Source organism: Acomys russatus, chromosome 18 (genome assembly GCF_903995435.1).
Source record: "Acomys russatus chromosome 18, mAcoRus1.1, whole genome shotgun sequence".
Lineage (NCBI taxonomy): Eukaryota > Metazoa > Chordata > Mammalia > Rodentia > Muridae > Acomys > Acomys russatus.
Window position 1 is genome coordinate 26,509,935 of NC_067154.1, and position 144,179 is coordinate 26,654,113.

General features: G+C 35.4%; 1 protein-coding gene across 3 annotated transcripts; it reads left to right on the plus strand.

The window, feature by feature from the left end:
- The first annotated feature begins 19,097 nt into the window (after nucleotides 1-19,097).
- On the plus strand, nucleotides 19,098-113,597 carry Pcdh17 (protocadherin 17). 3 transcript variants are annotated; one of them, XM_051160886.1, is made up of 6 exons: nucleotides 19,098-19,433; nucleotides 20,457-23,979; nucleotides 54,515-54,573; nucleotides 54,707-54,879; nucleotides 97,863-97,946; nucleotides 112,203-113,597. In XM_051160886.1, the coding sequence occupies exons 2-6, from the start codon at nucleotides 21,415-21,417 to the stop codon at nucleotides 112,883-112,885; spliced, it is 3,564 nt and encodes a 1,187-aa protein (XP_051016843.1). In that variant the 5' UTR covers nucleotides 19,098-19,433; nucleotides 20,457-21,414; the 3' UTR covers nucleotides 112,886-113,597. The 3 variants fall into 3 exon arrangements, with proteins under 3 accessions (XP_051016843.1, XP_051016846.1, XP_051016845.1); XM_051160889.1 differs by lacking the exon at nucleotides 19,098-19,433 and having other exon boundaries at nucleotides 20,437-23,769; XM_051160888.1 differs by lacking the exons at nucleotides 19,098-19,433; nucleotides 97,863-97,946 and having other exon boundaries at nucleotides 20,437-23,979.
- The last annotated feature ends 30,582 nt before the right edge of the window (nucleotides 113,598-144,179 follow it).

A 144,179-nucleotide genomic window follows, 5' to 3' on the forward strand; every position in this document is an offset into this window, starting at 1 on the left:
TGTTTTGAAAAAGCATAATAATAATAATAATAATAATAATAATAATAATAATAATAATAATAATAACAATAATAACCATTAAACATATATATTTTAAACTTACAGTTTCATCAGAGAGTGATAGGGCATGCCGTCAATACCAGGAGAGGCAGTAGGATCTCTGGGTTTGAAGTGAGCCTGATCTACAGAGTGAATTTCAGGACAGTCAGGGCTATATAGAGGGACCCTGTTTTGAAAAACAAACAAACTAGATAGATAAACATTTTCTTTAAAGCTCATATTCCTGTGTGGAAAGGTTCTACTGCATATGGAAGTCACTATTGAATTCCACTGTACTTATTCAATGTCATTATCAGAGTCTAATATTTAAGTGTAGAAATGTTAAGCTTATCCACAAATAATGTGTTGGGTTTTTGTTGTTGTTGTTGTTGTTGTTGTTGTTGTTGTTGTTGTTGTTGGTTTGGTTGTTGTTGTTTTGGTTTTGGTTTCAAAATAAAGATATATTCCTAAATGTAAAAACAGAAAATTGTTGGAATATTCCCAGATGTTTATACAGTCATGTGATTTCTGCATTTCAGTGGCAAGGATCTAAAGGAGATATGGTGCAGCAACATGACAATCAAATACTAATGCTACTGACAGGCGTCAATAAGTTTTGTCATTTGAGTGTAGCCTGTCTTACAATTATTTTGATCTATAACCAACAGATCTCAGCCTTATTTCAGTCATTGTTCTAGCCCAACCTGTGTTCATCTGATTAGCCTGACATAAGCTGTGTCTAACAGAAATAACAAAGCACAGGCTTCAGAAAAGCTAAAGGAGACTGACAGCATTTATTCAGTGTTTCCTCTGTGGGGCACTGCATCTATACCATTTCCGTTAATGTGCCAAAGACATCATTCAATGGGTGATTTAAGTGAAAAACTTATGCAGCATATTTATAACAGAAAATGTTTGTATAATAGAATATGTTAATAGTGCTACTACACTGACTAAAACCATGTGAAGTGCAGCTAAAACTTTTAAACACAAAATACTTTTGCTTAATACAATTTAATATTCCATAATTGGTTTTAATATTAATACAATTTACTATTCCCTAAATTGGAGAGATGGCTTAGAGGTTAAGAGCACCATCTGTTCTTCCAAAGGTCCTAAGTTCAATTCCCAGCAACCACATGGTGGCTAACAACCATCTATAATGAGATCTGGTGTCCTCTTCTGGTCTGTAGGTGTACATGCAAACAAAACACTATATAAATAATAAATAAATCTTTAAAAAAATACTGAGATAAAACTAATGAATATAAAGATAATTATTTCTTCAGCCTTTCTTTTAAAATAGACAAAGTATTTGATTAATTGTCACAGCCCATCTTAAACAGTAGCAGACATCAAGTCTTTTGTATGTCTTATGTGCAGTGTAGAAAGCACTGTACTAAAATTGGCAGACCTCACTCTTCAGTAACAAATGGAATTAACTTCATGAGGATAATTGAAACAATAAAGCAGGTTAAAAGACATATAATGAAATAATTCCGTTTTTGTTTAATCATAGGTATGCTTTTGAGTTTTGCTTATTTCATCCAGCTATCCCCTTGTATTTCTAAAAATTTTTTTGTCACTCTGACCCACCACCACCAACAAAAATCTTTTAGGAGGAGGGGTTTACTGGTGATTCACCATTTGAATTAATTGTTGCAATACATCAAGGCAAGGAAAACATAGTGACTGAAGCTGAACCAGAATTTGCCAATAAGAAGGTATAACACTTGCTACATCCCAGCTGCGAATTGGTTGTAATGCACTGTCCCCACCTTTCTATAACTTTAAGACCCATCTCTCAGAGATTCACTTTCAATGAGGCCTTCCATAACCTCTAAACAGTGCCACTGACTGGGTAGAAGACTTTCAAACATATGAGATTATGGATGGCAGACACTTCATACTAAACCATACCTGCCCTGTGTAGCTGTACTGGATAGGTTTTTTTGTTTTTGTTTGTTTTTTGGTTTTTTGAGACAGAGTTTCTCTGTGTAGCCTTGGCTGTCCTATATTCACTTTGTAGACCAGGCTGGCTTCGAATTCACAGAGATCCTCCTGCCTCTGCCTCCCAAGTGCTGTGATTAAGGCACACGCCACCATGCCTGGCTTGTACTGGATAGTTCTGTGTCAGCTCAACACAAGCTAGAGTCATGAGAGAAGAAGGAGCTTCCATTGAGGAAATGCCTCCATTAATATCCAGCTGTAAGACATTTTCTCAATTAGTGATCAATGAGGAAGGCCCAGGCCATAGAGGATGGTACCATCCCTCAGCTCTGATCCTCCAGGGTTCCATAGGAAAGAAAAATGAGCAAGCCATGAGAAGCAAGCCAGTAAGCAGCTCCTCTCCATGGCCCTTGTATCAACTCCTGCTCCATGTTCCTGCCCCACTTGAGCTCTTTAAATATAAAGGGCATTTTATACATTTCTCCGTAAAATGCATAGCAAGTTTAAAATTTTTAACTTAAATATTTAAAATTAAAACATTATTAGTAATATATATATATATATACACACACACACATATATATATATATATATATATATATATATATATGTAGCATATATGGTAAAGGAGCCAGTTACATAGGTGACAATGCATCTGTTGTCATATTTTACATCTTGCATTGTTCATCCAAAAGAACAGTGTTCTGGTTTAAAATGAAATAATGGGTTTCACAATATTGGGGAGATAGAATTCTACAGAAACACTGGCATAATCTAATATCTTTTGTTGGATAAAAAGTAATGACTAGCTTCAGGTATGTTGCATACACCTTTAATCTTAGCATTTAGGAGTCCAAGGCAGGCAAATCTCTTTGACTTCAGGGAAATTTGGCCTATAAATGGAGTTCCATCAAGGACCATATATTGAGACACTGTCAAAAACAAAAAGAAAAGAATCCAGCCATGAAATAAGTTTTGAAAATATATTAATAATTTATATTAAAATATTCAAATTATGAGACTAGTATAAATTATTAACATTTATTATGAATCCTAAAAATATCATTAATCCAACTATTGAATTATTTGATTTATAGACATAACATCATCCAAAACTTAACTTCAAGATTTTTATTAAATGTGACTTCTTCTAGAAAATTCTCTCTAGATAATTAAAAAATATAGTACTCTTAGCACTTTGCAATAATAGAATGACTGTTAACTAATTTAAGTGTCAATTTTGTAGTCAGATAACTGTCAATGATAGCTGTATATGTATCAATTAACTATCAAATTTATGTAAAAAAAACTACCTTTAAAATCATCAGGGAAACCTTCAGCAAAAGTAACAAGTAAAAATGCCCTGCCCATAATGAAAAGGCATGTTGATTCCTCCTGCCAAAATTATGCAATTGGCAGCAGAATATTGCTGCTAATTTGTATATATTTTCTTCAAGAAGTGAAAATTCTAACCTTATATTTGACAGATGTTTGTGTAAACTGTCATGTGATATTTTGATAGTATTCCTGTGCTCTTTAAAGCTTTGTTTCTGTTGTCAGACATTAAGAAGAAAACAAAGTTTAAAAAAGGAGAAAAGCATTATTTATTTACAAATATATATATAAATATATATGTCAGAAGCAAGACATTTTAAAAATATAAAACAATGGATAGATCAATAAAAATATCAACTCAGAAAAAAACATTTTTTAAGCATTTAAATCTCTCAGTGGGATAGTCAGGAGATTAGCCATCACAAGATAAATTGGAGAGAAAGCTCAGTAGTAGTATACTCACCTGTTCTTTCCTAGAGCCTGGGTTCAGTCCTCAATGCTGAAAATAAAATGAACAAATAATATCTTCATTTATAAATTATTGTATCTTTTCTCAGGAAATCTTTATAATTTTTTTTAAAAATTAATTTATACATTTATTCACTTTACATCCCAATCATAGTCCTTCCCTCCTCTCCTCCTGGTGTTGTAAAATGATGAATTATTCTTTCTACATCAATCAATACAGTAAAGTATTAAGGCAGTAGTTTTCTTTAACCAGCTAAGTTCTCCCAAGACTGACACAGAGAGACAAAGATTTATTTTTAAGTTGTAAGCACTATGCTGGGCAGAATCTGAGCTACTCTAATCCTAGTACCTTTAAAACCCATATAAATCACTTGCCAATTGGTGATTCCCTGAGTAGCTTCTGCTCCATCAGTCTGTTCCTACAGCCACATGCTCACTGCTACCTTGCCTTATTGCAACTCCTTTCTCTCTGGCTTCCTCTCCTCCTGCTGCTTTGCTGTTTCCCCCCTCTCTTTCACTTTCTCAAACCCAACCTGGGAACCAAAACTCCTCCTATGTCTTGATAGGAGACCAAGTCACAGGCTTCGGCATCTTTATTTAGCTAATCAGGCATAATTGGGTAACATTCTTTATCATCTTAGGAGATAGTTCAACATTCAAGGATAATTGTGGAATATTCTACATCATCCCAAAGTTACAGGAGATAGCTGGGCCTTTAGTCCCAACACTCAGGAGGCAGAGGCAGAGGCAGGCAGAACTCTGTGAGTTCAAGGCCAGCATGGTCTACAAAGTGAGTCCACAGCCAGGACTGTTACACACATCAACCTTGCCTTGAAAAACTAAATGAAGCAAGCAAGCAAGCAAAGAAACAAGGTTACAAGAGGTAGTTCAACATTCATAACAATGTCAATGGCAGGGCTGTAACCAGACCTCAAGGCATTGAAATTAGCATTTGAAAACATTTGAACCTTCCACCAGCACCCTGATTCCATGTTCCTTCTTCTTCCACCTACACCTATCTCCCCTCAGGAAAGAGGAGCTCCCTACTCACCAACCCACACCAGCATGTCAGTCAAGTCCCATCTGGACTCAGGGCATTCTCTTCCCCTGTGGCTGGGAAGGCAACCATGCCAAGGGAAAGTGATTAAAAAAAAAAATGCAGGCAACAAAGTCGACAGCATCCACTCCCCTTGATAGGAAGACTACTTGAAGACTGAGCAGCCCATTGGCTACTTCTGTTTAAGAGACCTAGTTTCAGTCAGTACATGGTCCCTGGTTCGTGCTTTGGTCTTCAAAAGATCCCCTGGGCCCTCGGTAGTTGGCTCTGTTGATCTTCTTGTGGAGTTCCTGTCCCCTCTGATTCCTTCTATCTTCCTCCCACTCTTTCACAAGACTCATTGCTCTCTGCCCAATGTCTGGTTGTGAGTCTCAGCATCTGTTTAGATCATTACTGGGTGGAGGCTTTTATAGGACAACTACAGGCATAGCAGTTAATAGTGTCAGGGGTTGGTTCACTAACATGGGGTGGGTCTCAGTTTGGACTTGTCACTGTTTGGACATTCTCTCACTTTCTGTTCTGTTTTTATTTCTGCACTTCTTGTAGGCAGGGTACATTTTGAGTGGAAGCTTTTGTTGGTGGGTTGGTGTACCCCTCCTTCCATTAGGAGTCTTGTCTAATTAAAGGATGCAGGGGTGATGGAGACTTTATAGTTCTTTTTGTTTGTTTGTTTTTAATTTAATTTTAAGTTTATTAATTTATTCAGATTACAACTCAATTGTTATCCCATCACTTATATTCTCCCATTCCTCCCTCTCTCCTCCTTCTCACCCTATTTCCCTCCCCTAGGTCTATGACCGAGGGAGACCTTTTTCCCCACTATGTGGTCATTACCTATCAAGTCTAATCTATGTAGCCTGCTTATTCTTTCTTTGAGTGTCATCAGGCCTCCCCAACAAGGGAAGGTGTTCAAATACGAAGCACCAGAGTTCATGTCATAGTTAGTCTCCACTCTCCACATAACTGTGGAGAGTGTCCTGTCCATTGGGTAGATCAGAGTAGGGGGTTCGATGTTTACTATTGTTTCATCCTTTGTTAGTGCAATAGGTTGAGTAGACCCTCCTGGGTCCACCATCACAATGTTCTTCTTGTAGGTTTCTAGGACCCTCTGGGTCCTTCTATTTCCCCATCTCCTATATTTCTCTTAACTAGAGTCTGCTCACAGTACCCATATTTGTAATGATTTAAGTACAAATAACTAATAACAATTGATTATAATTTGTGAAAATGTCACTAATATTTGACCTTCACAAATGTGGATGGGAAAACAGTATTTTATTAGCATTTGTGAGAATTAAAAACAGTTTTTATAAAGTTTAGACAACGTGCTTCTAAAACTAAACAAAAGTCTATGGAATCTTTATTATTACTCTGAACAGCTCACCTTTATGCTTTCTCAAGACCATTAGAAAAATATAGGCAGGCATTGTTTGGGGTTGTCCAAAAGAGTCTCCAAACATTATAGGCTATTGCTACTGCTCTTGGTTGCAGCTAGATGTGAAAAAGTAAGTAGCTATTTCTGAAGACACAGTGTACTTTAGACATAGGGCCCATAGGCTCCTCAGATGGCACTGGCATGAACAGCGCCTTCTGGTGGAGTACTTTTCATAGTGCCGGAAGCTTCCACAGAGTGAAGCAACCAACAGTTCTGCCAAGCTATGATTCTAATGAACTACAACAATGGCTAGCATGGCACTCTAACCCTAAGAGTACAATAGTGGCACACACACCTTGGCAGTAACCAACAACTAAGTGTATTTAATACTTGCCCAAGAGGAAGGAAAGCATGTCTGGTGCTGGAAACCTAGTCAACCACTCGGGCCTAGTGAAGTTATGGAATTTAGAACCTATAACCTTTACTTTAATAACCTAACAAGCAAAACTGCTAACTATATTCATAATATTTGTCATTTAACCCAGAGGTAAGGGTAGCCTTCCCTCCTCATCAGGGAACCATCTTTTTTGCAACAGAGACCATTACAGAAAATTACAACTAATCAAATCCCAGAGTTGTGAAACGTATTTCCATGGGATATATATACACTACTCCTACACCTAAGGCTCAGAAAACATAATGGAAGAAGGATAGAATGAGAGTAGAAGACCACAGGGTTTACCTTGAGATTTTGTCACCCAGAAATGTCAGTTTTTCCCGTACTTTTCAATAATATGACTCTGTAAGCATGAGCTGAGTGAGGGCCTACAACAATAAGCATGCTAAGGAGACCTCAACACTGCACAAAGAACTGTAGTCATCTATGGAATGCTGACAGCTGGAGAAACAGTCTTCACCAGGAAGAGCACACCAGTTGATTATCTAATACCAAGTAGTCATCCCTGAAAGCATGTAATTAATATTATATAGACTTAGCAGTATGTAATTATATATGTAGGAATATAAATGTGTATACACACATGTACATCTATGTAACAATTAATGAAAAATAGATCATGAATTTGTAAGAGAGTAAGGAGAGGAACATGGCAGGCTTTGGAGGGATAGAAGTAAAGGAGAGATGATGTAATTATATCGTAATCTCAAAAGAGGAAAAAAATTTTAAAAGAATATCAGTAACTCCCGGTACTTTATTATATAGCATAATTTTATTTATGGATGTGTTGTTGAATCAATATATTTATCAATTCTTCCACAGTTGTGCATTATATGGTCTCACAAATTTGTTCAAATTTTATGTTGAAGGTATGCTAAACCCAACTGAATACCAGACTGTGGGCCTGGTACACAGTGAGGGAGGCTTTCACACAGGTCAATAGTACAAGTGACCACATCTGCAGACATACCCTATGACACAAAAGGAAGATCTTAGCAAATTGATTGAGCCTCAGGTTGGGTCCAGAACAGCATGGTGGCTGCCTTTCCCAACACTGTGTTTAAAGAAGTGTTATTCATATGCTGATACCAGGCATGCCATTATTCCTCTCGCTGTGATAGTTTATTTACATCTAATTGTTGGAAACAAGTAAAAGTAGGAACAAGCAATCAATTTCTTGTGGGACTATATAATTTCAGAGATCCTAGAGATTTAATGAAATAAAGAATTGCCAGAGGTAAGAAGAAAAAGTCAAACAACAACAAAAGAGATTGTTGATACAAAACATAGCAGCTTAAGAGAAATTAAGGTTCTGCTGAAGAAAATTACATATAAGGTTCTTTTCCATGCTTTAATGAGAATGAATATGTTCAATAATTCAAAATTTATGAAAGAAGAATGGGAGAACAGCAAAGTGTTGTTATTTTTCAATGTACAGCATATGCACACATATTTTAAAACATTCTAATATATTTGTTATATATTATGTAAATTTAATTTGTAACTGTATTAAATTTATTGCTATGTAAGTAAAATACTGTCATGTATGTATTATATAATTTTCTTATGCAATTATTTTGCAACTAGACAGTATAGTCCCTATCCCAAATAATGTCCAAGTCTTAACTTTTTCTTATGTTACATTGTTTGAGAAAAATATGAGTTTTTCAAATGTAACAAAGATTAAATCCCTGAGATATTCCATTATTAAAATGGATTGAAATTCATAATGGGAGCCCTTAACAGCTGGGGTCAATAAAATTTGGAACAGAAGTAGATTTCAGTCTTGAGAAAGAACAAATTTTGCTGATTTAACAATTCAGGACATCATAGATGCACAGCAGATAGCCGAGAGACTCTCCTCACTCTTATTCTCACCAAGAAGTAAACTTAAGCAAGACCACTGTCTTGTAACACCCAGGCTTTAAGGTTTACATCATAACTGCTAAGTCAAAGAACAAATTGTCTTTTTAAATTTATTATCTTTCTCTTTAGGGCTACTCATGGAGGTTTTTCTTTTTCCATTACAGATAATTCTTTTTCTCTTGATTTATAAAAGCTAAAAAATTCTGTATTAAATATTTAGTTTTATTAGAATGAATAATTTAGTAGAGGAGTATATTTTGTAGAAGATAAAGGTGTGAATGTACGTTACTAAAAGGAACTGTTCAAAAATTATCATAGAAAGGTGTACAAAACAGATAAACAAGGCAGAACTGTGGCAATTGCCCATCATTCTGATGACTGAATAGGAAGAAGCACAAGCACACAGGTAGTGTAGAAAGGAATTTTATACAGTGAAATAATGAAGAAGCTGTGTATTATCAAAAGAAACACACACACACACACACACACACACACACACACACAAATTTACTCCAAGTGTCAGAGTTTCTTGGCTATTACAGAACTTTAACTTCTTCCATGGTTTAGCCATGAGAGTGTACCCTCAAATCAAGCAACAAGTAATTGAGGTTCCAAGCAATCTTGCTATGCACGTCAAATATCAGCACTGCCTACAAAGCTCATGTGTCCTGGAGATGATTGCTCAACTGGAACAGGGCAAGTGCCATCCTTGCATGCCATCCTGACCCTTGGCCAGAGAGTAGGAACTACCCAGAGGAGCAAGGCAGAGCACCACCTAGAAAGAGGATAAATCCTCCCTTCAGCATTCTTGGTATTCCACCATGAAGAGAGCATATCTTATCTGATACCCAATGATTTACTGTGTTTGACAAGCCTGGACTTACTTTATCTTTCCAAAAACCTTTGTTTTCATAGTTATACAATTTCCTAAGCTACTATTTTTCTTCCATTAGAATTTCTGTTACTTAGTGCTATGCTTTGGTGAGGTAAAGCCTACAGTTGTCAGTGTATTTGTTTTCCTTCCCAACTGCTTGTTTCTTCATCATTGCAGAAAGCACAAAGTATATAATACTTCTGATTACTCTTATACTCTTATATGTTTTTTGTTTTGTTTTGTTTTTGGTCTATCATTCTCCATCCTTTTCCTAATGCATCCCTTTCTCAGATTTCATAACTTTTGGTTTCGGTTTGTGAATTAATTAGTATAATCAGGGGCTATCTGTGTCACCATGGGGTAGGGATTAACCATTTGAGGCTCATGGAATCACTGACTGAAGGCATTGATTCCACATGCCCCAGTATAGAATTATGTCAAGCTAACAATACAACTGAATTGTGTTCCCTTCTAGGCCCTATTTCCTCTCCCACCATAACCGATTTATAGTGTGAGACATAAATTCTCTCTGTGAAACCTACCTCAAACCTAATCAGTGTGTGTTTGGTTACCCTATAATTTTTGTTAGGAGGATTAGCCACAGCTAAGGAGGAGCTTTTACTTTATACTGGAACAAAGGGAAGAGTTCACTCAGGGGGAAATAAAAACCCCTCCTTGCACAAATTTCTGTGAAAAAACATGGGCCAAAACAAGCTTGAAAGAGAGGGGATTTATTTAACACAGGAAGCCAACACAGGAGCGCAGGTCAGGAAACTGGAAACAAGAACTGATGCAGAGGCCATTGAAGAGCACTGCTTATGGGATTTCTCCCCATGGCCTGCTCAGCTTGCTTTTTTATGCATTGCAGATTTATAGCCCCAGGGTTGGTGTCCCTCACAGTATGCTGGGCCTTACTTCTTCAGTAATTAATAAAGGAATTCTACTCCCACAGACATGCCAAGGGGCCAATGGTGTGGTAATTTCTCAGAAAAGGCTCACTCTCCTCAGATGTTTCTCATCTGTGTCAAGGTGACAAAAAACTAACCACTACAGGTGTCACTTTTAGAATAATTCTAGAGGTAGAGAGTAAGTGGAAGATGCAACTAGACACAATGAAGTTTTATAACTTTTCATCATCACAGGGCAAGATCACAGACTCCAGATTTGGTCAGATTTAAACAAAAATGAGGACACAGGCCTCTGGCAGGAATATGTGCCAATAAAATACCACCATCTTCCTTAAACAGCAGTCCCTTCCTTTAAAAAAAAAAAACTTGATATTAATATCCACTTTCTCCAATCTCTTGCTCCTATACCCAGGTGACTGCTTCTAGGGATTTAAGACTTGATAACTATGCCTCTACTAATAATCTTTGTATCTATAAGCTTAAATCACTATCAGCTCTTCAAGTATGTCATTGATGTTTTTAAGAGCAGTAATGGCTAGTTTGTTTTGTAGTAAGATGTGATATGAGAAAAAAAGAGGGAATAGCTGTATTGTCACCTATTCAGTTTGAAATGAGGGGAAGGATTTAGATGTCAGTCGATGTTGCATAATCTTTTCTTTTTAAAAGATTTATTTATTTACTATGTATACAAAGCTCTATCTGCATGTACACCTATAGACCAGAAAAGGGCAGCAGATCACATAGATGGTTTTGAGCCACAATGTGGTTTCTGGGAATTGAACTCAGGACCTCTGGAAGAGCAGTCTGTGCTCTTAACCTCTTAGCCATCTCTCCAGCCCCCACATAATCTTTTCTTTACATATAGATGGGTTTAAAGTTGAGAGTTTAGGTTGCCTTTTCTAAAATTAAAATAAGTGAATTACATTTTATGTGTATTGATGTTTTATCTATGTGTATATTTGTATACCATGTGTATACATGCATTCCCAAAGGGTGTCAGAAAAGGACGTTGGATCCGCTGGAACTGGAGTTACAGATAGTTCTGAGCCACCGTACCGGTTCTGAGATATGAAACCGAGAATTTTAGAAGAGATGCCAGTGTTCTTAATAAACCTGAACCATCTCTCTAGCCCCTTTCCTGAATTTTCCTTCTTATCATAATTCAATTGGAATGAATTACTATTCAAAAACTCAAAGTGCTTCATAATATACTAATCTGGAGTTCATGTGTTATAATGACTTTCATCCATTGATTTTTTTTAAGCTGGGGAGAGTGTTTATTTCATTTTTTTTAATTAATTTATTCTTGTTACATCTCAATGGTTATCCCATCCCTTGTATCCTCCCATTCTTCCCTCTCTCCCATTTTCCCATTATTCCCCTCCCCTATGACTGTTCCTGAGGGGGATTACCTCCCCCATATATGCTCTGTGACCATTGATTTTTTTTAATGATCAACTGGTAAACAAATTAATTAATGAGAAGATTATGATAACGTTTTAACTTTGATTCTATACGTAAAAAACACACAAAATGAACACATGAATTTTCATTCACTCAGTAGTTTCTTGGACAAACTCATGACTTAAGAATCTAGTTACGAGGTTTTTGTTTGTTTGTTTATTTATTTATTTATTTATTTTGAGACAGGGCTTCTCTGTGTAGCCCTGTCTGTCCTGGAACTCTCTTTGTAGACCATGTTGACCTTGAACTCACAGACATTTGCCTGCCTCTGCCCCCCAAGTGCCAGAATTAAAGGCATGTGCCACCACACTAGGATACTTCCAAGTTTTAAAATAGTGCTGCTTTACATCTGTTCAAAGGTTTAAACATAAAATAAACTTCTAAATTTTCATGATTAATTATACTATTCTCTGGCTGCTGTTATCTGTTCACAATAGCTAGCAAAGCCTTTCAACACTAACTAACCTGAATCTTATGGTCCTTCTTTCTCCACTGTTGGCAAGAACGATCTTTATCTCCCATCAGACATGCTGCATCAGCCACTACCTCTGAGTAATAAGTGAAAAGCCTATGTGCTAGGCAAGGCCTTTCTTCATTCCTTTCTAACGTATTACATTTCCTCTGGCTGAGGAAGTTTCTGGTACTAAGCATAAGAAAATACAAACTGAATTTCTAATTCTATGATATATGTTTCATCTACTGACACATTGTATAGATTTACCTCTTAAGACTTTTATATTAGGAGAGCAAATATGTCATTTGTTTGTTTGTTTGTTTATTCATTTACCTAACTACCTATCTACCTATCTATGTGTTTGTTTGAGACTGGGCCTCACTGGCTAGCCTACACTGGCCTAAAAGTCCTGGTAATCTTCCTCCCTCAGCCATTTAAATGATAGAATTATAGGTAAGAGCTAACATGCCTGGTTTAAAGATAGTTTTAGATAATTTCTCAAATCTGGAGCAACATTTATATTTAATGTGTATGCACATCAGGTGTATGTGATTCTTATAGTGTTTGTGAAAATATTTGTATAATCTAAACTATAGATCACCAGCAAATTAAGATCTCCACCAAAGATTAAGAAATGGTTCTATGGTAGTCTGTGACTTTCTAAATAGGCCTTTGTCACAAAAGTGGTTAATTACCTCTGTTCTTCTGGATATGCTTTCAAAAGATTGTTAATTTGTATCTGTACAAATGTCCAGGTTCTGCAATAAATGTTACATTCTTTCATTTTTGGCCTTCTGTGGTTGCTGTATCTTCAGTAAAGTGGAAATAGATCACCCAGACCCATCTAATTAAAGCCAACATATTTCTAAATATAATCTGCATTGTTTTGAGAAGAATTGCCAATATAGCTTTCTTGAATTGTCAGTACAGTTTTATTTAATACATTTACACTCAAACGTAAAAATCCTTTTGATTAGTACTTTATTTACAGTTGTCACATATCAAGCTTTAAGCACAATTTTGGATGACAAATAAAGATATCTCATGCATTTTTATATCAATATTTGACATAAACCTTTCATCACTTAATTAACATTTTAGGTCATTCCATTTCTATCAGTATGGATAATTTGTAGATGTATAATGGCCTTCTCCCTGAACAGTATCAGCTTTTCTCATTCTTAAAGATAGGACAGTCTTGAAAAGTCTGAGTTCAGAAGCTCCAAAAAAATCAATTCAACCTCAGTGATTTTTAATGGTATTTCATTTCATTGATTTCTTTTATTTAACATGATATCAAAAATATCATTCAGAAAAACACAGAGTATTTTTCTAACAATGGACTTGTTTTTGAACAAGAAGAAGTGCTTTATGTATAGCAAAAGTATGCTATTTCCAGGGTAACAGAAAATAGCTATTTGGCATCACTTGGTTTTAAAAATGAAAAGAAATAATATGCATAGCTCATTGAAAGAAGAATTTACATAAGGAGGCCATAATTACCCAAGTAGGACCTTGTCGCAGAAACTCCAGAAGGTTAACGATTATAATGATAATTAAAATGCACAGGCTTTGTAGAACACTTATTTGTTTTCCTGGGAGCTCAGCTCCTTCTAGTATATTCTCATTGATATTAGTATGATAGCTATATAACAACTAGGTTAAATATCTTAGAATAATGGCTAGAAATGCCGGAACTGTTAGAACCATTGCTGATCATAAGCATTTGGTGTCAGCCTCACCTGAAAGGCAGGACCTCCTGTGACACAGTGTTTTGAAACATCTTTTCAGGTCACCACTGTAAAACTGACTCTGAGGAAAGACTGCCACCTACTGAACTGAACTTCCCGGGTCCCCTCCAAGGGCTGATTTCCCAGCCTCAGTCAGCATTGCCCTAAAAAGTTTAACTCTAAAAAATAAAGAGATTGCTGCACAGAGCGTGAAATCATAATACTATCCTTTTTTCCCCAGTGTCAACCAATTTAATGATAAAGCAGTCACATCTATAAATTAACCATTTCACTCATAAGACTCATAAGACTTTAAACCGTCATATACAAACATTAAACAAATCTAATTTCCCTATGCAGTAAATTTTCAAAATTCCCGAATGTCTGTCAAAGTGACCACAAGGGGGAGCTAGTATGTAACTTCTTAGGGGGCAAGAGAGATGAGATTATGCAATTAATGTAACTTGTTCTTTTTGGCTGGCAAGAAGAAAAGGACATGAATATGGCATTAGGAGTTTGTTGAAGTGAGGAAAATGTTACCTTATGTTAGGGATAAATGTTAATGTACACAATTTAGCTAAATACCCTTTAAATACGTATTAATCTATTTGATATGGAGTAACATTTTGGAGTTGCCCCTCATCAAATGCATTAATATATTAATATACACTTTAAAGTGGGCTGAGATTACCAATTACACATACAAACATACACACATCCGTTCACATGCACAATCATACACACACATCCATTTCATGCTGAATAGCATTTTATGATAAGTTTTAAATAAAGAGATTTTACTTTTAAATTTTAGTCTTTACAATTCAAAATATTTGCCATAAGATGGGCTAACGTCCTTCAGCTGATCACTGATTATTAATTAAAATTTATTGAAAATATATAGATGTTGGTATTACATTTATTTCATTCAATGTGTGATTTGTGGATTAATCCTTACAGTTACAACTTGCATGTCCTTGTCAAGCTAACCTTGTAGCTATATCATTAACATACTATACCACAGACAGGACATATATCTAAATATGCTACCATATCATAACATACAGGAGTAGAAATATTATTTAGAAATTTTAAACAGAATTTTTATTAATGGAAGCATTTCATAATTTTAATAAAAAGCAGACAAATTTTACATTTAATTTGCATTACTCTTTTTATATAGTCTTTTTACTTATTTTGAATTCATTGCATATGACAGAATACTTTCATACTTAAACTAGAAAACATTTCCCATAAAGTATAAAGTTTACAGTTAATTTACATTGCTCAACCTAATTTATATTCATCCTCAGGTAGAAACACTTTAGCCTTCATTATTGGTTAAAAGACAGTTAAGAGTCAATAAACAGTCAACAATAATATAAGATGGGAGCCACCTACGTCTTTAAAGGACAAGTGACACTAGGTATAAACAGAATACTCCATTCTTTTGAAAATTTAAAAATGACATGGGTTTGGTTTCTAATACCTAAACCTCCTGCTATTAAATTCAGTTTGAAATCTTTCCTACAGAAATTTAATGTATGAAACCAGATAGTAAAATGACACAAATAGAATTATAAAAAATGATTTTTTAAAATTCATGTATATCGTGGCTGCAAAGAAAACAATAGCTTTATTTTTTCTTGTGATCTATATGCTATTAAATTGAAGATTATGGCAAAGCAGGATAAATTACAGAAGACTGCTCTAACAGTGGTCCTGGCTTCAGGAACAACCTCTGAGACAGTATCTATAACATACAATTACACATTGTCTCATCAAAAATTGAATAAATCATATAAAATTCTATGAAGTCCTATTTCAAGATTTTCCCCTTAATACTGTGAGGTCAATTATGAGACTAACTTAGCAGTATTTGCTCATCATTCTATTTGAAGCAATTCCAACATATCGCTCCATTTACCTTTATTCTCAACTTGCCCACCCTATTTTTATTAATTAATCGAATATTAAGTCTTTTACAACACATGTCCTCAGTGAGTGGCCCCACAGGGATTCTAAATGAGCAGACAAGATCAGAGTATGTGCATTTGAAGAGAGAAGGGTAAACTGTCGACTTAGACTTGAATACGGTTTCACACTACAAATAATGATCATCAACCAGATGTTCTTGAAAAAAAATATGACATTGTTTTAGTACATACACACCGCAACAGTCTTCTGAACTCCTTAATGTGGTGGCATATGAAGGTAGCCTCCCATTGTATCAAACCAGTTTCATATTTTTTGGAACTGTGTAACATATCTTTTTATTCTAAAAAAAATGCTCAATATTTTAAAGATAGGTAATATGAAACTTTTAAATAAACATTTTTGAACACAAAATATACTTTGGGGAAAGAAAAAGATAGATTTTGAAAACAGATAAGGTTTGTTTGTTAAAAGCGATTATCACAATGGATTGAAAACAAGCCAAACCATTGGAGCTGAGTTATTGGTCAGTTCTATTTATGGTTTAAATAAATACAGATAGTAAATATAAAATTAGTTACTTAGGATACATGTCAGTACTCAACAGCCATGTTCAATACTACAGGCGCATGACACATAAGAAAAATACTTGTATTTCTTTTGCTCTTGCCAGATGCCCTAAGGCATTCACCTTACTCACATAATTCTTTCAATAAACACTGGGGGGCAATGTGGCATAATTACTCTGGGGGGGCTGTGTCTCAGCAAATGTGTGCTTCTAAGGATATATTTTTCATATTATCAACTCCTTTCTTAGGTATTATCTTTCTGATCTCCTGTCAATTGCATAGCACTATGTTGAATTAAGTCCAATCAATACACCATAACCTCCCTTTGAATTTTTTGTTTGTTTTGCTTTCGTTTTATAGTGAAAGTCAAAGACATCTCATTACTATCCAGTTAAAAATCACTTTTAAACGGTCATTTTAAAAAGACAATTCACAGTGTTCCTGAAGATATATCTAAGACTTAGTTACAGCCCTTGGTTAGCTTTGCAAGACCTTGGTCTTTATCCCTAGAACTAAGGCAGGGTGAGGGGAGAGAGAAGTAAGAAGTAAAGATTGACAGATGAATGTGTGAATGGTCACTACTCTTTTACGCAGTTTCTGTTTATAAAGATTTCAAGCGTCAGCTTCTAAAGTACATGTGTTGGACCAACACTACTAACCCCAGAGACCTACTGCTCTGTTTGCACACAGCTATGTGGTTGAAGAACACTTGACAAAGCAGCTTAGATTTTGGCAAGGCTGAGTCCCTTGTTTCACAAAAACATAGATGCCAAACGACATATTTAGAAAAGAGAAGGGAGGAACATTCTTGAATTTGAAAATCTGACTAAAGACCTTCTCTATGAATTTTTGAGCTGTTGGTCTCCCAAGGGAGTGATAAATTTGGAAAGAGACCAGACTGCAAAATCAGACTATAGGTTATCTCCTTGAAGCCCTGGGAAATTAATAGCTCCTTTACCTGAGTCTTTAAGCAATTATCCCAAAACAACATTCAGAATTTTCTTGTAATTGGTCTGGATTTGATTTTCTCTGAAATTCCGAATGATTCATGCTACAGGTTTGTACTTTAGTCATTCACAATTTATAAATGGCAACTTAACTCCAGTATTCATGAATTACAGTCAATACTCTATCAATCAAAAACGCTCACCTCTCTTTCAGAGCATCAGTTTCCTTTTTCCTCTTAACTCTTTTCCAGAAGTGTTAGATCAAAAGCATACCTTATTGTGACTCTGAAGTTGGATAAGATAAGGAATTTAGAGAAGGTGTGTGGTGCATCTTTGTGTGTGTGTGTGGGGGGGGAGATTTCTAAAACAGGCATCTTTTGAATCTACATAGCCTGTAATAGATGAAAAGGTAGAACTCTAAATACTGTTCAATAAGATTTCAGTTTCATGAAGCTGCAAAACATGTCTTTAGAGAGGCTTTTTCCTCCTTTGAGACGCTTCTCTCTCCACCAGAGTCTGTTTTTCTTCTGAAACACTTTCACAATCAAGCGGCTTTCCTTGCATTGGTGCTTGGGGACAGGGGAGAGTTCTCTGAGCATGAGGAAAGTTACATATTGATTGCTGTTGCTTGCCGGCTTGTTTGCTCCAGAGCTAAATAGCACAACCAGCTAGCCAACACTGGACTTGACCTGCACTCACTGAAAAACGTGAAAAAAACGCGTACACACACACACACACACACACACACACACACACACACACACGGTATGGGCACGCAGGAATGCTTGCGCGAGCGCACACACCCTCCACAGCCTCTTCAGATGAGGGCAGGAGGAGTTAGAAAATCTGCAACTCCCTTGGTGTGTGTGTGTGTGTGTGTGTGTGTGTGTGTGTGTGTGTTTGTGTGTGTGTGTGTGTGTGGTGTGTGTGTGTGTGTGTGTGTGTGGTGTGGTGTGTGTGTGTGTGTGTGTGTGTGTGTGTGTGTGCGTGCGCGCGCGCACGCATGGAAGCTAAGGCCCTGTGTTGGTGTGTGGACAGAAAGGCATCAAGAATACCGCAGCTACCTCTTTCTGCAAAGTATGCAGTGATTCCCACGCCTGGCTGTGTTTCCGATCCTCAAATAAAATGGAATCACTGTCAAACTTTATTCCTTTCTAGAAGAAGACGGCCAAGTAGCTAAAGAAGACCCCTTGTAGCTAAGGACTCTGGCTACTAGTGGCTCAGCCCTAGGAGCCACCGCGGGGATTTAGTGCCAGCTCTGCAAGCAGAGAAGCACTGGCTTCGTACTCAGCTAGTCAATGACTCTAAAGCGCTGAGCCTGCTGGCCCCGCCCCCGCCTGCCATTTCTCCGCCTCCCATTGGGCGTGGGCCGAGAAGGCAGGGCCTGGCTCCCCACGCGGATTGGCTGGCAGAGAATCAGTATCAATGTTTAAGCGGCGGCGTGAGGTGAATAGAGTCAGTCAGCAAGAGACGCTGGGGAGAGAATCCGGACTGTGAGCCCGGCGGCTGCCGCAGCGGAGGAGGGCGGCCCGGAGACACTACTCCAACTGTTGAATTGAATTTTCACCTTCCATTTCCTCCGCGCCTTGGCTGGCGGAGATGGATTTATTCGGTTTGAATCCTGCACGTCTTTCTCAGGCTTTGGGGTGATCCTGACAGGCACCGCACCAGGCTGAAAGAGATCATTCGTGGCAGAAAAAAAAAAAAAAGGACGAATTAAAAACAAAACAAAACAAAACAAAAAGCCCTCCACAACAGACTGCACAATTAGCTATGCACATCGATGCTGGACTTTGTGAATAGAGACTATTGGGAGGAAATCTTGAACTATGAACCGGGGCTAAGCTGTGAATCATTTCTGGAAACGTGCCCCCCTTCCCCCAAGACTGAGAGATTTGGGGGCATCTCACGCCTAACCAAGTGGAAAGGTTTTTAAAAATAAGTAAATATTCGTAAGCAAAGCAGACGCCTTGTTGTGCAGTGCCTCGGACTCCAGCCGAAAGAGGTAGAGTAAAAGTGCTGCTAGATTCAGCTTTGCCTTCCTCCCCCACTCCCTTTTTCTCGTTTTCTGCGCTCCCTGGCCCCAACATGAATCCAGCTTTTTTTTGTTTGTTTGTTTTGGGGTTTTCTTCTTCTTCTTCTTCTGTCTATTGAGTGAGTCAGAAAAAGCGTTAGGAAGAAGCTGCAACTAATGCCTGTGAAGGGAGGACCGTGAGGGGAGAGTGAATACGATTTGTTCCGCTGCTTCTGACTCATCCCGCAAATCAGAACACCTGCATTTCTGGATGTGTCATTCCCATATACTGAGGCGCCTGGAGAAGGAGAAATAATGTGTAGATCAGCCCGTGCCTAACCTCCCCTTGGAGGTGGAGATAGTTTCCCCGGGTGGGCGGCCAGGCAGAACCGTGGTGGCAGCAGCTCCTCACCCTCTTCCCTCCCCAAGTCGACTAGAGACCGTGAGAGCCAGACTGCAGGACTTATCATGCCAAGCCTTGATGCATTCCATCCACCCTACTCCTCCAGTTAAAATAATAATAATAATAATAAAGGGGAAACGTGCACTCTATTCTTTTCAAATATTCACCGCTCTTGTTCCTCGCCAGGGTTTTTCCTTTCTAGATGAAAAGGATTGGGAGGCTGAGCCACTGGAAGGAGATGCTGAATAGAAAGAATAGAGAGCCACTTGACAGCCCAGCCCTGTGAATGCAGAGACTGTTTCCCTTCTAGTGAGAGACAGGGCGAGTGTGTGTGCGCGCTAGGACTGGGAGGGTAGCTCCCCCCCACTCCTTTCTATTCTGCCCACCCCTCCCCCACCAAATCTGCACGTCTAACCATGAGTTGCCTGTTGATTTCCTTTCGCCTGGCAAGAGAAGGAAACTGGAATTAAACTGCGCGGGGAGAAGTCCTTGCTTGCAGGAAGAGGATGGGATGGTAGTGGCGGCGGCTCCCGGCTTGGCGTAGAGACACCAGAGTGTTCTATGAACAGAGGCGGAGATATATCTCTATTTTTTCTTTCTCCTCCCAATAGGCTCTCAACGCAAATGCTGATCAGGCTGTGGCTTTCTTGATTTTGGGGGAGAGCCTGCTCTGAGGCAGAGAGGGAGGAGCTTGGTAGGGGAAAGAAACTACAAATCGGGACACTATTTTTTTTTCCGCTGCATTTCTCCCCTCCCTTTGGCTGCTCGGAAAGGAAAGAGAGAAAGAAAAAAAAAAGAAAGAAAAGAAAAAAGACTTGGCTAGGGCTTGCAGTCCGCTGCCGCCGCTGCCTAAACCAGCAATGCAAGATTAGATCTTTAAATGCAGCAGTACACTGCCTGAAAGCCGGCCATCCTGCACAAGGACCAGACATTTCTCCGTACGCCAGGAAAGCGGAGCCTCAAACATACATATGTATCCGTGACTCTTTCTTCGTCCCTACTCATTCCCATCAATTTCATCACCGAATACGAGTAACTAAGGATTCCACTTTCTCGTCTGCCTGGAGACACACCTCCCAAAGCCCTCCCCCCACGCGATTTGAAGAGTATTCTGTAGGCTGCCGGAGGGAGTGGATTTTACTGCGCCTAGCGGGAGCAAGGAAAAACCCACCAATTCTTCAGTTCATTATCATCTCTACGAGACTCCATTTCCGCCTTATCGCAAGCCTCGTCACCCAAGTTTGAGGCTACAGCAGTCCAGACCGGAGAGACAAAGCCTTGGGCTTGCCCTCAGCCGCAGGGAGTCACCGCCTTGCTCCGAGCTGCTGCAGCTTCCTAGCGCGGCTGCTTCTCTCCAGCGCGAATGCTGTAGATCAACAGGTTCGGGCAACTTGAGCGGAATAAGGAGAGACTGCCGGGTGCCGCAGCCCGGGTGCGGAGGGAAGGAAGGACTCACAGACTTGTGGCTCGCTCTGAGCTCTTACGCTCCGCCCCGGTTCCAGACTGGCGCGAACCCACCAGCAAGCACCTCCAGTCCGGCTGCTCCCGCTCCCACCCTACCGGTCTGGGATGTACCTTTCCATCTGTTGCTGCTTTCTTCTGTGGGCCCCTGCCCTGACACTCAAAAACCTCAACTACTCAGTGCCAGAGGAGCAAGGGGCCGGCACGGTGATAGGCAACATCGGCAAAGATGCCCGACTGCAGCCCGGGCTTCCGCCGCCTGAGCGCGGTAGCGGCAGCGGGAGGAGCAAGTCCGGCAGCTACCGGGTGCTGGAGAACTCTGCACCGCACTTGCTGGACGTGGACGCCGACAGCGGGCTGCTCTACACCAAACAGCGCATCGACCGTGAGTCCCTGTGCCGCCACAATGCCAAGTGCCAGCTATCCCTAGAGGTGTTCGCTAACGACAAGGAGATCTGCATGATCAAGGTAGAGATCCAGGACATCAACGACAATGCTCCCTCTTTCCCCTCGGATCAGATTGAAATGGACATCTCAGAGAACGCAGCACCTGGCACCCGCTTCCCCCTTACGAGCGCACACGACCCAGACGCTGGCGAGAATGGGCTCCGCACCTATCTGCTTACCCGCGATGATCACGGCCTCTTTGCACTGGACGTCAAGTCCCGCGGCGACGGCACCAAGTTCCCAGAGCTCGTCATCCAAAAGGCGTTGGACCGCGAGCTGCAGAATCACCACACTCTGGTGCTGACGGCCCTGGATGGCGGTGAACCTCCACGCTCCGCCACTGTGCAGATCAATGTGAAGGTGATCGATTCCAATGACAACAGCCCAGTCTTCGAGGCTCCGTCATACTTGGTTGAACTGCCCGAGAACGCACCACTGGGCACCGTGGTCATTGATTTGAATGCCACAGACGCGGATGAAGGTCCCAATGGAGAAGTGCTTTACTCCTTCAGCAGCTATGTGCCCGACCGCGTGCGGGAGCTCTTCTCCATTGATCCCAAAACTGGCCTGATCCGCGTTAAGGGAAACCTGGACTATGAGGAGAATGGCATGTTGGAGATCGACGTGCAGGCCAGAGACTTAGGACCTAACCCAATTCCAGCCCACTGCAAGGTCACGGTCAAGCTTATCGACCGCAACGACAATGCACCGTCCATTGGTTTCGTCTCCGTGCGCCAGGGGGCGCTGAGCGAGGCCGCCCCACCTGGCACAGTCATCGCCCTGGTTCGGGTCACTGACCGAGACTCAGGCAAGAATGGGCAGCTGCAGTGTCGGGTCCTAGGTGGAGGAGGCACTGGAGGTGGAGGTGGCCTCGGGGCACCTGGTTCGGTCCCTTTCAAGCTTGAAGAGAACTATGACAACTTCTACACCGTGGTAACTGACCGTCCACTGGACCGCGAGACACAGGACGAGTACAATGTAACAATAGTGGCCCGGGACGGGGGCTCCCCACCACTCAACTCCACCAAGTCGTTCGCTGTCAAGATTCTGGATGAGAATGACAACCCTCCTCGGTTCACTAAAGGGCTGTATGTGCTCCAAGTACATGAGAACAACATTCCAGGAGAATACCTCGGTTCAGTGCTAGCCCAGGATCCCGACCTGGGCCAAAATGGGACAGTGTCTTACTCCATTCTTCCCTCGCACATCGGCGACGTGTCCATATACACTTATGTGTCTGTGAACCCCACTAACGGGGCTATCTATGCCCTGCGCTCCTTTAACTATGAACAAACGAAGGCTTTTGAATTCAAGGTGCTGGCGAAGGACTCAGGGGCTCCAGCGCACTTGGAGAGCAATGCCACAGTGAGGGTGACAGTGTTAGACGTGAATGACAACGCTCCAGTGATAGTGCTTCCCACTCTACAGAACGACACAGCTGAGCTGCAGGTGCCTCGCAACGCTGGTCTGGGCTATCTGGTAAGCACGGTGCGCGCCCTGGACAGTGACTTTGGAGAGAGCGGGCGCCTCACTTATGAAATTGTGGATGGCAACGATGACCACCTGTTTGAGATCGATCCGTCTAGTGGCGAGATCCGCACGCTGCACCCCTTCTGGGAGGACGTGACCCCCGTGGTGGAGCTTGTAGTAAAGGTGACTGACCATGGCAAGCCCACCCTGTCCGCGGTGGCCAAACTTATCATTCGCTCAGTGAGTGGCTCTCTGCCTGAGGGGGTCCCGCGAGTGAATGGTGAGCAACACCACTGGGACATGTCGCTGCCTCTCATAGTGACTCTGAGCACGATTTCTATCATCCTCCTAGCGGCCATGATCACCATCGCTGTCAAGTGTAAACGGGAAAACAAGGAGATCCGCACTTACAACTGCCGCATAGCCGAGTACAGCCACCCACAGCTAGGCGGGGGGAAGGGCAAGAAGAAGAAAATCAACAAAAACGATATCATGCTGGTGCAGAGCGAGGTGGAGGAGAGGAACGCCATGAACGTCATGAACGTGGTGAGCAGTCCCTCCCTGGCCACCTCCCCTATGTACTTCGACTACCAAACCCGCCTGCCCCTCAGCTCGCCCCGGTCAGAGGTGATGTATCTTAAGCCAGCCTCCAACAACCTGACTGTCCCGCAGGGGCACGCAGGCTGCCACACCAGCTTCACCGGACAAGGGACTAATTCGAGCGAGACCCCTGCCACTCGGATGTCCATAATTCAGGTAGGAGACTTTTAGAATAAAGGGCCCTTCACTCGAAAGCTCTTGGTGGTGCTGTCCTGACACCTTTGAATAAAGGAAAGCGAAATGGCCAGCAGCAATGTGTGAGGGGTGGGGAATACTTAACTGAAAATGGCTCACACCTGTGACCCTGTGTGCACACCATTTCCTATACAGATTCCCTCCCGTGTAAATAGTTAAACTACATGCCATACCTCTACTTCACGTTTAAAGTTTATTTTTACACATTTCAAAGTGACAGCAACAGTCAATATTTTAACTTTATTCTATTTGCAGGACTACATTTCTTTCCATAACAGGATTACCATAGTAGAAAAACAAAAGTTAATTTTCTTTAATGAGTTTTATTCGATTAAAACATTTTATGTTAATAAGAAGTTCATATGCCAAATTGAAGTTAACTTCTTGAGTACAGAAAAATCACCATGTCAGTACTCTAGGCTGTGAATCAATTTGCACAAAGTTTCACTTTCTGAGGAATTAGTTTTATACTCTGAAGGTGTTTTAGGGACATGATCTCCATTTATTCCTCTTCTGAACATTCATCTGAAGCTTTGAAAGTGTGAATCACATTGTAAAGTACTTTATACTAGTTAGGCATAGTGATCAGAAAAGATCTTTGAAAAGAATTTCTTTAGTCTTAGGGTTTTCCTGTGAGTTTCATGTAGTCATTAAGAAATGAAGAATCTACCCCCGAAGACCACTTTTATGCTATAGATGACAGGGGATTAAATTGCAGTGAATCTCACATTATTTTTTTTGAACAGTGTTTATTTTCAGGGTCTCTACAAATATCAGGGTCTCTACACACATGATAAATATAAATGAAAACAAATCCATTGCCAAAAGCATAGACTTTGATTCATTAAAAAGATGACTGTGCTGTGCTGGTTCAGTCAACTTCTAGTTTTATTTATTCACCACTGAGCTGTGCTACATAAAAAATTAATTACTGGTTATCATAATATTTATAACATGTGTTGTTACAAATTTCTCTGAACAAGCAGTGTCCAATGTTTGCAGCTCAGCATAAACATAAGTGACACTTGAGGGGGAAGTTTAGTTTGAAGTAAATGAGTAGTTACTTGTCCACATCACTGTGCGTTGAAAAGCTTGTCTCAGTAAAGTCACAGTTTTTCAAATGTTTCTTAACCCTGCTAATATAAACCACCCATGTCCTAATGTCAAAAGAAAATATTTCCTGTGACAGGAGAGTGTCTATATGAACAAGACTCAACAAGTTTCATGGTATTGACTTATAAAGTATCAAATTCCACTTTGCACAGCATTCACTCGGTAAGAGCAATCTTGTAATCATAGATTTAAAGTTTATATTAAACATGAAAGAAATTCTCAACTATAAAAACTTGGCTTCTAAAAATGTCTTCCTGTAATTGCATGAAGTTGATATTCATGACCACTAACGTCTCTAGAGAGGGGATTATGATAAGATGTTGATAGATGTGCTGCAGTCATCTTGCAAATGTTTTGTAAGCCTGTGCTACATTTATGCCACCGACAGAGTTGTCACAAAAGGCTAATTAATCGTTAAGCATCTACCTTAAGTGTTGTGAGTTGATTGCCCATCTAGCCGCAGCATTAAAAGGAAACCATAAAATCAAGTCGACACAGTGAAATCCTCAGCAAGTGTGTCTTCTTATTTAGACTAGTGATGATCACTCCTGATTAGAAATATCCAGAATTCTGGAGAGATGTGGTGTTTATCCTGTATTAAGCATGTTGCCTCGAAGCTGTTCATTTGTGATCTACAATAGTGGTGGTTCCTCTCACCCATCCTAAAACTCAAGTCAGGAAAATCACATACCATCCAACTCTTCCCAATTTAAGCCCAAAGCAAAAGACTGCCTTGGTATGCTTTTACTTCCAAAATGTTAATCCATTTCACCAAAGTACAAAATGGGCTTTAGTTTCAGTTTGTAATTCCCTTCCCCCCAAAGTGTCTCATTTTCCTATGTTTACTGCTGTCTTTAAAAAAAAAAAAATTCAACTTAAACAGCTACCATTTTTCCCTCATCTTCCTTTTGCAATACTTTAAAAGTTCAGTTATAGAATTCTGATAAATTAACCTCATTGGAAATGTACCACATTTATCTTGGTTATTTTATGATTAAACTGTAATAAATTAGCTAGTTTCTATGCCCTTCTTTCCCTTTCCTTTTCCCTCAGCAATTGTGCTGCAGCACACATGCTCAAGTGGAATGGTGAAAGTCGGCAGGAATTCCATAATCTTGTAGCAAGCTCATTTGTTAACATGTGCATAATTCAGCCTGTAAAGTAAATATGCTATTAACTTCATGTGTTTTTTCTTATGGTATACTATTATTCCACAAAATCAAGTTGGATCCACAGCTAGTAGCACTGATTCAGCTTTATTTTCCAGGATCCTGCATGGGGATTTGAAAGTGCATGGTATACCATTCTAAAATGTGTTAAACTTTCATAACTATGCTGCAATACCATTGCACAATAAGGTGATATAAAATATAGGAACCTGGGACTATAATCCTCACATTACAGCTAAAGTTAAAACTGGTTTCAGTGTGCAAGTGCTTGGGCTGCACACTGTTTCAATACAGGTACATATCTATTAACATAGATTTGTGGAAAAAGATTTTATTTTTATTAAATTCTGCCGATTTATCTAAGCAAAATCAGGCTATAAAGTGTTTAGGTAATAGATATTTGACTAGAATATCTGTAATAGCATAGGAATTATTCTACTACATTAAATTACAGTGTAATGTTTTATTTATTATAAGGTATAGGAGTTATACTGAAAATAGGAACAGATTTTGAAGTAGACAAGGTAGACTATCACATAAACTTATAAGAGCATTTCATATTGGAGACATTTCTGTATGTAATGTTTTGTGTGGTGAACTTGTAGGTTCGCACTTGTGATATCATCAGTAGGGAGGCAACGGCAAGAAATAAGTCAGAAGTTCAAAGTCACTCTTGGTTACACAGAGAGGCCAACCTGATATACATGTGCCCCTGCCTCAGTAAAACAAAGCAAAACAACAAAGAAAGTAAAGTTTCAGGCAACTCCACAACAGGTGTTTTCAGTGAAATCCTCATTGAGGAGAAGGGAGAAGCCTGGGAATACTGATGATAGGATTTTTTGGCTTTTGTTTTGTTTTAATGTCTGTGTTGCCCCACAGTACCTACTGCAGTCAGTTTCAGTGTAGTGTCATCAATGAAAGGGTAATAACCCAGGAAAATTATTTCCTAAAATAAAGTTTAAAAAGTACACTTTTACACATCAACTTTACAAAGTCACTCCTATTTACTTCAGAGTCCTCATGAAGAGCCATAAAATTTTTTCAAAATATGTACATGAGGCTCATAGACATAGCATATGCCAAACACAATATATTGAATATAAATGAACTACATAAGGATATGAAAGGCGCCTAGAGCAAACCCAAATATATAAAAGTGAGGTTGGATTGTAAAGAAGTAAGCTGCCATAGATAAGGAACTAACTGTATTTTAGTAAAGATGAAAGCTAAAGTGTCTCTTATAATGAAATTTTCCACTGAGTGTCTTCATTCCCATTTCTCTAACACAGAAGGTTCTTGTCTGTAGAAACCTGGTCAAAGGAGTTCCGAAGACCACACAAAATCTTCCCCAGTTTATACTTTTTTAAATTAATGCTTTCAGCAACAGGAGCACAGAATAAGCATGCTTGGTGTCAATTCAAATTTGGAGAATCTTTGCTACAATTTTTATGCTAAGGTGCTACCTGACTACTCTCAGGATTCATCACCCTCCACAAAGTACATCATCCTTTCTAATGAGGATTATGTTGGATTGATCAGGAAAGGAATGACATTGTCAGACTGCATGTTTCTTGGGGTATTTTTGCTCTTTCCCCTTTTGTTTCCACTCAAAGATTATTGAAAACATAGAAGGATTAACTTCTACTTTAGTTATCAAATTAAAAAAAAAAATACATGAAGCAATCTAAAATTCAGCCTAGCACATTAGTTGTTTGGAATTTCTTCGGCAGGGCATTTAATTTTATTTAAAGTTCCAAACTTATTTTTTTGTTCCTATTAAAAAGCTAATATTATTCTTAGCTGTATTTGTTATGTGGACATTTCTCCTTCAATATAAACCTGTGTTCATGTCTATTGAACAACAAAGTAAAACTTACTATAAAACTGAGAGCCACAGAATTTTATTTTTAATATAGGTGACATACAAGCTCTTCATAGATTATGAACTTTATTACCCACTAGCCTCAAATTTTCAACAAAATTTACAAAATAACAGCCAGGTCATTCTTGATCATCCTCACATTGAGATGAAAACTTTTTAGGGTTTTTAAAATTGTAGAAGTAATACAATGTTTTTATTTTATTTCACTTATGTGGACGCATTATTTCAGTATATTGTAGTACATAGACACTTATATCAAGGATTTTGAAATTATATTCTCAGAATCTTTTCCTATGAAAAAAATCTATGTTATCAGAGAAAAATATACCCTAAAATTCTTATTTCTACTTTTAAAATTTAGTTACAAAATAGTTCATATTCTTTAAAAAAGAAAATAACTTAATAATATTGTTCACTCACAGAAAGTTCTGTCTATAGAATTAGTTTGCAATAGATGATGTGTATCATATCCATGTCTTTACAGTGCCTAGAAATGATTTTATATGTGAATTTAAAATAGTTTCTCCTAAAGTAACACCCAGCAATCATCTCAGGTAAAGAATTAAGGAATATACATATTTTAATGGAGAAAACATTCAAAATTTGGGGTGACATTTAGTGCTGTTTTTAACTGCAGTATTTTTACTGTATCATGAAACAGCACTATTGTCATGCATGAGATCTGAAATTTCTCATCGTTAGTGCTGCTTATGTAATATAGTGCAACAGAAATGCATATGGGAACATAAAGGTTAGAAGCTTAAAAATATCTGAAGATTTATTAAAACTAATACTTTACTTGTTTTTAGTAAAGTTGGCCTGCCTATGTTTATTAAAACATAAAGAAATAAACGTTTTGGGAATAGTAGTTGTGTATATACATATGTTTACATTTAGCTATGCATATGAATATATTCAGTACCAAATATGTATGTAAATACGCAAGCACAAATACATCATTTTAGAAATTTTAATTCAAAGCGATTCACTTTTTAGATAACAACCCATACTTATATTTTCCTTTGAAATCTGTTAAACATGGTAATTTTGAGCTCATATGGACATTAAAAAATGTAAAAACAAATGTCAGGTAAATGTCTGATACTTTGGGGACTGGTGGGATGGCTCGAAACATTAAAAACATATGGTGTAAGGTTGATGATGAAAGACCAAGAGGAAGAAGTCCCTACAGCTGGGCTCGGGCCAGTGAGGAAATGAAACTTAACTCCCTGATGCAGAGAAGTTTTGCAATACACTCAATAGTGGGTACATTCTTACAAATGCACCCACTAATTACAACATTAGTCATTGTTCCAGAATGTATTCCCCTAGGTAATACGTCTGTTTAATAAATCCCGCAGGGCATTACCTTAAAGTCATATTTTAGTAAGGCATTCGTGAAGTGATTTCTTTGGATTAAATTCCTTCAACCAATGATGTATAATTGTTAGTGAGTAGCATACTGTTCATTTTTTACGTATCATCTTGAAGATAGCGTGACTTCTGCCACCCACTTACAAGACATTTTCGAAGTTCATCAGACCTACACTAATCTATTGTCAACCTATTTTAGTAAAGGAGACTTTGACATGAATTCCCCTCAATGGCAGCATACAGTATTTTACAGCAAGTCATAGCTTTCACCGCTAGCTTTGACAGTGATGTATTGCTATCCTTTGGTCTCTAGAAATAAATCATCTATAATAAAGAAGTCCTTAATGGCATCAACATTCTTGCTGTGACTAAGCAGAAATATGCTCCTGCTTCACTGCTACTGCAGAGGAATCAGTTCAGCATTTTTAAGGTGTAGCATAAAAGAACAACTCGCAGCAAGATATAAATGCAAGTTGCAGTTTTTATGAGAGGCACGTTCCACTTCCATGCACTGTATTCTGTGATAGACTATGAAATTGGTTTTCAGGCAGCGTTTGAGAGAATCTGTTGATATACATGTGACACAGTATTGTTTGTTCTGGTCATAGTGACATTCTGATTACTGGGGTTTGTCCGCCTTGCTCTGGATCTATTCCAGGCAGTTTTATTGTAGTGAAATGGTTCTTATGGTTCACTGAACATCTAGCATAACTATGCTGAATATGATTGGCACGTTTGCATATATTTATTTAAAAATAAGGCAGTTAAACAGCGTAATTATGAGAAAATGAATCATGACAATAAAAGACTATTTAAGTTTACAAGCTTTGTGATCAAAGAATAAATACAGGTTGGAGAAAATAAAACTTTATATGTAACTAATCTACATAAATATACTTTGGTTTGATTAGAGGAATGGAATATATTAAAATACTTAAATAATTTTAGAAATGCATTTTACTCAGGCATTTAAAAATATTTTAGATCCATGCTATCTTATTTTCTTTATATTTAAATTACATGAAATAATTTCTTCAACCATATTACTGTTATATAAAATTGGTATGGTAAAGGTAATATCATTTTAAAGATCCTACTTGGTTCTAAAAAATACTCTGCCTAAACAGCATTTAATACTTTTTAAACTTGTAATGTCTTTATTGATTTTTAATTACTGGAACCCATTAAAGGTACAATTTAAGTGACAATTTCTTGTTTACTTCCTTTATCAGCTAAAAGCAGTCTTTGTTGGGTGTAAAAGTCAAAGCTTTTAAAATGAATTTCAAGATTCAGAAGGATACAATGACAATTGTTAGGTAGAAATTTACTGATGTTTGCGAACATTAGTTTTATGCTTATAAATCATGTGAATTCATGTGTAGATGTTATCTTTACATTCTGAAATGTCCCAGTGCTATTTCAGTAGCACTTTAAGGCAACTGAACTTGAGTAACTCACATCCTCTACATAAATGTGATGCTTTATACATCTTTCATCTTTATATTCATGTAAAAGTTTGAAACATTGTTCATATATAAGTTATAAGATATGCACTTATATTTTTTTTACTAAGCTATTAATAATCCTATGAAGGCATGCAATTTTAATATCCTCCAGTGAAAATCAACCCAAAGTTAAAGTTTGATTTTATCCTAAATTTTGATTTTTGTATACTTGTACAAAATGGAAATGTAAAGCTATTTACTATTTAGAAGGAGTCAGGCATCATAAAGCTTTCTTACACTTATAACCCAAATCTAGACAAGGTCTTAGGAAATTCCTTAAATTACTTTTCCATTGTTAATTCTTCAACTATTTTTAGATTTTGACACTATAGGTTTTCACACCTATGATATAACTATGTTTTCAAATCATAGTTCTCAATATAAAATACCTTTGCTAGAGCTCTTTACTTTTCAATCAGCTTATTCTTTTACACTGCACTAAGATTATTATATGACTGAATATTTTATGCTATTTTATTTCTTCCAGTAGTAGAAAAAGAGGTTATAGAATTGAGCTGCTTTTAATACAGAAAATAAATAGTTTAACCACATGTACAAGTTGGTACTATGGGCTTCTTACCTGTGCTTTTATTTCAGTAGGTGACACAACATTAAAATAAGAAATTAGAAGTTTTGAGAAAGCTGTTTCCTATAAGATTACCAAAAACTTAACAAGAAAAATATTTTCACTTTTCTGTTTTGGAAGTGAATATAATTGGCTTTTTTATTGAAAAATAGAGTTATTTTCTAGCTCATGCCAACATTCCTTTATGATACATATTTCCTAGCTATTAATCACACAAATCTTCTCGCAATTTTTAAAATGGGTTTGTTTGATTTCTATAGTTAGATTGTTACAAGTAGAATAAGATGTCATCTGAATGTTACTCATCTTTCTTCAGACACACAGGCCTTGATTTCTAGCCTAGTTTGCAGATTTTTCATGTACTTAGGAAAGTTTGTCCAAGATAAACTCATTGCACCAAGAACAAACATAAGAGGAATCATAAGTCACCCTGAATTACATAGAAAATCATGTCCACATACTTTTAAGCAAAATATTTGGCAGTTTGCTTTATTTTATTATTATTATTTGAATCTTTACATGGCCTTAAGTTGTAGAAACAGCCAAACCTATTGTCTCATATGGTAATCTGTCCTTATTACTTCAAAAATCTGTGATTTATAGCTCAAGTTCAAATATAATATTCATATATACACATGATATATATATATATATATATATATATATATATATATATATGAATTTTAGTAGGCATAGAACATGACAAAGTGTGATATTCCTCTGTAATATCAGAAAACAGTTAAACTATTCTATGGAATTAGGTTATTTTTAGAGTAATATGTATGATTGTTGAGGGCAGATGTATATGAAAATAGCAAACAGTTCAATATCAATTCATAGACTGATGTAATCCTCTCTAACCTTGCACTTTTAATAATGGCACATCATAGTCAGTAATTATTAGCTGTGCTTAGGTCCTGACCTTTGGAAGAAAACTGCTATTTATCCTTAGACGATAATAAATTTGGAAAGAAGACGATAATCCTTTTCAACAAACTATCAGTGCAATTTTGTAGTTATTACCAGAGGCCTGTTCTGAGATGTCCTCCTGATATAAGATGTGCCTCATAACAAATACCCGACTAGTGAAAAACAAAGAAAAGATGAGGAATACATTTAATACTTTTTTTTTTCTGATTTTTAGCAATAGACTTTCCATATTTTTTAAATAATCAAGACAATTACACAGTAATTTGGGTTAAAATACATGCCCAGTTCCCCATCTTAAAACCCAATTTGTTACCACCTGTGGCTATTTCTATTAAAAAAAAAAGAGAGAGAGAGAGAGAGAGAAACATAATTACTATGAGTCTCAGCAGTCTTAGAGTAAATTTTTGCAATTACAATACCTCCCTTGGGCAGATGTGTGAAAATCGTAGATTAATTCCTACCAGGATTTTTCTCTTCCTTTTGCATTTTTAGGTTTGGTGTCTCCTTCTTATTAGAATGGGTGTTTGCTCTAGGTAAAGGTTATGCCAGTGTTTCTGTAGTAAATCTCTAGAAATAAAGATTCACAAATCAGCCATTAAATTTTTGCCCTAGGCAAAAAACTATCATGTAACAACTCACCAAAGGAGTGGATACTATTTTCCATTACTGTCCTCCATGGCCTGAGTTAAGCTTGAAGTAAAACAGTAAGAATATTTGTCTGTCCTGAGAGACAGAATGACAACGTACCTAAGTGATTAGAATCTGTGGAAGTAATTTTATTCTATGTTTGGTTCCAAAGCTACCTGAAGCCTAAGAATTTAAAAGATATTAAAACTTGAGAATTAACAAATCCTCCTTTTCTATCCATCCCTTTTCTGTGGTCGTGGTAGTGCCATGTAAATGCTGCTCTTGATTAGCAACTAATTGATGTACACATAGCTAGTGAATTCTTTCCAATTTCAATGGTGTTAAATGCACGGACCAGTGTTTCAACTATATAATATTAAGATTCAATAAATTTTTCTTATCTAGGTAGAAGAATACCACATTTTATTTTTTATTACTGTATTTGAAAAAGCCCAAAGCAGTGTGTGTTATATTATATACACAAATACATATACATTCTATGTAATGAAATAAGAACATTTTTACTTAAGAAGTTTTTATTATGAACCATCACTTATATGCTACAGACTGAACAATTGTCAGTCTAAAATACATATGTATAATCATATACATATGAACATAAACTGTATATATGGGTAGATATGAAAATAATGCCCTACTGGTAAATAATTTGAGGGCAATATATTTTGACAAATTTGCATTTATAATTGGTGCCTTTTAAATACGAGCAATAAGATATTATGCTGATATGATGCAAGTTCATAGAGAAAAATAGCTGTTCAAGGTTTGTACTTCTTATTAGCATCAAGCTTTCTCAGTATTCCTTTATACTATATATATAGTTTACATATATACACATGCATATGTATATGGCATTCAAAGAGAAAATAGTGCTGATTGTGGCTTATTTAAATATTTCTTATTCTTTGCAATGGTTTACACATCATTACAATTAGGTTATTCAGGTGTTATATGAATTTTCTAAATCTGTCTCATCAACGTCTAATAAATTAATAATGTGAAATAATCACTTTGTTTATATTTTGAGGTACTTACACACAAATACCTTCCAAAACAATTTTTATAAGATGAAGTAATGGTTAAACCATAATTTCTATTTGTATTTGTTGAGATATAATTTTATCGTTTATTATTTTTTAAATGTTTTCTGTCATTTGATAACATCAACAGAACACTACATTGCCATCATCAAGTATGTATAAAATAAACTCACAAAAATGTTCACAATATTCAGAAACTGTTTGACTATATAGGTGCTAAAGCAATTTATATACCTACCCAAAAAAGAATTTATAGGATTATGATGCTCCCTATTTTCATATTGTTACTGAACTTATAGTCACAACCTACAGCTATTTGATTCATAGTCATTAATCTTATGAGCTGATAGCACAATACTTTTAAGATAAATGAAATTGTTTACCTTTATGTTATTTTAAACTTAATTGTTATCCACCTGAGTTCTATTTGCAAAGTTCATATCAAATAATAAGGTAGCTTTATGGAATAAAAACTGCAAGAAAATTGAATTTTCAAATCATATTAAAAGTTCATTTAGGGCTGAGGGTAAGTTTTAGTAGTAGAATATTTTTCTAGCATGCAAAGCTCTAGGTAAACTCCTAAGAATGAAAAAAAAAAGTCATATATTCCTACTTAAACATAGTATATAGGATATAAATAAAAGGAAATAATAAAAAAGAACATACAATTATAATTTCTCAGTGTTTATGGCTTATTTTAAATTTGATACAGAACACGCACACCTCTTGGAAGATTAAATTTATCAGTATTAATATTGCGTCAGGTGAACCTGCAGAGTGTGAACTTTCACTGTTGACATTTATGCCCACACTCATCCAAACATGATTCAAGTCTATTAATTTGTACTTTAACTTTGGCTCTTTGGAGGAAAGGCATGCTGACAGCTATCCTACTGAATGCAGAGGGTGCAGATATTGTAGTTGTCAGGATGGCTGTTTTCTTTGTTGGTCCAAAAGGATTGAGCAGGTGCTACCAAACACTACTGACCAGAAACTGGGCCTGTCGTGATCTGTGCTTGTTTTATCAATTTCTTTTCTCTATGTCTTTTCCTTGAGGTATTTTACATATATATGCACGCTTTCTCATAAACAATAACACCAAAGCATTTTCAATATCTGCAAATGATTTTGGGAGCACTGAGAACTCTGCAAAAACACATTTTTTCAAGCATTTCACAAGATATATATTCTTAAATTTCTCATCTGCTAACTACAGTGAAAGATTTTTCTTACCTTTTTTATTTTTATTTTTGAAATAATTTATTCAGATTATATCCGGAATGTTATCACCTCACTTGTATCTTCCCCCTCCCTCTTTCACCCTAATTCCTCTCCTCTAGACCTGTGACAGAAGGGGACTCTTCTCCCACCATATGATCACAGCCTGTGAGGTCACATCTGGATAGCCTGCTTCCCATTCCTCTGAGTACCACGAGGCCTCCCCCACCAAGGGGAAGTGATCAAATAGGGGGCACCAGAATTCATCTCAGAGGCAGTCCCTGCTCTTCCCACAACCATGGAGAATGTGCAGTCCATTGGCTAGATCTGAACAGGGGGTCTAGGTTTACTGCACGCATTGTCCTTGGTTGGTACAGCAGCTTGTGTCAGCCTCCCTGGGTCCAGAATCGCCAGCTTTGATGGTCTTTTTGTAGGGTTCCTGGGCCCTCTGGGTCCTTCTATCTGCCCATTCTTCCATGCCACTCTCAACTTGAGTCCAATAGCAGCCAGTCCTGGCATCTGTCCCAATCTCCCGCTGAGTGAAAACTCTCGGAGGATATCCATGTTGGGCTAGTATACAATTATACGTGAGAATATACAATGTGTCTTTCTGGGTCTGAGTTAACATCCTCAGAATGATCATTTTTAGTTCCATTCATTTGCCTGCAAATTTCAAGATTTCCTTGTTTTTAATAGCTGAGTAGTGTTCCATAGTGTAAATGTACCATAGTTTCTTTATCCATTCTTCAACTGAGGGACATATAGCTTGTTTCCAGATTCTGCCTATTATGAATAAGGCTGCTATGAACATAGTTGAGCAAACATCCTTGTGTGGTGGAGCATGTTTCAGGGATATGCCAAGGAGTGGAATAGCCGGGCCTTCAGGTAGCTGCATTCCAAGTTTTAGTGAAAGCTTTTTTAAACTTTAAAATGTTTCATTTTAAACACCTTTGTGAAGCATGCCTGTGATCTTACTACTTGGAAGTCAGAGGTAAGAAGAGCATGAGATATAGGTCAGGTTGAGTTACATAGTTAGACTTTGTCTCAGGCAGCCAATGTCTGGACATATCCTTCAGTGGTACAGCACATTCCTACCATAGCCAGGACTTGAGTTCAATCCCTAGCGCCATTAAAATGTCTATAATATTAATGAAACAGATATAAGGAAATATTTCTTTACCTTCCCTTGAACTCATAAAAAATATTCTCAGACACTCCAGTGGAAAGTATGTATTTAATGCATCTATTAAAGGTCCTTGCATATTTGCATCTGTAGGCATGTTCTCTATTTAAAATTCAGATACATATGCAGACAAAACATGATGGTATGTATTGCCAAATTAACTGAATTATGATTATATCTGAGATTGAAGTGGTTGACTTTTGAGTGTAGAGACAAATATTTATTGAGTGCATCAAATAGTCTCATGTATTTTCAAAGTACACTGAAGTGACAAGAAAATTTGGTATAATAAATAAAATACATAATTTCTTCATTTTCTAAATCTAGAAATGAGTATATATTTTAAAAATACAAATACTTATTTTTTTTTAAAAAAATATGAAAGCAATTAAAGAAACTTTACAACATGAGTCCTTCTTTGTATCCTTCAGGCAGTAACGTGCACTAAGAGATACAGGGAAGATGCCCGTGCCACCGGCCACATCTGAAAAATTAAAAAGTTACGTTCAATCTTTGTTTATAGTAAACCTTTCTGATTACACCTATGCATCTCTACCACAGCATAAGATTAATTCATCACATAACAAAAGGGACTTCACTTTAAACTTAATCAAACATTCCTTACATTTTCACTTGAAATTTCTCATTGAGTACTAGTATGCATAAATTTGGTGTTTATGTTAAATATTCATGATGCTACTGGAGAAATAAAATTTCCAAGGAAATACCAGTTATTTAGAAATATTGATGTCTGGTTTAGATTTCAGGGTGGATAGTGACATGCTGAAAGTGTTAGAGAAGGAGAGAGACACTGGTTCAATGTCCCCTGGAAATATGCTGATTTGGGAAGTGGAGTATCATTTCACTTGGTTAATTGCAACAACCCATCAACTTGTTAGGACATTAATGTACAGTTAACATGGTACATGAAAGCATTCAAAATCCAATCTTAAGCTTTCATTGCACCCATCTGCTCCCAGGAAATGTCATTAGAAATTTGAGCCCATGACCTTTAGCTTCCATTTTTGACTACACAGTCAAAACTGCTGTTTTCCCATTGAACATTTTAACATAATTTTGGTGAGTGCTCTACTCTGCACATTTCTAACCTAATTACATCTTTTTTTAAAAAAATTGCTAAACTAAAACCAAGCTTAATGGGCTGATGTGTAGTTGACAAAGAGTCAACACAGTTGTTCAGTCTTGAGTCTAGTTAAAAGCAGCTGATTTTCCACATCGTTATGATCTCCATGAGCTAAGGAGACTGCCCAGGTTGTGACTGCCACTTGATGACAGACCTCTGCTTCTCATTAATTATTCTCTGGCTCCACCACATCTTAAATTTATGCTTACAACATCTAAGTACACTAAAATCGCATGCCAAAGCCTATGGGGGAAAATACATGTGCCTATTTCGTATTTAAGGTAATTATCATGAGTTTTGAATTTTACATGCCCTTGGCATTTTTTGTCAACATAAGCATGATAGTACAGAAACTTTTGAGAATACTTTTGTGTGTTCACTCAGAAGAGAGAAACAAGATAAAATTATGTGCAGAGCATAAGAACTGAATTATGCAAATTGATGAAGATTTCTTGTCAACATTCATGTACTGCTCTGCACAGTGAAGTTCATGTAGCTTGGAAAAGACTCATGATTAGACAGGTGTTTCTTCTGCCCATGAGATCAAATATCTGAAATATTTATATAGTGGCAAGCCAGATGTACACAGTTTAACCTTGTAATCCCATTTCACAGCTTTTCTAAATACTTAGAAACTTGTTAAGTTAGAGGCTGATTGTTTTGGCAGCCTATTCCCATTAATAGGATTCAGATATGCCTTATTTACAAGCCTTGCTGTTAATATAATCCAATATATTAAATCACAGGGAAAGTGAAACAGGAGATCCTATCCAAGGGCTAATTGACATGGAAGCTTTTTCTAAAGCTTTTTAATTTTGCTTTTATTGACTGCATAATATCAAGAAAACACATAGTGCAAATAAAAGATATAAATGTTTTGCATGCCATGCTATTAACCATTTTAGTTTGAAGTAGTTATTGCTCAGATATCTTGTACTTCTATCATAATCTTTATATAAGCCACATAAGACCAGGCATCTGCTCTTTAAAATATTCCTTTCAGCGTACTCTCAATTGCAAAGCATACTGTCATTTGACATGTGGAAGTATTTTAAATGCACTCATCTGGGTTTTTTAGATGAATAGAGGGAATGCAGAGTAATGTAATAATGTGTCATGATTTTCATTATGCTTATTTATTGGTTCTGCAATAATGGAAAACAAGCTTATTGTTATGCTTTTAGCTTGAGCTATTATGTACTATGGTACTCATGCTCCATTTTGTATTTGTGCTATTCTGTCCCCTCAAGAAAATGTGTATCAAGATTCTTAAACTTAATTAGATTTCAAAATGGGCTTCATTCTTTTTGGATTTTCTATGTTTATTGTACAGCATTTATAAACTGATTACACTTAAATCAACACATGCACTTGCAGGGAGAAGAAAACCTTATTTTTCAACCTGTGTATGGCAACTCCAATTTCCTTATTTGAAGAAAAGTAAGGAGAAAGGATACTATCAAGAAAGTAACTCCTGATGTCCTATCTCTTTATATTTTAGGAAAAATTATGTAAATCATGTTGTGTACTTCTCCCAAAAGGTCTTTAATATACCACTAAAAAACTAACAAACTAAAATATGAAACACTGTGGTTTTAGTTTTGTCTTTTTTAATCCACAGAGAATTGTCAAGAAGTGGGGATGAGACATACATTTATGAGATTTCAGGCTCCAGCTTTTTGTAGGATGATCCATGGTCTCCACTGAGAATTTGTGCCTCCAGACCTACACAGTTCAAAGTCAGTTACTAGCAGTCTTGCATGCCTAGATTTCAGCTACTCTTGCCATTGAACCGGGGACTGTAATCACCCTCCAGGGATGGAACTCCTACATGTGATTTCAGTAGTGGGTCCTCGTTTCTGCTTTCGCTTTGACTGAGTTATTTTAAAATTTGTCTATCCAAACAAACTGTCTTTTTTATTTCTTTGTTTTTGTTGTTGTTGTTGTTGTTGTTTTGTCGTTTTTTGTTTTGTTTTGTTTTTTCGATACAAAGTTTCTCTGTGTAGTCATGGCTGTCCTGGACTTGCTTTGTAGACCAGGCTGGGCTCGAATTCACAGAGATCTACCTGCTTATGCCAACCTGAGTGCAAAGAAACTTTCTTTAGGGAACAAAAACTCACCTGTAATAAAGCCCTGGTGTGTAAACACCATGAAATAATTTTTCATTGTTGGTAGTTTTCAGTGTCTCCCTGTTTTTTTTCATTAAAAACAAAAACTAACTACACCCTTCCCCAATTTCATGAGAAAATCTTACTGTAAAAATTCTACTTAAAACACCTTACCAAAACTGTATCTGAAGTATAATGAGGACTCATTCCATAATTGTAGACTGAAAAAAGATCAGGATTCATTTATATTTCACCTATAATTTACTAATCATATATGGCCTTTGCCAACCCTTCATTGCATGAACTTACAGTATTTTCAGTTACAAAATATCCAAAGGATTTAAGTCTAAACAGACAATGATTATTTATATTTATTTATTGATTCTACTTAATGTGAATTGGTTATTTTCCCTGCTGAGAGATGAAAATGTTCACTATTGAAATTTTGTAACAGTCCTTACCTTGCTGGAATGAAAAACTACATAACAAAACCTCTAGATATGAAAAATGTGAAAGAGGATCAGGGCTTACTTATGGCCTGATGCAAGGATCTAAGGAAGGGATTAATCTATACTTCGAACATGTGTGCGTGCAACTTTTTTTAAACTTTATGTTCTGAACATATTACATTAAACTGTGTTTGTCTTACAATTATATAAATATGGCACAGACATTTTTCTGTGTTGATAATGCAGTTTAATCTTGTCTCTAAATGGGAGAATTCTGGGTCAGACAATGGTTATGACTTATTTCAACAGATACTCTCCATAGACAGATTGTTTACAATGAAGCTCTATTCCCATGATTCCTGCTTAACACACACACACACACACACACACACACACGCACATCTTCCCAGTCCACCTATAAGTGCTTCCTTGTTTTTCATTTAGCTTTCTGTTTTCTTGTCGTGTATAACATACTCTACAATAGAAATACTCTATAATAGAAATATTGTTATGGTGGATATAATAATCAAAATTAAATATGATAATTTATATTGTAAAACACATATTCAGTATTAACTAGGTACTAGAAGAATATCAACACATATCATTCTTATTATTCTTAAAAATGACAATGCCTTTTGAAGCAGCTAAACCTTAAGAAAGTAACATACAGACACAATTCATAAAAAACTGATATTCTAGTTCCTGAATCTTAGCATATAAGATATATATGTATATAATATACATACATATAATCAGTAATGTATATCATGTAAGAATTTTATTTCAGAACATTTATCACTCTTGAATTAATTTTACTGAAATAATTTATTGTGCTGTATATTCTTATTTTACATTCTCTAAGTTATGTTTTGTTGCCCATTTTTTAAATAAAAATTTTAGGAAAGTAGTTTTTTTTAAAAAGAATCTATTATGAAATTTAGACTGTAGGTATTTTAATTTTCTTAAACTAAGAAATTAAAATTTGAAGTGAAAGGATCTAAGTTGCTTTTATCCTTTTTTTTTTTTTAAGCCACAGGGAGTACTTGAGGGAAGAGAGGGTTCCTAACGTCAAAATAGCTATTTCTGTAAAATAATTATATAACAATTACAATTAGACATATCTGTACAGGGGTTAGAAAATTGCTCAATCAGTAAAATGCTTGCTGTACAGGCACATGTAGGCCGCAGTTCAGGTCCCCAATACCCAGATAGAATGCCAGTTGTGACATTGCATGCCTGTAATCCCACTGATGTTTAGATAGACACGGGACAACTGACAGCGACTGCTCACCTGTTAAACCTAGCTGAATGAGGGAGATCTGCGTTCAGTGAGTGAACTTGTCTGGTAATATAAAGTGAAGTGTTAACTGAGGAAGACACTCAAGCTAACACTCTGGCTTCAACACACAAGCATTTATACACTTTGACAAACACGTGCGTACACATCCCCTCAAAAATCAAATTTAAGAATAAGTGCATACGACTGCAATTGTAGTCACTCATACTCCCTCTCTTACTTACAAATTGAAATCTGAAGGTTTTACCTACATTTATCTAATGTAAGATTCAGAGTTATTATGCTACTTACTGTACTGCGCCGAATAGCATATTTGATCAGAATGCCATACAGAGTGGATAATGGTGCTATGAAGCAAGACTCATTAGTTACTGAACCTCAGATCAATTTAGAGGAAAATTCTTCCCATCATATATATACTGTACATCAAGCGCTTGCCAGAACCTGTGTAGAATAATTCTTCTTCTAGCCTGGCCTTCTATAGTAGGACTATTTCCAAATTTAGAGACTGCGTAAGCAGTCTGTGCCTCTCATATTTAATCACAGGACTGATTATTGCTCTTTTATTCTTATCAAAATTGTCCCATAGATTTCAATGCTTTTACTTGTGCTTTTTCAAATCATAACCATTATAGGATCAACACCATTTGATATTGTGTAGTCTGGCATTGGAAAGGAAGGGACACATGCTTAACAGCTATTATTTGGATAAGAATCATTAAGTACATAATATAAATATAAAAATATATAAATAATATATATAATATAAAATATAAAATAAATATAAAAGAATGGAATATAATGGTAAGTGTAACACACATAAAAGTCAGATGAGCCAGGTAGGTCATAAGTACAAATTTTGACTCAAAATAAACTTAACTCACATTTCTTACTGTGACTTTGTAGTTCACAGATACTATTTCCCCTTTTCCAAAATAATGATTATGTCTCTATTGGCCTTCTATGTGAGGTTGGAGGGATATATTAGACTCAGAGGGGTTGCCTATATGTATGATTACTTTGTCAACTGGGAAAGGAAACACCATCAAAAGAACACACCATGGCCATGAGACAGTGAGTTCTTCGAAGTAACAAAAGCTGAGAGGAGCGTCACTGGGGGAAAAATTACGAAAACCCAGTTACTTACTCTTATCACAAGAGTTCTCTAGAGGAATTTGTAATATACTTCAGGAAGCCTTATGTGTCTAAGTGCATTTCATTTTCAGGTGTTCCCATGATGGTACTGTTTGCGCAGTTTTAAGAACTTTGGAATTGAACATAAACATGCTACAAATCACCTAGCAGTGGGCTCCACTGTAAAAATATGAGCAACTTTTTTTCCCCAGTCAGTTCCTTTTCAAATGTACACACTATGAGCAATGTCTATGTGCTACAGAGAGGAAAAAAGAGACTTACTTTTGTCTATCTAGGTTATAGCCCAATTAAAGATAGTGCAAGTATAAGCATATATCAGTTGTAACTACAGAAAGAAATGGTAAATGTTTGAATAATGCCATTAAGAATTGAGATACGTCTAAGACTTTTTTCCTAAAGAGTAGGTAACTAACACTTTAAGATGTGTGATTAATTCAGTTTCTCTGACATAACTCTCTGTTCTGTTGTTGAAGCAGAAACATGGGCATGAGTTGCGTGGGAGTTCATGGACACAGCAGGATTCAAATAGAATTTTGCCTTTTAAAAAATGGGGGAAGAACCATGGGCCAAAGACCCGGGTGAGCAGAAACAACTTAGTAATGTTGAGGTTTTTCTCCCTTCATTTTTAGCTATGGGTGTAAATAAGTTCTGCCATATGAATTCTAAACAGTTTCCAACAAACCGAAAACAGATGCTTATAATTCCAAACTAGAGTTAGAATGACCTGAGCTACAGTTTCACTAAGTGACTGTCATCTTATCAGAACACTGTTGTGGTTAATTTATAAGTATGTCCTAATGATGTTTATTTTCAGCTAATTATTACTGCAATATTTTCTAACCCCTCTAGCAACCAATGGGAACAGAGATGCTTGCTCTATTTCAAAATGAGCCTTTACCTGGGGCAAGGCAGATATTACCTCCTAAGCTATCCTCCCATAACTCCCAGTCTCTATCCTATCCCATCTGCTTCTAATAATTTGTATTTGGACTAGTTACCATACACAATCCCCAAATAACTGCTATTCTGCATTTCTTTCCATATAGAACTTCAGAGTCCCACAACCATGTGGCTCTACTCCCATCCCATGGTGATTCTCCTTCTTCTTCTTCCTCCATGTGGTCTTTTTGCCTTCCCGAGATTCTGTTTGTCTTCCAAAGGCCCGGAACCACAGCCATGCCTATCCCATTTTCCTGCCTAGGTGTGGAGGCTTTTTAATTGGTCATGTAGGAATAAGAATTTAGGCAAGGTTACATAAAAATACTTGGGGCACAAAGACAGCAAGCAGTGATTAGGATAAAAACACATCAGGCCAAGCTCCAACAGGACAGTTCTTACCTTAGAGAAAGAAATTCTTAGAATTAAAATAACTGAGTGAAGTGAGACCTCAAACTCGCAGGGCTGGATACTTAAGTGACCATATGATAAAAATTAGAGATATAAAAATCACTTCTTGTTCCTTAGTTTACAGTACCAACAACAGTAATGACCTTTGTCTGATTTTTATTTCGTATATGGCTACCTTACTAAAGGAGATTATTTGTTTTGAATATACATATTGAATTTTATACTTACTCTTATACTTCATAAAAATAATATCCTGGATAGCTAATACCTTTCAGTGAATATTTAGCAGTGTGTCCAAATCTGGAAATATTCCTTGCTTGTCATACTTTTTGAACGAAAGTCCACCATTACTTGTATGTATTTTACCCTCAGTTTTCACAATTGGGTAAATTACTCTTGTTTTGAAGCAGAAATCTGATTTAATGGATTCACTTTTTGGAGATTCAAAATCTTGCATTATATGTGGCGCTTTGTGTTTGCTTAAAAGGAAAACTACCTTTGAAGCTCATAAGAAATGTTGAGGACTTTAGATTACTCCTAAGTATTGATTTTTTTTTTATTAATTTATTCTTGTTACATCTCAATGTTTATCCCATCCCTTGTATCCTCCCATTCCTCCCCCCCCCCATTTTCCCATTATTCCCCTCCCCTATGACTGTTCCTGAGGGGGATTACGTCCCCCTATATAGTCTCATAGGGTATCAAGTCTCTTCTTGGCTACTTGCTGTCCTTCCTCTGAGTGCCACCAGGTCTCCCCCTCCAGGGGACATGGTCAAATGTGAGGCACCAGAGTATGTGAGAAAGTCGTATCACACTCTCCACTCAACTGTGGAGAATATTCTGACCATTGGCTAGATCTGGGAAGGGGTTTAAAGTTTACCTCCTGTATTGTCCTTGGCTGGTGCCTTAGTTTGAGCGGGACCCCTGGGCCCAAATCTGCCTATCATATTGATCTACTTGTAGATTTCTAGGACCCTCTGGATCCTTTTATTTTGCTGTTCTCCCATGCGTCTCTCATTTAGAGTCCCAATAGGATGCCTTCCCCTCTGTCCCAGTTTCCTGGTAAGTGAAGGCTTTCGTGGGACATGCCCCTTGGGCTAGTATGCAGATATAAGTGAGTATATACCATTTGATTCTTTCTGCTTCTGGGTTAACTCACTCATTATGATCATTTCTAGCTCAATCCATTTATCCACAAATTTCGGGAATTCCTTGTTTTTAATAGCTGAGTAGTATTCCATAGTGTATATGTACCACAGTTTCTTTATCCACTCTTCTACTGAGGGACACTTAGGCTGTTTCCATGTTCTGGCTATTATGAATAAGGCTGCTATGAACATGGTTGAGCAAATTTTCTTGTTGTGTGCTGGAGCATCTTCTGGGTATATTCCAAGGAGTGGAATAGCTGGGTCTTGAGGAAGCCCTATTCCCATTTTTCTGAGATAGCACCAGATAGATTTCCAAAGTGGCTGTACTAGTTTGCATTCCCACCAGCAATGAAGGAGTGTTCCTCTCTCCCCACATCCTCGCCAGCATGTGGTGTCGCTTGAATTTTTGATCTTAGCCATTCTGATGGGTGTAAGATGGAATCTCAGAGTTGTTTTGATTTGCATTTCCCTGATGACTAAGGAGGTTGAGCATACTTAGAGGAAAATTCATAGCACTAAGTGCCTCTAAGTATTGATTTTAAGTGATAAAATACACTGACCAGTTTTGGTTTGGTTTACTTGTTAATATTTATTAAAATTAATTCTCTATACCTACAGAGAGTTAGAAGAAAGACTGTAAATGGAAATCCATGTACAAATTTCACATTGAATTCCTTAACTTTCTTTTCTTTTATTTTTATTAAATTAAGAACTAGAATTTGCCTGTAATGTTGATAACATGAATTAAACATTCAAAATCACAAAGAAAATAGAATTTTTTTTTCTTACTTTTTCTTCTTGTTTACAAAATGCACCTGCATCAAAGCAATAATTGACATTATCTTTTGACTAATGATTTAACATTATGAGTCATAAGACTTCAGAACCATATTTAATAGAAATTCATTGTATTTTTACACTTTTAACTTCAGTACGGTGGCAAAATGAGCTGATGAAATGGGCTTCCTTTGTATTTATTTTATTTCCTTATTTTAGTTTATTATAATTTATTCAGATTACATCTCAATTGTTATCCCTTTCCTTGTATTTTTCAATTTTCGCCTTCCCTCCCTCTTCTGCCCTATTCCCCTTCCCTAGACCTCTGACAAAAGAGGACCTCCACCCACAGCCTATCAGGTCTCATCTGGATAGCCTGTTTCCCCTTCCTCTGACTGCCATCAGACCTTCCCACCTAGGGGAACTGATCAATTGGGGGCAGCAGAGTTCATGTCAGAGGCTGTCCCAGTTCTCCCCACAGCCATGGAGAATGAGCTGTTCATTTGCTGTATCTGAACATGGGTCCTAGGTTTACTGCATGCATGGCTCCCCTTATAAATTTTATTTTTGCTTGGGAATTTTATGGAATGACTGGTTAAATATAATTTCTTAAACTTCATTTGAATCTATAATATAAGTTCTTAGACGTGCCTATTTGACAATTTATTTTGGTATCAATGCTGATAAGTAATCATATGCTTAAGCTTAATGCATGCATTTGTGTATTTGGTAATAAATGGCCATTATAGTTCTTTTATGGTACTAGTGAGGGAAAAAACTACTTATTAGAATTTTATGTGTGTGTATATATATTCAGTATTATTAAAATAATTTAACATGAAAGTGTAGAACGATAAAAGCACAGGCACTCTGAAAATGGTCAGGGATGATAATAGTATTATTTTGCTTAGTATATAATAGTAATTTTAAAGAGCCCTTAAGAGCAAGTTGCACTAATTTCTCATTAACTTATTTCTAAAAAATATTGAGATGGCTCATTATTTTTCAACCTTATCTGAAAGAAACAGCACAGAACAGGGGAGTCATGGCAAGTCTCTGCCAAGTGTCACTGCTTGGAAATGAATTGGATAGGTGACAGGCAACTCTGTGGCAGTCCCTTAGCAGCAGTTTCTCTGTTTAAAATGAATGTGGACAATAACTCCAGTGTGTCTACTCTGGCAATCGAGATGAATGAACAATAAACACCGAATAATAGTGTTTCATAGATCCTAACATAGGACAGAGCGCTTCTACTCCACCAGTGCCAAATCTACAAAAATACTCTAGAAACACATCCAAATTCAGTGCCATGGGGTTCCAAAGCATCCCCACAATTCCTAAGTGAATTAGACTACTAAACACTGGTTTGAATATATAATTAACTTATAAAATGTATTTCTTCCAAATTCCTTAATAAAATCTGATCATAAGGGAATCCATCTATTGGAAGATTCAATATTCAGCATGGTGCTAAGAAAAATTTTACTGATTTACCCTCCTTCCTCACTTTTCTCTTTCTTTTTCTACACATATTGATGTCACTGGAAAGAATCCTTTTGAGAATTGAAATGAATTTCTATAAACACACATACACACACACACGTCCGCACTGACACACACATGTATGTATGTATGTATATGTACACATATGTGTGCAAGTATGTAATGTTTGAGTTCTTAGTCCTGAATGCTCAATTGTAAAGAACCCAGTTTAGGTTTCACTTCTAGAGGAAACCATCCTTCAGAATTCTTTATAGAGATGGAAAGAAAGCAGGCAGGAAGGAAACCAGTCTCCAGAGACAGAAAGTCTGCCTGAGAGATAACAAAAGGCAGAAAAAAAAGAACTCTGAGCTCCAGATGCCACCTGTGCAGCAACAACAAAGGAAGAAGACTGGTGTTAGAGGCTGAGTATATTGGATGGAGGAGGGAGGCTGTTAGAAGAGCCACCATTAAATATCATTTTATTTCTATCAGAAGACATGCAATAATGGCAAATGCTACACCACTGCCAAGGAGGAAGCACATCTGGCATTTAGTGGCACATCAGTGCCCCGGGGTTTCACAATTCAACTCAGCAAACACATACGGGGAATGAGTTGCACTCTCTGCATTGTGTCTGTCTTTATACAACAGAATAGCACTCATCTTAGCATCTGATAATCTCAATTTCCTCTAGTCAAAGATGATTTCCTTGAAGATTTATAAATTGCATAATTAAATTGTGGTACCTAACCTATTAAAATTATCAGCATCATTTATAGAACAGGTAACATTTGTAAAGTATTTGTAAAGTATTTGACATAGGAGCAAATTACCTTAAAGTAGTCTAAGTCATGCCTGTTGAGCATAGGATTCAAATGTTTTTATTTACAGGGTATAGCTGTTTCTGTTTTCTTACTTTAATCTAAAGGAACACAGGCTTTTCCTCAACATAGTAAGACTATCCAGTGTTCTATTATTCCTTTAGGAAGAAAACACAAATGTCTACTATACCATACTTGTATAAAATGTATTATTCTGAAAACCAGCGATAAATGTATTTATTGCTGTACTTATGCTCTTTAGCAACTCCAAAGCCATAGGTGCTGTCAGATAACTTTATAACTAGTGGCTTAAAACGCCATTGCCTACTTCAGCAATGTAGAAAGAACCAAACGATATATTCTGTTGAAAGCAAAGCTATCAGAAGGAAAGTCTGTATGAAAAGGCTTAAAATAAATTATTTCGCTCTTAAAACTCCCTGGTGTTTAGTCTGCCACAAAAAGAATGCTTGTTAGCAATGCCTTTGAATTAAATGAAGCATTCAACTTGTTTTGTTTTCAAACCTCTGGCATCAATGGGTATAATCAACCTTGTGTCCCCAATTTAAAGGAATTTTTCTTTTTCCTTCTATCTGAATCTCGAACATCTAAGTTTACTGTACCAGTGGTAGGATTTCACAGTGTGTGAAAGCCTATGACTTTTAGACAAAGGTTTGTGTGTGTTTCCTCAACCCACAATTAGCTTGTGAAATAAGTTGATTTCTTTATCATGTTTACAACATAAAGACTTACTTTTTTTTTGACTCAATATTTCATTTTCTTTATCCAGAGATCTAAATGGCAGTCATCTTATGTGTATGGATCAGAACACAGAAGATAATAGGAACTGTCAGTCTTTTCCAGTAATCAATAAATAAAACCCAATTCTATTCAATTTGTGGAAGGAATTCCTGTAGATACAAACATGATCATTCTTAAATTTATACAGAAACACACTTGAATTGGATCAGCTAAAATAACTTGAAAAAAGAGGATGTAACATCAAGTCACACTATTAGGAAGAAGCTATACTAGTCAGGACATGGCCGTATTATACCAGGAATAGAATAGAAACAAAGATCAATGATTAAAAAGAGACTGCTCAGAAGTTGGCCTGCACAGATATGGAAAATTAATTTTTAAGAAAAGATGTAAAGTCAATTCAATAGTAAATCAATAAAAATGAACCATGACCAACACTTCACAGTTTACACATGCACACACACATGAGAGAGAGAGAGAGAGAGAGAGAGAGAGAGAGAGAGAGACAGAGAGAGACAGAGAGAGAGAAGAGAGAGAGAGTTTGTTTCACAGATCTAAATTCAAAGCACTAAGCTATAGAAAATTCAGGGGCAAAAAAACCAGCAGGAAACCTTTGTCATCATTACTAAGCAGAACTTTCAGATACAAACACAAAGCAAGATCCAGAGAATAAAGGAACTTTGTTAAATTATAGTTGTTAGTTTTGATAATAACAGTTGACAAGATTTAAAGACAGACCACTCCTTTGGGGAATACTTTATATTACAATGAACTCTTAAAGTTAAATAACAAGATAACAGGAAAATTTGAATAATATATTCATCATATTGTATTATTACCTATATGCACATGAAAAGTTTCACATTATAATTAGCTATAAGTGACTCTGTTCAAGTTCAATTTAATCATTAGAACATTAATAATTAAGTTGATTTGTTAGATGTACCAATTATATATAGTGTAGAATTATAATGGAGAATAAATAAGTCATTTCCTGTGTTAAAGGTGAGTATTAGTGGCCAGAGAGAACATAGGAAAGCTAGGCTGATGCACAGCTTGCTTACAATAATGCTGGTTGCATTGAACTACAGATGCTGAAGAATTCATAGAATTATATGCCCTTTCAATTATTCATGTTACAGTGTACTAAGGAAAAACTAAGTGATGATAGCTGATGCATATCTAGCATGATCAACTGGATATATTTTCTGCTGCAGCGATTTCTATCTCTATCTCTATGTATAATCTTTCGATTATACAATTGCACATTATTTAAGTAAATATTCTCAGTGCAGAGTATTTCTGCTTCTGTCTTTTAAAAAGAGACTGAGTCAAATACTGTGACGAAAAGATCATATTCATTTGGATATAAGACAAGTGTGAGACTTAAATATTGATTTAACAACATCAGCTCTAATATACTCACCTCGAGTCCCAGGAAATGGGCAGCACCTATCTTAATGTGGGCAACACTGCGAGCCATCTCAGGAATGAGTGCATTTTTCCAGGTGAAAAATGCCATGTAAAATGTCATGTAAAGTTGTCTCTATTTTTGGAAATAATTTAATAACATACGTATGTAAAAATTTAAAAGATATTTAATGTAAATGACTATCATCTGGGGTATTTTGGACATGCAGAATATTGCCAAAATTATTTTGCAGCTTTGACAGTGGAAGCAAGTTAACGCTGTCTAGAATGAATGACTAAAAATTTAGTGCTGCTTTATTAACTCATTAACAGCATGGCAATCATAACGATAATGATGATGATGATGATGATGAAGATGATGATGATGATGATAATAATAATAATTTGATTATTTTTTTAACCTATTCTTGTATTCAGTAAAATACTTATAGGATGAAAGAAATAAGGACCCCATCATTTGACTGTCACTCCTAATCAGTGTTTAAAAACTGTCAGAATACTAGTCTTCAGGCTTTCCCCTGAAAAAGGAAGAGAGAAGGATCATATGAGATTTGGGAAGCTGATTGTATAAGAAGGCTTTCACAGTGATGCACACCATTAAAGTAAATGTTGCTGGATGAAATCTGTGATTATTGTACTCACACTCTGGCGAATAAACATAAAACAATATTTTTCCATACTTCATTATCCAGAAAAATCTTACACCACCCACTTTGAATCAGCTTTTTTTTTTAATTTTATTTTTTTTTTTATTAAAGGGAAGGTGTTGACAGCCCAGGTAGCTCAATCATGTCCAACAACCTTTTGAGGGGACATGGTTCCCATGGATTAGAAAGGTATTTATTAATGACCTGATAATTTACTTTTTATTTTTACCAGATGGCAGGCCTGTGAACCTAAGTCCATCTTTCAGATCGGAGGATAAGTTCCTGTCACTAGTACATATTTGCACTAGTACACATTTAGCTCAGATCATAGGATTTGAAAAAAAACCTGGACTTCAACAACCTATAAATAACAATACCTGAAACTGGATCAGAATTTCATGGTTATAATATGCATAGAAATTAAATAATAAAAACAGTGCTAGAGGTAGCAGAGTGTATGAGATTTAATATGGACCTCATGCACATATAAAAATTACAGAAAGATTGCAAAAGCATAACGAAATGGAATCCTTACTTAAATTTTGGACTCTATCACCCATGCCTCACCTTATTGTCAACCCTGAAAGAATAAAATATATATAAAAAGAAGTCAATGGGAAATTATAAAACAGTTTTTCAATTAAAAAGTTACACTACTTGGGATATGGAGAATTGTTTCAGTAACTAAGTAAGCTTGTGGCTATTTCAGAGTCTGTAGGTTTGGTTCCCATCACCCACATTATGGCTAATCTGTAAATCCTATTTCAGGGAATCCAATGCTCTCTTCTGACTTGTATAGGCAACAGGTATATACATGTGAACATACATACAGGCAGACAAAACACTCATATACATAAAATAAACAAATGAGCGTGTCTATTGCTATTTTATATTCAGATAATGTTAAATGAATTTCAGACACCCCTGAGCACAGATAAAGAGAAATTTTCTGTCTCTATTAAACCTGTATCCTTTTCAGAGTGAATTAGTTATGTATTTGCAAAAAGCCAACTGGCTACTCTGCGTTAATTACACAGAGACAAACACTGTCTCTTGCTTTCGAAGCTACTTTAATGACTACGTACTGACAATATTCCTAAACTTTTGACACTGAGTTACTAATGAAATTGTAAGCTTGTGTATTTGATACTTTTATAGCTCTAGGATCATAAGACATGTGTTCTTTGTCTTGTGTTTTTTCCCACCCCTTTTATGCTTCACCTTCATACATATCTATTTTTCTTTTCTTTGTATTTTTCTCTAGCTTCTTCCTTCTGTTTTTTATCTTTCTTCTTCTTCTTTCCAAATCACTTTTTCTCTACCTTCTTTTTATTTCTCTACCTTCGTCTAAACAGTTGTGGGTGGCAGTACTTATGTGCTGTGTTCACAATTATTATTGTATACATTTTATGAACACAATCTTTTATCTTTCATAGGCCTTTATTCAAAGGAAGAATATACTTTGCTAATATTCATGAATTTTCAGAAACTGTCCTTAGGTGAGGAGAGAAAAATTTTCTCAATCTTTCTTGTAGGTCTCACTAACCAGGAATCAACACTTAAGAAGCTTCACCTAATTAAAACAATTGGGGTCATAATAGTATTTATAGTGACACCAATATTTTCCAACTAACTTTCAATTTCACTTTACTTTTTCTTTGTTGTTAACATACTATACTCTGTTTTATGAAAGTCTTATAAAATATTTATATTTGGCTTTTTCCTGACAGTAATAATGCACTGGATACACATTTTTCACCACCTGAAATAAATTATATTTTATTAGGTTTGTAATATTCCAAAGTTTGTAGATATTTTTAAAATTAGCCCATACTTTTGTAAACATTGTGCTATCCATTTAGTTTAGATAGTTTTCTTTGATGTTAATTTGTAGTTATGGGAATTAAAAAAAAAGATGCTTCACTGAAGTCAGGTTCACATACATGATGATGAAAACTAGACTACCGATTATTCCTTAAGTATGGGTAAAGGAAATTTTGAATCTACAGTGTTCACAAAATCTTGCCTGGGCCATGATAAAGGCCACTGTGTTCCATAAAAAAGATTACAGATTAAAAAATTTGTGTTTTTTAAAATCTCAAACTTCTAAAAGGCCAGGAAATTTGTGTAATATATTTTCACCAGTCTTCCTCAACCCGTCTTTATTCTTCCCATAGCGTTTTACAAAGTGAAATAAATTTAATTTTTATGTAGAAAGCAAAAGCAATCCTACTGTTTTAAATTACTATTATTTATAAAGAAAGCACATACTTCGATACACTAAACCTTACCGTGGCCCTCTTGTTTCGTGGGTTGCATGTTCCGCGTGTCTGATCCTTGTACGCTGGATGGTTGTGTACTAACCCATTGCTGCTCCAGAGCATAATAGCGTGATATGAAGGAATGCAGAACACAGGAGAAGCATTGTTACCGAGTCAGCTGCACGAAGAAGTAACGTGTGTGAATGTACAGTATAGGGAATTCTATGAAAGATCCAGTCTATTTCTCCCAAAAGACTCTGCTCCGTGATACAAGGAGAATTCAGTCCTTGTTGGCAGAACTCCATGTCAGTTTGGAAGCAGTAAAAACAAGACTGCCTTTCCAATGTCGTTGCTCTTAATACTTTCAGTAACTTTAAAAAAAAATTTTTTTTTATAGCACTCTATTTGAGAGACTCAGAAAGTGATACTCATTTCCAATGGATCATTTGAATATAGTTTCTGTATTTGGGATGTATTTGGGAATGAATTAAAAATGAACTTAACCATTCGTGATGGGCTCGTATCTGTTTCTAGTAAAATTATGAGGAAAGCCCATCTATCTTTTAATGGAGTAGATGACTTTACATGATATTACATCAGGAAGGGCATAGAATCCCAGCAGTTGATGCAATTATGTATAAAAATGAGTGTTATTAAATAATGCACATTTTAATATGAAGAAATTAGGCCATTTTCCCACTCCTCCCACAAATACTCAATCTTAATATCTGTGTAATGAAACAACATAGATAGCATTATCTATCCTGGTACTAATGGATAATGCCAGTTTTGACAGGTTCATTGTTTACTTTAACAGGTAATTTGTGGACTGGAATCATTTAATTGTTCTGACTACATAATTACATGTCAGGAATTTCCAATTTAATTAAAATGTACAAATCTCAAGATTAAGAGAATTTTTGAATTATTAATCATTTTTCCACTAGGAAATCTTGTTGCTCTGCAGGGGATTTGTCCAGTGTACAACTATACGTATTTTTTTTCCTTCTCTTTCGCAGACAGACAATTTTCCCGCAGAGCCCAATTACATGGGCAGCAGGCAGCAGTTTGTTCAAAGGTAAGGCCTATTAAGTAACTTTCTCGGCTTCCACATTTGCATTCGTGTCAAAATTGCTTTGCAAGAGACTGTTCTCCAGGTTTAAACTGGTAGAGACAACACTTTCTCCTCTTTTTCTTTATATCTATTTCAGTAGCTCCACGTTTAAGGACCCAGAAAGAGCAAGCCTGAGAGACAGTGGGCACGGGGACAGTGATCAGGCTGACAGTGACCAAGACACTAACAAAGGCTCCTGCTGTGACATGTCTGTTAGGGAGGCACTCAAGATGAAAACTACTTCAACTAAAAGTCAACCACTTGAACAAGGTGAGTGATGCCCTCCAGTGCATACCAAGTGTAAAGTTGTATGTATAAGCCTGTCACTACTACCAGTGCTGTTTGTCACATGGGACTAGAACATTGATAATATATCAGAGAAACTGCAAAGCCCACAGTGATCCTTGACAACAAAAGTTTTCCTTGTCACAGTCTTAATAGGAAGTGGCCTTGAATCGTCTTAAAATGGGAACTTGATTCTCCTCACTAGATTCTGACTTAATGGACATTTTCTAACACTGCCTGGTTTGGGTGTCAATAATAAAGAAAAATTTGACAGGCACAAGCTTGATACTTAAAAGCATTATGCCATCATTTATATTATAAAATTGGAATACAGTTTTAGATGAAAACATTGGTACAGATTTGATATTTCTTATCCATGTTTGTTTATCTTTAGCTTTGATTGTTTCATAATGCATTTTTAAGTTCGCAGTAAGAGCTAAGCCAGATTCAGCTCTTCTGGATTTACATCTGTATGTTCTCATAGGTACCAAATAAGCCTCAAGTTGCTTAAACTGTTATAGATGAGACACATATACAAGGTACTGGTATGGATTACCCTTCTGAAGGCTTGTCTTCAGTACATTTGGTATAACTTCATATTAATTTTGATGTCTTAGTTATTTCAGTCACTAGGAGATATTTGCTAACAATTTCTTCAGTGAAATCACTGAAGAGAATTTAATGATTTTAATGGTGTTTTATATAAATGAAAAGAATGTTTACATAGATCAAATTTTATGAATAAACATATGCTAATCAGATTACCTAAATAGTAGGATACTACTAGAATTTATGTATGTTTAAGATAAACTATTGTAGATTCCTTCCAATGAGAGACTGCATTTAAACTAAGGACATGCGCTTTCTTGGGTAGTTTGTGATGGTTCTTCAAAAATACATTTTTGTCTGTGTTGAGTATATAACCTTAGGGAATTTTCAAATTATATTGAAATTCCATTGTAAACATGTATCCATCTGATGTCAAAATGTCTGAGTCTACATTTTTAGATGTATTCAAATCAAAAGGAAAATATATTCATCACAGAACAACAACTATATTTTCACATTGAAAAAAAGTATTGTATTTAAGCATGGCCTCACATAAATGCTAGTTTTGATATTAAGGGTGAGACATACATTTTTTCCCTATATTTTACCATAACAGCATCACTGATTATGAGATAACTGAACTCTGTTTTAAACCATATTCTGAACAGAAGCAAATAGAATCTATATCTAGTATGCTCTATAACTTATGGAAACCTTTTAGGCACATTATATTACTGATTTCGTTATATGAATGCAGACCTTGGAATTCGCCCTTTTATGTGTGTGATTAATAAGGGGACCAAGAGAAACACATTGAAAATAGTTTATAAAGCTGTATACAGTAAATGAACTTTATATATGTTGTGAAATCTTTAAAAGGCATTTTAAAAATAATAAATCATAGCAAAACCCCTTTCTAAACAATAATTCCTTTATATCCATTCACCTATAGCAGTAATGTATTTGGTGTATTTTCTCCTGTAAAAAAAGAAATGGCTAAGTATGCCATGAAAATATAAATTATAGAATAATACTATGTCCTCAGTTTCAATATCAAAAGGTAATGTTGCTATCATTCATAAAGAAAGTCAAAGTCATTGGTTATTTCAATTAATATTACTTATAATTGCCTTCATAAGGGTGAAGTTCCCAATATAAATGTCTCTTGTCATGTAAAGTATTTGTACATATTCCTGTGAAATATACTGGAAGGTTCTTACGAAGCTGAAAGGCAGACTGAGGGGATCTATGGTTAATGCAAGAAAGAACACTGGCTTCCATTTTAAAAATAAGTTTAGCTATAATACTTTATTTACTTATGGATCCATGAATTTTTTTACATTCTACTTTAGTAAATATTTGTTCTAATATTTAGCGAATGATGTTTACAAACCTTAAAATGAACTGACCCTAAATGTTCTCTTCAAATAAGCATATGTAGTTAGCATAGTTGAGATCTCTCTCTTTTTCTCATGTCTTTCATCGCTATCCTATCTGTCTCTCTGTCTTTCTTTTTTTTATATATATATATTTATATATTTATTTATTTATTTTTGTTTTTCTTTTTTTTTCCTGTCATTCTTTTGTATATGTATGTCTGTTTTTTTTTTCTGGGTATCTAAATTCAGAGAACAGAGTTAGAATTTACTAGGTTCTTATGTCTAAGTAGAACATTGAAACATTAGAACATTAGCCAGTTTCACCTTAAATAGTTAAAATTTTTGTTTATTTGATAGGAGAAAGTAAAGGCACTCAAAAGTATTAACTTGTTTAATAGTAAAAGTACATATGAGCAAAACATGAATTTTCTAAAAACTTTGTCTCCAAATGGGTGGTTGTTTCTGTGGTCTTTTGGATGTGTGTTGATTGGCTGTGGTGAAATATCAAGACACCATTAGTGAGTAAGTTAGTATCTGAGTTGATATCATTCATGCTAAGAAAAGAAATCAAAGTTCTGGGACTGCATCAATTGAGTATTAACTACTCATTTTACTTAGTTCAGTGTTAGCCATTTAATTATTTAGCATTTACAAACGTGTCATCTCTCCCACATTTAATAGAGCTACGTACTTGTAATGCATGCCAGTCGTAAGCAGTGAAAACAGTACTGGAAATAAAACAGCATACAACTATGTGACATCAAAAATATGCTTTCAGAGCCTGTCTTCTAATCAGTGTTTTATATAAGTTGAATGATAAACAGTTTACTCAGAAGAAATTGGAAAAGTATGTAGCTATTTTCTTGGTCAATATATCCTGCTAATTTGTTAGAGAATCGCCTTGACAGGCGGTGCCACACGTACCTAAGTGAGCATGTGTAGAGGACACATTCTTTGCTGATGGTGACAGCCATGTACAAATAATGATCTCATGATGAGTTCAAATCTTGCATTCTAACTTTCAATACACTCAAAAATTTCTAGAGAAAGCAAGAGGAAACAGCAAATAGAAAGATCTTATTTGCCTAACAAAATGTATGACAATATGCGATTTTAGTTGAAAATCAGCACCATATCGTATTTTGTATCTTTATGTCATTTCTTTTGTTTTTTTTTGTTTGTTTGTTTGTTTTTGCTTAAGTGATGTCTCTCTACAAAGGTCATGTTTTCTTTCTCAATTATATTATTTAAAATCCATAAATGAATCGCAGTTCCACAAAAATTCTTCATACTACCAATGGTCCTTTCTATTCTAACAATCGTATGAGATAACTTACACATCTTGAGATTTTGTTCTTAGTTTAAATGTCACTTTTTTTCCTCTCCACTTCTGTGGAGCTAATTCTTTTCATCCATTTGTTCTTCTCCTGATAGCTTTATATTTTTGCTGCCATCAGCTTAACAATACCAAATACAGAGCAGGAGGCATTGCCCATTATTTTAGCAAAAATACTTGAAAGGCTTCAGCAGCTAATTGAAGGTCTGATATACTACACTGCAGCTGATGATAGCTTTAAGGTTTTTATGTTAATAAAACCTCTAGGAGAAATAAGCTATTTTAATGTCTTTTATTGTGTTGAGAAAAACCTAAAGATTGTACTTAAGTTCCTTTTATTTTCACTGAATTGCATGGCCTTCATCTGCATTTATTAATCATATTTTCTACCTGTCCCTTTCTACCTTTATCAAATAATACAAGTACATAAATGGATAGGTGCATAAGCAGATAATTAGATAGCCATACGAACTTAACTTGTTTAAGTTTAATAGCATTTCTATTTTGTTAAAAAAAGTAGATTTTATAATGTTTAATAAACATTTTTATTTAATAATTGATAGAAATTGATCAAAATACATGAAAATAAAAATTACTTACATGAAGAGCCAATAAAATACATATAATGCTATTTTTTTTTTGTAAAGAAGACTCACATATGGTTTTATTAAGAATAAAACTCTCTCAAGAGCTTTTGAAGTTAACTTACACTTAGGTTTCAAAATATTATTCATACTTTGATTTCATTATGGACGTATTTACTTTTGGTTTTCAATTAAGTCTTAGAAATGATTTTAATGTTAATAATAAGCTTTTCTTCCCAAGTGATTTATAAATATTGCCTAAAAAGGAGTAGTTTTGTTTGATTTTTATTTTTTATTTTTTTTTTTTATTTTTTTTTTTTTATTTTTTTTATTTTTTTTTTTTATTTTTTATTTTTTTATTTATTTATTTTTTTTATTAATTTATTCTTGTTACATCTCAATGTTTATCCCATCCCTTGTATCCTCCCATTCCTCCCCCCCCCCCATTTTCCCATTATTCCCCTCCACTATGACTGTTCCTGAGGGGGATTACGTCCCCCTATATATTCTCATAGGGTATCAAGTCTCTTCTTGGCTACTTGCTGTCCTTCCTCTGAGTGCCACCAGGTCTCCCCCTCCAGGGGACATGGTCAAATGTGAGGCACCAGAGTATGTGAGAAAGTCGTATCACACTCTCCACTCAACTGTGGAGAATATTCTGACCATTGGCTAGATCTGGGAAGGGGTTTAAAGTTTACCTCCTGTATTGTCCTTGGCTGGTGCCTTAGTTTGAGCGGGACCCCTGGGCCCAAATCTGCCTATCATATTGTTCTACTTGTAGATTTCTAGGACCCTCTGGATCCTTTTATTTTGCTGTTCTCCCATGCGTCTCTCATTTAGAGTCCCAATAGGATGCCTTCCCCTCTGTCCCAGTTTCCTGGTAAGTGAAGGCTTTCGTGGGACATGCCCCTTGGGCTAGTATGCAGATATAAGTGAGTATATACCATTTGATTCTTTCTGCTTCTGGGTTAACTCACTCATTATGATCATTTCTAGCTCAATCCATTTATCCACAAATTTCGGGAATTCCTTGTTTTTAATAGCTGAGTAGTATTCCATAGTGTATATGTACCACAGTTTCTTTATCCACTCTTCTACTGAGGGACACTTAGGCTGTTTCCATGTTCTGGCTATTCTGAATAAGGCTGCTATGAACATGGTTGAGCAAATTTTCTTGTTGTGTGCTGGAGCATCTTCTGGGTATATTCCAAGGAGTGGAATAGCTGGGTCTTATATTTTTAAATAGTAAATGGATGTCTTCATAAATACGTGCCACACACTTGTCTACCTGATACTAGTTTTGAGTTTACCATGGATAAAAACTACTTGTTACTTCTTCCTGATTCACAGAAGCTGAGCCAGCTCGCAGAATAGAAAACTGCTTTGCAATTTTATTGGCAACCTTCACCAGAGGTGGCAGGGTCTGCATCATGTGATCTAAGGCCTGTGTTGTGGGGAGTTCATTCACCTCTTGTGGGGTTCTGGTAACTTTTTGGCTTCCTAGGTGCTGTCATATCAAAATTTGTCCTCATAGCTCATTTTAGAAGTCATTTCTATGTTTGTTCTAATTTATGGCTATCCTACCTTTCTTCCATGTAGAGAGATCAACACTTCTTACATTTCATTCTATTAAGAAGAATTTCACAATAGAATCTAGTTATTATAATTTCACAGAAAACACAGACTATGTCAAACGCACTTGGTTTCCTATGATTAATTTCGTTGCCCAAGCTAGTATGTATCAATAATTCTCCCTGTGGGCTTTGTAATGAAATCATGCTTAATCTATCTTCAGTAACATGTTTTTGTTTTATGGTTTTCCAGTTTGGTGGAGATGGGTCCCAATCCTTTCAAATCACCTTCCCTGATTTCCTGAATAGGACTAAATTCCCACTGTATTTTTGTTTGTACCTGTGAAGAAGACAGTTTAAGAAGCCTTTCACAACTTGTTCTTTGCCATAGAGGGTTAATGAGGGACACTGTAGTGGAAATGAGGTGAAGCTAAGGCAATTGTACAGTCCTCATTCAGATTCAGGTAGATTATTGAACCGAGGATTAGGAGTGGAACACGTACTTGACCTATTTTGAAAATACCTTGCAACTGAGAACTAGAGTCCAGCCAGCCCTTCTGCACTCTCAGGTGTTCTGTGTTCTGCTCCGTGTTATAGTTTCTGGAGTTCTGACTCACAAAGAAACCCCTTACTCCTCCCATGCCTTCCCACGGGGCAAAGCAAATGTACTTGCACAAGCATGAAGAGGTGATGGGCAAGTCCATCCTCTTTGTAGTGTTTGCCAGTCTATGATGCTGATAAAAAGGGCTGCTGCAAACTCATCAACAATAAATTTTTCTTAGGAAAGAAATTGAAAATTAATTTCTTAGAAGAAGAGTGGAAAGGAGCTGCTGAATATTTAATGCTAGAACAAAGGCATAAGCAAAATTTCAAAGACATAACTTGCACATAATTCATATAAGTGATGTTTTTAAAAATGTTTTACTTTTGAAGACTTGCAAGGACTTTCTAGCCATGTAAAAATTTTCATATCCACCAGCATGTCAGAAGCCCCAAACTCCTTGGCTGCCTTCCTAGGGATGTAAGTATTGACTTGGTTTCCTCATGCCTAGAGAAAAACATTCAGCAATCTATGATCTTTACTTTATTTTGACTTTTTCATTATCATGGCTGTGCTGTAGTTGAACTAACCAAGTTTTAGTGAATTCTTGTCTTCAGCACAGGCATCTGCTTCTGCTACCCAGCAGCTGATAACGTGCGAACATATTTTGTCCTCTCATATTTGTTGTTTAATGAAACACTCCTAAGTACAGTGAAATGATTTATGATAAATTCAATGTCAGTTTGATACTTTCTTCCATTACTAAGTATACAAATAACTTTTCCTAAGAAGTTCTCATACAAATTTTAATCCATTTGGACTTCTTCAGGTCCAAAATCGTCACTACGCCTTAGAATGGTTATACTTCTCAATAGCCCAACAAAAGCAAATATTTTTTCTTTTTGTGTCTTTAAAAAAGTAACTTATTTAATTTTATATTATGTGCATTGGCATGAGGATGTCAGATCCCCTTGAACTGGAGTTAGAGACAGGTGTGAGCTCCCATTTGGGTGCTGGGAATTGAATCCAGGTCATCTGGAAGACTGGCCAATGATCTTAGCTACTGAGCCATCTCTCCAGTCCCTTTGTGTGGGTTTTTAAAAAATAATCTTTTACTAATATTTAGCACATTTTTGAAATTAGGAACACGCCTTTAAACTGCAAATACTCAGGATAAAGTTTGCCTTATTTTAATTAAATAGCAATAAATAAGCTTTGCTAACTTAATAGGTGTTAGAACCACGCCCCGTTTTTATTTTTCTACTTTCATAATTTAATTCGGGCATTAGAGGTTTTCTGATTTTTAACCAAAGTGATATTTTTAATCATTAAGATGAAGTCAGACATATAATTGTGTTTTTTATAAGACAACTTCTCTAGTAGGCAGGGGAGTAGCACAGGCAACAGTAATTTCTGTTTTATAATTTCCAATGCTGCAGCTCTTTCTGTTCTATATTGCCAAAGTCTTGTAACACACAGCTGAAAATTCAGTCTACATTGGGCATACCAGATCTAGATTCTGTAGGACCTTTTATTTCTTATGGATACGAATATGTCAGCAGTCAAAATTTACAACTTGATTGTTGATTCTAAACTATATTTGCATAAGAATGGGAAAGGATAATAAAACATATTGTTATATATGTAGTCATTGATACCACAGTAATACCTATCACCAAACACTGGGACAGTGCATTCCTCATTGTTCTCAACATTTATACTTTCCCAACTTCCATTCCCTGATATAGAGGAGCAAGGAGGAATGCTGGAAGCAGAGGAATTTTTCATGCATTTGTTTGCTCACTTATTCTCTTATAAAGAGTAACTCTGACAATGGTTACAAAGATGCGTTAAGGCTCAAATGATGTCCTCAAAAAGCTTTTGCTGTTGAAGAGAAGTTGGCACATGAGCTATGATATCAGAGAAGTGAGGTGTATGTCCACACAAATCATGTTATTTTGGAAGGGAAATAGAGCCCAGATTAAAGACCCTGAGGTAGAAGACATTTGAGAAACTCCTTGGGTTAACCTGGCAGAGTGAATTTGGAGGAGGAGAGGTGACAGGCCACTCTCGGAGGCACAAATGATACCGAGCAATGTGTGAGAAGCTGCTTTTAGGAGCAGGTGGGTAGGGAGGTGTGAGTGCGCATGGCAGCTGTGAGACTGGGGAGGTGCCTAGAAACCCAGTGAAGTGAACTCAGATGGAGGATCACTGGATCATCAGGAGCCTAAAGATTTAACTTTTATTTTAAGGAGATTTTGTGTATCTCTCATTGTCTTGGAAGTCAGGAAGCTAGGGTGGAAGAAAAAAGACAGCTTGAGGCAGTGGAGACTTACCAGGAATGACCACTGCTAAAGATTAAGAAGTTTTGGTGCCTGTATTAGACTCATAACAATTTATTATTTAATTTATCTTAACTAAGGCTTTCCACAGCAAAGGTTTCTGTGTTGGTTTTCTCTAAACGATCAATGCTTATTTTTTTACTTTCTTTTTTTTTAAATTAATTTTATTAATGTATTCAGATTACAACTCAATTGTTATCCCATCACTTGTATCCTCCCATTTCTCCCTCCCTTCCTCTTTCACCCTATTCCCCTCCCCTAGGTCTAAGACTGAGGGGGACCTTCCCTCCACTATATGGTCATAGGCTATCAAGTCTCATTTTGGTAGCCTGCTTATTCTTTCTCTGAGTGTCATCAGGCCTCTCCACCAAGGGGAGGTGGCCAAATATGGAGCACCATAGTTCATGTCAGAGTCAATCCCCACTCTCCACATAACTGTGGAGAATGTCCTATCCATTGGGTAGATCAGAGTAGGGGGTTGATGTTTACTACTAGTATTGTCATTGGTTAGTGCAAATAATTTGAGCAGAACCCCTGTGGGCCCCAATCCACCCTTCAAGATGTTCTTCTTGTAGGTTTCTATGTCCCTCTGGGTCCTTCTATTTCCCCATCTCCCATATTTCTCTTACCTAGAGTCTCAGTAGGATGTCCTCACATCTATCCCATCTCCTGGTAAGTGAAGGCTTTCGTGGGACATGCCTTTTGGGCTAGTGCCCAATTATAAGTGAGTATATACCATGTGAGTCTCTCTGCTTCTGGGTTAACTCACTCATTATGATCATTTCTAGTTCCATCCATTTCGGGATTTCCTTGTTTTTAATAGCTGAGTAGTATTCCATAGTGTAAATGTACCACAGTTTCTTTATCCATTCTTCTACTGAGGGGCATTTAGGCTGTTTCCTAGTTCTGGGTATTATGAACTAGGCTGCTATGAACATTGTTGAGCATTTATACTTGCTGTGTGGTGGAACATTTTTCTGGGTATATTCCAAGGAGTGGAATAGCTGTGTCTTGCAGAAGTCTTATTGCCTGTTTTTTGAGAAAGCGCCAGATTGATTTCCAAAGTGATTGTACAAGTTTGCATTCTCACCAGCAATGAAGGGGCATTCCTCTTTCTCTTCATCCTCGCCAGCATGTGGTGTGATCAATGCTTATTTTTATAGAAGTGAGTAAATAGGTAATTAATTGAGACTGTATCTTTCAGAGCCTCAATTGTGCCAAAAAAGAAAAAAGAAAAAAAAAAAAAAAAAAAGAAAAAAGAATATTTCAGATATTGTAGGAGGCCATTCTAAAACAGGAAGGTAGATTAATCTCAATATGTTTTTCAAGCTCATATGTATGATGTTTGGAACTCAGAAAGCAATAATCCAGATTGCGAAAGTTGTTAAGAAAGTATAAATTTACAAGGGGAGCATCTACAGTAGAAATATTGGTTTAGAAAACTTTGAGACGATAATATGGAATTATCAGTGGAAGCAGCTAAAAATTTCATTTGGTAATTAGAGAGGTCAAAATGTATACATTAGGAAGTCATTTGTATAGCTTATGTTAAATCCAATTAACTAGATGAGAATTATTCTTGTAAAAGAAATATGGACCAGATTAAAATCCACAGGCCTCAATATTTCAAAATTCAGAAGATGTAGAATGCCACAACCATTTTCCTAGGTGCAGAAGCGACTTCGTGTGTTCTGGATGGCTACAACATCTGGAGAGATTGATACAAAGTGTTGAACTGTGGCCTAGGTTTTCAGAATTTCTGACAGTTGAAATACAATTGGTAGTCAAGTTAAATAAATACATTAATCAGGTAAAGTTACTTTGGTCTAGAGTAAAATTAGACTGGTATGGTGGTATTTCGTGTCTCACCAGCTAAGTCTGAACCTAGTCTGCCACGTGTGATTCAGCACGCCTTCACTAATGGATGCTAATAATGTTCTTTTTGGAAGAAAGACAATCATTTAAATACTACACTGATTTTTGACAACTTTGAGTAGTGGGCACTATGCATCAACGAACTACTCTAACTGGAATGACTTCTTGTGCAGCATTTACTGAATTTCTGGTATGTGCCAGGCACTGTTGCAGACAGTAATGATTGAGAATAAGAGGCAAACATTCTTGCACACACAGAACCTTGAATCCTTCTAAGATGATATTTCTTTCGGCATTCTCAGAAAGGAAGGAACCTATAGTCTAGTAGTAAGAATAGACCATTCAATACTTAACAGAATATGAAAAACATAAAGTATTTTTTTCATGTCAGTTTAAGACTGTAAGGCTTGCAAATGGGGGTAATCCACAATAATAATTGTTTAATGAATAATTCAAAAAATAAAGATTCTTGGATAGAACTTAATAAATGAACATGACTTTTATTGTGAAAGGTAATATAAACTCCATAAGGAGTATAAATAGTCATTGGGTATGCAAAATATATCCAACCTTGAGGTATAATGAATAGTTTGATGTATTCAGAGAAGAATGGGCAGGAAGCAGGAATCGTCAGTCACAACAAGAAAGGAAAGGTCACTAAATAAAAGACGGGGTTTGTAGGAAGCCATGGTGTCCTAGTAGCTAAAAATAGCCCGGAAGAAACATTGTGAGACAATAGGAAACTCTTGCAAAATAAGGCTCTACCTCCAAAAACCAACAGGTCACATTTAATTTCCATAACAGCAGCTCTGACAGGGTCATTAAAAAAAAAAAAAAAAGACATGCTTCAGAAGTGTGTACCATGAAAGTCTGCCCTTTTGCGAAGACAGAAAATATTATCTAAGAAAAGGGACAGCAAATATGGAATGGAAGGCAAGTAAGAAGCAAAATCCCAAGGTGGAAAATACTTTGGCTATTCAGTGACTGAAACACTTAAGTAACAAAGTGAAAGCTCTAAACAGCAGCACATATATGATGAGCTGAAGTAGAGGAAAGATACTCCCTAACATATAATAGAGTTTCAAAGGAACCCTTTGTCTTTAACTGTTAGAAAGGAGAGATTAAAATTGGTAACATCGATGTGGAACTGAAAAAAATTGCTGCTCAAAATATGTACTTCTAAATCTTCCCTATAACATCAAAGGCAGAGTTGATCTTAATTCTCTTTATAGATTATCTGTTATATAAATGGCACTCAAATATGTGAAAACCCAAAAATAACAGGAAATACAAAATACTTGATCATGACACATTCATTTGTCAAAACAGGTAGGCTAGTGTGTTGCACATACCATTGGTAAAATACAAAACTTGGAACCTTTGATATGTCAACTCAAGTAAATTAATATCAACATGCAAATTTCATTTGACTTTCAGTTTTCAGTCTCATCTCTTAGGACTGTTTAAAGATTGATATCATGATATTTATTGTATTTCCCAGAATAAGCTGGTCTCTTGAAATAATCTTTTCATAACTTTGAAAAATGATATGTTTCCTCTACATAGCATTAAGCATCCAGTCAATAGCCCATGACAGCATCCTAACTCAACACAGTGGTTTATAGTAAAGAGTTGAAATAGTCACATTAAATGAGGTGAATAAATAACAGAAATATTAATCCTAGTTAGTTCAAATCAATTTTCATTGTACAGTCATATTTACATTTTAAATTGTTTGTTAAGGAACATAAACACTTGAGGTGAATATGTCTTTTGTAACCTTTTCTTAAGCTTTTGAAAATCAATTAGAATGGTAAAACCTCAAGTGTCAGTGTAAGAAAAGGTATCTTCCCTAGAGAAATTATTATATCCACTATCTTATGAAATCATAGTAAAATATATAGTTCAGGTCCAACATTTGACTTGATAAAGGAAAAATAATATTTTAGATTTTAAGAGTTTTATATGATCACCAAATATTGACCATTAAAGTGGTTTAACCATACAATCCTTTGGAGTAGAGTTGTTATGGATTGCAAGTCTGATATAAGAAATACTTCCACCGAAATATATACTTTATGGAAATTGATTTGTCTCCTCTTGGTTTTCTTTTTTTCGACATTTTGAGATTCATACTGAAGGAAGACATTGAAGCAATTGCTTTGGTCTTGGTCCTAAGTCACTCCATCCTAATTTCAATTGTTATATTTATTTATTACATAGAACAAAGTACTCTTTATATAGACATTGGAACTTTTACACAGACAATGTTAACAATATCTAAAGAATTAAGAGCTGATGGCAAGAAAAGCCATGGAAAATTTTAATGAATTATATAGTACAGTTTGATAAGACATGTATTATTTCATACTGTTAGAAAACAAAATAAAGTAGACTTAATATTAAGGAAATTTCAAACTGAAAAATTTTAGGTGATTTTATGAGGTTATATGTGAACTTTCCTCAGGATAGATCTTGTAAATTTAATGCATCTATAAATTACCATAGTGCATAGTACTGTAGAATTCATGTGATGATATCCTGATATTCTATCTGCAATCTTCTTAGTCTTAAAGGATACAAAGGTTCTATTTTTTTACCTCTATATGTATATATATATATATATGTGCATATGTATACATACATATATTTATATATATGAAAATACACCTATGTATATTATATATGTATAATATATATATGAATATATTACACATATTCTGCTTTGAAAATATAAAAAGTAACTTCTGTAGAAACGAATATCTTTAGATAAATAGATGGACTTTTAGTAGGGTCTTCCATATGAATCATGATTATGAGATAAAAAGTTAGTTGAAATGTGCAGGTAGAATAATCAGAGCACCAAAAAGCTGGAGGTGTGGTAAGTGGTGATAGAGTTGAGGAATGGCAAATAAGCAGATGTGCTCTTACTGAGTTGAGGAGTGTAGAGATAGACTGGAGACAATGAGCTGTCTGTAGTCTAATTTGGAATGTATACCTGATTTCACTGGCAGCTAAAACCTTTATTTTGAGTAGAGGAACTTAAACAGGTTTTAGTCTTAGAACATATCTTTTAATGATAGACCAGAGCAGGTTTGGAAAGAAAAAGGGTCTCAAGGCCAAAGAGATCATATAATAAATAGGTTACCAAATGCAGAGCTATCATTCTTTCTTTCCTATTTTTTCATTTCATTTCCTCTCATTAACAAAAGTGATGTCACCATATTAAATATATATAGAACTTTAAAAGACCCACCTGCCTCTGTTCCTTGAGTGTTAGGTTTAAAAGCTAACATAAACATCTAGAGTTTTGAAGAAAAACTTGAAGAATTATAAGCACATAACATTTAACTTAATTAAATAACATAATTAGGTAGCAATGAGTGACCAAAAAGAAAAAGAGTCAAAACAGAACATATATTGGACATCTACTGTGAAACACCACACAGAGTACATTTCTTTTTACATTTTTAAAAAATGTTTTTCACATGTACATTTATATTATTACATGTATATACAATAAACTGCCTACAGCAAAAAGAACTACGAAACAGTAAGGAATTATATATACGTTTCATTCATAGTGTTTGGCTATTTGTATTTGGCAGTCTTGAAGAAAACAGCTTTTCTCTCTTGGTGAATCTAAAATTCTGAATGTAAATCAATAGCTATCATTCCAAGTACTTTTAAGCCATTCTGCCCTGCAGCAGTAGATGTGCTTGATGCCACACCCTATGTGATTACAACCTTGAGGACATGGGAAACTTGCAAGAGACATTGCCCTTAGCAGTATCTCAGGTCTTGCATAACATGAAGGCCTTCATCTTTCTTTTTTCTTAGTTACTTATTCATCAATTTCAATAATAACATTAAAGCCATGTTTGGAAGTCAGTATGAGTAGAAATCTAAGTTAAAAATAGGTAATGACACTTTAAAAAGACTGCATTTTATATCTTTCTACCAACACATATAGAATTGTGAAGGGTGTTTCCGTATCACCTATAGCCACCTTATTTAACTCTGATCACCTCAACCTTCATCAGCATCATCGTTGTTGTCATGGCCATCACCAACAAGCATTTAATTATTTTGCCTAATACAAAGCACAAATTTTAAGTCCCAGGTTTTGCTTTTCTTCCCCGTGTTTGTATGTACTGTTTTCACATGCAGAACCTTTTAGGTTTACAGAAATGGCATGTCTGCTAACTTGAAGGCAATAAATTAAATCTGTTTTAAAAGAAGCACATTTATTAGGTTTTCTCATTAGTGGAATAACTAAGAATGATAAGCTACTCATAAATCTGTGTGTACATAAATTTTATTGACCTTGTTAAGAATAGACTACAATACCTTGTACTGTACATGTATTAAGAAAGTTCAACCCTGAAAATAAACAGAATATACATATACATACATACATATATGTTAACAACAATTAATGAATAGATAAGTCATGAATTTGAAAGAGTACAAGTATTGGAAGGTTTGGAAGCAGGAAAGTGAAGGGAAAGATAATGAATCATAATATCAAAAGCAGAACAAAAATGTCAGAAAAAAAAGAGAAAAAGAAGTTCACATATCTTATTCTCCTTCAATGCCATTGTATAATAAAATTGCAGCTAAATGAACAAAACAAAAGTTCTGCCCAGCTCTTTGTTTTGTGCACCCTAACTGTGGCATTTCCAACAGGAATTCTTTCCTGCCAGCTCCTTAGAATCCTTATATGCCTTGTCTTATATACCAGGACTGTTTCTCTATCTCAGTATCTTTTTCTCATCTCAGTATCCACCCTATCATAGGTGGTTGGCACGACTTCATTCCGTAGGGAATTCCTAGTGTTTCTGAGCCTGCAGTGAGTCACTGCCTACACTGCCAGCTTTTTCTTTGAAGTGGGCTCAGTGTTGCTCCAGTCTAATTAACAAGCACCAGCAAGAAAAGCATCTATCTCCTTGAGATGTAGATTACATTTTTCTCTCCTTGGGAAGAGGAAACTGAAGCAGGAGGATGAGGATGAGATACATATACAGAAATGGTCTGAAAAATGAAACAAAAGGAACAACATTAAAACAATAAAAAACAATAAATAGAAAAGAAAAATAGAAAAATAAAGATAATATCATTTCCCAAAGAAGCAGAGATGTGGCCATATTTTAATGTTTTCATGATATTGTTAGACAAGTGATTAATGTTGTCTGAGGAATATAAAATACAGATAGTATCAGTGATATTAATGATACAGCAAGAATGAAAGACAAAAGGGAATGTAAAAATGTCCACAGTTTATCTCAATGAAGCATGTTCCTGCCTTTAAGTAATGTGACTTGACATCTTCAGGATATACTAAGTTATTTTACACTCGAGTGTCTGTCAGTATTTTACAAAAGTATATACAGAAATATATATAATATATATTATTAAGTATATATAAAAAAGAGCAAGTAGAAAAGTGACACATTCGGAAGAACAGATGATCAAATTGATACAGAAAAATGAAACAAATCAGCAAGAGAAAAGCTCATCCTGAGAGTTTCCAACATAGAACTCTCAGGGAGAGTCTCTAAATATGTCTCAGGACTCGGAAGTAGGACTTCATATTACAAGACTGAGAAGCCATATTTTCAATGAAATAAGATTTTTGAATAGACAGAGAGGAGTATACATTTATTTATGATAACTACAACCTATACAGCATATCATGTACATAGAGTTATTTTAAAATGCATCGGTTTAGGTACATCCATCTAGTTAAACAGAAATGTGGTGAAAATACTGATGGAAAAAGAAAAGTTTTGCTGAACAAGATAAACATTACTAAGAAAAAGAATAGCAACAGGAAAAGAGAAGGCTAATGTGCCTCTTTAGGGCTTGAAATGAGATCACCTTAGCATAAGGAGAGTCTGTTCTTTAAACAAGAGATTAAAAAACTACTTCTCTATAGCTTTCTTCCTGAAACATACTGAGAACAGCAGCACGGCTTGTTAGAAATTTTCTTTATAGTATTTTAAGATTTTTTAAAAAGTAGGTTTTCTAAACCCCAGTTTTTAGAAAAAATAAGTCTCCTCATATATTTGTTTATTTGATTTGTAACTTTAATTTTTGAGGTATTTGATTACTAAGCATATTCCCTCTTTTATGCACTCACACATAGTTGCCCAATATATATAATATTTTGATACATTTATACTTTGAATTTCAAACACTTTAAAAGATTCATAAGTGTATACCTAACTGACATTTAGAGTGTAGAATTGTCTCAAATATATTGTGATGTGCACGGACCGTATTTCAGATCACCGGGAACTTGTTCTTGAAACTACAAAATGTATAAAAATGCAGAATAATGGATTTTGCATAAGTCTCTTAGCTTTAGAATATTCAAATACATTATTTATCATCTTAGTTATTTTGCATTCGAATGCTAATAGTTTATTAAACTCCATTATATAAATACTTAAAGTTAAAAAAAATAAGAAAAACCAGCTCTCTGAAAGCTATAGGACAACTAAGTTATTTTATGCTGAGTATGTATTACGCCTTTTACAAAAAGAATTTAAGTACCCTCCTCAATTAGCTTTAGAAATGTTGAGTTGCAAATAAAAACGTATGTTTTCATTGCAGTGAGTTTGTTACTCACCCATACCCACCCCCACTTTATTTGAAAGCTGTGCATTTGTTAGTGTTTTCTATTTTGAGCAGATAGCTCTTGTTTCTTCAGAGGAAACTAAGCTTTGTCTGATGTCAGTTCAATGATGTCAAACCACTCCGACTCACTTTAGTAATACAGCAGTGTCATTAATACTACCTTGGGGGGAGTTTATCTGCATCATGAATAATTTTAACAAGAAGTCAAATGATTATATGCTTTGATTCAATGTCACAATGAAAGTCAACTTGTGTCAGTATTGTGTCACTTTAAAAATCCTTATGATTGTCAAAGATGAAGTTAACAGCACACTTTCTTTGCTTAGCAAACTAGTTTGTTTCCTTCATGCTATATTTTATCTTGTTGTGAATATATTTTTTATTTAAATATTGAACAAGAAAAAAATCTAGAGATAATTATATTATGTTTGAATGGAAGTTTTTATGATTTTTCCAGTGTATTGGGGCCTATTCTTTCCTACCTTCTTAAGTGTGGTTTTTCATTGAGAGATCCCTCAGCGAAAGACACTAATGATAACAGTACTTCAAATGAGCCCAATCTCCGCCTTTTTCTACTCATTTTCTCCATTTGTTATATGTGATACTCAAAGATTTTAGAAGACAATTGTTGATTTCATACTGTTTTCAAAAATATAAAGCATAACACTTCAGACCTACTATGTGAACGCCAATGAAAAGAGTTGACAGTAAAATTTTAGTAGGATGATGAGTGAATGAGAGGATGATTAAAATGGTTACTAGATGGGAGGCAGTGTTTACAATTTTCTGTAGTATCTTCTCAGTTTTTCTGAAAATATAAAATTTTCCACATCAAACAGATATCCTGAAAATATTAGCATAACAAAAAATATTGAAACAAAACTTCTTAGAACTTTGGTTTTAACTTACGAATCTGAACACTTTAATGTTTACGTACATATTTTTTCCAGTCACTGGAACTGTCGAAGGCAGGTCTTTGCAGAGTGTCTGGAATATAGTAGTAATATTCTATTCATGTTCAGCAAGTAAATACCTTAAGAAAAAAAGTCTTTGATAGTTAATATTTCGTTTTTTCAGATGCAAATAAAGATTCTGTATATGCGCAAAAAAATTCAAATTAAAATCTTCTGCAGACATAACACAGTTAAAGCTTCCACTTATAAAGACACTCTCTTTATACTACACAAATAAATTTAGGAGCCAACTATGTTATAAGTGGATCACTGTAAGTCAATAAGTCTCATCTACATTCATGAGGACCAGAGACTATGAGGTAGTTATTTTGAACAGGAAGAGATACATTGGAAACTGTAAATAACTAACAATGATGGTGTGTGGCACTGTAAAGGAGTAGTGGGAGTTCCATTTTCAATTTACTTCCCCTCCCTCCATTAGGAATCTCATCTAGTTAGAGAGTGTCTTTTCAGTCTCCAGGGAGGGTGCTTCCTACTAGGAGTCTCAGGTAGAGTCCCACTCATATCCTCTTAGAGATCTGTTCTGACTTAGGTCTCCAGCTTGTCACAAAGATGCTGTTGCCCACAGTTTCTCTTTTCTCTTCATGTCTTTAGTTCTCTTGCTCCATTTTCCCCAGGTCTGATCTTGACCTGAATTTCTCTCTATGCTCTCTTTCTTACCTCTCTCCAACCGCTACCTCTGTCTATCTATTTTATTTCTCCTTCTGAATGAGATTTAAGTATCCTCTTTTGGGTTCTCTTTGTTACTTATGTTCTTCAGGTCTGTGTATTGTGGTATGTTTATTCTTACTATATGGCTAAAATCTGCTTATAAGTGAATACATATCATGTGTGTCTTTCTGGGCCTGGGTTACCTCACTCAGGATAATCTCTTCTAGTTCTATCCACTTACCTACAAATTACATGATTTTCTTGTTTCTAGTAGCTGAGTAGTCCCACAGTTTCTTTATCCATTCTTCTATTGAGGAACATTTAGGTTGTTTCCAGACTCTGGTTATTACACATTAATCTGCTATGAACATAGTTGAGTAAATGTTCTTGCTGTATGGTGTAGCATCTTTTGGGTGAAGTATGCCCAGGAGTGGTAAGTGACTAGGAACACATTCTAGGTGATGGGTAGTATCTCAGAAATTTAACAACCACAAACCCAACTGGCTGGTTATGGCACGGACCCATTATCTTAAACTTGAGAAATGAACTTGAGAGGGAGAGTGAGGTTTTCAAAGTTTATTATAGGTACACAGGTGAGAGCTTCCAGTAAAATAAGCAGAGCTCCTGTATAGCAATAGGAGTCTCAAGAAAAGACTGTTGCCAAGGTCTACATCCAGGGATGATGGTGCTTTAATGGCTTGGGAAGGGGCTGAGAGGAGCTGGTCTGTCCAGCTGCCCCATTCAGAAGCAATTTTCACATATTTTAGTTTTATTCCCAACATCCAGATAGTTTCTGGACAACAGTGCTCTTTGTTGTGTCCTGGAAAAGACATAGTAAGGCACCAGACCTCGAGCCAGTACCTAAGGGCATTCTGCATTTCTGGTCTCCTGCCAGGACAAAGCCAAGGACATTTCGAGATTTTTGGCCTAGGACAAGAATCAGAGCTGCTCATTTTGGAGGTCACTGTCACTAAAATTGCCTCTCCGGTCTTTATCTCCTGTTCTCATCAACAATATTTGACAAGCTATAGGAGAAAACTGTCTGGATAATTTAGAGAGAAAATTTGGGACATGATGAACTGGATTTGGAATAGGGAAATAGCATATGATCTTCATCTTAGAATATACAGTTGCTGATTGGTTCAAACAAGATAGGCTAAAAGAAGATGTATTTGGATTTGCAAAGCTAAAGGAAGCTTAACTTCCTCCAAGAATGTTCAGTGATTAGATGATTTGAAACTTCTTCAGAAATGATAAAGTGATACCTGAAATTTTTTACCTGGCTGTAACTGTTTTGTAGCCTTTTTTTTTTTTTATAATTGGGTATTATTAATTAAAAACAGTATTTTCTTTTTTTAAATTTTTTTATTAATTTATTCTTGTTACATCTCAATGGTTATCCCATTCCTTGTATCCTCCCATTCTTTCCTCTCTCCCATTTTCCCCTTATTCCCCTCCCCTATGTCTGTGATTGAGGAAGACTTCCTCCCCCTGTATATGATCATAGGGTATCAAGTCTCTTCTTGGTAACCTGCTATCCTTCCTCTGAGTACCACCAGGTCTCCCCCTCCAGGGGACATGGTCATATATGAGGCACCAGAGTACGTGTGAAAGTCATATCCCACTCTCCACTCAACTGTGGAGAATATTCTGGCCATTGGCTAGATCTGGGTAGGGGTTTAACGTTTACCGCCTGTATTGTCCTTGGCTGGTGCCTTAGTTGGAGCTGGACCCCTGGGCCCAAATTTGCCTATCATAATGTTCTACTTCTATTTTGCCATTCTCCCATGATTCTCTCATCTAGAGTCCCAATAGGATGTCCTCCCCTCTGTCCCAGTTTCCTGGTAAGTGAAGGCTTTCGTGGGACATGCCCCTTGGGCTAGTATGCAGATATAAGTGAGTATATACCATTTGACTCTTTCTGCTTCTGGGTTAACTCAGATATATAATAAGTCACATCAGCTAAACACTAGGCTATCAGAAATCTCTACCATGCTCCCTCAATTACTAATTATTATAATAATCTAAAGTAAAATATGTTTGAATTGATAGGATAGTAGGAATTTTTATGGAGTATATTTTCATCCGCATATTTACTTTTTACTTATAAAAAAGCAATTTTGAGTTTTGTATTTTATAGAAGGAAAATGAATTACTTCTGATCCTTTCAAAGACAGATTAATGGTGCCAATGATGAAATTAGGAAGTGGCCCATAAAAGACCAGTACTGTCTACAGAGAGGGACCTGACATTATTTGATGGTGTGCAATAATCCAGTAGACAGGGGTTTGAAATATTCTAATTAGAAGTTCATAATAAATGAAACAGTCTCGGTTAGAGCTAACCTTTCCTCCTATACACTTGAATAGATCCTTAGGATTACTCCCCTTCACTTTCATTTTTTAATGAATAAATAAAAAAAATCTTCATACATACATACGATGTATCACATAATTATTTCGTTCATGTCACATGGTATAATTTTCAAGTAAGAATAAGCGCATCTGTTATTTATCTCCTGAAACAATAGTGTGTGTGTGTGTGTGTGTGTGTGTGTGTGTGTGTGTGCTGTAATCCTATCTTATTACAGACTTTGTGCAACATACAATATGTTATTATTATCAGCACTCATTCTGGTTGATATACTCCTCTAGCATATGTCTGTCTAAGTTACTATCCACTCGTCAATCTGTGCCTCAGCTCAGCAACTTCCAATAACAGTGTTTTCTACACTCTCACAGTACATTAAATAAGTGACTCTTCTTTTAAAAGCACCTATTTTCACTATCAAAAGAGTGCACTCAGAGGAAGGATAGCAGGCTACCAGGAAGAGATTTGATACCCTATGAACATATACAAGGGAAGGAAGTCCCCCTCTGTCACAGTCATAGGGGAGAGGAGTAAGGGGAAAAGGGGAGGGAGGGAGGAATGGGAGAATACAAGGGATGGGATAACAATTGAGATATAATATGAATAAATTAATAAAATATATTATAAAAAGAGCAGATTGAAGAATGTCTTTGTAAAACATAGCATTAAAAATAGACTTTCATTTAACTAATATAGGCCTCTAATACATGTTTTATTCAGATTTACTGAAGTACAACTTATTACATCGTTACTAATGTGGGTAAAAGAGTTAGAACTTAGCTCTCCTCTGAAAGGATGACGTGCTCTCTGTTTCACTATATGATACGATCACCCAAGACAGCGCAGGGACGGGCCTCCAAAACTGCATCTGTGTGCTCACAACTATGATGCTGTCCTTTCTAGCACTTGCAAGAATTTCACGATGTCTAGAATTCTGTAAGGCTATTTTTATAAAACAAACTGCAGACCTGGGTGAATTTATATCAGTAATGCTATAGTGAGAAAAAAAAAAAAAGCAGTTTTGAAACTTCTTTTTATCTGATTGAAAAATGTAATAAAATCATTCTTCCACACGCATTACAGTTTCTGCAATATTTAGAAAGTGCGGGGGGGGGGTCAACTTATATAGAAATAGTATTTACATTTTAGAGATATCACATTTTAAAACAGTGTAAGAAAAATTTCCCCTTTTGATAAATATGAATACATACAGCTATCAGTCAACTTAGTGATTGTTTCCACTAAAGCCTTTATTTTTCATTAATTTAAGTGGAAATATTTTTTAAAAAGTTGTTTCTAAGTCCCATGAGTAATTTTTATAAATGATGCATGCAATATTGATGTATTTTAAAATATTTCTCTCTCATTTTTAGATGATATAGATGTTGTACTAAACAATTGCTTCACAACAATAAGGAAATATTTTATTTTTCATATGACAGATTAATACAAAGGAAGAGACTTCAAATCTTCTACACAAATACATATGTACAGATCATGAATTAGTACACTTAATTCTATTGTTGATGCAATAACAGTACCCATTGTGTATCCATCTTTAGCTTAGAGCTTCGCTTAATGCCTGGATCTTAATCGCCTTATCCACACACAGGAGAAACACACTGGAGTAAGTTTAATTTTTTCTAAGCTCCTTAAAATGTGAAAACTGAAAAGTTTTGCCACCGTATGACTAATTTGACAAATTCTATTTGAATTCCACCAGTTATGTACTAAATATAGAAAAAGCTTTGACTACTTTCATAAAGCAAATCCTTAAATATTCTTTAGGAAAGGAATACACTTGTACTTTAAGGAGTTTCAGCTATCCTATTGATGCTGTGGAAAATAGTCTGACAAATAAGATGATAAAAAGTTAAGCATTAAAAACATTGCTCAACTCAAAACATTCCCTCCTTAACAAATTTCCTGAATTAATATAGTAGGTATAGATTTTTTGGAGAACAGGTCTTTCTCATCAACATATGAAGGTTAAAGAGGGAAGAGAAGAGTTAAGAAGCCATTAAATCCAAGGAGAGTTGCAGGGACAAAGAAGGACCACGGTGCTACTCAATTGTCAGGCTTGAGGAAGACAAGCCATACACTCCTGTTCAACTTTGACAGAGTGAGCTTAATATAGAAATCATATAGAAAGGTGAATGGATTGTATGCAACCATATGAGACATGAGAAAGAACAGTTCTTGCTCAGTGCATTCAGTGATAATACTTGCTAGCTTCTTCCTTTTCCCCCCCAGAATGAATCATATACATAAGGTTCTCTCTCTCTCTCTCTCTCTCTCTCTCTCTATATATATATATATATATATATATATATATATATATATACACATATATATTTCTGCAAGATAAGATACTTTTAATAAAATTACTTTTAAGAAAATTTGAATTTTTTAACACTCTTGATTAAAAACTAAAACTTTTCAGGAAACTAAAACAACTTATATTTCTTGAAATCTTCACATACAGAACTAGACCAGTAAACTAAAAAGAATTAAGAAATAAATGCAATTGCAACTCACAAATCCTGTATTAAAACAATTATTTTAGTTTTAAATGCCCAACGTAACCATCTTCAAGCTGGTTATTATATGTTATTTCCATTATTTTGAAAAAAGGTCTTTCTTCCAAATTGGTTTCAGGAACTTCTATATACTTCATTGCACTGATGAAAGGTTTAGAGGATTCTGACTAGAGAGTTCTTTTAGCCCATTTAATAAGTTCAAAATTTAGAGATAGCAGTTTTACAAACTCTTAAAATTACTACAATAATATTCACAAGCAAATATACTTTATTTATCAAATTAAGTAACTGAAACTAAACCAAGACAGACAAAATTTAATAATATCATGAATTACTAACATATGAAAATGTTCAGTGTGTTCCTGTGGTGACAGAATATGACATTTGAAAAAGACCTGAAGATTCTTATAGTAGTAACAGTGGCTAATAAACATGAATCCTTTATTATAGCTTTTATATTTGTGATATTAATCATGTCTCCTTTAGCTATGCCTTAGACAGTTTCACAGTAATCCAAGCACAATGTGTATACTAATTGCATTACGCCAGCTTTACTGTGTGCCCTTCATTTGACACGGTAACTGTATAACCTTTGAAAATTGTATCCCTTGTGGCTTTTAAATGCAGTATCAACATTTTGGCAGAAGCATTTTGCAGGCATTTAACTTACATGCATTTGAGTTAAAAGTTACATCCCAGAGAAATGTCTTTGGTATATGTTTTTATCTATTTTCTCACTGGACGTGTCATTATCTCAAAATTTTGGCTTATTACTTCTCAACCCATTAGTCAGTTGCTTTTCAAAAATCAGGCATAAGACAATGAGACCTATTGCAACTATTCAAATGGTTTAAACCAAAATAACAGTGGACAAAATAAGAGACAGGGTAAATGAGAAAAACTGCTTATTTATTTGAATGAACCTCATGTATTAATCTGTAGCTCTCCAGCTCTGAGAGAAGGATGATCGAGTATAATTATACTAAGCAGTACATTTTTGATCATAAAAAGAATTTTACTATAGCTCAAATTTTTGAGCAAGCCTGAACTTATTGTCAGCCAGTAATTAGTAACTACGTAGTTAAACCTAACTACAGCAGAAAATAAAATAGGAACTAGAGAATGAAACACTCTTTTTTTTTTTTTTTTTTTTTTTTTTTAGTTCTCTAGTGATTGCTTTTCTTAATGGAAAAGCTTTTAGCATTTTTGTCTTTATTTTTAAAAATAATACAAGCTAAATTCTTTCCATACAATGATTTCATAGGTGTATACATCAATTAAAAGCTTAATAGCTTTACAGTTAGCCTTACGTATTTTCCTTCTGTATCAACTAGAAGTGAGAAAGTTCAAGGAGAATCTATATAAAACAAGTTAATTTAATCTTTAACTCACAATTATAGGCCTATTTAGAACAAATATTTGCTACATACAGGAAATTATATTGTTGATAGATTTTTTGCTTTTTCCTCAATAATTAGATTAAGATGAGATGAACTGATAAAGACAGTTGACTGTTTAATTCAAGGCAAAGCTGTGTTTGAATGTGTATAAAACTCTATTTTGAAAGTACAGTTGAACTTATTAAATTTTAATACCAGTAAACCAATTTAAATGACTTATAGCTTAATAAATGCCAATGAGAACAGGAAGTTAAAAAGGCTTACAAAATTCAGGAAGATAATTTTAACTTGATAATGTTTCATGGTGGACACTGACAACATTTTCTTTTTATCATTAGTTCTCTGGTATTCAGACATTGATATTCAGCAATGTCATGCATCAAATAAAAATTTCATGCCTATTACTAAATTGGTTTTTATGTAATGAAGAACAAAATGAGGAATATTTAATTTTTCAGCCATTCCCAGAAAGCATGCTCATAATTTTATATGATCTCTATAAAAGTTGATACATTTCCTGATACCTTGGCTTAGCAATACTTAATTTCCTTTAAATTCTTTCTATAGTGTAACATATTCTCATGTTTAGTGAATGACAGCACTGATCTATTTACACTGACAAAAGACATAGAAAATAAAGCTTTCCTATTAAAGTGAGTTAAGATACACTATGAACCAGTTCAACTACTTCTGTCATAATTTGTTTTCATACATAAAGATGCGACATCTATATCATGGAATTCTAAAATGTGCATCACATTTTATTGGGACACATCTTTCAATCCAGTATGAAAAGACAAAATATAAAGTGCCAGACAGAAGACTAAAACAAGATAACTCGTAGTTTAGCAATCTTTCATTTATTTTAAATCAAATACGGTCTTTCCCCCTTTCTCATACCTTTTTAGTATCCTTTTCCATCCTTTTCAAAGAGAGGAAGAAATTGCTCATTTAATGTACCAATAATAGATTATAAAACTAAATCCCATTGTCAAAGTTACTATTTATATCAAAGAACATTATATACACACATAAATACTCATTTAATAATAAAATTTATCTAGTATATTTTAAATTTGATTTGTTGTAGCTTGTGTTATAATCAAATGATTTTACATTCATTTCTATTATAAAAAGAAACACACATGGGGGTTTAAGGATTTCTACAGTTGAAAAATAATGACACAAATTGCTCAGTGTTTTAGCTCAAAGGAATTTGTGAGGATGTTGGATTGTGGTTTTGATTCTACATTGCTCATTTAAAAAATGGCAAAGTTACTAGCATTTGACTTCTAGGCATCTAGTTTTCTAATACTAGGAATATTAGTATTATAGAAAGGTAGAAAATGCAATGAATATCAATATATTTTCATAATCAATATTATATCCCATCACAAGATGAAATCATATGTAAGGTAGAAAAATTATTAAAGCAAACTTGATATATTACACAAAGTTTAATAGGTACATCAATAATTAAGATGCTACATAATTTCCCTAATGTAATGTTCAATTTTAGGAATATGATAAATTATAAATCCATACATTTTCATTTATTATTTTAAGTTTCAGTTTATTAATAAGGAGATTACATATGGGCTGGAGTGAGAATAATTATATATACTGTATTTGCAATGGTGAGTAAATCAAATTACTTTTGACTTTTATTATTTCAAACCCTATGGTAAGGAGACACAATTATTCATAATAATGATTATTTAATTTAAAAAATCAGCTATATTGAAATAAATTTTGATTAGAGGAGATAAATAGTTATACAGATTTTTATTTCAGTCAAATAACCATTTTCCTAAATTATATAAGTTTATTGTGTGATTTTTCTTCTGTACATACAGTCAGCTTTTGAAGTGTGTGTGTGTGTGTGTTTTTATCACTGGTTTTGACATAACTGTATTGCTAGAAAAACAAATATAATTATTTAAATATTTTGTATTAAACCTTTTGAACTTCAAGTTTTTAGAGTGTCATTCTTACCATGTAACAGTGCAAGTTATATCTTCAAAGTCTGTAAGCAAAATGTTGATAATGATACTTCCAATTCATAAATTGTGGAACAATCATAGACTGCCTTGCAGCACTAAAAGTACTTTTAGACCAATTACATTAAAACCGGCACATGAAAAACTTTGAGAAGTACAAGTTGGATATTTTGTAGCCATGTTTTTAATATTATATTTATGTATATATATGATTAATATGATATAGTAATATAATACAATATAGTAATAGTATGGAATACATAAGGAGGGACAGATTATATCAGGCAGAATGAGAGTTAGCCTAGATTGGCCTTAAACTCTGGGCGTGAGCCATCTACCCAAGGACCTGAGTCTACAGTCATCTGTTACTATGCCTAGCATTGATATTTATATTTTATCTAGATTCAAATATATATAACAAAATTATTTCTATCTTGATATTGTAAAAGTCATGCAGCTGTCAATATGGAAGCAGCAGTATCAAACAAATCACTTCACACACGAGAATCTTAGTTCTTCTTTTGGTCAAAGATGGTGTTTGTTCTGTTTTGTTTAGCTATAATGGAGAGGTTTCATATTTGCAATACTTTTTAGATATGGTATATTTACCACTATAGCTACTTTTTCGGTAACCATTTTGTCAGCAATATCTCATGTGCTAACCATAAATGGAATGTTTTTAAATTCCATGGGTATTGAATATGCAGATATATTTTGAGAATGCAGCTTTCTGCCAATTATTACATACAGAAGTTTCTTCTATAAGTTAAATGTCCAGAAACTGTAACAAAAAATCAGTTTAAAGTCAGTGTTAACTTTCAAAATATCATCTGTAGAAATCCATTTAATATTCTTCTCAGGCTTTCAAAATACAGAATACAAGAGTAAGTTATATATACATATATAACATATATAATAAATATTTCCAAATCTCCATAAGAAAACCTTTTCTCCAGAAGCCATCATTTGATTATTGTTAAAAGAAATTCTCCTTTGCTTTTCTATTTTACGTAAAGTACAAAAACAGTTATGGTATGCCATAACGTGACTGTTCCATTTTGATGGTCTATTTTTTCCTCAGTCCTCAGAGAGGTTCTATGTAGGCCAATGCCTGGTGTATGGATGTTTCCTTCTGGAGTTTATTAATCAAGGATCTGAGTCATGTGACAACTCCTGTGTGCCTGAGAAGCTAGGTCAAGATGTTTCCTTAATTCCCTGACGAGGAGTAACAAGATATTGATCTCTTGTGCTACATAGACTGTAATGTTTGTATTCTTTCTAACCTCCTCACTGTTGAGGTCTACCTTATAAGAAAGAATCTATTCTGTTACAGTAAGTGAAAGTCACAATGTACTGGAGGTTTTGGAAGTTCTCTACTACCTAAAAAAGAGAAGGAATAAATTTTATTTCTTTTCATAAAGAAGTTAAGGTCTAAAGTATGCAGATGTGAAGTCTGTGTTATCTCCTTCCAATTATCGATAATATGCTATCAACCACGGTGTCATGTAGATTGATAAATAATACATAAATAATTGTCTAAAGGGGCAGATACTATCATATGCACTTTTTAGGTTGTCACCTCTCATGTAGCACCATGAACTGAACTCCTTGACTTTGGCATGCTGCCAAAGTTCGGATTCCATAGACACCCAGTGAAGGTAAAACTGAGATTAACGGTAAGGGTAAGGAAGAAAACAGAACACAGGGAGAAAGGGGGAAACTAAGAAGAGAAAGGGGACAAGTGGAACACGAAGGAGGGAAGAATTTTTTTCCTAAGGGTATTGTGTCTTCAATAGAAAAGTTTAAAAGTACTTTAATTTCATCTGTACTACCTGTATCCTCTTCCTCTGTGGCGTGGCAAGGGCTTCCTGCCAGGGGGAAGTGATCAAAGCTGGGAACCAGAGCCCATGTTAGAAGTAGTCCCTACTCCCTATATGTGGGCCCACACAAAGACTGCTGCTTATCTGCTACATCTGAGCAGAGGCTCTAGGTCAACATCATATATAGTCTGTGGTTGGATAGTTTCGTTTTACAAGTAAACTTAGTTGTTTATGGGTTAAGGTGTTCTTAGGTCTAGATAGATATCTTAAGGTGATAATGACCAGATATGATAGATATTGATTTACATTCAGAATTTTAGACTCACCAAGATAGGAAAGATGTTTTATTCAAGGCTGACAAATACAAATAGCCAAAACGCTATGAATGTAACATATATATATATAATTCCTGATTGTTTTGTGATTCTTCTTGCTGTAGGTATTATATTGTATATATAAATATAGTATGTATGTATGTATGAATATGGAAAAATATTTAATAAAAATTGAAAAAAGCACTTTCATTATTTCAGGGGAAATCAAATTTCAATTTATTGCCTGGTGATAGTCAACCTTTTCTTGAAAAATTAACCTTCTTTCTGTATATGAACAGTTATGAAACAATCAGTAAATCTATATGTAAAAATTACACTCAAAATGTTTAGCTTATTTGTATTTGGAAACCTTAAGAAAAATACTATCTATCCTATCCAGGTTAGTGTAAAGATTTGTACCTAAATAATTCTTTATCACATCTTCTATTTATCATATTAAAACTTCTTTTTAGACCTTAAAACATTTGTGTAAATCCTAAACCACTTAAGACTAACTGTGAAACTAGAACTATCAAGTGTATCACAAAATTGAGAAGGATTAAAATTATGATAAATAGGAAGTGCAGGGAAGCAGCTTCCAAAACCAAGAGATGGCAAAGGCAATTCACGGCCTGGTTAGTCACCCATAGAAGCAAGCAGCGTTTGGCTATTCAGATTTACTATAGATAGAAAGTGAAGCTTCTTGAATGAACTGATTCTGAGTTAGAAAGTTGTGGTGTATTTAAACATATGACCCTGGGGTGGGAATAACCTTATGTTTCTCAGGCCTCTGCTTGCAATCACGTCCATTATGTACTGGGTGTTCCCCGCCCCCCTGCCCCCAGATAAAATCTGTTGTAACACAGATGTTAGTCCCCTGCTCATAAAGAGATGGGGTGCAATGGGCGTTCTATGTAACCCAGCTTCTGCTGGATTTTCTTTTCTAATAAAAGAGTAGATAATGGAGCAGAAAACCCAAATCCTCACTAAATCCACAAAGTGCTCATGCATAGCGAGGTTATGTACATATTTAGACTTAGGATCTCTTTTGAAATCCAGATCTAATATCAACTGGCTTCTCTGTCAAGATGTACTTCAGTTCTGTAGATATATAGGAGAGCAATGGGTAAATCCTGTAACTCTGTTAAGTCGATGCTGATGGAAGGGGTTTTGCTGGAAAGAAGGGATAAAAGCTAATTTGTGTTTCTGCTATCTTGTCTTTTAGACAACAGACAATAGAGAACGAATAGAAAATAATTATTATTTTGGTTGTTAAAAACAGGGAAAACTTGCAAAAGGTATATTACTTAAATATGCTCAAAATTTTTTAAATCTTTATAAATTACCATATGTTAGATATAACATTTAAAGATGATTGACTGAAAAACACATTTATTTTTTACAGAAAATGTTAGTTATTTCAAATCGAAATTCAGATTTAGAAGTTTTGCAAAGAACAATTTAAAAAATTAGTATCCTTGTTTTAGATTCCTTTTAGTTAATATTTGCACCATATCTAAAGGTGTATCCTGTAAAAGTTTATATATTTCACAGTGTTAACAGTGAATTAAGTATATTTTTGTCATTAGCACTGGATAAAAGATGTTAATGATTCTCTTTTTTAAACAAGGCACATGATTTTACACATCTTGGATATTGACAATAGAAATTATAAGAATATTACACATTGAAAAGTCACAGTGAATATAAAGCCTTTTCCCTTCTCTTTAAAGAGCAGAGATGCTGCTGAGGTGTCTGATAGATGGAGTCAAACACAAAGGCTAACACCAAGAAGGTGCACGTCCACCCCTCCCGCAGCCAGGTGACTGGCACCAACAAACTGACAGATGCCCAATTGGTTTGTCTGGAGTAATTTTTAAATTATTTTGGATTTTTAAGTAGACTTAAGGAAACTATTAGGCAACTATTGCTTCACATGTTATCACATGCTTTTCCTAAGGCAGGAATTTGATATTTAGAGACAATCTATGCATTGTTATACCTAATTTCATTTCTTAATGCCGCTCTTGACACTGAACTGCACTGGAAAGTAAGGGAAAAGCTCATGTGTTCGGGCTAAGATGCAACTCTTTCTAGCCAATGGGTATAAGAAACAGCTCTTATTTGCTTTTGTACTTTTGTACAACTATTAATGTAAGAGATTGAATTAGAAAATATTCACATAATCACTGTGTGCTAGAAGCTTAAACTGATTTTTCTTCTTGCTGACATACTAGGATGTTTTAAGCTGTTATTTAAGAGTCATGTTAATATGTTTTACAACCAATTGCATGACTCACATATAAGATCACAACACAACAATGTGTTGATTTTTCTAAAAAAGTGAAATATGTTAAATATTAAGAAGATAAGTGATTATATATACAGCATGAAGAGTTCTCAATTCACACTCTCTGCTAAGTCAGCTTGTATTGTCATGGTTCTAACAAAAGTTAGCTGTAACACCCCATGTAATACTTCCTGATTAAGAATGACTCAATTAAATCATAAGTAAGAATATAGTCATGTTTAAGTCAAAGTAAGTTATTCTTGAAAGAAACTATGATGCAAATATTAGAATGCAGTATTATCTTTTAATATCTTGCCACTCCTAACAAAAAAGACTATGTTGAGTGCAACAAAGAGTTGGAATAGGGTATAAAGAATTCACAGAACATGAGTTCCTATTCTGGTGACAGTATGTTAAATAAATTTCAATTGCTTTTAGTGTCAAATAGGCCAGAATTTTAATTCCTGTCTTCATTGTTCCTTCAAATATGTTAAGACATGCTTTAACATCCTAGCAATTCTTTAGTGGCTTCTGTAGGACACCAAGGGGGAAGGGGATACCTTTGCAGCTATTAAAAAGCAGTAAGAAATTAGAGCATGATTTTGTATAAAGATATTTTATCAATTGCCTTAATTTTTCATACTTTGTCCAAAATAAAGATATTCTGCATTGATTGAATTCCTTGCATGAGTGCACACACGCCACACACACACACCATACACATACACACCACACACACACACACACACACACACACACACACACACACAAACTATTTATAAATATCTATAGTTTGTAGAGTGCTTTGTTATTAACTAAAGATTTGTTCTTTGTGTGCTGATCTTAAATGATATTCTTCGAAAATATTCTGTCAGCAAAACTGTCCTCTTGACCATGTGGGGAAAGTGATACAGACAAGTTATGATGACGTTTCTAGCTTAAGGCAAAAATCAGAAATCAGTCATCAGAGCTTTACAAAATTGTACAGCTTTGTTTTTTCATCTACCTGGGAAACTGCTATTATGAACCCTTGACAGTTTTTGTTGGTTTGTTTATTTGTGTTTCTGAAAAACACACAAAAAATCACATTATAGTTTTTCTAATTTGAATTATTCACTTTCAATCCCACGTAGTAAAGTGAATTTACCTACTGTGCATAAATCAATGAGCACTGAACCCTACTCCGAATATCCACACATGGCTTTTCCAACTCTGAGATGGATTCATTCGTGCCATAGAGTTCTGAAAACCAGGGATGATATCATATACATAGATAGAGCAGGCTTTTGGAGCTAAAAACTCAACTGGGAAGTCATAAATCCACATCAGGAAAAGAAAAACTGCTTCAGCGTCGCATAGAACATCAGAATAAAACCTCTGTGAACTATTACACACTTAAAACTAAAAGAACAAATAGGTGACAATATTAGCCTTGACATCTCTACCCCCAACTAGACTCCATCCCATGTAAACAAAGCTCCACCCTGACAACCTCTTAGCTCCAGGCTCAGACCTGAAGTATTAGAGATAATGGCAGAATTATTAGATTAGCTGTTGCCTAGATCGCTCCGTGTCCTAGCTAATCACTAGCTGTGGTAAATCTGAGTGACTTCAGACTGTTACTGTTATGTCTGTACATTCCCTTAAAGGCATTGATATTGTGTCAAAGAGATGTTTGGAAGTTTATATAAACTTCCATTACGTACCATTGATTTGTGTTTTTAAAGTTTGCGCACATAAAACAATCTATAGTTCTGTTTTCTCTTTTTCTAAATTAGGGGTGGGGGAGATGGAGAAATCTAATAATTTCCTGCCTTTAAGAGCATATTCTCTCAGCTCTTTCTGTAATTTTGACTATTGATCTGTCTTCTTTTGATTAGGCAATGTGTGCCGCAGGAATTCTTTCACCATTTGCACATTGTATTTTCTTTTTCATTTCAAGTGCTTAATTTCAGCATCTTTGCATATTTCATGTTGTTCTCACTCTGGATCTAGTGTCTTTTTCTCAGCTTTAATATGTGCTGTGCTTTCCTTGCTTACTATTGATTAGATTTTTTTTTTTTTTGTCACACGTTTATTGTTACATTTTGTAATTTTTAATTTATCTTAAAATACATGATTAGGTTAATATTTTGTAGATCTATTTTTACCATGTCACTGGTTTTGTTTATATTTGTTACCCAACAAAGGCCTTCTGTCTCATTTTTTCCTATGTACCTAGATGGAAATGCTGGTCAATTCATTTGAAGTTGTTTTCACTTTTAAAAGTTAAATTTCATCTTATTATCCATAAAAGAAATATTGAGATTATTAGTCTGAAGTGAAATTTTGGTTTTTTTAAAATCACATTTTCATATTATAGAAAGGTTGCTAATCTGCTTTATCTTTGTCTTAGGACAGAGTTACCATGTGCTACAGCCACATTAGAAAACCTCTATAACTATTGTCCTGGCAGGGCTTTTAAATACCTAACTTCTGATAATTTACTGGTTTCAACAAAGCATTATGCATACACCCTGTTTTAGGTTACTGCACTGAAGTGAACCAAAGGGGGACATACAAAGGTTGACGGTGGGTAGTGCAAAGAAGATTCAGAAGAACCAGTTTTGTTTTCCCATTAACTAACCTGAACTCAATATTCTTAACTGGAAAATAGGCATTCTATTACATTGCATCAAAAGCTGCCTCTCCTTGATAAAATATGAACAATCACGCTTTCCCTCTGAGAGTCAAAGAAACAATAGCTTCAAGGGATGAGACTTAGATAGGTATATTCGTTTTAAGAGACTAAAAAAAAGTACATTGTAGAAATGAATATTTATTATTTTTTTGAGCTTTGTTGACATTAACCAAGCATGTGTGGAAAATATATAATAAATCCTTACCTAAAAATATTCTTTGTATGGGAAAATTCATCCTGTCACGGGAAGTTGATGTAGATAAACTAATACAGCTCAATGAAAACAATTCTGAAGGTAGCAGTTGAACCACAAAATTTAATTAAAAAATAAATTCTATGTCCTTATTTTGTTTTGCCATCTCATTGAGCTTTTAAAATGATTGGCAGATAATGAATTTTATGTTAAAGCAAAACACATCTCTTTTATAATTTTCTTTCAGAACTGAAGTCTTATAGAATTCCTTTTTTAAAAATTTGAATATATAATACTAAAAATGTTGTTAGAAAGAACAGCTAGCATCATCTTTCACATTTTACCAAATTTCACTGTTATAGTATTTTGTTTTTCTACTGCCTGTTTTATATATTAAAAGAGGGTGGAGAACAAAAATCTCATAGTAAAATTGACACACATTTTAAATTCCTTCGGCTTCTCTACTTTGTATGGCCCTTGTCAACTGCATTTCCCATTCTTATACTTTTCAGTTTTCCTTTCTTGTCAATCATTTTGACAATTAGGAGAAATTGATCCATTCCTTATTTTAATAATTTTTGTGCAAACAATGGCTTACATTCAGCTAGGGTTTATCTGAGTTATCTTGTATTTGCATCGATATGCCATTCTTCCTGTGGCCTAGTAAATTAATACTAGATATCACCAAATTCCAACCTGAGGGCTCTGCAGAAATGAATTTATTTCTTCAATACAAGCAAATGAGAATGAATTTCCCCATTTTATAAATAAGAAGATAAAATAACATAGGGCTTTTGGGATTCCATCAAGAACACATGGAGTAAAACTTTGAACCTGGTTAAACTCCACCTGCTTTTCTCTAATACTATTGCTAATTTTTCTCATGTAGAGTCCCAATAGGATGTCCTCCCCTCTGTCTCAGTTTCCTGGTAAGTGAAGGCTTTGGTGGGACATGCCCCTTGGGCTAGTATGCAGATGTAAGTGAGTATATACCATTTAAGTCTTGCTGCTTCTGGGTTAACTCACTCATTATGATAATTTCTAGCTCAATCCATTTATCCACAAATTTCGGGAATTTCTTGTTTTTAATAGCTGAGTAGTATTCCATAGTGTATATGTACCACAGTTTCTTTATCCATTCTTCTACTGAGAGACACTTAGGCTGTTTCCATGATCTGGCTATTATGAATTTATCAAATTTTTACTAAATACTTTTTGCATATACACTTATATTATTATACATATATAAACTACCTACAACAAGAGAACCACAAAGCAAGCAAATATATATATATATATATATATATATATGTTTTACATTCATAGTGTTTTGGCTATTTGTATTTGGCAGCCTTAAAGAAAACATCTTTCCTATCATGGTGAGTCTAAAATTCTGAATGAAAATAAATATCTATTATATCTCATCATTATCATCTTAAAACATCTATCTAGACATAAACACATCTTAAGATTAATTCTAAAACTGAACTATCTGGTCTTCAACCCCATCAGAGACTTGAGAAAGAATAAAATTAATTACCTGAGTATACAGGAAGTGCTGGTTAGCAGTTTTCCAAATGAGAAGATGACAGAGAAGGCTTGCTGCCTGAACAGTCACCCAGAATTCTCTATAGCATTGGAGCATCACCATCTTCAGCCTTCTGGCCCAATATTTCTGACAGACATATTTGTGAGTCAGGAAGGAACTATTGAAGACTTGCTTACCCTGTCTCGGCAGAGTTTGTCCATCAATTCTGCCTGCATCCAAGCTTGCCAGTTTTCAGGAAGAATTCTGTCTGTGGTAGAAACCAGAACATTTTCCCCAGTGGCTTGTTTGCCACTATTGAAGCCACCTTCATAAGGAGGTTTTTCAATGCTCATCATCTTCCTTGAGGTAGGCTGGGTGTTGCCAGGAGTTAATCTGTCTCATTCCAAATGTATCTAAAATTTATTTATTCATAATTATGAAAATCTAATACCCAGGTTTGGACATTTGAGCTAAAATATAGGAGTCTAAAGCCTCAAGAATCTTCATTATATACTGTAAGACTTAAACAATATTCAATGCATCTGCATGTGAGAGAACAAGCAACTTTGACATTCAGGTGACTCATATACACTAAATAGAAAGACCAGTGTGGTCCAAATATGAATGAACAACATTCATTCAAATATATGACACCCATGCACCAGATATATGTGATCCTCATGGACTAATCATAAATATTCTATATGCACCAAATTTCAATAAGCTACATGAAATAAATATATAGACTCATGTGCAACAAATATAAATGTTACAGCTGCGTTAAATACAAGTGAGGCACATGGTTACATAAAAGAATGCTCCTCTGTTCTACATGTCCTTTTTATATCCCAAGCCCTTGGGGCTGGCAGCCTATTTACAATGTGGCAGACAGGCAAATCTATTGGAAATGACACAGGTCTGGACACTACAGGTTCCCTCATGATGTTGGCCTTTTTTTCTACTTTTCCTACAGAAGGGTGTGTAAGAAAGTGCACATGAATATATGTGTGTGTTCTGCCTGTCTCCATTTTTTCTCTCTTCAGTTTAATTTTACCACAGTTCATAATTGGAAGAATCAACCCATGTTTAGAAGGCTCGACCTTTGTTATCTCAGAGGAAGGATAGCAGGCTACCAAGAAGAGACTTGATACACTATGAGCATATAAAGGGGGAGAAGGTCCTCCTCAGTCACAGTCATAGGGGAGTGGAGTAAGGGGAAAATGAGAGGGAGGGAGTAATGGGAGGATAAAAGGGATGGGATAACAATTGAGATGTAATATGAATAAATTAATAAAATAAAAGAAAGGAAAAAAAAAGAGAAAATGCTCAGCCTTTTAAAGAACATATACCTGTTGGCCAAGAAGTTAATTTGAAAGAAGGTAGATATTTTTCTTTGATAGGGCTACCAACATTAAACAAAGGTAGATTTTTTTTCTTTGTTAGGTCTATCAACTTTTAAAATACCAATTTGATTTAAGGTACAATTTAATCAGTGCATGTTTAAGCCCAACACTGTAGTACCTATAAGTTGCTTGACTTAAAATAAAGTCTTCATTGAGGTAAATGCTTTGTGTTTCACAAGTTACAAAAGTTCTAAGGACAGGCTAATAAAACCTACACTATTTCATTGCTCTTTGTTATTAGGATTTATTTAATTATCTTGAGCTAGTTAGAATACTGTATTTAGCATTCTAATTTAACTACAGTCTGAATTTAGCATGCTTTTTAAAACTAATATATAAGCCTATTTAACATTCACTTTTTACATAGTAAAATATTTTTATTATGTAGTAAAAATGTACTTAAATTACAAAAGCAGAATAATGAACACTCTCCAGAAAAGAATCCTTCTCTAATTGTGGAATATCTACAAAGTTTCTATGTTTGATCACATAACTTAGCATTGTTTGCGTTCTCTCTTATTATGAAAGCTGCTGTAAATATTTTTCACTTACAGTTATTGCTATTGTTATACAGTTAGAGAAATTCACAATGAAAACTTCAAATAAGATTTGTTTCTGACCTTGGTGGATATATTTTCATCCATAGGTACCTGATCTCTGATTTCAAGACTAAACAAATGAGAATTTAGTTATATGTGTTTGTAGTATCTGAAATTTAATCACAACCCAATCTGAACTTTTCAATGTGACATTTTGTTTTGAGATAAAAGTGAAAGGGTTTCAGTAATTTCTACTTACTTCGTAGCCATTGTCAAGGACAATAATGATTACAAGGCTTTTTATGTCTTCCTGACTTTCTAGAAAGTATTACAGATAACAAAATCTGCTCACTAAAGCAGCCTAGTGGACAAAAGAAATTCTGTAGAAAACCAAAAACGTTTTAAGTGTTCTACCTTAGATTATAGTTGCTATAATGCAAATTTTTATTTTATTTATTTTTTAAATATAATGCAAAAATTTAAATCTAACTTTCCATTATATTCTGGGTCATTGCAATGAATAATAGACAAGTATTAGATATAATTTAATATCGATTCTTTATTGTAAAACATGGCCTCATTGATTCAAATCCCTATTCACAAACTACTAAAATAAAAGATGTAGACAGAGACCTCAGAAAAAACCTTATCTGAAGTGAAGTTGCAGAGGTAACTTAATATGCTACAGTAAAGTGGATTTTGAGTAATCACATAAGGACACTGCTATCATGTGGTAGAGTCATTCTACTATGAACAGTAGCATTAAACAGAAGTCACATTTTATTGCATCCATGTGTTAAATACTATTTTGGGGATGCTAGTGATTGACCAGGAGTTAAGAGAGCTTATTGCTCTTGCACAGAACCATAGTTCAGTTCTCATCACGCAAATGGTGCCTCACAAGTGCCGGTAACTACAACGGCAGGAGTTATGATATCCTATTCTGGCTTCTACATCGACCTGTGTGCTCACGATGCACATAAACTTACATAAGTGCATACACATGCAGTTAAAAATAACAAGTGCACAAATAAGTGAATATTTAAATTTTGTGATTACATTTAAAACATCACTGGGTTCAATCACTTAAAGGACTATTATATAACTTTATGAATTGATAATTGATCCTGAGACTCAGCACTTACTAGGGCAGGTGAATATTATATGTAAATTTGTAATAAAATAATATGTTTTACTTTAGTTCACAACAGACTGAAAGCTTTAACTCGATTTTTAAAAGTTATATATTCCTTGACAAATTCATACATGTATGTAGTGTACTGTGGTTAAAGTCATTCATGTCCTCCTTAATTCTCCTCCCCCATTTGACAACACCATCCTTATAAATCCCTTCCAGCTTTCCTATATTATTGTTTAGTTTAAAACTTTATTTTTTGACATTTTATCTTTTTTCTTTTCACAGAATATATTAAAGTTCGGTATATACGAGGAAAAACTCTATGGTAATACATTTATATATATATTCAAAAAGAAATAGTCTAGATAATAAATCGGCTTAGTAAGATCCAGGGCTATTGGTTCAATTGAAGGAAACAACACTTTCCAGACAAGATAGGGTAGACCCATATTTGAACTCATTGAGACTGTGATAGAAATCACAAGACCTGAACAAACTCAAGCAAGACAAAGCGACGGCATAGATAAAGAGAGGTGGAAACAAAAGATCCACACCGAGCAAGATGCGATTTGCAATCAATAGATGCTTTAGGAGAGAAAACAACACTTTCCAAAGGAGTGACACTGTATGTATCAACCACATTTCAGGCCAGGCAACATGCTCAGGAGTAGTTAGCCAATATAAAAGGTCTCCATGTTTCTTAGAAGTTTCTTTCACCTTTTGTTTTTATTTTTCTTTTTTAAATAGAGAAAAAGACATTGTTTTTGGTGGGTAGAGGGGCAGAACCTGAGAGGAGTTGGAGACTAGAAAGAACATTGCAAATATATATTGCATAAATCATAAAAGATTAGTGTCTTAGTTGTTGTAGTTGTTAATAAAAATAACCACACCTAGGTGTACAAATATTTTTAGTTACAAATTTTATTTAATAATGCAGGGCAAAGAAACACCTTAAGAGAAGCTGTCCCTTCTTGTGCAACTACAGATGTGCTGTCCTTTCCAGAAATTTCAAACAGAATATCAGAAAAAGAGGGAATCTTCAGTAGTCTTAGGAAACAGCAAGCAAAAGCAGCCAATAGTGTGTAGATATTTTAAGAAGGGATCTTAGTAAGCCTCCTGGACTTTGTGGTTGCACTTACTGAGTCCATCCTGAAACTGAAAATAGTGTATGTGAGCATAACTTAATTCATCTCACCTACTGGTCATCTTTGCTAAGCAGCATTGTCTTGCCTGTTACCATGGACTTCCCCTATAGTTAAGTGGCTAAACAGGAGCTGTGAGTCCTTAAGAGAACATCAGAACATGTATCGTTTTCACAAAAAGATGAAAATATAGAAAAGTTCTTTTTACTGGAATCATGTTAGTTTTTCATTCTCATAAAGTCAAAGAGACCTAAGTTGAATAATCATAAGTTGGAGACAATCTCTAAGTCAATGCGTTTGTGTGATTTCAGAAAAAAAAGATTAACTTTTCATTTGTTGTATCTGGTCTTATCAGTTTTGAGTAGCATGCGTTCTTAACTCTTTGGCCAAAGGATTTGGGAATCATTGCATAGGAAAAATGCACTTACTTTAGATTTGTCATCTTTTAACTTTGCAGTACCTAATTGTACCATTTTCCTTTCTATAAATATTTTTCATTCTTTCTTTAATGACTTCATTTTTCTTTTGATAGGGGCAGTATTAGTTTACAAGGGCTGCTGTAGCAAAGTGTTGGTACTGGATATCTTTTTTAAAAATATAATTTATTAATTTATTCATATTACATCTTAATTCTTATCCCATTCCTTGTATCCTCCCATTCCTCCCTCCTTCCCATTTTCCCCTTACTTCCTTCCCCTATGACTGTGACTGAGGGGGACTTCCTCCCCCTGTATATGCTTATAGGGTGTCAAGTCTCTTCTTCCTAGCCTGCTATTCTTCCTCTGAGTGCCATTAGGCCTCCCCATCCAGGGGACGTGGTCAAATATGTATACTCACTTATGTCTGGACACTAGCCCAAGGGGCATGTCCCAAGAAAGTCTTCACACACCAGGAAAGTGGGACAGAGAGGAAGACATCCTATTGGGACTCTAGGTGAGAGAAGCGTGTGAGTATGGGGAAGTAGAAGGATCCAGAGGGTTCTTGAAACCTACAGGAAGATCATTATGATGGGCAGATCTGGGCCCACGGGTCCTGCTCAAACTATGGCACCAGCCAAGGACAATACATGCAGTAAACTTTTAACTCCTACCAAGATCTACCCAATGGATGGTACTGGTTATCTTAAATCAAGTTTGTAAGATCTCAGAGAAACAGAGACTATACCTATAAAATTAAGGAACTAGTTGGGCCATAATCTTTCAGACACTCTTTTTTGTTTCTTCCTAGCTTCTGGTGATTATCAGCAATCTCAGATCTACTTCTAATGTCTGCTCCTATGGTTCCTCTGAGATCTCTCTGCCTATGTGCCTGCTTTGCCTTCTTATGACAATTTTTGTATTAGACAAACTTTAACCTAGTATCACTTCATCCTAGAGAATTTCATCCATACAGACCCTATTTCTGAATATGTGCCTATGAACTAGTGCTGAGTGGAAATGAATTTGAAGGACTTTTTTTGAACTCAGTGTGCAGCCATAGACTCACTGAATTTTGCTAATTGAAGTTGGTCTATACTTTATGCTGCTCTACTTATGCTATTGTAAAACTATACAGTACTTTGACTTTATCTAAAATGCATTATGCATTAGATATTGACTGGTGAGTCATCAGCTAGAAAACAAGTTCATTTTCTGGTTCATAGCATTAAAATATAAGGAAACTGAACCATATACAGAAATGTTACTATTTCTAATAGTTGTTAAAATTAATGAATATCACAGACTTCACACATTTCCTTTTATGTTTATATTAGAAGTAATTCTAATGTCCTTTCAAAAATTTAAGGTGATAATTGCAATGAAAATACTTTGATACTGTCTTTATTCTGTAGATTCTATGTTTCTTTTACTGTAATGAATGTCACATTTATACATGTGATTGAGGAAGACTTCAGATGTCCCATCTGTTGTTGTAGCTGTGCTTTAAGAGTAGGAGAAAAACACATAAATTAAACATGAAATGGGCAGGGGGTAGAGGAGAATAATGAAATATGTATAGAGCAACAATGACAAAATGGTTGAGCTCTTAGGAACTACTCAACAAGCTTTACCTTAGAGTCTGCCTATTCTCACTCCAAGGGAGGGGCAGCCACAGATGTGAAGTTAGTCATGAAGCTAAGAAAATGAGACTGTTTTAAAAATGAGGTTACCTTTGCTCACCAGCAGGCATTTATTTTTCCTTTTTCGTTTCTGGCAGGCCTTTTAGGCAGCAATTGATTCTGCATCTTCATTGCACATTTCAGTAATACAAATGCAAAACAGAATGTTCTTTTTTTTCTTTGTTCTAGGAAGTAGATCAATTATACACGCCCATGATATACCTAAGTCAGAGGCTTATAAAACAAAAGGAAAAATATCAAAGAGAAAAATGTTTTATTTCAGTAAATTTGTATTGTTATTCTTTTCACATTTAACTAAAAGTTACATTCAAAATTTATACATATGTAATTTAAGTATTATATCATATTATGTTATATGTTTTGGCTCGAAGAGATATTCATTGCAAATTAGAACTAAGTAGTTGATCATTTCTCAGCCTTTTGGTTAAGATCAAATGCAAAAATATATAGTAGATATTATAAATAAATATATTTTATGTATTTGAGAATATAGATTATTGTATTGATGGATAACAATTACTAAAGTAAATACATACTTAAATATTAATTCACCAGTAAAAAACTAAATTGTATATAATATATGTTTGGACTTCAGACAATCTGTATTATATTACTAATATTTAGGATTCAGGGAACATTGTGAATAAGACTTGATGTCTGGGTGAGTTACAGAAGAGCTTGGACTTTAAATTTTAGTTATTTGCTGGTTTGCATCTTCTATTCATTCAGGTAGAAAATTATTTATATGAACAAATGGACATATCATTGTACTGATAAAGTTCTCCATTGACTAAGAGTTACTGGCAGATACTTTGTACTCCTTTCCTTCTCATTGAAATGAAAATCTCCTTTAAAGTAAGATTTCATAGGAAGACTATGTCTTATGTAACTGAGGAATTGTCAATGACTATAGCTTTTTAGGAATTGATTATTCTTTGGAATATAATTTAAAAAATCAAATAGATAAGGAAGGATTCATGATTCAGTTGGCCCATTTTGTCCCACTTGGTCTTTCTATTTGTTAACTAAAAATATTTTATTTTTCAAGCATTCCCGACTTTGCTTTCCTTTGCTATCCTCACCCTACACACCATCACTACTAGACTTCAATCTGTTGATCCGCTTCCTCCAGGTGAGCAATTTCTTCATCTGCTAGCTTTCTTCTCTGTGATCCGAATTTTACTTGTAAGATGATGGCATTCATGTGACTGTGCATTTGCCATGCAGAAATGGGGACCTTATTTCATTAAAGGAAAAATTGTAGTTATGTGCTGCTAATACTACATTGGCCTTACTAGTACTTCAGGAAGACTTGTATATACGGTGGAGTTGAGGCAAGAACAAGAATAATGTGTGAAATCAGGATTTCTGTTGCTAATTGTACGTACTTAGATGAGTTTAGTGGGCCATTGGCAGTTATATATAGGTAAATTCTACAGGTCACATTGTAAGGAGGATAAGATTTGACCAGGGGGAAAAATTGATGTACTGGAGTAGTTTGTTGGGCAAAGAGAGACTTGAATGTTGTGTACTAGGTCTAGAATGAAGGACTTCACTGTCACAGTATAAAGAACTCTGTTTTCCAAGTCCCTGAATTCTTCTGTCTTTCTGCAGGTCATCTTAGATAAGGTTTCTTTTATGAGAACTTATTAGAGGTTTTCTATGTACTGCTTTAAAAAACTCTTTACATACCAGTCTAATATGAATTCCTAGAGGCAGAGCAGAGCCTAATTCATATGAATTTTAATAGCTGGCAGAGGACAACCTCACAATCCTCTGAAGATGAGGCATTTTGTCAATATATTATAATCCTTGAGCGTACTCTGAATGTGATGTAGATAATCCGAGCACACTGAGGTTTGATGTAGCTGGTCATGCTGAGTGAAAAGCAGGAAGGGGCATAGGAAGAAGTCTTAGCTTGCCATAGTATAATATATATATATGTGTGTCTGGATTTGTAAAATCTCGGTTTGAATCATTTGAATGCATTTCATATTTGATCGCCCTCTGAGTAGTTTAATCTCTGCATACAGGAAAGCCACATCATTGGAGAAAATGATTATATCAGGCTGTTGCTGTGCTGAAAAATATGAAAGTATACTCCAGCAATCTACAAATCACTGTTACAGTTATTTGTGTTGCTTAGCTTTTGCCAGAAATTGAGAAAAGGTTGCCTTATATCCTGTGTGGAAATGAATGGAAATTGGAGATAAGATGTAAAGAAAAAAAGCTTATATGGATAATAGTGAAGTGGGAAAAACTATTCTTGTCTCTCACTTGGTGACTTTAGGTTAAATTTTAAATTTCAGGTTTGTATGCATACCCACACACATAAACAAACTACGTAATTTTTTTCATTTTCATAAGCAGGATTAATTTTGGCAAATCGAAAAGCAAAGTTTTGTTTTTAAATCTAGTGCAAATTAATTGTACAGATAATATGGATGTGTCAAAAATATTCTTAGCTTTCAAAATACAAATCTGCATAGTTTGTTCCCTGTGTTCTTATATATATTTATTTCTTGATCCGGTATTCACTTTCTGTTCAAGTGCATATCGTGTGTTCTAGAAGGTATATATTCAAAGACATAACCATTGATCCATTTGAATTTTAGAGCTGGCTGAGCACTAAGAAACACAAAACTGTGGTTAGGTAGAAGAAACTTTATTTTTATATCTGGATAGTTCTATACTTTTGCCTTTAGTCAAGATCCTTTCCATTCATTTCCATTTGGTATAGGAATTTTATGTTTATAGAGAGTGAATACATAAGTATATATATGCCTTATACTTAGTAGTATTTACTGAGTGGTAATTATGTTGCAAATTTAAAGTTATCTTGATTCCCAATACTTGTAGTTTGTTGTTGAAAGTATCAAGATAATCAACATAGCGGAGCTTGCAGATATCATCCATTAACATATATTATGTAATAAAACCAGCTTAGAGTATAGTTTTGGAGGTTTACTAAATATAACTCTTTCTTAACATCTGCATGTTTTTCTCAAGTATGACAAAAGTATCACACATGTGATAATCAATGATCTAATGTTATAAAGTAATAAAATAGAAGCACTTTATTGTTAAAATATCTATTATTGTACAAATAAAACATTTATACAGGTATAGTTAGCCAACTGTATTAAAAGGTTTTAGAGAAATATTTAACCAGTGTCAGGTAAAATAGTATCTGAAGAAAAAAGTATCTAAATTGAATATGCACATTTTTCTTGTCATCATTAACTATAAAAGTTAGGACCACTATTTATATAGCATTTATAGGTTCTTAGACATTTGAAGTAATGTGGAGATGATTAAAATACACAGGTGGATATGTATGAGTTTCATGAGAAATAAACCTCACTTTAAACAAGAAGTTGAGAAATTAGAAATGTAGATGTTTATAGGGCATGGTGTACTCTCTTCTGGATACCAAGCAACAACAAGTCTAACACTTTTTCTGTTGTATAAGCAATAATATAAGTTGTGCATGTAAAAAGTTTTTAAGTAAAATAATAAATCACTTATTTTTAGGAGGTATATGTAAATATATTTATTTTCAATAATAAAATATTCTTACTCAGTAAACAAAGGAAACTGGGCTGGAAGTTTCTACTTACCAACGACTGCTAACCTGATACCATTTTCCAGTTTTCAATAATATGACAAATACCCATATTTGTGTCTTTCGTGCTCATATACATTTTTATAAACATAATAATTTAACACTAAATCAGGTTTATTAGAAAGCTAGCAAATATAATAGTTAAAATTATATTCTATTTGTAGGTGGCCTAGGGAATTTATTCAGGACAATCATAGGCTAAAAGAATATACATACTTCCAGGTTATAAATTAGGTATGGATGGATTTTAGTTAAGGATAGAATACTATTCAGATTTAAGGTTTTATCTTCTTTGAGCAGAAACTTTTGTGATTCCATCATCTGTACTCAGTAGTGTCCATACTCTGGCTTTTCTAATCTTATTTCTAAAGTCTTTTTCGGTTTTAATTAAGAGTTTGCTGCAGTGTTTATGACATTGCATGGGAATTTGCTTAAGGCTGCAGGAAGTATCCTTGGTACTTTCCTAATGTAGTGCCCCTTGTAATTTATGGATTAGATATTTTCTACCAGAGAATAGAGGCAGGGAGTAAGAGATGGAGGAAAGGAGGGAAGGAAGGGACAGAAAGAGAGACAGAGACAGAGAGACAGAGTCAGACACAGAGGCACAAAGAAAATAACACTTTTAACATGTCGGAACTTCCTTATTGTGTGCCTAAGGCTTTGTGTCAGCCTGATTATGGAACACTTTCGACTCTAACTGAGTAATTAAGATGTCCTTTTGGTGAGTACCAAGGAAATTAAAAACAGGTTAAAAAATAAATAAGTCCAGTTATTTAAGATCAGTGTGTACAGCAAAATACATCACTCTGTTTTAGAAGAAGAATATCTCAAGTACAACATGCTTCAATGAACAAAGAACATCCTAAAGAATTCTCCCTGTGAGGTCAAATTGAGTGATTTTTTTAAAAATTAGATTGAGATTACAAATCTAAAACATAAATATGTTCTCATGTCATTTTGAGTTTGTTTTCCTGGTACTCAGGGGAAATATGTTTCTCTTTAATCATCTCTTCTTTGTTCTGGATGTGGTTGGGTTGATTATCATTTAAATCAAAGGAAGTGCTATCTAAGATAAAGAAGTGTTTAAAACCCCACTGCGGATACCCTCTGATGTGTGGACTGCATTATATATGGGATCATCTTCCTATACTGGCTCTGCGCTTTTGGCCCTTGTTGGGTTTACACAGCAGCCCAGGCCACTGGGACACATCTCTTTGCTTTCTCTGTTTCCTGACCTTTGTTGCTTAGCTTCTTCATGTCTTCAGATTTTTTTTTAATGATTACGGAATATTAAAGCTGTTACTAGAAAAATGGCTTATCCTTGCCAGTAAAATCCATTACAAGAAACATTTCAGTATATTTACTCTAGAATATGGAAATTGAATCTATTGATTTTGCTTAAATTTTCATTCTTGGGATGACCCAACCCTGCATGGTAAAACATCTGCTTCCAATAAGCCTGTAGCATATTTACAGGTACTGACAGCAAATGATTTCAGGAAAATTTTCCAAGAACATAGGAAAGTTTCTTGTATCTCTCTTTTCTTGTAGCTCTTTCATTTTTAATATTTCTGATTCTGTGTCAGTGATAATGACGTTGTCGTCTGGCCCATGACAGGTGACTTGTTTTAATGAAATTAAGTTGAAGTTATTGAGATTCAAACTTCCCATACGTCACTGTGAGGTAATCTTTTGATACCACCCATTTTGGCATTCTGTTGTAAAGATTTCCCATAAGGCAGTGTGTATTCAATTAGGGTGCATATTTCTTGTGATTTACACATGTTGTGAGAGTGAACATGAACATGGAACACAACCATGGAGGATGCTTCACTTTCCTTCTATATTTGGTTGAGATGAAAAACCATTATAGGAACTGTCTCTCCAAAACTATTTTTTCCTTATATATTACCTCCTACTTCTAATTTTAAAAATACTCAATTACATTTTTATTATATATATATATACACATACATATGCATAGTTTAAAAATACTGATGTGAGCAGGACATCTATCCGCTCATTTGGAATTATATCCATCTAATTTAGCAGCTGAAATCTTATCTGTCTCTGTCTATTTTAGAATGTCATTAAAAAATAAACCAAGCAATTAAAATCTTTCTTAAAAATCCATCCTTTACAAAGCCACATCTCATTGAAAAGTGTTGATTGATTCTTAAATAATAAGCAGAAGAAGATTAGCTTCATCTCTGACAACTCTTTTTTAAGAATGCCGCATGTGACATTGATTCTGTTTACTTGTTTCTAGCAATTGAAAACAAAGAAGTGCGAGAAATGAGCAGAACAACAGGATTTAAATTGGTAAATAGATGTACTTCCCCAAAGAAATCAGATACCAGGCATGAGAGAGAGAGAGACGCTAATAAGACTATCTTGCTTGCTTCTTACAGAGTTTGGCTTAATAGGCATGTTTTTATTGACCTTCCTTACAGGATTACCACTTTGCTAGGAAGATGACTTGAATCTTAAATGTATTCATCCATGTCATCAAAAATAGTGCCATTATCAGAGATGGGGTTAGCTTACAGAGGCAATAAAAGCATACGGAAAGCATCCTCAGGAAAGATAAAGAATAGTAGCATATTTACATAGTCTCTGGTCTGAAGTTCACACAATTATATAAGTTGCTAGAATTTAAATTTGTCCTTGCAAACTAAACAGCTTTTTGCTAACTATTGCATACCAGAGCATAGGTTTCACACTGCATATAAATTAGTTTCTTTTGGAATCTTCTTAACCCTTTCAAGAACCCACAATTATGAAGACATTAATTTATATGTGGATAGAAGCATTCTGATAGAGTGTGAAATACCAAGGCAGCTAAGTTCAAACAAAGGAAAAGCTGGCCCAATTTATACAGACTGCCACGGGAGACAGGAGAATAAAAGGACACTAAGAAACCCCTAGGGAGAAAAAAAGACACATATGCATGCTGAGGTGTGGGCCAGGTACTCACTAATTCCCAGATACCCATAATTCCATAATCTAAAATGATTCCAAGGTAGTTATTTAAAAATAGGTTTTAAATTCAATAGCGGCATTGCTGACTTATTTTTCCATAGGGAAAGTACTCAGACCTACAAATTTGAATGAATAATATTTCCAGACAAGATTTCTTTGTTTTGTCATTTAAAATGATTATCTTTAGACATTGGGGTTTTTATACAAGTATGATATTTAACAAGTGGATCTGATGTTACTCTAAGCACTATCATAGTAATAGAGACCCCTATGTAAAACTTGTAGATTCTGTACTAGTGTGAAGCTTACATTACAAGCACATAAACGAATGATTCTAAATTATGTAAAATAATAATTTCTACTGAAAATCACTGATTGTCTTTGGAACCTTGTAAACTTAGCATTTCTTCCTATTACATTCATGTGTTCATATTTGGAAGTATATATTAGATTGTATTCTTTAAAGGCTCACTGAAAAGTGTGCATGCCATCTTCTTTCTCAAACGCCATAATCATCTCTTTTTTTCCTTTTATTATTATTATTATTAATTTATTCTTGTTACATCTCAATGGTTATCCCATCCCTTGTATCCTCCCTCCCTCCCATTTCCCCCTTATTCCCCTCCCCTATGACTGTTCCAGAGGGGTAATAACCCCCCCCCCCGTATATGCTCATAAGGTATCAAGTCTCTTCTTGGTAACCTACTGTCCTTCCTCTGAGTGCCACCAGGTCTCCCCCTCCAGGGGACATGGTCAAATGTGAGGCACCAGAGTACGTGAGAAAGTCATATCACATTCTCCACTCAACTGTGGAGAATGTTCTGACCATTGGCTAGATCTGGGTAGGACATCTCTTAAGGCAAAGATATTAACCTCAATAAATATTTGCAGACAATGGTGAACCATGCAAATTATTTGGAAAATCATCATCTGAAACTGAATGTCCTTACTTTGGAAAAATTAGGAGCTTCATTTAACTATTCATGTGAATTTAAATTATCTATATTTTTGGAAAGCCATCTGAGATTCATATTCTACCTTATTTGAGGTTAATCTTTCTCTTATATGCTCTTCATTTTCTACACTAATCTTTTACTCCTAAACATATGTGATCATATATATGAAAGCTAGGTGATGATGATGGGAAATTATAGAAAGATAATAGTTGGTGTAGAAAAAAGAAGCATTTATCTGATGCACAGTCACAATCTATACTTAATTTATACAGATTTTTGTAATTTAAGATTTTAAAGCTACCTTTTAAATAAGAGTAGAGTAAAATGGAATTTGAATATCCAAGACTTGGGGTCACAATGACCATACCTGAGACTAGTTTTGGGAACAGTGAATCATGTTCCTGTTAGAGACAGAAGACTTGTGATGCAAGCCTTCTGAAAACCATGCTGGTGGTATTATTCTCCCTTTAGTACACATAACTATTGTAAATACTGTCTGATATCTTTCCCGTGAGGGCTCGGATAATCCAGGAATCATACAAGAATGATATGCAGTCAACTACTCAACCACCTTTGTACTGTATTGCCTGCTGTACTGAGTCTACTATCTTATTAAGAATATCTCTATTCCATTTTCAGAGGCTAGCTGGCTAATTTCAACAACACAGTTATTTTGTTATATTTTTGTTATTGGTTGGTGATGCAGAATACATTCTTAAACAGATAATGCCAATCTCTCATAGATCTTTGTGAATTGTACATTTCTATAAGATTATTATTTTTGCTTATGCTTCTTTACCAGGAAGACATTCTTCCTAAACTCCATTGCAATGCTATTTATCCTTTAAAATAAAGATCAATGGCACCTTTTATATGAATTTCTTCATGATATTATCCATACACCATTCTCCAGATTTCTGTGCCTTGATGTTCAAAATGTAATTTGTTCATGAATGTTTCCTTTATGCAGAATTTAAACTGTGTCCTCTCTTGATATTCAAGCTCTGTGGGGATAAGCGAAAGTTACAGAAACTTGTGAATTTGAAAGTGGTTCATTTGCTATAAACTACTACTTGTTGTAACAACTAGACTCAAAGTAGTTGCTTAGCACATTGGTCACAATGAGTCATTAAACATGGTCTCTTTAAAGAAATTGAATAAACACACAACACATGCACCACCAGAACCTCACTGTTGGAATAATAGGATTGTATTGTTTTCCTTTTGTAAATTCTGGCAGAGTCCTTTTCACAAAGCAAATGCAACCTGTATCAATACAATAATAAGTCTGAAAGCCAGTTCTAATGGTGCCTGTTTGGAAAGAGACAGCTCTATTTAGCTGTGCCTTCACTTCCAAGCATCTGCTGTTGCCCCAGGTGATGGTTTTGCCTATTTAAAAAGACTGAGGAGGAGGGCCACTAAATCTTAAATGATAATCTCAGAGAAGTGTGCTGTGGGACACAATTGTATTTGTGCTGTAAATTTCCACTGTGTGCCTTAATATCTCATTGTTTTATATATCAAATACTTCCATACCAAATTTCCTTATGTTGTTTTGTACTTGTTCTATAACATAATTTCATTTCAATTTATCTTAGACTTTTCTTCATCTCTGGGCACTACCTATGCATTATCAATATATATTCAAAAATTGCCACCATGATAGGCATTTTATTATGTCTAAGAGGTCACAGACACTTAAACTAACCCTGAAGGTAAGCAGGTGCTTTAGATAGCAAGTGCTACTGATCCAAGCAGCTCCAAATACCCAGATGCAATTGGATTCGCTTGAATGATATAGGCCAGTGGTTTCTGGTGTCTGAATGCAGCCATGGCATTACATTTAGAAGCACTGTGCAACGCAGGTGCACGCTTGAGGACTGGTACTTCGATGCTGCCACGGTTTGACTATTTGATGGTATTATAATAACCTCCTTTTCAGAATAGGCTCTCTGCCCATCTAAAGCAGATAGAATGGCTTCCCACAACTAAAATAAAGTCTGGAAGCTGGATTAGTTGTGCAGTCAAATAAAGTACGAGTGCTCCTTTTATATATTTTTGTTTTGTGAATTATGTTTCTAAATTCTTATCATGTATGGTTAGTTACTATAAAATGATTAAATTCGCTGTTTCTAATATGAAAGATTTTCCCATTAAATCACTGGTATGTGAACAGGTACCTTCTATAAGAAGTATATTGTAGTAAGATAACTTACTTCTTGCATTAAAGCTAAAAAGCGAGATGACATCTCACCACCAATCAGTTGTGGCATTTGATTAGTAAACAACATAGTTCCATGTGTTCAAGTAAGAAACAAAGGAAATACAAAGCAGTGAATAAAAGATTGCGTAGCTAAGTAAAGTGATTCATTTTCTCCTATCAGTTTTCCATCCTCATCCTCTATTTACCTTACATTGTACATTTACCAAACTTATTAAATCGTGTCTAAAATAAAGCAAGCCACTTGTGTGAGTCCTTGTCAAGCAAAACCCCTTCATCTAATACAACTATGTTATCAGACTATTATTTTTTATACTGAGGCAACATAGCTCTTCTTCACATCTTTCAGAATAATATCAAAAGTGAAATATGTATCTACTCATCAGCCGAAAGAGTGAAACCAGGTTTATTTTTTATCAAGTACTCTAAAAAAATGGAGGCACACAAGCTAGAATGGAATTAATTTGTGTGGATATAGATTGTTAAGATCCCAGTTGTCTGAAGTGACTCACAGCATCACTTCAAGCTATAGGGATTTATAGAATGGCAAAATGAAGTAAATGAATAATAACATAGCTAAGAAAGGGGGGAAACACTGCTTATGTTAGAAAAGTGTCATTTCACAGGGTGTTGCAAGTCATGCCAACTTATTGAAAGAAAACCTGCTTTATTAGGTTTGTTGAACTGAACTGTGTGTATTCTGACAAGATTCCCATGTTGGCAATCAGACTTTTTTTCGCTCTGGTATGTAAGAACATATTTGGAGAAATTGCAATTTCTTTTGCTTGTAGAGAAGCAAGAAAACCCTTATGTGTGCACTTATGTGTATGCACTGCAGTCAGAAAGGAGCAGCATCAGGCTAGTGTATGAAGCTCTATGTCCTGATCTGCAGTCAAAGGTCTTGTCAGGATTGGCAAGTAGATGAGAATATGAAGTGGACATTGTGCTTAGATTCTATAGAATTAATATAAAGAGTACCATGCCAGCAGGAAATAGAGATTTATGCCTATTCTACTGTCCTAGGCAACTAATAGGTATTATTACATGTTGGAAAAGGTATTTTGGAAATTAAAAAAAATAGTAACATGAGAATGAAAAATGGGCTTTCAGTTATAGAGCAATCTGCTTGGTTACAATACTAATTTTGAGATGTCCTAAGAAACACTACCAGCCTCTGCTGTAATAGAACACTATTCCTATTTAAAGTTGTTTACAAACAAGAAATAAAAACATCGTATTGGTATTCACAAAACACAGATGAGTTTTATATACCTATCCCTACAGCCACTGCATTGCAGAACTTCCTCACTGACACGCTGGTTTATAGACAGGTTTTCAAACATCTGTGTTGCAGATATTATAAATTCATATATATGTAGATAAAGTGGAACACTGAACATATTTGTAAACTCTGCCCCTGGAAAATTTCTCCCCCCCCCGCTCTCTGTCTCTCTCTCTCTCTCTCTCTCTCTCTGTCTCTCTCTGTGTGTGTGTCCCTCTCTCTCTCTCCTACAAGTGCTGTGTTTTCTCAGATACAGGAACATGCAAACTTTGGAGGTAGAAAGTAAATCTGAAACTAAGGGAAGGGAATTCTTTGATATCCTCTACCACTTCCCTAAGTGGTTACAAGTTAGTTGCCAATATTTTTGCCTTAGGTCTGGTGTCTAGCACTTTGAAGATGACGGAATAGCTTTACACTTAGGATTTGTGATGGTTTTGCCCAAAAGCAAGACAGGAAAGAATAATAAAATATATTTACTCTGAGTTGATATTTTAGGCTTTTTATTTAACAGTGTTTATTTATGATGGACAAACACATACACGTGCACACATGTGAGAAGCTGGGAAATTGCGTGAGTTTTGCTAACTACCTATAATTGACAAAGTCTCACTCACTTTCCTTTGCAGACCCTAGCTGTCTTCAATGTTTTGACTTGTAGTGTGAATGTTCACAATAATTGACAACACCTTTCACTGAGCATAAGAATGACTATGTATGTTTAATGATGTAGTGACATTCTAAGATTAAAATCACAATATAAAAGCTAAATAATGCTGACCTTTTCACTATGACTGCTAAAAGTCTAATTACTTAACTGCATGGTGTTTAATTATAAAACATTAAAGTTAAATATAGTTAAATTGTTGGTCTAATCACTGATTTCACATTAATAACAAAGGTGACAATTAAAATGGCACATATTGATTTTTCTTTACATTTCTATCTTTATTAAGTTATTTCATTCTTTCATTTTGAGATAAGATTTTACTATGATGCCCACAGTGAACTGGCTGTCCTCCTACTTTATCTTCCTCAGTGCTGGTTACATGGCACATATGTATATGTACATGTGTATATATAATATATATACAATGTATTATATATACACATATACATATGTGTGTGTATTTATATACATATATATGTATACAATATGTCCTGCAGTCCATAGTTCCAATCCAGACAGTCCTGAAATTCAGAATTCTCTTTCCTCACACTTCCAAGTCATAAGGTTATAGGCATTTATGCACACCACCACATTTAGCTGAAAAGTAATCCTAATACCAAGAAAAGGATTGAAGCTCGTGACTGTCAAAAGGTGTCTCCTTGAATTAGATACTTAATAGTTCAGACTCTGTAGCCTCTGTTTATTGATGTTCAGATTTTTTTTAAATTCTTCGGTCTCTGTCCCACATATATCTTTGGGGCTCTGCTATCTTTCCTGGAAGAATCACATTCTTTGAAAGGATGACCATATTGTACTGAAGTAAAGGTGATAATAAATGGGAATTATTTCTAGGTAATCTCAAATCAGAAGGTAAATTGGATTAGATAAACTCTGTTGTGAGATCTGCTGCTGACAGCTTCTCTAATTGTATATAACACAAACACCAAATCTATAGCAATACTCTCATCAAAATAATGTGCTCCTCCACACTCTCTAACTTTTGTAATTTTATTATTCTACGTGTCTTTTCTAGTATCTATTCTTTAGGAGACAGAGAGAACAAGTTGATTATCTCCTTTATAGCTGTAACACTTGTTTGAATATTTTGCATTCTCTTCTTTATTACACACCCTTAGGTTACTTGAGGAGATTTAAAATAGTTGGGATGGATGATGCATGGGGCCCTTATTCTCCTAGCTGATGTGCCCATGTTTTAAATGTATGCCCTTCTAACCAACCTCCTTCTCTTTCTATTCCTCTACCTTTGCCTCCTTCCTTTCCTTACTCCTTTTCAGTCTTTCCTACTTTCTTTTTTTTTTCTTCCTTCTGTTCTCCCTTTTACTGTTCTCTCATTCCTTACTTTCAATTGTTCCATTTCCTCTGTTTCCCTTTACTTACCTATTCGTCTGTTTATTTATGCTTTCAGGAAGGTTCCACTCCTGAATTCTTACTTGAACTTTGGCAGTTATAGCTTGCTTTATGCTCATTGTGTCTGCTGTTTATACAAAAATGCCCTTCGATTTTCCTCACTGTATGTGAACTGCTGGCGTCAAATCACAGTCTAATCACAAGGTGCATGGCTTGAAATGTATCATAATCAATACTCCAAATTTGCTACCCTGGATGTGACATAAAGGAGTGTAGTAAAAAGCTGCAGATGTGCAGCAGTGGAGCACAAACAGTCATTTTATGTTGGCAGTTTCAAATTCAGGGTGGATTCACATTTTCGTAAGTCTGCATTAGTCTATCTCTCTGATCTTTAATCCATGTTGAGTTCATTCAGTGCTGATTATTTAAATAGTTGAAATGGAATTCTGGTCAATATTGAAATATGAAACCATTGTTGGCGTATTTCAACAAGAGTGTATTGGTTGTAAATCATTTTAAGATATAGTGTGTGTCTCTAAAAGATACAAAAGATTAAGGAAGCCATATGATGGCCGTTCAGACCAATCAGATTAGTGAAATTACCCCATATAGAACCTTCGAGACATTAAAAATAAATTTTAATTTGAGCTCTTATTTAAATACACAGTAAGACTTGCAACAATGTTTTATGGGTCTTCTCTTGTAATTCATGTTGCAATTAACAAGCTTCCAGTCAAAGTCTGTACTACTCTATTGGGCATAATTCAGACCTCTTCTTAAGAATCTTGCCTGCTGCACATAATAAATTTAAGAGTGAATACTGCATTTATTCCAAGAAAAATACTTCTTTTAAAAATACCAAATTAAAATAAATGCAAGCAAACTAAGTACATTAAAAAATTCACATGTGTAGCTGATCGTGCTATGAATTATAACAATATTTTGTGTTGTCAAGCAAGGTGCTACTCTGATACTTTATAAAATGTTATCTGCTTCAGGGCTAAAATCTCTTGTGGTAAAATATTCATGGGTATGTTTGGTTGCTTGATGACAAAATCTCTATGGGCTTTAAATATAAAATCAAATGTTTCTTATGAATTTGAAAAGTTACTATACAAATTATTTTAAATTTGCTGTTTCCTATGTCAGATTTATTGTTTCTAGACTTCTCTTTCCTTGTAGAGTGCACCATAGGTTTGTAGGGATCATCTCACATCAATTAAAAGGCAAGCCCTAGGGCTCCTAAATGTGTAGGGAATTCTATTCCCATCACACAGAGGTAAATGGTAAATATCCTCCTCTCTTAGTGAAAGTCTCCTATCTAAAATGCATCAATAAACAAAGCGAATCAACCCTTCACAGAGAAAAAGGAACAACTGAAGAGACGTAAGTCAAAGATCTGTTGAAAATACTGGGGTCAATAAGAAGTTCATAGCTACCATCACTGCAAAGGCAGTTTACTTCATTTCCTCATCAGCATCTTTAACATAGCAATCCTTAAATATTCTTTATAGATCTCCATATGACTATTGGCCAAGAAAGAAGTACAATTTCTCACAGAAAACATTATTGTTTAGAGTAGGAAATCATGAAATATTTTTTTGAACTATACTTGTTGAGTATAGTAATTTTCAACTACTTACACCAAAAGACAAAACTGAAAGTGAAGCAAATTGATTACAAGATGCACGTGCATATATAACAAAACATGGAAATGCCCTTTTGATAAGCTTATTCATAATACAGTCTGATAGAAAATCCCATTTGCCACTCGCAGTAGGGAAAAAGTCAACTCTGAAAGGAAACCTTTCATTTCACGACTGTCACCAAAATAACAATTACAAATAAAATAAGGATAAAATAATTTAGATCAGCTTACAATGTACTATGGAAGTGTGTGATCCACTCTTTACCGTGTTATTTGATTTTTACAAAATGAATCCTGAAGGTTCTTTTTGAAGCTCCATGTTTCCAGGACAGGTTTCATAGAACAAAGGCTAAATTCCGCAGGGGATTTGGTTACACTGATGCAGTATTCCACTGACAATTATTTCTTCCCAGGCTATGGGAATTCGTTAATATCTAGAGAATAGACTTAAATAAAACCATTGTCTCAAGCAGCAGGTTTATGCAACCATCCTGAAATGTTTTAATTATTGTTTTCTTTTCCTTTTTAATTAAGAGACCAGAGGTCAAGCAAGCCCACTGAGAGCTGATCACAGCCTCAAGTAGAAATGTCAAGGAAACTCTAATGATTGGATTTGCTGTTTCCTCTTTTGTTTTGCAGAACCGGAAGAGTGCATTAATTGCACAGAAGAATGCCGAGTGCTTGGTCATTCTGATAGGTGTTGGATGCCACAGTTCCCTGCAGCCAATCAGGCTGAAAATGCAGATTACCGCACAAATCTCTTTGTACCCACAGTTGAAGCTAATGTTGAGACTGAGACTTATGAAACTGTGAATCCCACTGGGAAAAAGACTTTTTGTACATTTGGAAAAGACAAGCGAGAGCACACTATTCTCATTGCCAATGTGAAACCTTATTTAAAAGCCAAACGTGCCCTGAGCCCTCTCCTCCAAGAGGTCCCCTCAGCATCTAGCAGCCCAACCAAGGCATGCATTGAGCCTTGCACCTCAACAAAAGGCTCCCTGGATGGCTGTGAAGCAAAGCCTGGGGCCCTAGCTGAAGCAAGCAGCTCCTACCTGCCCACTGACAGTCAGTATCTGTCACCCAGTAAGCAACCAAGAGACCCTTCCTTCATGGCTTCGGATCAGATGGCGAGGGTCTTTGCAGATGTGCACTCAAGAGCCAGCCGGGATTCCAGCGAGATGGGAGCCGTGCTGGAGCAGCTTGATCACCCCAACAGAGATCTGGGCAGAGAGTCCGTGGATGCAGAAGAAGTTGTGAGAGAGATTGATAAGCTCCTGCAGGACTGCCGGGGAAATGACCCAGTGGCTGTGAGAAAGTGAGGGGGAAAAGGCATTGGCATTTTCCTGTCTCTTCTGTTGATTTGAAAATGATCACTCCCAGTGACAACCCATTTTACAGGGATGGAAAAGGATCAATGCTGTTTTAAGGCTTTTAGTGAACATCTGAAGTGCCCACAAGTATGTTCTTTTCACTGCTGTTTCTTTTACAGAAATAACAATGGTTTTTGACCAAACTTATATTAGGACAGAATTAATGATGCTTAAGGAGAAACGAGAAAAGAGAGAGAGAGAGAGAAGAAAATGGAGAGAAGAAAATGGAGGATGAGGAGACAAATTACCTTTTGACAATCTGTTAGGAAGGTATGCAGTGTGAGACTTAAAGTATTTCTGATCACTCTAAGACTGTCCTCCGAGATAGATGCTGACTTAACTGTTTACCTATAAACCCCATACAAAGCAGGGTCATATTTGTTATCTGTGGTGGATTACTAGCTTACATCACAGGCTTCTACTGAAAGTCCTGAAAAGACCTTGCAGTAGTCCAAGCTACACCAAACATTAACACATATTTGTGGTAAACATTTCTGTATAAAGTACCTGCCAAGCATATAAACACAAAGACCATTCCATGTCATTAGTCAGAAAGCAAAAAAAAATTATATAATAATAACAAAACAGAAAAAAATAAAACAACAAAAACCCTTGGTCATTTGTAAGACACCTCATGTCATATAAAAGTTCAATGTAAAAAGATATAGTCTGTGTTGTCCTGAACACATGTAGACCTATTCACTTCATTAAAGAAAATTTGAAGACTTAAAAATGTCTATTTAGCATTTTAGTGTCCAACAAAGATATAAGCAATGATGAGTTTGATTTACAGTTGAACAATTCTGAAATAATTAAGTAGTAATACTGAGAGAAAATTAACAAGATTAAAATGTTTTATTGAATTTTGGACACTAAAATAGCCCAGAAAAGTGAAAAAAGTCTTAGACATAACAAATTACATGACCATTTAAATGTGCAAATGTAAGAAGATTCAATGTGTTTACATCAAATGACATATTTTTATTGATTTATTGCAGATTCCGTGCATATGAGCCAAATTGTTGAGTGTATAAGAGCTATATTGTGTATTTTATTAAATTAATATATAGTTGTGTTGCAAAAATATTTGGGCTTATATTGTAAATGGCAAGTGTTGCCTCGGTAGCTGTCGAACTCTATGAGTTTTGTTTTTTCCTGCTTCCTTTTCCCCATGGAGTGTGGGAAGCAGGGCCTCAGAGCAAAGTCTCTTGTTTAATGTATAGTCTACCAAGTATACAGTACATGATTCTGTTCAAAATGTGTTTGAGTGAGCTGATGGATATAACTGAAAGGTCAGAAAAATACATCTGTCAGTCATAATTCTGTGCAAGTCCTTGTAGAAGCTTTGATTAAAGTCATGCTGTATCACAAGAATTACATTTGTACCAATACCTGAAAAATCTTCACCTTGTTTTCAGTAGCATAAAGCTTCTGCCTATGTAGATATCATAACATTGGTTGGTTCTCAAAAGTATCTTCAGTGGTTCAGGTGTGTGTACCCATCATATTCCTAAACATGGCAAATGCTTTGATGCATGTGTAGTACCAGTGCTGGTTATATGCATTGTGTACTGTGTTTCAAGAGATCTGGGTCTTAACAAAACTAATTTTCCTTTATCTCAGTGCTCATCTGCCTCCTTTTATTGGTGTTCTTTGAGAACAATACCTGTTACTCCATCATTTGGTTGCACCTTTTCTTGTGACATTTAGAAGTTTCCAACTTACTTCCTTATGAGGCTAAGACAATTCTAATTTCAGGAATTGGGAAAAATAAAATTAGCACTCACAGAAGTAGTAGCAGATGGGGAAATGCCTTGATTGACATTTTCCTTCAGCATTTAAATTTTTTTTGGCATTTAACAGCTTCATGGCAAACAGTTTGAGCCCATACCTTGGAAAATGTGGTGCTGAGTTAAATAAAGGCTGTTTGTGCACTGGAGCAGAAAAAAAAAAACCTGATTATTTGCAAACTGGGAGAGAATTCTGTGCCTTCTTTTCTGGCCACCAAACCAGTGTAGAAACAGCATAAATGTCATCAAATCCTTATACTAGAAACAAAAGGAAAAGCAAAACAAACATTGAACTAAATTAAGTTTTATAATTTTAAGAAATCTGCTAGAAATATTTTCATCATTTCAGGAAAGTTTTTAGATTGTACCTCACTCTCAAAACTGCTTTGGGTGTAAGAATGCATGACTTCTATCAGCCTTATTCCCTGGAGAACTGCATTTGGTTCTTGGTCCCAACCTTCCCACAGCTCTACTCTTGCTTCTTATTATCCAAACATGTTTAAATTAGAAAAGAAGGTATCTTTTACATGGGAAACCCAATTGCCACCGTATTTTGGACAATTTATGTATCTACTATGTGTTGTCTCTATTCGATGATGTTACTTTTACCAGGAGACTACAAGTTGATTTAGCTTGCTAGATAGTGGAAAGTTGATGAGAAACATATCCTTTTAGTCTTTCCAAGCTCTGCCTCTCTCTCTCACTATTCAGATAACCACTTAGTGAAATCTAAAGCAGTGTGCAAATGAATTCAACACAAAGAATAGGTTTATTTTTTAAAACTTCTTAATTCTAAGTAACCAGTTGGTTCAATGTATTGTTATGTGTCTGAAACATTGAAACACCACACAAGTCTCAGAATTGGTTGTGCCAATATGGGAAGAATTGACTCTAAGCTTTCACCCGTGATTTACTCGTGTTAGATGTTTAATACATTGTCTGGATTGAGTAGTGATTATTTATTTACAAGTTGGTGGTAGTTAAAGTCAGGACTCTGAGCTTTTATAGTTGAGGGAATCTTGCTTTTATTCATCTCCCTGGGACCTGCTGTTATGACAGAACTCTGGTGCTTGGCTTCCAAGGAAGCGTTTGCGATGCCAAAATCATTCCTTTGGGGGTAACAATGGCTCTAATGGGCAGTACATAATCAGTGAGAGTTGAAGGGGTTTCTGGAATTTAGAATGCTTTCCCCCTACTATATCACACCACCCACACACACACACACACACACACACACACACACACACACACGCCACACACACAAGCTGAAAAAAGTTTTAATTCTTTAGAGGTATTCAAGCAGAGAAAACTGTCCACTTCAGGATATTTTAGTAAAAGACTCCAAATACTATAAAATGCTTAATTGTGAACCACAAACAAAACATCAGTAATAAAATCTTTTCATCATCGCTTAGTGATGCAACTGTTTCATTAAAGTTCAAAATAGTAAGAATCAGTGTTAAACTATATCAAAGTAAACATTGAAGACACATATCTTATGCAATCTCAAAGGTTTTCACATTGTTTCTTTACCCAACAAACTTATCTTTGTTGCAAACAACATACAATAAAAGGGATTTTTTCCATCTATTAACGGAATTACTGGGAGAGAAAGTGATTGTTCCTTTCCCTAAATTAACTGAGTTCTTGTAAAACACAATTTTCCCTTTTAAGGATGTAGGCACTGTTCAAGAAAAAAAAATGGCACCATAAAAATAGTCATGTAGTAATGAGCAGTATGCTTTATGAGAACCCGGTTAAAAGCTGTTTGTTGTCTAATGGAGTGGAAGTTACTGGGGTCAACAAATAGACCAGGGACTGGCATAATATATGCCTGCTCATTATTATCTAATTATATTCTTTTGACAAGAGACAGCATTTGTCAGAGCATTAATTCCATGAGAGTTTTGGCTATCAAGATGTGTTGATTTGAAGCATAATTGAATGAGACCTGATTAAAGTCTGACTCTCCTGGCCCCAGTGTTTTTGCAGGTTAGCTATTTCCATTCATTTGTCCCATCACTTCATGAGTTTCTTTGTTGCACCAAGTGATTGGTGAGCAATGACGACAACAACAACAAAACAGCACACATTGTATGGATTTATCTCAACGCTATTGTTTAATGGCTGTGTTTCATGTGACCTGTCTGGAAAATGAGGACTCTGAATAAAAAGCTATTACTAATAGTAGTGTTGCCTTCCCTTGAATTCATTAACAAATAAGTGATGCGTTCCATACTACACACCACAAGGACCCTAACTATAATTACTTTGCAAAAGCAAACATGGTATCACAACTGCCTTTGCTAATTATCTACTTTCCCGTAAAGGGAGATTTTTAAAATCCCATAAAGGGAGATTTAATAATAAGTCATTAGTTTCCAGCAAAAGTGAATATTCTTTCCAATATCATGGATACATATGCTAGTCAAATAATATGCATGAAGCCATGCCCTATGAATTCTTACATGTTGCATTATTTACATTTGGTGTAATAATACTTTGATACGAGATCCCAGAACTATTCAAAGGAGTCACTTCCTAAAATTCTTCACTGTCTCATATGGATGATCGAGGTACCTGTGTGTTAGAGAATTTGCAGGAAGTGTATGCTTCTTCATGCTTTTAAAAATTATTAGCCTCTTTCACTCATATCATGTGGTTGCATACCTAGCAAATATGCCCTATAGAGTGTGTATGCAGAATGGTTCCTCGGTTGCAGTCAGGTGGTAAAAACAACTGGACATGTTTTATTCCATCCAGCTCTTCAAAGGCTGCATTTGATCACCATTGATTTTCTTTGTTACCCAGCCATCCTGTGTCCTTGCTAATTCATGACATATGACACCTATTAAAATTCACACTCATGTAATATTTTGCCTCATAGGCAGTCTTTTTTTTTAATGACATTATCAATGTGTGTTACATTAATTAGACTTATCAGCACAGTTTAAAATAATTTTACCAGCCCACACATTGATTCATTTATATGTTTGAATTTTAGTTTCATTGAACATTAGCTAGATCTCTGTATCTATAGAAGAATTCTAATGTACAGAGATTCTTTAAGACAATCACAAATTACATGCTGAACCCTCACAGTTTGTACTTTGGCAAGGCCCATGAACACAGGAATCGACTTGCTTTTTTGTAAGAGTAGCTAGTATCATTTGCCTAGTCTATAGTTTACTGCTTCAAAATATAAGGGTAGATTAGGATACTGCTAATTTAGTCATATGAGTCATGTGGCCATGGTCAAGGGAGACTTTAACCACTTAGCTGAAGAGCCATATCTGGTTATGGGAGATCGTGAACACAGCAAAATCTCAGTACATGTCAATGAAATGTCAAAGTCCTAGGAATTGCATCATTTAAATATAGCTATGACCAAAAGGTGCAATTGCTTGACAGTTCTTAGGAAAATATTAAGAAAATAACTATTAAAACCCACTTATGGTGTCACTATGGCACAAAGAAGTATAATACCCAGTGAATAATTGTTTTTAAATTCATTAGCTACTTTGAGGATGGTGCCACAAAACGGTGGTTTCTATAGGGTGATTCATCACCCATTAACTTAAAATTTATGTTACTATTTACTTACTTATTTGTTTATTTTATCTTTTGAGCAGGGCATTTTACCTTGAGAGAAACAAAATCTTGTTTCATCTCCCATTTTTCATATATGTATTAATTTATTTCTGAGCTCCATAACCTAATTTTTGTTATGAGATATTTAAAGTTTGTGTAAAGTCACATGACTTACTAAAAATCTTAATATTTAAAAAAAGAGGTAAAACTCAAATTTTGAACTGTGTTCAATTTTTCATAGTTTGTCATACTTTGTGTAAGTATTTGGCATTTATAGGACTTATAAAAAATTATTCTTACTTCTTTCATGGTTTACTGTGGCCTGTGAACAACAAATACAATAATTGCACAAACCTCATTTGATATGGGTCAATTCTGGCTCTACAACACTTTCTATGTTGCATAGATTTATAGAATTAGGTATTCACATAAAGCTCCAAAGCAAAGCACATTCAAAAACAGCTATCGAGGACACCTGCACTCACTTAAGGCAGGTATCTAATTTGAGTACCCAGTTCAGATTCTAAAACCTTGCAGTATTGTATGTCTTCACTAGAATGTCCATTTTATCATCAAAAAACTTCCTTTTTAAAACATGCAACTAATATGAAATTCCTTTTAATTCTCCTATGTCTTTAGTATGATGATATCACCTGCCCTTTTCAGTGAATCATTTGGAAATAGAAAAGTTCTTTCAGTCTCCAATAAAAAAAATGGATATTGAGAGGACTCATAAGCACCATGTTTGTCTCGAGCTAAGTGCGGTAGTTCATTACTGCTATCCAAGTATTTAAAAAGCTGAAGAATTAGGACTTCCAGGCAATCCAGAAAGAAGTGTGTGTGTGTGTGTGTGTGTGTGTGTGTGTGTGTGTGTGTGTGTGCGTGCGCGTGTGTGTTTGATGGTAGAACATGGATTGAATTGTGTCTGTCTTAATATTATGTTTTTCCTTTCATTATCGTCTTCATTTTTACCAAATCCTATTTTACAAATTCCCACAATATGGAATTTAAAGACAAAAAGAAAAATTTTTTTCTAGAGTTTTACAGCAGACTTTTAGAAACCATCGGAGCAAATATTATTGGTAATTGGTTAATTGTCATCTTTAAAAGTTTTATACAACTTTTATGTTATTATCTCTCAACAGCCACAAATGATAGAAAATCAGGTTTCTGGTGAATTTAGTATAAACTCACTTGGAAACAATCATGCATGCAGGGGTTCATTTAATTCAGTTACATCATGAAATTTGTTTATGCTTAACTAATTGGATAATTAATTTATTTTTTAGAAATGATTCTGTAAACTCTAGTAATATTATATATGTATATATGTATATATACATACATAACAGTGTATGACACTCTGATAATTTCCAAGAATACTAACATAAAATAGAGGAGAGTAGTTATTATTTCAGCAAAGGATCCCTAACACATTTGGACTTGACTTTACTTCCCAACTCTGGCTTGGTGTTGCACTTTGGGTCTTTTCAGAGTTCAGATAGGAAGACAGCAATATTATCAATGTCAATTTCATTGGAGTTCATCAAAAAATTAAATTTGTTTCATTTAAAGTCGTAAAATAAATAATTTTAATTTACTATCTTCCCACACAGCTCACAGAAATCCAGTCTTACTCTCAAGAAGACCAATTTAGTGAGTTTATAACTGTATATTTTTGAAATATAAATTAATATGAACCAAATGTGATATTCATTAACTTCATTAGTCAATTAAATAATTCAGTACAAATTATCTAACAATTATTCAATTAAATTTTAATGTTTTTCCTTATTTCTATGTTTTCACATATATTAAATCTAAAAATTTGTGCTAAGAGAGTTTTCAGATTTTAATATTTTCCTTTAAAAATCTGATTCTTAACAATTGCATTTTGTAATAAATTAAATTAATATTTTGTAACGTTTGTAAATTCTCTTTTAAATGACTATGTTATTTTCATTTTTATTTCATAGCTTCCTATAAATACTAGTTTAATGCTATCTTACCTTTATATGTTCACATGCTGCAAATTAATGTGGAATTCTTCAAAACTTGCCTTATGATTGCTTTAAGGGGAAAATTTCCAATTCGCTTTTCTAGACCTCTATGGAAACTAGCAATCATTTTAAATTCCCACATGGAGTGTTAAGATTACAAATGCATAATTATTTCTCACAGGTAGTATACAAAGAGAATACAGATTAGTAATAGGATTTATTTTTTTTTTTAATCGAGAAGTTCTTAATACTTCCTTGGAAGACTGAGTAAGCAATTAGAAAAAAATGAATGATCTTACTATACTATCACCAATTCCTATGTATTAAGAAATCTTTCCAGGTTAAATGATTGACATTGATTGAAGATAAGTAAAGATTCTCTGAGACTATTATGATTGCTCATCTTACACATGTTCCTTAAACAACTTCATTGTTCAAGTATTACATATATTCCATATCTTTCATTTTCATAAGCGTGTAGACACTCACACTCTGCTTATAAACCAGAGGAGGAAAGGGCATGAATGAGTGAGTAAAAAATGGCTTCTCATTATGGAGAATGTGGCATTCCCAACTAGGTCACCTCTTATATATGGGGCATGCTTTGTATATTTTGGCAACATAGGACAGAAACATATTAACTGTCATTTCTATATAATTACAATAGACTGTCAAATTAAGACATTTGTAAAAAGCCAAAGTGTAGTTGATTCTTGTGAGAAGTATAAGTTACAAGGGCTTGGAAAAGAGATACTGAAATAGATATAGTTTAAGCTAAAGAGTCTTACGGGGGAAGGAACAGTAACAACTTCCTGGAGACAGTAGCCTTTGAACTGAGCCTTGAAGGAAAGAAGAGACTTTGGCAGCAAAGCTATATAGGTATTGAATTCTAGACAAAGAGGCTGATATGTGCAAAGACATAAAAATAGTCAGGATATTTTCTGATATGGAAGTTAGAAAAGATTGAAGAGTTATGTTAGATGAGGTTAGGATGACCCAAATGTGGAGCTTGGGAAAGGGCTCCACCTATGTCTACTGTAAAAGTGAAGAGATGGAAGGATACCTGAATTAGCATTACTGGCTCCAAGAGTTCTGTGGAAGTCCTGCCAAGCTGAATGTAAATTCGGGGAAATAACACCAGGACAGCTTGCTGCTGCCTGGTGATCCATTCTTTATAAGATGCTGCCTAATAGCACCTTGTTCTTGGGTCTGGTCCAGCTATAAAGAGGCAGTGCCAGCTCTTCTGAATCTTGAAATTCTCAGTTCCAAGCCATCAGCAGGGTATTTATGTGTGTTTCTACAGTCCCAGAAATAATTCTTCCTTTAAAATCTGTAATCATTTTTGATGCTTTGGAAAGCAATATGAAGGTGAAATCAAGGGTATGGATGTCTTCCATCCATGGAATGGTGACTTTTTAATATTCCTGGATTCTCTAAGCAACTCCTGGAAGGTACTGCATGAATTCTGCTAGCTAAAATAATTCCAGTAATTGTTCCTGTTGCTAACCCAGCCTCTTCAGCCTGACAAAAGTGACCTATCATGGTACTTCTATTCATGGATATATTAACATACATATTTCAGACCCTAAGGCAGAACATCAATGAATTTACATTGGTAATTTCAAAATGGGGCAAATTTCCCCCTCAAGGATATATTACAGTGTCCACTGCCAATGTTTTTTTTATTAAGTCATAGTGGTGTGTATGTTTTGGCTGTTGGCATCTACAAGGTAGAAGCTAAAGGAGTTATTAAATATAATACAATGTGCATGGTATCTATCTACATGCAGGAAAAAAATACCCAAAGTGCTTGTGATTCCTGGTTTGATAAATTATGTAGTTTAAAAAAGATAAGCAAGCAATTCTGGGATAAAGATGTTTGGTCTTGAATGTTAATTAGAATAATGCGTCTTCTTTCAGAGTTTGGGCAGGAGTTTGGGAGATTCTAAATTCCTTAGCATTAAGGAATTCTCTGCATTGTCATCTTTGGAAGCTGGCAGGTTCAGTGTCTTTCTCCAACTGACAGTCTTATCTCCAGCTCTAATAAGTGCCAATGATCCATGGGCTGATAAAACTTTGCAGGCTTCTAATCCTGCTAAAGGTGTGTAGAGCTCAAACCCTAAGGTGGAAGAAAATTTCCCATCTCTCGAGGTGAAGAATGAAATCTACTTTGGGGACTGTCTCAGAGGTCTAATCTTACAGGTCAGTTGCTGTGACCCAATTTTGTCTTCAGAATTAATCTCTCTCTCTCTCTCTCTCTCTCTCTCTCTCTTTCTCTCTCTCTCTCTCTCTCTCTCTCTCTCTCTCTCTCTCTCTCTCTCTCTCTCTCTCTCTCTGTCTGTGTGTGTCTGTGTGTGTGTGTGTGTGTGTGTGTGTGTGTGTGTGTGTGTGTGTGTGTGTGTTAAATCTGTCTCTGTCACCATCAGGCTTGGTAGAAGCCACATACCAAATGGTGATGAGGTGATGATATGACAAGGAAACCAGGCAAAGACATTGTTCAAACAGGAGTTAGTGACCATATGTAAACCTGATGCCACGGAATGGATGAGTTTATTGATCTATACAGGCAGCTTCCAACCATAAGTACCAATTTTTGCTCTTTCAAAGTAATACATGGAATGCCAAAAAAGTCAGATTGACATTCTAAATGAGGTGAGGGGAAGGTGAGTGCAAACAGTTTCTTAAAAGTCTTATTTCTCTTGACACATACTCTGTTTTATCCATCTGTAATGCAGAGTAGGTGGTTCCAATGCACATTTTATGAATTTGAACTTGAAATGACTCTAGTTTTAAAATAATAATGGTAATGTGTTAAAAGGGTGACAAGAACTCTGGTGGCAAAGTTGAAAGTCTATGCATTGACAGGCCAATTAATATAAATAGCAATTACCATGGCCAATGCACATTTGAGATTCCACTTTACTTGGATACATATGAACTGTGTACATTAAAAGATAAATGTGTATCATTCGCTGTGATGGATTCTGGTGTTTCATACAGACCAGGACAACTCTCAGAGTCAGAGGCTTTTAAAGAAGAGGCTGGAAACGAAGCAGAACCGGAGCTCTAAAGTTGGTCTCTCCAGTGGACACTTGGAACCTGACGCCACTCACAGGATGCTTGGTGCACCATCCCTAACTAAATATTGCTGTATTATTAAGCAATGCAGTTGTGATACACTACTACTGTTCAAGCTAATTTCATTTCGAGTGGCCTATTTGCATAGTGGCATTTGCATTTTATTTCACAGAAAATGTGGTGACACCACCTGCCCCATTTGAGACAGAATACCAAAACTAAGAAAATAGAACTTTGGAAGTGACAGTGAATATTAGACGCATTGAAGCCACTCATCCTCACTTGGCAGCACTGAATCTAACAGACAGGATTCAGCTTCAACCAAACAGAACAAAAACGGATAATTCTTGCCCTCACACACAGGTTCACGAGTTTTGTTTCAATCTCTTCTCCTTCCTTTTGTCTCCTTCCCATTTATTTCTTCAGTTCAATGAAGGTAATTTTCCTAAGCTAGTCTAAGTTCAATGAGGGAGTAAATTTATTTTGGGAAATGTTACAGACAGGTCAGACATACCAAAATGCAATAAGCTAACAAGTTTTCATATCATGGCTCCTCTTTGATTTTTGGTTTTGACCATAGCACACCTATCCATACTCTAGTTGACAGCCTAATATAGCAAAAATATTACTGTCTGACCTCCTTCTGTTACCAAGAACATAAAATGTGTGGATGTATGTTCCCTCTCCTGAAGTACTGCCTCTCTATCAGTCTAACATCTATTTATCTGCATTTTTTCCTACTTCAAGGTTCAAGTCCTAGGGTGACAGCTGCCATTTTAAGGTGACTAATTACAGTCATTCAGAGTCCCCTAACACATGGATAGGACTTGCTTCTGAGGGAACACTGACATGCTACAATTCTTAACAGCTTTTCATCTTACACACATCTGTCAACCACATTATTCAGAAAAATTACTAATATGGCTATCTGAGAGTTTGAAAAGGTAACAAATGAAAAAAGTCACAAAATGTTTGCATGGAACAAAGACTTTGCTTAATACTTTTTTTTGTATCTAAAAGTTTATTCTTCAATAATATACTTCATATCTGTGTTACTACTGAAATGATTTCTTAGGGATCTTATATATTAAAATATAAATAAAACTAGGAAAATATAAAATGGAAGCAAAAGTATTTCACGGTAGTAAATAACCAGGTACATTTTCTTTGTAAATTTTGTTGTTGTATTATCAGGATTCTCAAACGAACAGAACTGTGAGTATTTCAGGTTACCTTTAGGGAAGGTTAAGAGGAGGATACTAGATACGGCACCTGGCCTCCCCACTGGGAATATAGATTCTAGTTTCCCACTCTCTGGTTATATGGCCTTTTATCCAGGTGGGCCAAATACAGTCCTTGTGCCAAATCTAGGCCTCTCTTTCATTTTGCAAATGACTGGAGAAGGCTTATACCCATTTACCTATGTATTGCTTTGGGCTATTTTCAAACTAAGGATTTGAAAAGTTAAGACAAGTCTGTATGTTTTATAGAAACCAAAAATAATATTTAGTCATGTGCTGTACAATTAACTGACCTGAATTGCCTGCTATAAACTCAAGTTTTATTATTTATGCAACTTGAATAAATTCAATTCTTATTACAAATGTATAGAATAAGGGAGATAGTTCATGCAAAGGTTAGAGCCATGTGGACACATAGCAAACTCTCAATGAATGCTATTGATTATCACAAATGGATTCATGTCAATAACATTAATCTATCAACACATAACCACAGGACTATTGTTACAAATCTTTCTAAGAGTAATTATTATAAAATAGTGCTGGTACCCTTTAATAGAGTTCCACATGTTGTGGTGACCCACAACCATAAAATTATTTTCTTTCCTACCTCATAACTGTAATTTTGCTATTGTTATGAATCATAATGCACATATCTATGTTTTCTGATGGTTCTAGGCAGCCCTATTAATCAAACTTCAAAAGGGTCTCAACCTACAGGTTGAATACCACTATTCTAAAGAAACAAACAAAAAAGTAGTAATAGAAAAACAATGGTCAAACCACACTTTAAGTGTATGCTCAGCTCTTGGTTCTTTCTTAGCTCATTTGATCAACTCTATCTGTTAAAAATTAATAGCCAATAAGTCAGTTAAGCATTGAGCCTATTTCACCAGAATCCTGTAGACCTTGTTTGGCACGAGCTTGTGGAAGTATGTAGTCCATGGTCAAATGCTTCTCAGTAAAGTTGAACAAGTGGCATCTGGCACCATACAGCTCTGTTATAATGAAAACACGAGGTGGCTGCCATTACACAGTCCTGCACTAATGAGAACAGTAGGAGGCTAGTATCACAATGGTCTAATGAAAACAGGAAATGGCTGGCATTAAATTGGTATAATAAAAACAGGAGGTGGCTAGCATTACACTGGTGGAATAAATAAATTCAGAGATGTCAGACCTCCTCAATCTCATCTCCTTTATGTATGACCACACAATACTCACAATTTAGATTGGATCCATTCAAAGCCACATGAGTATATAGTGATAAAAACCATACATGTTTTTCTTGTGCCTCTCGAGTTACTTCTTTTTCCATATCTGTTCCATATGTTATCACAAGGATGTTATAAAACAACAGTATAATTTGGGGTAAATTATCTTATCCCTTAATTAGAAAAAAGGCAACATCATGTTTAGTCACACAATTGTCTAGAATAAAAATTTGTAATTCAGCCCTGGACATTTACTCCTCCCTCTCTCTCTCTCTCTCTTTTTTTTTTTTTTTTTAAGTATCAGATGTTGTCTAAATTCCCAGAATTGCTAAAACACAACAGAGGATCACAGGAGCCAGGATAATGCTACATAGTGAAAAATTTACACAAAAATCAATCATTTCACTAAGGCATGTTTTCCTTTAAAAAGAAGGCCAGGCTTCCTTATGAGTAAGGGCTCACTCCCGTCTTGCTAGCATATTTCCAGAATTCTTCTGTTGTAACTCCCAAAGAATAGATTTCCAAGAATCCTTTGCTTTATTACAGCTCACACAGATATGGGCATCTCACTCATTCATTCATTTTTTTTCCTGTTTAATCTGGCTATAAGTTGAACATCCTAGCATAGGATCAGATAAGTACATTAGACCAGCACATTAGTCCTTTTTTATCCGGCAGCTCTTAACTCTTATTTTAAAAATCTGTATTCACCATCTCATTTTCCTTTAATTTAAAATGAATTCATGTGTGTTTATAATAGACATACAAATGAGAATAGCAACAAAGGCAGCAAAGTGTGTTGGAAAATGATAGGATGGTAATAAAAGATGAATAGAAAAGAAAAACATTCTGGCAAGGTACCCAGGTCAGAAAACAGAAGTATGAATATGATCATGTAAAAAATATACTGACATTTAATTTTCTTTGCTCCCAAGTTTTTATTAGTGTTGAAAGCTCCTGACTAACTTACTTAATGACTGTGTACTTCTAATATATATTAAAATAGCAAATAAATAGGAAAAGTAATCTTACATTATACTTACGTTATTTATAAGTTTAAGTAAGACTACTTCTTTCTGAAAACCTATAATAATTACTCACAGAAATAATATGAAAATCCAGGAAAACAGTAAGAGAAAGTCAATTAAATCTTGGTTGTTTATTTCCAAAGCTGTAGAAGCCATGACATTCAAGAAGTAATTTCAGTCACACATTTAAATAGATTTAAATCAAGGACACATTGCACATTAATACATGTGTCTCAGGAGACCTGGTGCTGTGCTTGCGTGGGACTCACAGACATGGCTTAATCGAGACACAAAGTGATGTGTGCCGTGCATCCCAAATTAGCATCTGGCCTGGAGCCACTGAATTTGGCATCGGAAGAACTGATTCTGTCCTCTGCCAAGTTTCTGCAGGGACTAGACTCACAGAATTCTGAATCACAGACTCATTTTCTCTTCAACAAAATCTCTTTGAATTGAGGATCCTGAGAAACTTGCAAGTGAACATAAAAATCAGAACTTGCCAAAGAAGAAGATAGGATATGAAAGATGTGTATAGACATTAAATATTTCCAATTAATTAATTGTAATATGGACTCCTTACAAGCCTGAACAGTCTAACCTGTTGATTCATTTCTTGCTGATTGCACTCCATGATTTTTCCATGCAACTCCTAATATATATATATATCACTTATAGATTGTGAATGTCTTAAGTTCACTTGGAAGTCCTCTTGATATTTTATTAGTTAATTTTGAGCAAGAGTTAGAAATGTGCTTAGCTTTCTCAGCTTATCATTTTCGTCATTGTTTTTAATCTTTCGTATGTTATTAAATGCAACAGTCAATACCATCTGGTGTCATCGAATTTTGCTACATAATGTAGTTGTTGAAATTCTCCACTCAAAATGTAGAAAAGGATATCATTTCATTGAAATTCCAAAAAAAGGTCACCACCCGGACATTTCTTATTTAGAATCATGAATTGACCTTTCCTCAGATTGCACTCAAAATCAATCAAACTGTGCTCCGCTGAAAGCATATATGCTAAGCATTGGCAATAAACACTTTCCAGTATGAATGGATATGTAATCCATGACCCCATGTATGTCTGAAGTACATATAAGGAGGTTCCAACAAAATGAGTGACAAAGTGCCAGAGTAAACTTCATGCTTGCATTTGAGAAAGATAGAATTAAGGAGACGGCAGATGACAGGAGACAAAAGGTGGTCTTTTGATTCTAATTATTTTTTAAAACTATGAAGGAACAGCTGTTTCCTAAAGGACAACACAAAACTATATAAAAACAAGTCTGAAAGTTGCTAAGGGAGACAGAAACTCTAAGAAAAATAATTGCAAATGCTCATTTTTCTTTTTCTTTTCTTTTCTTTCCTTTTTTTTTTCTTTTTGCAATCTTCCACTAAAATACTTTTAAATGCCTATATAAAATAGGAACATTGGATTTAATTAAATTTCTACAGGCAGAGTCAGCACTACTGAAAATATCAGCACTTATTCTAGAAAAAGTGGTTTCATTTCTGATTTCACCCGAACCTGAAAATTAAACAACTATTCACTTGTGTTTTCAAGTGAAATTAAAACTTCCTTCATTTGTTTTTTTATACAGAACAAAATTCCTATGAGACACTTACTTACTTTTTATCAGTTCTGATTTTTATAATTTAACAGACAATATTGCTAATAGTTTACATTGTAGCCATTTGTGATTTACTTGAAATAAAAGTGGAGTTAAATGAAAAGTTAGGTAACCCCCAAAACACAAGATGACATATAACCATGTGTTTTAATCATTTTCTATTAGAGTATAGAGACACCATGACCACAACAACTCTTATGAAAAATTGGGAAAGGCAACCAGGCTGGGGAGAGACAGAGACAGACAGAGAGAGAGAGAGACAGAGAGAGAGAGAGAGAGAGAGAGAGAGACAGAGGGAGGGAGGGAGGGAAGGAGGGAGGGAGGGAGGGAAGGAGGGAGGGAGGGAGGGAGAGAGACAGAGACAGAGACAGAGACAGAGACAGAGACAGAGAGACAGAGACAGAGACAGAGAGAAAGATACAGACAGACTGAGACTGTGGGTTTGGCATGTGATTTTGAAAGTCCACCCCCCAGTGACACATTTTCTCCAACAAAGCTACACATCCACTCCCTAGTGAGCAAGTATTCAAATATAAGTGTCCATAAGGGCCATTCTTATTCAAACCACTACAACCTGTTACCATTTGTTGTTAATTACCATTAACAATTCTCTCAAAAAAAAAAAAAAATAGAAAGTTTATGCATTTGTGCCATACACCATGTGTTTAGAAATATGTACATACAATGCTGTGGTTATTCAAGCTGATTATTGTGGCACTACCTGAATAATTATGAGCTTTGGTACTTTACTAAGTATTTGTATTCAAGATAGTACATATATTTAATACAAGTTCGATTTAGGAGATAAAAATATATCTAAAGTGATCTTACTCAATAAGAGAAGTCTTTTTATGTGGGGTGCTTAAAATTTGTTTGCCCTTGGAAATGTGAATAGGAATAAAGTTAGCCTATTACTCAGTTTAGGACTCACTGCAGGTGGTTTCAAGCTTGGATAAACTGGTATCCACTTCGCAATGATGTAAACCTCCTACCACTTATCTTTTTTGTGCCTATTGTAAAGAATCTATTATTTAGGACAAACACACACACACACACACACACACACACACACACACACACACACACTGGTGTCTTTTGTTTGAATGCATCATTTACATAATTTTCCCTCTTTAGGCTATTACACTAAATTTGGCTTTTTCAGGCTTTAAATATGCAACTAAATGGTTCATTATTTTAAAATGAATGTTATACAATTGAAAAAATTAGAAGTGTCCCAATATCTAATGCTAAATGTTGCTCACTCTAGAGAACTTGTGGGACCGAAGTGGGGAAAAAATATTTAAAGGGAGCTTGTATTATGATGATTTAATTAAAGCAAAATAGTCATGACTGGATATTTTTGTTTAAATACCATATTCTTCAGAATTTTTTCTACAAAATATATGGGAAAAATTATCAGGTTCAGGAGAATGAGCTATTAAAACTCTATAATTAAATATATGTGGAGTGACCATATTAAAAGAATGTAACGTCCACTGACATAAGGCGCTCCTTATAAAACTATTTATCAATCTGGTTTCACCAGCTCCTCATCAAGGTAGGAAGCAGTGCCATTGCCATGTCTTTTTCTCATCTCTTGTGTTTGAGATATATTTTTCTGTTTTCAAATTAAACACATTAAAACATGTTGATTTTTTAAATTTTTTTTGGTTATTTTGCAGTCTCATGGTTAAATGATAATGAATGAATTTAATGATCTCTCCTAGTGTTAATAGAAATCTAGTGTTAGGCAGATAAGATATTTTTAGACAATGTATATAACTTCCACTTGAAGTTGAATAAAGTGACAGAACACTGTGCTACTTCTAGTAAAAAAAAGTTATTCCAAGAAGACTGATTTTTTATCTACATCAATAAATTATTTTTTTCAAAAGGAATTGATAACACATTTTCAAAATGTGTTGTTTGAAATTCATTCATATATTATCTGGAGACTAGAAAAATGACCTTTTCTCACTTTACCAACTATGTAGACTTCACTGCACTAGAATATAGCAAGCAGCTTCCATTCAAACTGTAATTGAATGTTTGTACTATGTGCCATAATATACTTGTGATATGTGTGTGTGTGTGTGTGAATATCTATTGGCTGATTAAGATCTACATGGTGGCCAAAACCAAAAGAACAAAATAAAACAAAAAGTGAATGAAAAATATTGGCAGGGAAGATGATACATATGGATGTGGGTGGCAGTGTTTGAACAACAGATCTGGTTGTCCCTAAGAAAACATTTCAGAAAAAAAATATTTATACCAAACTAGCTCATTGTGTTATATTAAGTGAAGCTTTCCAGCATGCATTTGCATGCTGTCAAAATTATAACCTTTGACTTGGTGGTGCCTTTAGGCCTTGTTTCTGTGAAGGAATTTTACACTTGGTCTTACTCTCCTTTTGTGCCTCATACATTAAATTACTTTCCTCATGTACTGCCTTTGTACTCCTGAGGTATTATTATTGCACTACAGGAATTTTAATGTGAATTTATTTTATCAGGCTTTCTACATGACAAATGAATGGAGTGAATACACTAGAGATTCATTATATAACGTCCCTTAAAACACTCCTGTTGTTCATTTACATCATTGTAAATATAAGTTAAATCTAGAAAACGTATATTAAGAAAAGAGGTAAATATCATAATCATTAAAATGTCTTTATATTTTAAGTTAACTTTGAAGCATAAAGCATTTACTATAATATGTTAGATCATGTATAAAATAAAATATTATTAGTGTTTTATGTATATAAATAAATACAAAAGTACTAAGAGAAGTGAAAACATTTATATTTATTCTAGTGATGTTGACATAGTTTGAAACAGAGAGCTGGCTTAGTGGCTTAAGGGTGCTTGCAAGAGAACTATAAAGACCTGAGTCCTCAGATACCAGCTTCATGTGGCTTAGCTGATCTCCAGTCTCAAGGCTTCCGTCTGTTCATAAATGCTTCTTACTTAACTATCTTGTAGCCCGTACTTCTTTCTTTAAATTCCAATTCAATGATGTACTCACTTTCTGTATCTAATTAATTTCTTATTGATCTCTGAGTTATCTTTGAGAAACAAAACAGAGTGATATCATTCAATGCCAATTTTCTCCTTTCAATTGCTCAAAACCTGAATAAATAAACTTATTTGAATCCTAAACAAAGAGCCTCAGTAAGAATTAGATCTGGTTTCAACCTAGAGCTTTTACCCAATAGACTAGTGTCCATGATACTGGAAACTACTCTAGAGTAAAAAGTTAAAATTTCAACCCATCTACAAAATCAGTGATCTGCAATGGGGATCTGACTATGAGAAATGAAAGTGTAATGGCAACATAAATGATGGATTAGTCTCCAATCACCATATGATTGAAATTATGGCTGACTCCACCATGAGATGAAAATCATGCTGGGCACTGCTCAAAGGTCAGGAACCTGATTCCAAATAGACCATGTAGCTAGGACAACCAAATGCTGTTTTTCTATTGGGACATAGCAATAATATGACTCCTAACTGCATTCTTCTACACTCACTTTGTTGGTTAAATAAGCACGGCTCCCGTAGGTGTGTATACTTGAATGATTAGTCACTAGGGAGTGGCACTACTAGAAAGGATTAGAAGGACGTGGAAGTGTGGTCTTGCCAAAGAAAACATTTTAGAGCTGATCAGCTTTGAGGTGTCAAAAGCCAATGCCAAGCCTAGAGTCTTTCTCTCTGCCTATGGATCAGGATGTGGCTTTCAAATAGTATTCCAGCATTTGTATGCACGTCCTCGTGCTCTTGACCATGATAATAATGGACTAAACCTTTAAAAGTATAAGCAACCTCTAATTAAATGAGTTTCCTTATTAGAACTGATTTGGTCGAAGCACCTTTTCAGAATGCTAGAGCAGCGACTGAGACAACAGTTGCTAACAACAAGCTAAGTATTGCAATGACAAGCCTGAACCTACCTGTTAGTGGAATATGACTTTGTGACATTTGATTAGGAAAGAAGTTGAATTCTTAAAGTGGGGATTAATGGGTAAAACTAGTAGAAATATAGAAGACAGTGGTGCTGGGAACAAAATAAATTATAGATGCCTAAACCAAGAAATTTCAGAAGGGAAGAATATTAATAAGTGGTCTAGAGACCAGTTTTGTGATACTTTGGCAAGAGAAAACATGGCTTACTTTTGATCATGTTCTAGGTATATGCCTGAGGATTAATAGAAGAGTTTGGGATTAAACGCTTTGGTAGAGGAGATTTCAAGATGGCTTAATACTGTCTGTACTGTATGGTCATTGGTAACCACTTTTAGGCAGATCTTGATGAAAATAAGAAAGCAAAAAAACAAAAAAAAAACAAAAAAAAAAAAACAAAAACAAACAAAATTTACAACTAAAGGAGAAAAAAAGAACCACAAAGTGTAATAAAAATGAGTTCAGTTATCAAGAGATAAAAAACATTTAAAAAAGAACCTGAAACTACATTTATAAAAGAAAATAGGTGACAAATATGGGTCCAGTTGCATTTTTTTACACATAGACCTCCAATTAGACCAGCACCATTTGTTGATGATGCTATCCTTTTTCCACTGAATGGATTCAATTCCACTGATCAACCAGCCTGTTGCTGTGCCACTATCATGCTGTTTTAATTACTATTGCTTTATAGTACAGTTTGAGATCAGGTATGGAGATTCCTCCGGAGCACCTTTTATTGTACAAGATTGTTTTAGTTATTCTGGGTTTTTGTTTTTCCATATGGAGTTCAGAAATGAACTTTCAATGTCTTTAAAACATTGTGTAGGTATTTTGATAAGAATTGCATTGAATCTGTAGATTGCTTTTGGTAGGATGGCCATTTTTACTATTTAATTCTCCTGGTCCATGAGCAAGGAAGATCATTCCATCTTCTCATGTCATATTCAATCTCTTTCTTCAAAGTTTTGAAATTTTTTTCAAACAAGTCCTTCACTTGCTTTGTTAGAGTAACTTTTAAATATTTTATATTGCTTGTGGCTAATGTGAAGGGTGTGGTTTTCCTAATTTCTTCCTCTGCAAACTTGTCATTTGTGTATAGGAAGGCTATAGACTTTTTTGAGTTAATTTTGTATCCAGCCAATTTGCTGAAGGTGTTTATCAGCTTTAGGAGTTCTCTGGTGGAATTTTGAGGGTCACTTATGTACACTACCATATCATCTGCAAATAGGGATAATTTGACTTCCTCCTTTCCCATGTGGATACCCTTGATCTCCTTTTTGTTGTCTTATTGCTCTGGATAGAACTTCAAGTATATCAAATGGCTGAGAAACACTTAAAGAAATGCTCAACCTCCTTAGTCATCAGGGAAATGCAAATCAAAACAACTCTGAGATTCCATCTTACATCAATCAGAATGGCTAAGATCAAAAATTCAAGTGACACCACATGCTGGCAAATATGTGGGGAGAGAGGAACACTCCTTCATTGCTGGTGGGAATGCAAACTAGTACAACCACTTTGGAAATCTATCTGATGCTTTCTCAGAAAACTGGGAATAGGGCTTCCTCAAGACCCAGCTATTCCACTCCTTGGAATATACCCAGAAGATGCTCCAGCACACAACAAGAAAATTTGTTCAACCATGTTCATAGCAGCCTTATTCATAATAGCCAGAACGTGGAAACAGCCTAAGTGTCCCTCAGTAGAAGAATGGATAAAGAAACTGTGGTACATATACACTATGGAATACTACTCAGCTATTAAAAACAGGGAATTCCCGAAATTTGTGGGTAATGGATTGAGCTAGAAATGATCATAATGAGTGAGTTAACCCAGAAGCAGAAAGACTCAAATGGTATAAACTCACTTATATCTGCATACTAGCCCAAGAGGCATGTCCCACGAAAGCCTTCACTTACCAGAAAACTGGGACAGAAGGGAGGACATCCTATTGGGACTCTAAATGAGAGAAGCATGGGCGAATAGCAAAGTAGAAGGCTCTAGAGGGTCCTAGAAACCTACAAGTAGAACATTATGATAGGCAGAGTTGGGCCCAGGGATCCCGCTCAAACTAAGGCACCAGCCAAGGACAATAGAGGCAGTAAACTTTAAACCCCTACCCAGATCTAGCCAATGGTCAGAACATTCTCCACAGTTAGTAGAGAATGGGATATGACTTTTGCACATACTCTGGTGCCTCACATTTGACCATGTCCCCTGGAGGGGGAGACCTGGTGGCACTCAGAGGAAGGACAGCAGTTTACCAAGAAGAGACTTGATACCCTATGAGCATATACAGGGGGAGGTAATCCCCCTCAGGAACAGCCATAGGGGATGGGAATAAGGGAAAATGGGAGGGAGGGAAGAATGGGAGGATACAGGGATGGGATAACCATTGAGATGTAACAAGAATAAATTAATAATTAAAAAAAAATAAAAAAGAGAATAGAAAAGAAAGAAAAAAGAAAAAGAAAAAGAAAGGGAGTTGTGATTTCAGTGCAAGCCCACCAAGCTATGCTTTCATCTGCTGAACTAAAGAAAGAATTTAGCACCACCAACAGAGACTGATGCAAATGTATTTAAAAGCAAATCCTAGTCCCATGAAGAAGCAATGGAACTTGGCAACTTCGGCTTCGTGATTCTGGATTTAGAGTGAAAGGTACATGAAGAAATGGACTGTGGAATACCAACTCAGTTTTTAAAAGCCACCTGAGTGTCAGTGTGTTTTAGGGATGTCCCTTTACAGAGGCTCAGGGAGGGCATTGCTTGAAGCTATGAAGATTAATCCTGGATGTGTAGTAACATGGTCAAATATGGACACCAGAGCTCATGTGAAAGTCGGACCCCACTCTCCACTCAACTGTGGAGAATGTCCGGTTCATTGGCTAGATCTTAGTAGGGGTTCGAAGTTGACTACACATATTATCCTTGGCTGGTTCCATAGTTTGAGCAAGACCCCTGAGCTCAGATCCGCCCATCATAATGTTCTTGTAGGTTTCTAGGACCCTCTGAGTCCTCTATTTCTCCATTCTCCCATGCTTGTATCACAATTTTCATAGAAAGACAAGAAAATCTGTAATTTCTGTTTTACAAGCAGATTGAGAGATACAGAGAGATGACTACGAAGATATCTCAGTAAATAAAAACAGCTCATTATTTAACAAATCACCTATATTACTTTCTTGAAAGTAAAGTTTTGAAGGATTTAGAGTATCTGAGGGAGGTATTTTTTATGCTACTAAAGTGGTGATTTGAAAGTGAATATTAGCTGCTAATGTTTTCTGGACATTGGAGATAACTGATTTTTTTTTTAAGAAAAATTCTGTTCATACATTTTTTAAATTTTTTACACGCACCTTACACTTTTGTGAATAGAAAGAGCAGACATGGTGACTTATTTGCTTAAAGGCTGATTATCTTGCAATATGGAAATGTCTGTTTTTACAAATCTTCCAACTCTCTGTGCTTCTCTATCCTACATGTACTATCCAACTAATACTAGGAAATAAAATATAAATCTCCGATCAGAGATTTACTGTTTCCTGGCTAGATTTATGTCAAACTAACACAAGTTGGAATCATCTGAGAGGGGGGAACCTCAACTGAGGCTATTCCTCCATAAGATTGTGATGTAGATAGGACTTAGAGCATTGCAAAAATTAAGTATTGGCTTTTCTATGATCATGCAAGCTCCCAAATAAATGACACAGGGACCTAGGGACCTATTATATTTATTAATATGATTAAAAGCAGTATAACTGGGAAGCTAATCATCTGTTCTAACCGAACTGTGCTGATCTGGCCTACTTTCCAACCATGTGCCTCATTACCTGCCATCTAGTCTCATCCTGGCTGTTCCTGCTCCATTTATGTCCTCATGGGGACTCCACATTACCTCCTCATTGCTGCTGACCTACTCTTCCTGTAGACCTTTTTGTCCCTCTTCTTTCCCACCTGGGATTGAAAGTCCAACCTCAACTATCCTCTCAAGCCTAGCTATTGGCTGTTCAGCACTTTAGTGAACAATCAGAGACTAAGGAGAACTATTTCTAACAACATTGAGATAAGAGATGCTTCAATAATAATGAATATGCCCATGTTGAGACTTCATCCAGCTCTTTAGGCATAGAAATCAACATCTGAGTACACAGGGCACAAAACCATTCTCCAATAAGGCAGTTTCTTAATTAATGATTGATGAACAAAGGCCTAGCCTATTGTAGATGGTACCACATGTAGGCAGGTATCTGGGTGCTATAAATTGCAGGCATGCCATTAAGTACCATTTCCCCCATGACCTCCATGTTAGCTCCAGCCTCTAGGTTCCTGTGCAGTTATTGTCTTGGCTTCCTTCAGTGGAGAGTGATTTTGGATGTTAGAGCCAAATAAAGTTGGTTTTGGTCATGGTGTTTTAACAAAATAGTAACTTTAACTAAGGCACTATGCCTAAACAGCATTATATGCATATTTTAAATCAATTTTCTATTTATTTATTATTTAAATGTGTATAAGTGCTTGGTCTTCAATCATATAGATGGAAAAGCCATAGCACTCCTTGGCATATATGCAAAATTTGGCATACCCCAAATAGGACATTTGCTCAACTATGTTTATAGCAGCCTTATTCATGATAGGCAGAATCTGGAAACAGCCTACGTGTCCCTCAACCGAGGAATGGGTAAAAAAAAAATGTGGTATATATACACAATGGAATATTATTCCACTATTAAAAACAAGAAAATCTTGAATTTTCAGGCAATCAAATTTTCTGCCAAATGAATGGAACTAGAAGAGATTATCCTGAGTGAGGTAATCCAGACCCATAAAGACATGCATGGTATATACTCACTTATAAGTGGATATTAGCCCAATATAGATGTCCCCTGAAAGACTCCACCCAGCAGAGGATCAGAAACTTTCTTCTTGACTCCAGGTGGAACCCTGAGAGTGGTAATGGAAGAATAAGGGGGTGGTAGATGGAAGGACCCAGAGGGTTCAGGATCCCCATAAGTAGATCATCACAGCTGGTTGATCTGGACCCAAAAGGGCCTGCACAAACTGTTGTACCAACCAAGGATAATACATGCAGTGAATCTAGAACCCCTGTTCAGATATAGTCAATGGACAACTCATTCTACAAGGTTGTGGGGAGAGCAGGGATTCTCTGTGACATGAACTCTGGTACTCCTGATTTTATCACTTCCCTTGGTGGGGAAGGCCAGCTAGTACACAGAAAAAGGGGGAACAGGTTATCCTGATGAGAACTGATAGGCTGTGGTCATATGGTGGGGAGAGGAGCAGGGTGGAAGAAGGAAGGAGGGTAGTAAAAAGAAGATACAGGCAATCAGTATGTAATCTGAATAAATTATAATAAATTAAAATTTAAAAAGAATAAATTTAACAATTTTACTCAAGGATACATATATAGCAAGAATATATCCACCATTAAAAGAAATCTTAACCCTGAGGAGATCATCTACTTACCTACCCACACATGTGCTATTTTTATAGAAGGAAAAAATAAAATAAATAAATAAATACATAAAGCTTGTCACATGATATGTGTGTGTGTGTGTGTGTGTGTGTGTGTGTGTGTAGTACATATGCCCATATGTGTTGGAGTGTGTACACATTTTTGGCCATGTGGGTGTGGGTGTCTGGGAAGTGAACATGGTGTCCTCCTCTATCTCTGTATCTAGCTGTTTGAGGCAAGGTCAGTCACTGAAACCTGTAGGCTACAACCTACAAGCCCCATAGTCTTTCCATCTGCCTCCACCTCCCTCAAGTGTTGGAAAAACTGGCATTTGACCAACATGCAGGTCTCTTTAATTTAGTTCCACAGATTTGAACCCAAAATCATCTTCTCATCGCTGTTTTAAACTAATTGGAAAATAAAAGGAATAATGATGTGTGCTACAAAAAGTGTTGGATGGCACAGAGGTTAAGAGCATGGGCCATTCTTCTAAAGGCCCTGAGTTCAATTCCCAGAAAGCACATAGTAGCTCATAACCATCCACAATGATATTTGGGGTCTTCTTCTGGCATGAAGGCACACATGGAGGAAGGCACACACAATGTACATAGAATAAATAAAGAAACCTTTTTTTAAAAAAGTAGTGGAATGTAGAACAGGTGTTCATCAGATTTCCTCATTGAAGGGACAAGGCTGAAGAATAAGGATAAAATCAATGACTCAGCAAATGCAGGCTCAGATGGCTGAAGAGAGATGGAAAAAAAAATTATTGGAGTCATGATGCTCAGTACTATTTTGCTACCTTGTCTGGATATGTGGTGTGTACTTTTAAATGAGCTAGGTAACTACTAAGCACTAGTGGAGGCATTTTCACTGGAAGAGAATCAACAACACCTCTTATTAAAGCAATTAGATCCCCAAAAGCAATCCACAAACATTTGTCCTTCTGCCCACAGATAAATGTAGACTCTACTTCTCATCAAGAAAACCTTGGCAACAGATGGGGACCATCACTGAAAGTGACAACAAATCAAAATGCAGAGTCACCAAGCCTAGCCCCAATGGATGCATCTAAAAGCACTCTAAGAACCTAATGATCAGAGAACATTTCAGAAGAGGAGCTAGGAAGAATGTAAGAGCCAGATGACCAAGGAGTTTTCTGTGGGAATGTGTCTCGTAGTAATCTCACCCACAGGACTGCACAAATGTGATCAAAACAAGGATGATTTTAATAAACATGCCAAACTGAATCGAGAAAAGCCCAGCCCTAAGCATGTAACCTAGGGAAATTAGGGAACCGAGGAAACAGGGGGATAGGAGAAGTTCCCATTCCCTCAGGAAGGAGCAAAGTAACCAGTTGTCCAGTGCTAAATAGTCAGTCTTCAAAACATATATACAAGCAGTATTATATGGACTGAACAAGATATATTTAGAAGCATATATGTATATATGTATATACTTATAAGCATGAGATAACAATTAGTAAAAATAAGAGGGTAGGATATGAATTTTAAAGAGAACATGGGAGGGTATTGGAGGAAGGAAAGGAAGTGGACAAAATACAATCAAATTATAGTCTCAAAACAAAAACTAAAATAAAATGTCTTGTGGTCACTTATTTCCTTGAAGACTGTGGAATCTTTAAGGAAGTCTTTGAATAAGATGGTAACTCAGCAGCCTTTTTGGTTAATGCTGCAGAGTAAACACAGTGAGAAGCACAGTTCAGAGAATTCTAAAACCAGCTCTGCACTCTTCTTTTGCCTATAAAATTGACACACAGAGTTGTGATACTTTCGGGCTCTTAGGCAGTGTCTGGATTATCCTTCACTCTCTTCTTTCTTTCACTGATATAAAATAACATCTAATAAAATTCAGTAATAATTAACCTTTTCTATCTTTTTTATTATAATTTATTCACATTACATCGTGATTATTATCCCTCACTCTTATCTTTCTGATTCCAGCCTCTCTTCTTCTTCCTCTTTTGGCTTCTGCCCTACTTCCCTCCCCTAGACCTCTGACAGAGGGAGTAATACTAGTAATTAGTAATAATTAACCATTTCTTTATTTTAATATTGTATAATCAAATTAGAATGGGGATGCATTGCTTGAAACAGTGGAATGCAAAAAGCAGTCTGAGTAGCTGAGGTTTACCAGGACACTTTTATACAACTGTGGAACATGTATGTGCTATTTCTCCTTTTGCAAGAATCATCACTTCATCTCTACTTTGTCTATGTAGACACAGTCATATTAACTTTTATGGACTGTGAAATCAAGCAAACTGGAACTAATTGAAGCATTAGTCAACAGTATACTCAAATTGAACCAAGTAAGATTAATATGGCTCAGGCAATAAGTGATATGCATGTGCCATTTTAGATAATATGTTCTTCAAGGTGATCTCTGCCTTCTGCAAAATAAGACATGAAGCCACACTGCTGATTTAAAGATTGCCACTGAACTTCTCTGCAACCTTTTACTTTGCAGATATATGTGAATATGTGAGAATGTACGCTAATCTTGTTAAACCATTAGCACTCAGGGAGAAATAGAAAAGTAAAATATTGAATTAGTGCTACAGTAAAGATTTAAGTACAAATTTTATGTTGTACTGTTGTACTTTTTGTAAAACTATTTGGTAGTTACTTGTCTAGCAAAAAATGGTAATAAATATTTCATAACTTAAATAACTACTATTAAACAATTATTTACCATAATGCCAAGATCAGACTAGGACTCAGTACACACTGTCATACTGAAGAAATGAGGTTAATTGATTGGTAAGTTCAGCATAAAACTGTTTATCTACAAAAGTTATCTGTAATACCTCTAGGTTTTTCTCATTTCTTCAGTCTAGTTTGTCATCTAGGGTTCATCAATGGGACATATTTTACCCACAGAGGACAATTAGCAGCACCCTTTGGGTTGCCATAACACCAGGGAGAGGAGATGCATCTGGCATACACAAGAAGTAGTCAGACATTCTGAAAGTTCTTAACATACCTGGACAAATGCCAAAATAGTCCAAAATGACAATGCTGCAGAGCTAGGATTTCTCATGCACATGTTTTGGTGTCAATCAATCACTCAATATACATGTAACTTTGACAAGCATCATCATAGTGGGATTCAGGACAACATACAGGCAAACATGGTCCTGGAGGAGCCAATATTTCTACATCTTGATTCATATGCACCATGAGAAGACTGTGTGAGACACTGGGCGCAGCTTGAGCATATATATGACCTCAAAGCCTGCCTCCTCAGCGACAAACTTCCTCCAACAAGGCCACATCTACTTATAGTGCCACTCCCTGTGGCCCAGCATTCAAACACAGGAGTCTATGGGGGCCATTCCTAATCAAACCACCACACAGAGAAAGGGAAGCGATAGGTTTAAAAAGGTTGGTAGAGGCAGTACCTGTTCTCCCCCCACTCCCTCCTTCCCCACATAGAGAATGAGATGTCCATGGGCTACATCTGAACACCAATGTTTTTGGTTGGTGCATCAGTTCCTGCAGGACCCCCTGAGTCCAGATCTGCCAGGCTTGATAGTCTCCTTGTGGAGCTCCTGGCTCCTGACAACAAGCCTCACCCCCCCCCCCCACCGCTTCTATCTCACTACTCTTCCATACAACTCGTAATGTTTCCCCCAGAATCCACCTATGAGTCCCAGTATCTGTCCAGTTATGCTACAGATGGAGTCTCTTAGGGGATATCTATGTTGTGCTATTATCTCACTTATAAGTGAGAATATACCATGCATGCCTTCTGTGTCTGGGTTACCTCACTCAGGATGATCTTTTCTAGTTCCATCAATTTGTCTGCTCTGCTGCTGGTGAATTAATCACTTCCCTTCAGTGAAGAGGTATTGTGGGAGCACAGAAAAAGGATTTGGGGGGAATTCAGGCTATTCAGATGAGAAGTGATAGGCTGTGGTCAGATGGTTGGGGAGGAGGACCCCACCTGTCAGAGGTCTAGGTCAGAGGAAGAAGGAGGGTGGTAACTGAAAGATAAGAACGAAGAGATTATAGTCTGGATGAAATATGAATAAAATAAAATAAAGATAAAAAGAAGGTTGGTAGCTCAGAATGTATAAATACAACATTTGGGTTCGGTTTGATAGCCTAGATTTCAGTAAGAAAAAGAAAAGTGACTGATCAGTAATGCAGGAGAACTAGTATAGTCTAATGTTTCATAAATTTCCCTTCTATTAGATGGGATGATATGGAATAACTATCACAGGTATCCTCCCCTTTTGCTTATTCATGGAATAGTTCTGTGTGTTTCACCTAAGGGAGTATTCTGTATACCCTGGGTCTTCAGTTTGCTTCCTTACTGAGGACAGTCTCTGTTTTTGAAAACTCACTGTAGGGCACATTTCTGTCCATAGAATTTTTTTTCAGAAATTATTTTATATAAAACAAAACCAAAGTATAATAAGCATAAGGTAGAAGAGTTATTAGTTTTAAAATTTCTTATAGTGTAAACTTCTGAAATCACAGCAGTTTATCTTGTTCTGTAGCAGTTAATACACTTCAGGGATACAATAACCAATTGCATTTATGGTTATATATGTACTATATACAAGCATTATACGTTCAAAATAGCCTTTTTCTGTGAAATGAGAAAATACTTGAATTAATTTAGCATGCAATTTTCATAGAACTTGGGCAATATTGTGGTTTCTGTGATCACACCCAACACAGAAACTAAGCTCAGTGTGGAGCAAGCATGACAACAGCATTTGTCTTAGGTATTCCCCTGAGCACATACTTCATGGACAATCCACATTGTGCAACCTCACTACACCCATATAATGGGGTCATAAATATTTCAGCACTAATCTAAATCTATTCATCCCTTTTTACAAGCAATTTCCTTTTCCTTTGTTTTCTGGGATAGACCAATATCCCATCGTCGAACCTCCAAACAAAAGCAATACCATCTTCCAAAAATTTTCACCTGATGCTAGTAATAAGCAGCCAGAAAAATGGACTTCCTGTTAATGTCATCATTTGCATAACTATTACTATCCCAGCACACCAGCACATTGAGAATGGAAGAAGTATATTCAAATTTTATTCTATTAAGAAACAATCAGTATCAAAAGGCTAAATGCCCCAAACTAACCTTTTAATTATAGTTTCTTTCCATCTGGGATGTACTTTTAAATCGAAAGATTTATTCTTCAATAAAATCAAGATGAGCTTTCAGTATCACAGCAAAATCTACAACAGAACTACCCTTGAATACTAGAATAAAAATTACTGGCTTGTTCCTCCAGGGAAACTTTGGTCCTACACACTTCTGAAATCAAATATTTCTACGAGTGTTCACTGAGGATGTGATTGCCTGTTTTACTGCTAGATTAGGTCAATGCTGCCATTGCAATCTGGCATCATTCTACCAGCAAAGCAATTTCACACAATTAATTTCTTTCTTTAAAGGAAGCAATAAAGGACAGGCAATTGGAAACCTCACGGATTGCACTTACTGGTGCACACATCTGCAAATATAAGTATCTCCCTTTCACATACATTTAAACACACAGATATACTCACCTTTTAAAGGGCAAAAGGATTCCAAAAGGATCCTTATGACTTTCCTGTGAGTCAAGGGAGAATGGACAAACACACACACAGACACAGACACACACACACACACACACACACACACACACATAAACACACACACACACAGAGAGAAACAGAGAGAGAGACAGAGAGAGACAGAGGCAGAGAGAGAGACAAAGAGACACACACAGAGAGAGATCAGTGTGAAAAATCAAGCAGCACAGAATGACACAAAAACTTGAAATTCCCCTCATGGTACATTGGTACACACTGGACATTTCAGTTCCCTACTGTGTGAAGGTAGCCGAAGGGGTAGTTTACCAGAAAGTAATGTAGTAGGAAGATAGAATCTCATATCTAATTTAGAAATCTTGGCAAGCAATGTATGGATCAATTTCCTAATCATTTCCTTTTATTTTTTTAAGTTAAAAGGCCATGTAAAATATAACATAAGCTCTCTTTTCTTTTATGTGGACATACTTTGGTTTTTGGACATCCTTTTACTGTCAATACTTACATCTGTTGTTTAAAAAGCTATTCGTGGTGCAATTGCTTTTTAAATGCAAACCCATATGTGTGATCTCTAGAGGAACTGGTAAATTCCACCAAATGGGCATTCCTAAATTACTTGCCATCTGTAGCTAG

Bases quoted from the DNA above. Each gene is read 5' to 3' on its own strand.
- Pcdh17 (XM_051160886.1), top strand. From the start codon at position 21,415: ATGTACCTTTCCATCTGTTGCTGCTTTCTTCTGTGGGCCCCTGCCCTG. The intron at 54,880-97,862 runs GTGAGTGATGCC...TTATTTTTCAAG, and splicing joins AAGTCAACCACTTGAACAAG to CATTCCCGACTTTGCTTTCC. The intron at 97,947-112,202 runs GTGAGCAATTTC...TTTGTTTTGCAG, and splicing joins TGTTGATCCGCTTCCTCCAG to AACCGGAAGAGTGCATTAAT.